General features: G+C 50.7%; 2 protein-coding genes and 1 long non-coding RNA gene across 4 annotated transcripts; 2 read left to right on the top strand and 1 right to left on the bottom strand.

The window, feature by feature from the left end:
- The first annotated feature begins 3703 nt into the window (after window positions 1–3703).
- On the top strand, window positions 3704–54755 carry SMIM35 (small integral membrane protein 35). The gene is made up of 5 exons (XM_058690424.1): window positions 3704–3715; window positions 4115–4367; window positions 49093–49209; window positions 50187–50220; window positions 50878–54755. Exons 1-5 carry the CDS (start codon window positions 3704–3706, stop codon window positions 50975–50977), a joined length of 516 nt encoding a protein of 171 aa, XP_058546407.1. The 3' UTR covers window positions 50978–54755.
- An 8729-nt stretch (window positions 54756–63484) lies between these two features.
- IL10RA (interleukin 10 receptor subunit alpha) lies at window positions 63485–75118 on the bottom strand. Of its 2 annotated transcripts, none has more exons than XM_058686876.1 (7): window positions 74958–75118; window positions 72948–73068; window positions 72166–72350; window positions 71108–71274; window positions 70338–70488; window positions 69370–69491; window positions 63485–66189 (listed from the first exon to the last, which is right to left on the bottom strand). In XM_058686876.1, the coding sequence occupies exons 1-7, from the start codon at window positions 75022–75024 to the stop codon at window positions 65266–65268; spliced, it is 1737 nt and encodes a 578-aa protein (XP_058542859.1). In that variant the 5' UTR covers window positions 75025–75118; the 3' UTR covers window positions 63485–65265. The 2 variants fall into 2 exon arrangements, with proteins under 2 accessions (XP_058542859.1, XP_058542861.1); XM_058686878.1 differs by having other exon boundaries at window positions 72948–73062.
- A 9350-nt stretch (window positions 75119–84468) lies between these two features.
- Window positions 84469–89359, top strand: LOC131488485 (uncharacterized). Its single transcript, XR_009250229.1, has 3 exons — window positions 84469–84660; window positions 87072–87185; window positions 87796–89359. It is a non-coding gene; the product is annotated as an uncharacterized LOC131488485 (long non-coding RNA).
- Window positions 89360–107018: the final 17659 nt, after the last annotated feature.

The raw sequence follows: 107018 nt of genomic DNA, 5'->3' as shown, positions 1-107018 counted from the left end.
AACCCACGAACCGCGAGACTGTGACCTGAGCTGAAGTTGGATGCTTAACCGACTGAGCCACCCAGGTGCCCCGCTTTATTTATTTATTTATTTTTAAATTTAACAAGTCAGTTAACATATAGTGTATAATAATTTCAGGAATAGAATTTAGCGATTGATCACTTACACGTAACACCCAGTACTCGTCCCAACAAGTGTTCCCCTTAATGCCCCATCACTCCTTTAGTCCTTCCCGCCCCATCCCACACCCCGCCAGCAACACTCAGTTTGTTCTCTGTATTTAAGTTTCTTATGTTTTGTCCCCCTCCCTGTTTTTATATTATTTTGGCTTCCCTTCCCTTACGTTCATCTGTTTTGTATCTTAAATTCCACACGTGAGTGAAATCACATGATACTGTCTTTGACTGATGGATTTTACTGAGCATAATACCCTCTAGTTCGATCCATGTTGTTGCAAATGGCAAGATTTCATTCTTCTTCATCGCCAAGTAATATTCCATTGCATACGTGTACCACATCTTTTTATTCATTCATCCGTCGATGGACACTTGGGTTCTTTCCATACTTTGGCTGTTGTCACTAGTGCTGCTTTAAACATTGGGGTGCATGTTAGGGCAGCGGGCTTCAGAATTGGAAGTTTGGAGTGAAGTGGCTATGACCTTAGAACAGGTGGCTTCAAGGGACAGGCTGCAAAGACCTAGGCAGGTGCCTCCCTTTTCAAAAGAACTTCCACAGTCAGATAATGAGGGGCCGATGGGCCGTCCTGCACAGGCTTTCCCTGGGCTGGAATCCTCTATATGCCAGTCTAAACATCTGGCCCCAGGTTTTGAATTGCCTTGCCGGGCACTCAGGTGATGAACAGGAAAGAGCGCTGCACAAGAGTGCTGCTGGGTGTGACGTGTTGGAGGGAGGATTACTCAACCCTGCCGGCTCAGCTCTGGGCCCAGCTTCCAGGTGGGTCTGGGAGCCCGAGGAGAGACAGGGATGTTGTGATACCTGGGGAAGAGGCTTGCAGAATCTACAGGGGGAGGCACAGAGGCTGGAGTGAGCAGGGAGCCCACACCTCCCAGGGCCCAGGCAGGGGGCTACCACTGGACACCCCCCATTCGTCCAGGGGCAGCCTTAGCTCCCCACTCGACCTCTTCTTCCTTCCTTCCTTCCTTCCCTCCCCTCCTTCCTTCCTTCCCTCCCCTCCTTCCTCCCTCCCTCCCTCCCTGCCTTCCTGCCTTCCTTCCCTCTTTCCCTCTTTCTCTCCTGCCTTCCTTCCCTCTTCCTTCATTTTCCCCCAGGACATTTTTATTTGGATATGCAATTTTTAGGACAATGTATTAATTTGCCAGTTGTTCTGATGGCACATTCGACCTTCGTATCGGCAACCATCCATTCATCCATCCAACACTTATTTTCTGTGGTGGTAAAGAGCACTGTGGTTCGATCTGTAGTTGGAAAAAATACATAGCTTGTACCTTGCGAAGCTCAGTCTGCCCACGCCCTGCACGCCTGCTATGCAAGCAGGAGCTTCTGAGGGCAGCAGGCCTTCCAGATCCTTTCTGCTCCAGGTGTGTCTGTGGAGCCACCAGCATCCATGCATCACCTGGGAGATTGTTAGAGAGGCAGAACCCCCACCCCACCTCCCCCTTGCCCCGACAGACCTACGGACTCAGGATCTGTATGACAAGATCCCTGGGAGATTCGTATGTACCTTGAAGTTTCAGAAATGCTGTTCCCGATCTCTTCCCACGCTTGGGAGTGGGTAGAGGCTGTTATTTCTGGAGTGAGCTGAATTTAGAGACTGGAGCTTGCCATCGATGAACCTCTGGGGTTCCTTCCAGCCAGCAGAGCCTATGGTTCTTTCCTCTGAGCCCGAGTAATTTGAGCTCGGTTTCAGCGACAGACCCTTCTGTTGGGACCTCTCCCGGGAAGTTCTGTGGACAAGGACGCAGACCTTGGGTATGTGCCAGCAACGGCCCATAGCATCCGAGCCAAGTGGCTCTGAAATGAGGCGGATGGGGGAGGCAGTGTGTGTCTGTGGGGACAGAAGGGACGCCTTGGCTCACCGTGAGGTGTGCAAGTGTGGCTCTCTGTGGATTCGCTCACTTTTGGGAGAGGATTTTCACTGCTAACCAACCCTTCTCCCAGACATGGTTTAGGCCCCAACGCTGTGGAACGAAGCCTCACGTGTCTGCACCAAAGAGGAACCGGGGACATCGAGAATCCCTAACTGTGGCTGATCTGTTCGGGTGGGAGCTGACCTTGTCTTGTGGTCCTTGCTGGGATCAATCCCCCTCAGGCTGAGGGTAGGGAGTGGGGGCAGACAGGAGTATCTGACAGAACAACAGGGCACGTTTGGTTCAATAAAGCCGCGGAAGTAAAACATCGCTAATATGTAACGTGTTCCTGTGTGCCAGGCTTTTATGCCTGTGTAAAGAAATTTCATTACCTTATTCAGACCTCAGGGCCACCCTAGGATGTGGGTGCTTGCGTTACCTCCGTTTTATAAAGGGGGAGGGGTGCCTGGGTGGCTCAGTCAGAAGTGTCCAACTTCGGCCCAGGTCATGATCTCACAGTTCACAGGTTCAAGCCCCGCATCAGGCCTTGTGCTGACAGCTCAGAGCCTGGACTTGCTTCAGGTTCTGTGTCTTCCTCGCTCTCTGCCCTTCCTGCGCTTGTGCTCTGTTTTGCTCTCAAACATTAAAAAAATCTTTACAAAGGGGGAAACTGAGGCCCAGAGAGGGCTGTGCCCCAGGCTTATGTCACCTAGGACACCTGGGCCTTTTCCACTTTTTCATGCATGGTTGGGTCCTGCATGGGCCGTGGAGAGGGTCTGCAAGGGCCTCGGCAGTTCTCCAGGGCCCTTGAAAAGCCACTCACGCCCCCGTTGCCCCAGAACTCTGGGCCATCCCTGGGGACAGTTTCCACATTGCCCATGTATTTGAAATCGGTCTCAGAAAAATACCTTGCCGTTCGGCCTTCTCCCCACAAATTAGGCAAAGAATGAATTTCCCATTATTGCTGAGTCCAGCCTTTCTTTTCAGGTGTCTCTAGAAGATGCTCTGAACTTTACCCTGGAGCTGCTTGTGGTTGAAAGAAATAGGGAGGCTGATGGGGTGGGGGACATTGCGTTTCATCCTAACTGCTATGCATCTGAGACCATGAACATATAGGACTTGCATGATTTTTTTTTAAGACCATGGTTAGAAATTAAATTGTATAGATGAAAACTTTACTACATTTGTATTCCCAGCTTGTACACGGAATAATCACCATGTATGGTGTTACATCTTTTTAAAATCTTTTCTTTGTTGAATGTTTATTTTTGAAGGAGAGAGAGAGAGAGAGACAGCGAGTGAGCAGGGGAGGAGGAGAGAGAAAGGGAGACACAGAATCCAAGGAGGGCTCCAAGCTCCTAGCTGTCAGCACAGAGCCCGACCTGGGGCTTGAACCCCCAAACCGGAAGATCATGACCTGAGCCGAAGCTGGGAGCTTAACCGACTGAGCCACCCAGGAGCCCCTTGTGGGCGTTACATCTTAACTTTAATGGCTCTGTCACTTTCCAGCTATGTCACCTTCAGCACGTTATTTAACCCCTCTCTGTCTCACTGGATTTCCAAATCTCTGAAGTGGGTGGCAATAAATAAGCCCCACCTTCTGGGGCGGCTGTGAGGGTTAAGTGACTCAACATCGAGACAGTGCTTACGGCAGGATGCGGCACACAGTAGGTGCCATGGAAATACTGCCGGTGAAGGAAAATGAGGATGATTTCAGTTGTGGGTTAATGAATCGTCATCCTTAGAATGTGTTTTTTGATTACCGTGGGCCTTGTATTCTGTGCACGTCGTTCATTCTTTAAAGCTTCATGAACAGTACGTGTTGGTAACTCACGTTCCAGCCACATCTTTTGCCAGTTGTGTGGGTGAGGGAGGGACCCTTACCCCTTTTGAGTCTCTTCACGGTCTGCCCTGCAAGGTGGCTGGGAACACCGGGGAGCAACGCGGGTGGGGAACTTGGGGGAGCAACATGGGTCGGGAGGCTCCGCCCACCCCTGAGCGCAGGCAGGAGAGGTAAGTGACGAGCTTGAGTAAAGGCCTTGTGAATTTCAAGGACCCGGATGTAGATCCCTCCGCCCCGCTCGGGGAAGGGCTGGACTGTCCCGCAGCTGCGCCCCCTCTCGGTTCTGAGAGCTTCGCTGGGCTTTGTTCATGCTGTGCTGGGCTCCTTCTCTGGGCTCGTTCTGCACCTCACTGCCTCTGTGAACCAGGCGGAGGCTTCACAGGACAACACCCCCGATTCCCTGTGGCCCAGCTGCTTAAGGGTGCCGTCTAGAAGCCCTGAATCACAACATGATCCAGCTTTGACTTTCTGCAGAGGTACGTTGGCAAAGGCTTGTTCGTGTGATCAGGACAGGTGCTCCCAGTTCACCCAGGGAGCCGGCTCGTGGCTCATGCGAGATTGGCCCCACAGTTGCAGAGGGTATTCTGGAATGTAGAAACCGTGGACCTAGAAAGGAGGCAGGCGGAGTACTTGTGGTGTCTTACCTGGCATTGTTGAGGGAAACTATCACCTGTGTTTCCCGGTACAGAGCTTTGTAGTAACCAAGCTTTTTCTTACGTGACCTTCAAAACGACCTTGTGCAGTTGATCAGAGAACTGAGGCTCAGAGAAGCGGAGTGACTTGGCCGGGGCCACTAAGACGTCCACCTGGAACTGACCCGTCCCAAACCCCTTCACATGGTACTTTCTTCTTCTGCCTTTTGTTGACAACCTGGCAGGATAGCTTTTTGCTGGGTTGGATAGTGTCCTCTAGGAATTCATGTTCACCTGCGTGCTCAGAATGCGACCTTATTGGGAAGCAGGGTCCGCGTAGGTAGATGTTGTTAGTTAAGATTAGGTCATGTTGGAGAAGGATGGGCCTTGAATCCAACACGATTCATTAGAAGAGACAGGGATGGACATGCAGAGGAAAGAAGATGTGAAGATGGAGGGATTGGGGGAAGACTGATATGGGGGGGGGGTGGGCAGAGATGGGGAGGTGCAGCCACAGTGGAGGAACACCTGGGGCCACCGGAAGCTGGAGGAGTCAAGGAAGGATCCTCCCCTAGAGGCTTCAGAGGGAGCCTGGCCCTGCCAGCATCTTAATTTCAGACCTCCAGCCTCCAGAACTATGTAACCCTAGGTCTCTATCGATTAAGCCACCTCATTTGTGGGCCTTTGTCACTGTCGCGCCAGGAAAGGAACACAGCGGCAGCTCCCAGGTCTTTTTCTTCTCTGTGTTCTTCCTCTTTGCTCTAGAGTTGCCCTGTGTCCTTGAGGATTATACACACAGAACAGCTAAGTCCTGGCAGCTCGTGTCCTCTGTGGACAGGAGTTTTGATCCTTGACCTAGATTACGTTTATTGCAGCAAATTCACTTGTCTACTCCTATTTAGCTCTGGTTTTTTTTTTTTTTTTGCCCCAATGTAACTTGTACCTTGCCAGCTACACCAAGCGTCCTGCATCCGGGTGAGATGATGTCTGGGGGAGGGGGTAGGCAATGTGGCCATTGCGCATTGGGAGCGGGCTTTTTTTTCTCGCAGCCAGGGACTGGTGGTCTCAGGCTGGAGGCTTGGGGCTGTGCTGGCTCTTGCTCTTGGCCTTCAAGTCCAGGCTGGACCGGTACTGGCTGGCTGTTTGTCTGGGGTCCTGGGCTGGTTTCTCCTGAGGTAGGCCTGCTGGGGGGGTGGGAGGGGGGGAGGCCCTCCTGGGCGGGGGAGGCCCTCCTGGGCGGGGGAGGCCCTCCTGGGTGGGGGGAGGCTCTGAGCTTGCTCACACTGCCACGTAAAGGGAAATATTGAGCAGGGAAGTGACCCCCCTGCCCCCTCAAAAGGCACTTCCTCCACCAAAGCCATTGAGCCAGATGGTTGGAGCTGGTTGAGTCCTATCCTCTGCCTGTGGACGGCCTTTTTTATGCTGGGACTTCTGCTGCTAGTCCTTGTGCTGAAGGTGGGCGGGGAGGGAAGGGGGGGGCAAGCGAGGGGCGATGGAGATGGGGTGGTGACCAGTTCGAGTCCCAGCTTAGTGACCTTGTACAACAGCCTTAAGTACTTAGGGACCCTGCGCAGCACTTCCTAGGAGGGGCCGCGTGTATCTTTATACCTGCAGCCCCAGTTTGGCACGTGCACACGAAAGGTGCTTAAACGCTGCTTGGGTAAAAGTAACTTAAGACACAACTCCTGCCATAGGGGAAGATGATTCTGGCAGCCGCACAGGGCAGAGGAGGGAGGTGGGGAAGAATTGGTCGTAGTAGCTGAGGTGAAAGATGGACAAAGCCTCAATCACTGCTTGGTCCACAGGGCCAGGGAGGATGGAGAAAAGGAGGAGACCTGTTCTCTCTGGCTTTGCACTTCGCGTTTTGCCCTGTGCTGCCTGCAGTGGGCACCGTGGCTGCTGTCGTCCTGAGAGCCTTGCAGGCTCCGTCTTCCGGTTCCCGTGATGGCTGCAGAACGGAGGTGACTGGCCTAACAGCCCACAGCCCGTACCGGGCGGGCCGGCCTGGGACCCAAGCTGGTGCAGGATGCTGGCGCAGGACCAGAAGGGCCCCCTGGGGGAGGGGTCGGGGGTGGCTGAGGCTTCTGTGTGGCTGCCGGTGTGGATGGGGGTCCATTAACAAGTGAGTTCGTTGGGTTGACCCAGTTGGAAGCAGGAATGCTTTTAGATTGCCTTTGTCCGGGCTTTGGCAGGTCCCCCACTCCATCATTTATCGATGGTGCTGGTGCCTCTCCCTTGACTGAGTGCTTTTGGCCACAGAGCGATGCTTGGGGGAGAGGTTGCTCGGCTCCTTGAGGCTCCCTGGCCTCCCTGGGGTTGCAGGTGCCGCCACGGTGCCTCCAGTGCTCACTCCCTCACCTGGGGTCCCTACTTCTCCAAGTAGGCTTCGTGTCTCGCATGGAATGCCATCAGTGAGCAGACTTCATGAGGTTCACCATGCAGACATGGTCCTGGATGTTCCCCACGCCATCTCCCCGGGCCCTCATCCTCTCCCTGCCTGGTGCCCTGAACCAAAGTTCTTGAGCTTGGAAGTCTCTGGCCTGGACCATCCCTTGACCTCATTCCTGGCTCTGTGAATCTCTGATTCATCAGACATTGACTGAGAACCTACAGTGTGTTGGGCACTGGGGACACTCAGATGAAGTGCCTTCCCTGCCTCCACATCTCTTGACCAGGGTGGAGAGGTGGGTGGCGAGTGACTGGGTGGGTGGGGGTGACCTGGCCCAGACCTCGCCCTCTGATCCGCAGGAAGATGCTGTACTGAAAGAACAAACAGAGCCCGAGGTCGGGGCACTCTCCGTGGAGGAGGTAACATTTGAGTTGAGCTTATGAGGCTGAACAAGGACTTGCTAAGTGAAAGAGTCCGGGCTCTAAGGGGGAAAAGAACATTCACAGTCCAGAGAGGAGGCTGTATGTGTTTGGGGAACCAGCTATTAATTCCACAAATATTTACTGAGCACCTGCTCCACGCCAGCCTCGTGCTGGGAACATAAATCCTCCATAGCCCCGATTATGAGAAATTTACAAGACATCTTCTTTGGCGGGGCCTTTACACAAAATGAGGAATTTGGACGCAGACCTTTTGTATACACTAGAAGTTCTCAAACTAGGGTTTTTGAGCCCTGGAATTATGCAAGATGATCCACTGGGAGAGGAGGAAAAAAATCGAAGCCTCTATTTATAAGCATTTTTTTAAAAAAAAGAATTGGAGCTTCTCGAATATTTACTGTACGGGTTGACCCTGGTGCCTGTACTTAGCCCCTATGCCATGCATGTTGCCTGCGTCAGGGAGGGTCGGAGGGAAATGGGGTGAGGGGTTCCATGAAATCGCCAGGGGCTCCTTGCCGTCCTCCCTCACTGTTAGCACATTGTAACATATTTACATCTGTTCCTGCAGTGGATTTATGGGTGCTCTTATCTGACTTTAACTAGCTGACCCTCACACAATGGACAAGGTCTCAACAAGTTTCCTGGAAAGACACTGGGGGCTGGAGAGAGGGTGGGTCACCCAAGCGCAAGCGGGACAGCAAGAACTTGGCAAGGCTGTTGCTCCCTCCCCCACCCCAGCCTGCTCTCAAAGGGCCCCTTGTCCTCTTTCCATCCTGAGTTAAAAGTGGTAACAATCCAATTGTAACCAGTGGAAGCCAGACCAGAAATAGTCAAAATTACCAAGGTAATTGGCAACATAGATTCAAATCTCCTGATGTCAGTAATATTCTTTCCCTAAAGGTTTGTGGTCTTTTAGATATTGTGGGGGGATGATGGCACATGTAAGTGCATAGACACATAGATAAAAATACACCCGTTAGGGATGGATTACCAGCATCTGTTTGATTAGACACAGCAGTCAAAGTAGTTTGGGCATCCTGGCTCTAGGCAGTAAGGAGCCACTGGAAGCTGTTGAAGCAGGACAAGGACTTGTTTGGTTAATTTCGGAAGCCCTTCCCTGGCAGTGGTGGAATGAGAGACTGGGGAAGGGAGAATAAGAAGGGCTTCTGCAGAAGTCCAGGTGAGCGAGGATGAGGTCCTGAACCCAGGTGAAGGGGACAGGAGAGGAGAGGGAAATTTTACACGTGAACTGGACTCGGTGACTAATAAGTTTGGAAAACACGGCAGGGGGAGGATCCAGGGTGAGCCCCGGCTCTCTGAGTGACTGTGGGCGGATAGTGGTACCGATGACCAAGGTGGCAGATGGCAGTGAGGGGTGAGTGTGGGGAGGGAGATAAAGAGTCTGGATTCGAGCAGGTTGAGTCAGAGATGCCCGTGAGAGCGGTGGGTGGAGCTATCCTGCTTGGTCAGGCTTCTGGGGGTCTTGGGCTGCGGGCACCCCTCGCCCAGGCAGGGCCCAGGGTGAGTGAGTGCTTGAAGGAAATGCAATGAGTTCAAACGTGATGAGTTCATAAGGCAGTACTGGTGTCTCCTGTCCAGTCTCTAGCCTTCCCAGGGGCCAGACCTTTTCCATATCGTATTTCTGGGAACCACCCAAAGTGTAGGTTCCCCTTGTTTTCTTCCTCTTCGGAGCCGTCTTAGGCTGTGGGCAGGCTCCTACTCATGGGGCTTCAGGCAAAAGTAATTGGGAAAGCCTGATGAGGCTGGGTGTGCCCTTGCTCTCATCTTCTGGTGCGAAGATAAGCAAAGTGAAGGGCAGGGGAGGAGCCTGGTGGGGCAGGAGGGGGCGTGGGTGCCGAGCAGGTGCCAAGGCTGGGATAGGTGTTGGGTCACTGAGGCTCCGGGGGGGGGGGGCGGTGTGTGAATCATTTCTGAGTTGCAATTTCTGGGCTGTCCCCGGTCAGGATGTGCTTGTCTGAGGGTCCACCCGGGGCTTGACACAGAGAAGGCTAGTGGTTTTGTTGGTGACGCCTCTGAGGACGGCATGTGGAACTACCAGCTTGGCCCTCTGGTGGGATCCCGGGCTCTGTGTGTTTGGGGGACAGGGTGTGTGATGTGGACGGGAGGCTCGTGGTTGTCTTCTTCCGTTTTAGTATTTTCCTGTGGCAGGGAAAAGAAGAGAAGAACAGATTGGGGGGGGGGAAGCAAGAGAATGAAGCAGAGTTAGGAATGAAGGAAGAAAAATGAAGAGGAGAGAGGAAGAGAAACAGAAAACAGGAAGGAGAGAAGAAAGGTATCTAGGAAATTCCTTCCCCGCTGAAAGAAATGGAAAGATCAGGATTGAGATGGGAAGTGAGGGCCATGGACAGGAAAACAGAAGGCGATGAGAAGGCAGAAGCGCAGAGATGTGGACGAGACAGAGGGCGAGGGGGGGGGGGCGGTGCGGAGGGAGGGAGGGATGGAGAGAGGCCTGCTTGGATAAAGCGCTTGGCCCCGCCTTCCTTCTCCCCCCACCATCTGCCCACTTCTCAGTTGCAGAATCAAAGGGGCCAGAGCCCCAGCCAGCTGCCCGGTCTCCATTCCCGACCCCCCAGCTGGGCCGCAGGAAGGGGTCAGAGGCGGTGTCACCATTGCTTCTGCTGGGCAGGGGGCCCTCAGGCAGGGTCTGGAGAGGAGCCAGGCTGACCCGTGGTCCCGGCCCCTGGGAACCAAAGGGGTGTCTGCCTTCATGCAGTAGTCCTTCCTGGCTGCTTCTCTCGACTTGCTTTTCCCTGCGATGGAACAGAACCGTGAGCCCGCGTGCCGGGTGGTCACTAAGGACCTTACAGTGCAGAGCGGGAAGACTGGGTCATAATAAACCGGGGCCGAGGCAGTGCGTGGGGTGAAGCCCTTCGTAACCGTCACACCCTGTGCGTGGCAAGCGGCACACGCTTGCACCCCGGCAGCCGGGCCGTGGGCTGCAAAAGCGGTGAAGCCTCTGAATACTGAGGGCTGGTTTTCTGAAGCCAACTCATAATGGGAAGAGAAATGCCATCTCAGAGGCCTGGGGAGCAGGGGCCTACTCTGGCTTGAGTCGGTGACACACGTCTAGACAGAGAAGGCGTCGTCACAGGGGGGATCCCGGGTGCACAGGAAATAAGCTGTATGGCTCTGAACAAACCCAGGTCAGAGGACAGGGCCTGGGAGTGGGGGATGCTGGTAGGTTCCTGATGGAGAGGAACTGTGCGGGGGCTGTGGGGCCTTTTCAGAGAGAAAATTTCCCTCACACGTTCCCCCCCCCCCCACCCCCTTCCCTTGATCTGATTGTGTGTTCATTTGGTGCCCAGTTACTGATTTGGCTTCCATGGGACCCTGATGCCAGGAAGGAGGTCACCTGAGGTGGGGACTCATCCCGCTGGTCCCTGGAGTAACTATTTTAAAAAATCAATACGTTGGCATAACCGCAGCAAGAAATGCTACGTGTCGAGTGAGAACTTCCCAGACTCTGCTGAACGTGTTGCGTGAATGTGGCACCCGGCGTTGCCAACGGTCTCACCAGGCGGGCGTTCCTTCCTCCGCCTCGTAGATGGGAAGCCGGGCTCGGGTCCGGGGTTTGCGGCAAGGCTCTGGAGGCCAAGAGCCTGGTCTCTCCACCCTTCTCTTCTCGGAGGGGGTGGGGGCGATGCTGGGCTCGGAGCCCGGGCCCAAGTACAGCCTGAGTCACCCCCACTGGACGTGGGCGGTGTGCGTCTGCCCCTGAGAAGGCGGTGTGAGGAGCCCCGGGTCTGGACAAGCGGGGCTCGGGCCACGTGCTGGCACCGGCCAGTGCCTCAGGGGGGGGGGGGGCGTCTCTGGGAGGCTCTGCTGGCCCGGGGGCCTCCCCGCTGGACTCCCCCAAACCTCCAGCCAGGACCGCTGCACCTGCAGGACACGGGGCTGGATTTGTAGCGTGGAGGTGCTCGCTCCGTCCCTCGTTCTGGGATCAGTAAGGGAAGATGAAGGTCCGGCGGGAGTGTCAGCCTAGGGATCCAAAGAATGAGGGCAGCCGAGCAGGAGGGGAGGTGATGTGAGGGCCGGTGTCTGGCTGAAAGGAGATTTGGAAGCCAGATTGGAACCAGCATTCCAGGGGACCGGGAGCTGGCAGGGAACCAGAGGAAGAGAGGGGAGAAGGGGATTTGCTAGAGGTGAAGAAAAGAGGGACCCTCTGTAGGCCCGGGGGTGGGGCTCCAGCCAGCCAATGGCAGCTGCTTTTGCCCCACCTGGGACCCAGGGGCACAGAGGACCCTAAGCTTGGGAGGGAAGTGAGGCAGCCACCTCTGGGTCTCCACCACGAATGCTTCCTGGGGCTGCCGGCTCCCTGTCCAGAGTCCGCCGGCAGCTGGGGAAGGTAGACTGGTGGCAGCTTTGGCTGCTGCCCAACCCTGACTCATGCCTTCCAGAGCCACCACATCTTATTTTAACATTTCCCAGGGCTGTCATCGGCACCAGGAGTTAATTGCAAGAGGGCTGTGGGGGAAGTGGGAGAGGGTGTTCGCACTCGGAGCACGGAAAGGGGCTGGGACTCCTGTTGCTGGAGGAAAGCCTCAGCCTCCCTCCGCCTCCCTGCTCTGCAGGGCGGTCAGGAGAGGAGATGTCTGGGCTCTGGGTGCAGACTCTAGGCAGGCTCCCCGGGGAGAGGCACCGGAGTGGACAGACAAGGTCCTGGCTGCGTTTGCCCCTCGTCCCACAGAGGCGGGCATGCAGACGCGGCTCCCAGGCTCGGGGTGCAGAGATAAAATGCCAATCGCATTTTTCTCCACCTTCTGGGCCTGCAGGGTTTTCGCTTGCTTCATGGGGCTGGTATTCCCCTTCCGCTTTCCCTGCCAGACAGGGAGTGGGGCGGGAGGGGGGCGGGCACTGATCATCTTACCCAGCAGGGGCTGAGCACCTCCCCCTGGGCCCCCAAATCCAGAGGCTCCCAACGACACTCCAAGGTTTCGTCTGGGCCCGAAGTGAGTGGGGCCATCCAGACTGCTTTTCCAGGCAGAGCAGCCAAGGAATAGAGCTAGAACTACATCTAGAAGGCCCGGGGACTGGGGCATCCCGATGGGCCCCGGTGCACCCAAAGGCCCATCATTTTGCTTGTCCTGGGAATGGAACTCCTATTTTTATGTTTCCTTCCTTCCTTCCTTCCTTCCTTCCTTCCTTCCTTCCTTCCTTCCTTCCTTCCTTCCTTCCTTCCTATGTTTGTTTATTCTTGAGAGAGACAGAGCATGAGCTGGGGAGCAGCAGAGAGAGAGAGAGGGTGACACAGAATCTGAAGCAGGCTCCCAGCTGTCAGCACAGAGCCCGACGCGGGGCTCGAACTCACGAACCAAGAGATCATGACCTGAGCTGAAGTCGGACACTTCGCCGACGGAGCCACCCAGATGCCCCTTTTATATTTTCATCACTGGGGGCAAACGTTTGTGCAGTGCTTGGCAGCTGGCAAAATTCTTCCACAGGTTTTCTGATTTAAGCCTTAAAGCGCTCCGTGAGGTGGGCCTTCTAAGGCCACTCGTTGAAGCAGATGAGGGAGGTGATGCCCCAGTAAGTACCAGAGCCAGGACCCAAACCAGTCTGAGGGCTTGGTGCTGGGAGGGCCCTGCCTCTGAGATAAGGACCTGGCCCCGTGAGAGCAGCCTCACCCCAACGATGCCTGGGCCTCTGGCGACATGTCTGTTCAAATTGTAAAGTGCCTCCTTATTTTGACCTCTCCTGCTTCCCTAGAGTTACCAGCGAAACCTCAGAAGCACAGTTCTCTGCTCTATGGACAGGGAAGTTGGGGGGGGCGGGGAAATACTCTGAAGTCATTAGTACCTCTTCTGCAGAAGGGCGTCCACACCCCGTTTCTTCCCCAAGTCCCTAAGTCTGGGCTCATGGTCAGATTCCAGAGCCTTCTCGCCCGGAGGCAGAACACACACTGTACTCCTGTCCTGGAGTCTGAGGTGGACCCAGCCCTACCCCTACCCCAGCTCTTGGCTCCCCAACTTTCTCTCTCTCTGTTTTTAAAAGTTTTATTTATTTATTTTGAGAGAGAGCAGGGGAGGGGCAGGAAGAGGGAGAGAGAGAGAATCCCCACTCTTGGCTCCTCAACTCTGTCCATTTTTTCCCCCCCAAGTTTTATTTATCTGTTTCTTTAGAGAGCAGGGGAGGGGCAGATGGAGGGGGAGACAGAATCCCAAGCAGGCTCCGCACTGTCAGCACAGAGTCCAACATGGGGCTCGAACCCACGAACCAAGAGATCATGCCCTGAGCTGAGATCAAGAGTCAGACGCTTAACTGACTGATCCACCCAGGCATCCCTCCCCGACTCTCTTTAATAGACATGCCTATACCCGAGTTTCCTCAATGTGTGAGTTTTTTCACGTTCTTGCAAGTGGGTTTCTGGTTTGGTCCCTATTTCAAGCTCTTCTTCCAGGATTCTGCACTCATGCCACTTTGGTCCCTGACCCTTGCCTCTCACCCACACATTGGGCACCCCTTCCTGAGGTCTCTCGTTTCTCCTTGTGCCCATGTCATGGCTGCCAGACCCTGCCCACATGTGCCTAGGCCTGCGTCACCTCCTCCATGGGTCCCTTTCTAGCCCTGGCCCTGGGGTGAACACTAAACCTGACATTGGGCTAGGAAGAGAAAGAGACCTGAATGGAAGGAGGGGAAGACCTAGGAAAGGGGGCAGTGGACCACCACCCTGGGGGCTACAGGGAAGCCCTGAGAGGGACCTGGCAGAAGGGAGCCCAGGAGGGTGGCCCCTCTGCTTCTGGGGCCCTCCTCTCTTGGCCTCCAGTGTAACAGCCCCCATAGCAGAGTGGCTGGCCCCCCAGGGCACGGGTGCCTGAGATATTTTTAAAAACCATTACAACAGTTCTAACTGGGGAGAACCAGCCTCCAGCTAGGCCATAGGGTCAATAGCGTTTAATCTCCTGCCTGTGATCTTTCCGCTCTTGTGGCCAGCTGTCAAACGATCAGCTTGGATCAGCTGAAGACGGAAATGTAATTATTTATTTTGAAGCCGTTCGTGTTTAATTCCACAAAAATTGCGCCACAGAGCGGAGGTTATGGGGGATTACTGGAAAAAGGGAGATCGGAGTGACTTCGGGCCTGATTCACATCTGCCTCCCTTCCAACAGGTTGGCCCCTTGCAAGGGACCATTGGTTTTGATGGATGGCTGTGTGTGTAGGCCTTGCCTTTAAGACATAGATGCTTCAGGTCTCTGTGCCTTGAGCAGTGGGAAGTCGGGCGGGAGGCCTGAGCCCTGTGCTTCGCCAGGGTGAGTGCTCATCTCCTTTTCTGTTCTTAATCATCCTAGTGACGGCATGCCCTCAGACTGCCAGGAGGGCAAGGAGTGGGGGGGAAGTTGGTGCCAAGTGGATTGACTGGAGCGTGTGTGCGTGTGTGCACCCACGTGTGTGTGTATGAGGTTGGATGGGGAGGAGTGGGGTGGAGCGAATCAAGGTTCCATGCAACCCGGATGTGGTTGGGGAGTGATGGGGAGGCCGTTACCTTGGATGGACAATCCAGCTGGACAACAGCAGCTCTTTCTGGAGAGGCATGGGTGGCCCCAGGAGCTTGGTCTGCTGCTGTTTGGGAGTTCTAGGCACGGGGGGTTGGAGCCTGGCTGGTCCTGAGACCTGTGATTGGGATTTCTTGGGGGAGGTGGGGGCCGTAACCTCTCCCCGGCGCGTTCAGTTTAGAAACCCATGGGAAGGGTGTGCCGTCCGGCAGGTATTCCCAGGCCTCTGTCCTCAGGGGCCTCAGTCTGTTCTGAAGTTAGAGTTCTGGCCAGTTGTCCTCTGGCCTTCTGTCCCCGTCATCCAAATTTAAGTGCTAGATGCAGGCTGACCGCAGCTCTCTTCTCTCCATACTGCTCTGAGTTCCTCCTCCCCTTCCTCCTCCTCTCCTTTCTGGGAGAAAGATTCTGTGTTCTCAACATTTCTCTGAAAGACCCCTTTCCTTTCCCAAACTCAAACCTGAGGACCCTTGGCTGCTTTTTGTCCACAGCCAGTGGTTAGTCTTCCGCTCGTCGTGTTCGAGGAGGTAGGAGGGAAGACGAGGGGGCAGTATTCTTCCAGCTTACTGTTGTCACTGCTTAAACATTTCCACCTCCCAAGGCCACGTGAAATAAAACCCTTTCGCGTCTGGGACTTCGAGCCTCCGGGCAGAACCATCCGTGACCCCTCCTGTCGTGTCTCCCAGTGCTGACCCCGTCACTCTTTCAAGGAAGAGTCTGACGTCTCTAAGTCCAGCCCCCCTCCCTGGTGACGTGAACGGATGCTTCCTTGACTGGCACCTTAGCGCCGCACCCCCCCCCCCCCCCATTCTTGAGAAAACTTCACCTAGGCCTCAGCCCCGCTGCCTGCCATGTTGCCCGCGGCTCGGTGTCTTCTTGGCCTGGTGAAACTCAGGCGCCAGCTGTCCGTCCTCCCGCCTTGCTCTCTTGTCCTCCCGCCCTCCCACTCCCTTGTCCTCATCACGCCTGCTCCTCAGTGTCCTAAAGATCCAGCTCCCGGACCGTCCAGTCTCTCTCAACCCGGCAGCCCCTTCTTGGCTTTGCCCTCTATCCTCCCCCACCCAGCCCCCAAGGCCAGTGCCCTCAGCACACCTCTCTCCTGCCAACACCTGGCCAGCCAAATGCCAGCCCTCCACCTACTCACGCCTGCACCTGGGATGCTGGAAAACTTCAGCCTTGGGGACGTGACCACAGCAACAGCATTGTCTCTGACCTCCTGGCTGACCTGTCCCCGCCCCCGACGATCCCTCTCCATATCCATGACCGGCACTCTCCCCATGGTGGCTCTGTCGAACTTTCAGGGCTCTCAGGTTCCCCAGCATGCTGCCCGCTCCCCCAGTCCTCTCAACCAATGTTGGGACCGCACAGGGGCAGTAGCGACCTTCGGTTCCTTGCCTCTCTCCACCCCTCGCACAACCACAGACGAATCTGTGTCCAAAACCCTCTGTATCTTTCCTTCGGTTGCAGCAGAAAGTTCTTCATCCTTTCAAAGCCTTCTGAACCGCTCTCTCCAAACATTAATTAGCCATCCAGGTCTCCAGCACCCCTTTCTACGGCGTGTAGCATCATCCAGGCCTCCTCCTGTCAACTCCCTGGACTCTATGTCCAGCTCTAACCACTGCCAGGTGGCTTCCCTTCCCCTCACTGCTCAGCCAGGGGGAGAGAGGTCAGCCCCCTCTTCTCGTGGAAACACGTGGTCTTTCTGTGGTGCCCCGCTCTCGGGCACCCCTTCTGCCCACGTTCGCTGCCACCCACGTGGTCTGGCCTCGCTCCCTTCCTTCCTTCTGCCGGGACTGCTCCCGCCGAGGCCTGACGTCCTTGGTGTTGTGACCACTGCCAAGTGCACGATGGCCTCGCCGCGCTTCTCTGCAGAGTTTGCCTGTCGCCCCGGAGACTTTCTGCTACCGTGATTCCCGTCGCCTCCTGGTTGGATGATCTTTTCTGTCTCCTCCACCTGGTGGTTGGCATTCCTTCGGGCTCCCACTGTGGCCCTCCCTTTCTTGCTTGTATCCTCTCCCTGGGGACTTGGTCCACTTCCAAGGTTGCATCTGTCACCTGGGTGCTGCTCTCTCCCGAATTAAGTTGTCTAGTCCAGAGAATTGTCCCAAGCGATAAATCCGTATTTCCGTTGCCCGGGAGACCTCTCTTGAAGGTCCAAAGGTACCTGGAATCCAACAGGGCAGAACGAAATTGCCTTCTGCTGGGAGCGGACTGCCGTCCCCTGTTGCCCACATCAGCATCCCAGGGTTGTCCCCCCCTTCCTTACTTGCATGGAGCTGATTGCCAGACTGGGCTGCCTCCCCACCTTGCCTGCCCTGGACCGGGCTCCCAGCATCTCTCTCAGCAGCAAGGCCCCTGGTGACCTGCCCTTGGCCACGACTTGACCCTCAAAGCCTCTGACCACACTGAACCTTCAGTGTCCGCCTCTCCTGCCTCTCGTTTCCTTGAGGTTAGAGCGCCTTCTTTCATCACCTCCTCTGCATGGCAGCTGATGACTTAGTCGTCCTTTCCAACTCCGCACATGTCACCTCATCCGGGAACACTTCTGTGGCACCACCCTCGAATCGGGTCTGTGCAGCCCTCAGTGTCCTTAGAGCCCCCCTGCTCACCTCTTAAAGCACCAGCTGCCCTGTAATAACCACTGTAATATCACCTCCGCCCCTCTGTCTCCCCCACCGAGGTCTGGGGCTGTCTCTCTTATTCCTGTGCATCAAAACAATGCCATATGATTATCGAGTAATCAAGGAGGACTTCCTGGGGGAGGTGATTGTTAAGTGGCATTTTGTAGGCAGCCATAAAATGGTGCGAAAAGGAGGATGTAAGTGAGCTGGGTAGAGTGTGGGGGCGGGTGGGTAGTCTCAGACTCTGACTTCTTCAGGAGTAGGGAAGATAGAGAAATGACTGTATTTAATTGGCGGGACGGAGGGTGGGGGACGCCGGCAGAAAGCACGCCTCAGTGACTGGCATCACGGTCTGGAGAAAGCACAGGGGTTTGCTGTTGCTGGTTTCAGGTGGCAGGGCTGGGGTCGGGGGGTGGCACCGTGTGGTACAGATGGAGGGAGGCAGTTGGGATAGAGCCGCTGGCAGGCTCCTTCAGAAACCAGCAGGTGGGGTGTGACTTTGCCCACCCTCCCTGGCACGACTCCCAGGTGTCTTGGAGGCGCTGGGCCTGGAGGTCCAGCCTCACTCGCAGGCTGCCGGGCCGGCCCCGGAAGCCACAGGTGGGCATGTTGGACCAGAGACACAGGAAGCAGGCACGGCCTTCCCTTTTCTTCTCTGAGCCCTCCTGAATGGATGGAGCCCACCGTCCCTGTCGGGGGAACCGGGTCCAAGGCGGGCGGGGTGTTTGAGACCACGGGTGAGATGAGTCCTATTGTAGTCCCTTCCAGGCCAAGGAATTACAGACTTGAGCCTCCATGTGAGTAAGACGCAGGTAAACCCAGCGCGCTGGGAGGGGATCAGGCATCTGTGTAGATGCTGGTAGAGGAGGTGCTGGTGGCCGTTTCGGCCACAAGAGGGCGCACAGGCTCCAGGAACGGTTTCTCAGGGCTGGCCAATAAGGTGTCCAGGAGGGGGGGCTAGATGTGAGAGCATTGGCTGCAGAGGGGACACCGGGGCTCCACTCTCACCTTTCAGAATCACTCCGTCATTGTCCCTAGCACGAGGGCCGTTCGTGGGTTCATTGATGTAAGAAGCATTTGCCGAGAACCTGGGGTGGAGGTGGGGCCAGCTCTGAGCCAGCAGGCTCTGGGGAGGTAGAGTCAGACAAGCCCATGTGGATGTTGTGGGGGAGCAGACAGTCTGGGCAGGGAGTCTGACCGTCAAAACTGCAGTCTCCGTGTGGCGTGTCTGTGCTGTGACAGAGGGACATGCCGAGTGCAGTGGGGGCGAGTGTTGATTCTGCTTGCGACTTGGGAAAAGGCTTCCCGCTGTGGGTAGTATTTGCTGTGGGTCTTGAAGAGTGAGTAGGAGTTCATCAGGCCAGAAAGTTAGGGAAAAGGCAGTCCCGGCAGGGGAATGTCGTGAGCCGGGGCCTGGAGGCGGGAACCCAAGCTGGCTAGGCAGGTGAATGTCCGCTGGGAGGAGGCTGGCTGGCAGAGGGTGTTGGCTACTGGGTTGGGGACGAGATGGGGAGGGAGTCTGGGCAGATCCAGGTTGTGTGGGGCCGGAAGCTTTAAGGTTTTGGAGGCTTCTTGGAACACGAACACCAAACTGGGCAGAGGGGTGCACATAAGCGAGAGATCTGAGGCTTAAGCTTATTAGCTGCATGGAAAATCCCCCTGTGCGTGGGAGACACATCTGCGACATCTTCCCTGTTTCCTTTTAGATTTCCTGCCTGCCCTCAGCAGCTGGCTTCCCTCGGGCAGCAAAGAGTTTCTGCTTTCTCCCTCCCTTCGCAGGTGCCCCGGAGCCTCCGGCAGTGGTTCGGGACCAGATTCAGGAAACCAGAGTCCGGGGCTCTCCTGGAGGCAGGGAGGCCGCACTGCTCTGCTGGGGGAGGGGGCTGGGGATGGCTTTTCACACCCAGTCTATGCAAATAGTGGCCCACAATTTTTCCACGGTGCGTCTGTAACTCTGTCCAGGTTAACACCTTAAACAATTCACAGGTGTGGAGCATTTTCTGTGGCCCAAGCACTTTTCACACCTCGCCGCACCCGGGTGAAGGGCAGGTAAACCGTTCCCGCCGCAGAAGGCTCATGATTGGCCCAAGGATACCTGGCGTGCTGTACCCTGGCGGGTGGACCTCATGCTCGGAGCTGTTGCCTCTGGCTCGCCGTCAGCTCGACCAGATACTTAACCCCGAGATCGCTTTCCTTGGGCACCTGCACAGGGCAATGATTCACCATGGAAGTGAAACCACAAATGATGTGGCTGGCTTTGATACTCTCCTGTCTTGCTGTGTTTTGATGGTAAAGGCATACGCACAGGTAGGGTGGAGCTTGACCGCCTTTCTGACCCTGTCTGTGTCGACACGGTGGTGAGAGCACGTTCTCACCTTTACCCCCTTCCTGGGCTGATGGGAGCGCTCACACCTGGGTGACCTCTCCATCTCAGGCTGTCACCCGTGCAACAGGTCTCTGAGACTCAGCACTGATTTGCAAGATTTCCTAGGTGGCTTGAAGCCTGTATTTAATTTGGGCGTCTCAGCCAGGGCAGGGCCAGGAGAGGGGTGGCCGCTCATTCCAGCGGCTTTCGTCAAGCAAGCAGTACGAAGCATCTGCTGTGTTAGACACTGTGCGAGCCCCGTAAGGATAGAGCTGAATCAGCCGCACCTTGTCCTCGCGGCTCGCTTCGGCATCTGCCTGTTCCGGGTACGGAACTGGGCGGGGAGACGGGAACATGGACGAGCAGCCAGCCATGTGTCTGTGCACGAGAAGCTCACGGAGTATTTCAGGGTGTCAGCAGAGAAGAGGAAAAGGCCTGACGTCATCTTTACAAAACTGGGAAGGACAGTTTCCCTGCTTCTCGTGCCATCAGCTGTAGTGAAAAGCAGTGGCTTTGACCTGCCCTGATTCTTGGCCCCAGACACAGGCAGAGATGAGCCTCTGACCATCGTCACAAAAATGTAGAGTAGAGCCTCCTCTCTCTGTCTCTCTCCTGCTTCCCCTAATGGCAAGGATCAGAAATGGTGGAGTATGTGGAGTGCAAGCGTATTTCTGCTCCTGGACGAGTTCTTGGGCAGGGACTTAAGGAAATAGGATGGGAATGGGTCAGGGGAGGTCAGTGGAGACATTTTCCCCAAAGGCTGCACAAAGGTTTGGGAGCCTCTGATGTGGGGTTTCGTACACATCAGGGTGAGTAGGGCTACAAGAGAGAGAAAGGGGGGGGGGAATCACCCAAGGATTCAAGTGTTTCTAGATGCTTCACGGCCAGATGCAGAAAACCCCAAAGCCTCCGAACCTGCAACCATACAAAACAGCCCAAGTTTAGTGTGTTCTCTGCAACATGCACGACTCAGCCTGTGCTGTGGCCAGGAAGCAAGAGGCTTGGGTGATAAGGATCACCTCTGAGGCTAGAGGACCCCTGGGGTGCTCAGAATGAGTACCTGCCTCTGTGTGTGTGTCAGCTGTCTCCCCTCCTCCCTTCTCCCCCTAAACATCTGGCAGACATCAACAAGAAGAGTCAAAGAGTGAAAGCCTCCTTGCCCTTGAACTTTCCCAGAAGCTGCGGGAGCCTGGAGACAGCAGAGGTGGCTGATGGTTGGTATGAGTGGCTGAGAGCCAGTGCTCTAGCTCGCCTGGGCTGTGCATGACTTCTGGTCCACTCGAGCAGGGGCCTGGCTTTGTCTGGGCAGGGGCCTCAGCGCAGGTACCCCTGGCTGGCCCTGCAGCACCTGCTGTTTGCAGGCTTTGGAGCTTAGGGACCTCTGGGGCCACCCCATGCCTAGGATAATACCTGGGAGAAAGAAAATGCTGTGTGATTTCCCAAAGCCCTTTTGTCTTCCCTCGTATGAGTCTCTCAACAGTGCCACAAGGTATATATATATATATATATCAGTTATTAGCTCTTGATTTGACAGAAGATGAGCTTGAAGTTCCCAGTGGCTCACCCAGGATTGCACACTAGTGTGTGCTGGGGCTCCAGGGTTCCTCCCTCTGAAGGTAAGCTCTGTGCTCCTTCTGGGACTCTGAATGGACTTTACAGAGCCTCCCTAAACCCTTTGCTCCTGAGAAGCCTGGGTCCTCCAGTCCCTAGAGACCCTGATGCAGCAGAAGGTAGTGTGAACTCAGTGGGACGGGTGCCCCCAACAACTCCTCAAACCCTCCCTCCCTCCCTCCCTCAGCATCTGGTCGGGGAGATACAGTTTACGCAGAGGAAGTGTTGACGGCAATCCGGGCAGGTGGAGTTAAATCCTGCCCGGTTTTTGATCCCACCTCCCGCCCATAGGCCATTTTGAGTATACACTTGGATATTTATGTATTTATAAATTATATTTGTATTATGCTCTAGTATAAATGGCCATTAATCACACACACACACACACACACACACACACGCACGCACACGCACACGGGAGAAAGATGGGACAAACATGCAAGAATACAGGATTACAGCTTCCTTTGAAACGCTCCCAGAGGGCGAGGGCGGTTTACCTTCACTCTTTGTGGACTGCCCTCTCGGCCACCTCCTCCCCCCGCCAGAGCTGTTCCCTTCTCTGGCTCACCGTGGCATCGTCCCTGTTGCAGCTCATGCCGGGGCAGTGGCCACACTCCTGCCCTTGAGGTAGGGCTCTCATGTCCCGAGCCTGCTAACAGCATCAGGGAGACACTTGTCTCCTGTTGTCCCAACGGCTCCTGCTTGCAATGTCCCATGGAAAGTTGAGTGAAACGGCACTGTTGTTTTTTTTTTTTTTAAAGCTAAAATAATACTTGTTACAAAAGTAGCACGTTATGATTATTGACAAAACTGCTGTGGTTTTTACTTGTTCTTTTTTGCAGCTCTTCAGCTTGGAGGCAGGCATGAGTTGTGGGCGGAAGGAAATGTGAGGGGTGGTTTCCCCTCCCTAACCTTACCCAGGGCCTGTGGCATATTGTTCCTTGAGGACATTTTCCTTCCCAGAGGGCATCTCTCTTGTCTTCTGGGCTGGCCTGGTGTTCGGCCATTACTCATAAGCTTAATCCAGAGCTGTGGTTTTCCAGCCACTTTGTCACCTGTGCCTTACCCCCAAGCCACTTGTACTGTTATTCATTTTTTTTCTTAAACCTGGCTCACTTGCAAGAATTAAATCTCTTGTTTCTTGAAACTTGTCCTAAGTCACGAACTCCACAAAATCCAGACCTGCTGTGTTAATTTCTCTTCTTAAACACATTAAGATACATGCACGACTATTAAAAACATGGCACCAGGTACCAGCATAATCCCCTCCTGATCGCCCGTGGGTGCACCCACGCTCTGGGGAAGACCGATGTGGTGGGGCGGTGGGGAAATCCTTGGCCAGGTTCCGTCTGAACCCAAGAGCCACCTCCTAGAACACCGTTGACAAGTCTTGAAACACTCAGGGATGCTGTCGCCATTCCACACGTCCCAAGACACAGACCCTGTCCAGCAAACCTTAGGCACTGAAACTGGTGCCCCGGGGTGGGGGTGGAGGGCTACAGTGATCCCCAGCTCACGGCAGTCATTTACTTAAGCTGATGTAATGGCACCTTGGCCTTGAGTCCCCTAAGGTGAGTGACCACAGCTTATACCTCAAACTGGCTGAGACTGGCTGCAGATGTATGATGTATGCCTCCCCCTAGATGATGTTTTGGCTCTACTGGGACACCATCAAGGCTCTGTTCAGACCACAAGAGCTTCTGGGTGTCATTTGTCACAAAGGCCCTAGAATGTCAACCGTACCACCCTAGCTCAGGGCCAGGGCTCCGTCTATGTTTTCTTTGTCTCTGTCATCAGATACCCATTGGATCCCTTCTCTCAAGATCGCCACGTGAGGAAGTGGGGGCTAGCTCTCAGTAGTCTGCGTGCTCCTAACGTTCGCTTATTAGAAATGGGGCTGGCTTCTAACTTTCTCATTGACTTTATCTTGCTCAGAGAAGTATTAAAACCAAGTATTCTTGGGACTAGAATCTATCAAGAAACCTAAATAGCTGTTTATCTTAAAGGCTCACTGCAAACAATACATTTACAAACCTAAACATCTTTGTGTCCAATCTTAAGTATATTCACTATGACTTTCTCACCTTCTTCCTCTTCGGTGTGAAGTAACCAGAACGATTTTCTTTGGGAACCCCCTATGCCCTCATATAATAGACTTTGGTGGACCCATCGCGTTGTCCTTCACACCCAAATGGTGGCAGTCTGCCTATAAGAGAGTTCCCTTGGGGGCTTATTGAAAATTACTGATTCCTGGGCTCCCACTCTGCAGAGTTTGAGTAGACAGGTCTGGAATGGGTTCCAGGTAGCTCCATTCTTGGAAGGATCCTTAGGGGACTCTGAAGCATTTGGGGGCATCTGCTCTCCACTTGCCCTGACTTGCCTAAATTTTGGAGAAAGCTTGACTCAAGCCTTGAGCTGGGGTCTGTGTTACACAGGGGTGTATTGAGGCCCAGGGCTGAGTAGGCAGGGAACCAGCTGATGTCAAGATTGCATTTCTGCCTGGGCAGTTGGTTACCAGGACTAAGAAGCTGTTGAGGTTTCCTCCTCCATAAACCCTACCATTACCATAAAGGGTGATGGTTATCTTCCTGTGCGCTTTGGAAAGAGACTGTATCCATCTAATCTAAGAGTGGCATCAAATCATGTGGCGTCACTTAAAGAGCAAGGGCCCCACCGCTCAGCCTTGTTGTAGGTCCTGCGAGATGGTGATCCGTCTGGAGACCATTTCTGCCTACCCTCATTCTTATATTGGAATCAAAGGCAGGCTTTTGAACACTGTCGTCAGATGGTGATTGCTGTGTGGGCTCATGTGGCTTGGTGCCTAGCTGGTTTCTGTCCTGGGGGTCAAATGCAAAGATAGATCAGTGCAAAGCTGCTCACTCTAATGCTGTTCCAGATTTGACCTTCCGAAGGAAAGTAACATACTGAATATCTATTAGGTATCAGTACGTGTATGTATCTTACTACCTCCCATTCTCCCACATACCTCCTTTCAATCTCCACAATAGCCATTGGAAGTTAATATTTTTATGTCCACTTTGATACAGGCAAGGACTGAAACTTGATCTTGTTCAAAGTAACAATGCTTCACTCTGCAGATGGCCTGGTGCTCTCACGCCATAATGTCATATCACTAAAGCGAGTACTCTGGTGGCCAAGAATTAGGAAGAGCCGTCTGAAATCTGCTGTCTGCTCATTCGGGCCACTGGATCAAAAGAATGGGAGAAAGGTTAAAGTTTGAGGGGCAGTAAACGTATCATTGTGTTTTTTTTTTTTTTCTTAATTAAATTTTATGAAATTGCTGATATCTGTTCTTAACTTACAAAAATGGCAATTTTATGTGGTTCACTTAATACAAAGGCAACGTTGAAAATCTCTCTTCACTCCTACCCCTACCCCACTCTCACACAATTAGAGTGTCCTTTCTGTGTGTGCATGCGCACCAGTGTGTGTATAAATAGGATCATACTGTATCCTTTTGCGACTTGGATTGGTCTTTTAAAAATGGAATTGACTTTTTAATTTGGCTTTAATTTGGAGTAATTGAAGTAAAAAAGAAATACAGCTGACCCTTGAACAACACAGGTTTGACCAGCCTCTGTCCTCTTATATGCAGATTTTTTTTTTTTTTCTCCTGCCAAAAGCTATACTGTTTCCATTTGGTTAATGGCTTGGGCAGGGCTAGAAAGCTGCCTAGGGGCTGCGGGGAGAGGCTCTGGCAGAAGCCAGGGGTGCAGAAGGGCCCCTCAAAAGCCGTGAGCTCCGGAGGCTGCTAGGGGGCAGGAGGGTGAGTCTCTGGAAGAGACGCTGCGCAGCCCGGCCCCCGGAGCTCAGGCAAGTGCACCCCATCTTCCTGGCGAGGTTCACCTGCTCCTCTAGGATCCGGTTTTCCGGCAAGACCCCGAGTGTGTGTGGGCGGGGCTTGCAGATCCAGAAGGGCCTGCTTGGGGTTTTCTCTTGGGCTGGGGCGGCTTCCACTGAGTTCAGGGTTTGGCCCTGTCAGTCTTGGGAGGCTTCTGCTCGTCCTGGAAGAGGGCACAGCCGCGGTGCGGGGTTGACATCGAGGGGCTCCCAGTGCCTTGGCGCTGGTCCTCTGCCCACTGGCAGAGGAAGTGCCCCAGCCGTCCAGAGCCACACCGTCGCGGTGGAAATAGAAGCTGGGAGGGACGTGGGGTAGGAGGCCCGCAGATGCAGGTTGACCTGGGCTGACCATGGCTGGCACTTGCGTGGAATAATTCTGCAAATCTGGGAGCTCTTGTAGCTGGTGCAGATAAGGGACAAAGCTCAAAAGCTGGTGTTGGCTGGTCCCGGAGGCAGGGGGCAGTGAAGGTGGTGGGGAAGGTAGCTCCTATGGAGGAGGTTGGTGGGTGGTTGGAGGCTGGAAGAAGGGGCGTCCCTGGGTGGGTTCCGTCCAAATACTGTTGCAGCAAGAGACAGACCTGAGGGACCTAGGGTCACACTGTCTGTATAGATTTGTTTGCTTGTTTTTTGCCGCACCGTGCTGCAAACGTATTTTCCTTATGGTTTTCTTAACATATTTTTTTCTAAGCCGAGTTTATTGTAGGAATACAATCTATACGTGTTATATACAACGTGTGCATATATATGTATATACATATGTACGTATATAACACATGTACAAAACACGTGTTAATTATGTTATCGGTAAAGCTTCTGGTCAACTATAGGCTATTAAGTTTTGGGGGGAGTCAAAAATGATACTTCGCACCCCTAGCCCTGAGGTTGTTCAAGGGTCGGGTGTAAATTTTAGGGTTCACAGTTCAGAATGAGTTTAAACAGGTTGAGAGAAAAGAGCTGAAGTTTGCATCATTTTATAGCATTGTTTGATAACAGGAACAATGAAAACAAGTGGGGGGCACTCTGGGTTCCAACTGCGAAGTGTAGGCTCCATAAAACTTGATGTATGGGGGGGCGCCTGGGTGGCTCAGTCGGTTGAGCGGCCGACTTCGGCTCAGGTCATGATCTCACGGTCCGTTCATGATCTCACGGTCCGTGAGTTCAAGCCCCGCGTCGGGCTCTGTGCTGACAGCTCGGAGCCTGGATCCTGTTTCAGATTCTGTGTCTCCCTCTCTCTGACCCTCCCCCGTTCATGCTCTGTCTCTCTCTGTCTCAAAAATAAATAAACGTTAAAAAAAAAATTAAAAAAACAAAACAAAACAAAACTTGATGTATGGGGAAGCAAAGGGAACCAGATTTACCAAAAGTCCACGGAGGTCTAAACATCTCGTTTTCTATTGCCAAAGCTGTACCCTGGCTGCCCTTTGTGGCTGCTTTCACCGTTAATCCGAGTACTGAAGCCTGGGTCTTGCCACTAGGGTTCATTATACCGAAATTTTGAATTTCAACTCTTCCGTCTGATTTTGTTTGATGCGGTTGCTAATTTTACTGTTTGTTTTTAAGCCCCTGGCCGCAGGAAGCTAAAACCTAAAGAGACCCAACTACCTGTTAGAACTTCCCTCTAATTGATCAAATTGGAATTTTTTTTTTTTTTTGGTCAAAATAAATTGGTAACTGGGAGTTGGAGGAGAATCTGGAGGGAAAATCATGGTGTAGGTGGGTGGGCTAACCATTTGCAAACTTGGGTGGCTTTGGGTCAATTCATCTGCATGGTTTAGGGAGCACTGTGTTGCATAAAGAGTCATAGCTGCGTCTCCCCAATCCTGGCAGATTTCCCAGTGACCGGGACGCCTCTTTGTAGAACATGAACAGGTGGGACCCTAACTGTAAGGATTTTGGCACCTCAGCCTTTTGCATGGGCTCTAAATGTTACGTGCCTGCACGATACCTGGATCATACAAAATCCACGTTAGTGCATTTCTTCGAGTTTAAGGATTTAGAGACCTCTTCTTTCCAGCTGCGAGAGGGCATAATTAGAGATAAATGTAAGTTGGCATTTCATTTTTTAAAAACAGCTTTATTTAGATGTAATTTACATAATATACAAGTTGCTGTTTTGGAGTATGTAACTCGGTGATGTTTAGTGTATTCATACGTATCTGCCACTATAGTCACAGTCGATTTTAGAACGTTTTCATCACTTCAAAAGACCCCCCCCCCACCAAATCCCATACCCTTTATCTATAAACCCCCTTACCTTCCCGTCCCTCCCACCTCGTACCCCTAAGCAACCAATGACTGGTTTCTGCCTCAGTGGATTTCCCTATTCAAGACTTCTATATGAATGGAACTGTATAATATGGACTTTGGTGACTGACTCCTTTCCCTTGGTCCAGCCAAGTAGTTTATCATGTATCAGTACTTTATTCCTTTTTATGGCCAAATAGTACTCCATTGTATGGATATAACACATTATGTTTTTCCGTTTGTCGTTGATGAACATTTGGGTTGTTAATGTCTTTCAGCTATTAGAAACAGGGCTGCTGTCAACATTCATGTACATATTTTTGTGTGGGTATGTTATGTTTTCATTTTGGGCTTCTGCCTGGGAGTGGGGTTGCTGGGTCGTGGTAACTCTGCTTTGAAGGACTGCCAGATTATTTTCCAAAGTTATTTCCATGTTATTTCTGTCAGCATTGCCTGAGCTTTCTAATTTCTCCACGTACTCACCAACACTAACCTGACTCTGTGATTCTAGTGGATGTGAATCGGTATCTCTCTGTGATTTTGATGAGCATTTCCCCAGTGACTAATGATGTTGAGAAAATCTTTTCTTGTGCTTATTGGCCCTGAGTATATCTTCATTATAGAAATATTTATTCAGATAGTTTGCTTATTTTTATATTGATTTGTTTGCCTTTTTATAGTTGAGTTGTAAGAGTTCTTTTTTTTTTTTTTTTTAACGCTGATTCATTTTTGAGAGAGAGAACATGAGCAGGGGAGGGGTAGGGAGAGGGGGGACAGAAGATCCGAAGAGGGCTCTGTGCTGACAGCAGCAAGCCTGATGCGTGGCCCAAACTCACTAACCGTGAGATCATGACCTGAGCCAAAGTCAGACACTCCACCAACTGAACCACCCAGGCGCCCCTGAGTTGTAAGAGTACTTTATATGTTTTGGATACAAATCCCTTATCAGATAGATGATTTGCACATAATTTCTCCCAATTTGTGGGTAGTCTCACTTTATTGATGGTGTCCTTTGAAGCACAAAAGTTTTTCATTTTCATGAGGTCCAATTTTTTTCTTTCATCGCTCATGAAATGCTCACTCACACTTTGGGTGTCTTATTTAAGAATCCTTAACCAAATCCAGGGTTGTATTTACCCCTTCATTTTGGTCTAAAAATTGTGTAGTTTTAGTTCTGTTAGGTCTTTGACCCATTTTTGAGTTAATTTTTGTATATGGTGTGAGGTAAGGGTCCAACTGTGTTCTTTTGCATGTGGCTATCCAGTTGTCCCAGCACAACTTGTTGAAAAGAGTTCTTTTCCCATTAAATCGTCTTGGCATCTCTGTAAAAAATGAGTTGATTATGGTTGCATGGATTTATTTCTGGATTCTCAGCTCTATTCCATTGATCTATATATTTATCATTGTGCAAGGCTGCATTGCTTTATAGTAAGTTTTGAGATCAGGAAGTATGGATCTTATTTTTTCTTCTTTTTTCAGGACTGTTTTAGCTATTTTGGGTCCCTTGTAATTCCGTGTGAATATTAAAATCCACTTGTCAATTTCTACAAAGAGGTCATCTGGAATTCTGATAGTGTGTGTTGAATCTGTAGGTTAGTTTGGGGAGTAGTGCCATGACATGCCATTAACAATGAATTAAATCTTCTCCTTGAATGTGAGATGTTTCCCATCTGTTTAGATTTTCTTTTTTTTTTCAACAGTGGTTTGGAATATCCAGAGTTTGGTTTTACACCACTTTTATTAAGTTTATCCAAAGCGCATTATTCTTTTTGATGCTATTGTGAATGATGGGTTTTGTAATTTTGTTTTTGTTTTTAAATTTTAATGTTTGTTTGTTTTTTGAGAGAGAGAGCTGTGGGGAGGAGCAGAGAGAGAGGGAGACACAGAATCGGAATCAGGCTCCAGGCTCCGAGCTGTCAGCACAGAGCCTGACGCAGGGCTGGAACCCACCAACCATGAGATCGTGACCTGAGCTGAAGTTGGATGCTTAACTGACTGAGCTGCCTAGGCACCCCTGTAATTTTGTTTTTGCACTTTTCATTTCAAGTGTATAAAAATACAACAGTTTTATTTATTGATCTTGTATCCTGCAGCTTTGCTGAGCTTGTTTCTTTTTTTTTTTTTTTTTTTAAATTTTTTTTTAACATTTTTTATTTATTTTTGGGACAGAGAGAGACAGAGCATGAACGGGGGAGGGGCAGAGAGAGAGGGAGACACAGAATCGGAAACAGGCTCCAGGCTCCGAGCCATCAGCCCAGAGCCTGACGCGGGGCTCGAACTCACGGACCGCGAGATCGTGACCTGGCTGAAGCTGGATGCCTAACCGACTGCGCCACCCAGGCGCCCCTGAGCTTGTTTCTTCTAATAATTTTTTAGTGGATTCCGTAGGATTTTTTCATATGTAAGATGATGTCATCTGTGAACAGAGATAGTTTCGTTTCTTCCTTTCCAATCTGGATGCCTTATATTTCTTTTCTTTAAATTATTTTTTTAACGTTTATTTATTTTTGAGAGAGAGAGACAGAGCATGAACAGAGGAGGGGCAGAGAGAGAGGGAGACACAGAATCGGAAGCAGGCTCCAGGCTCTGAGCTGTCAGCACAGAGCCCGATGCGGGGCTCGAACTCACGAACCACGAGATGATGACCTAAGCTGAAGTCGGATGCTCAACCGACTGAGCCACCCAGCCACCCCGAGGATGCTTTATATCTCTTTTTCTTGCCTTTCCTGCCCTGGCTAGTACCTCCAGTACAGTGTTGAATAGAAGTGGTAAGAATGGGCATCTTTGTGTTGTTCCTGATCTTGGGAGGAAAGCATTCGTTGTTTTTACCATTAAATCTGATATTAGCTGTGGGTTTCTCATAAAGGCTTTTTTCAAGTTGAGGAAGTTCCCATTTATTCCTAGTTTGTTGAGTGCTTTTATCATGAAATGGTGTTGGATTTTGTCAAATGCTTTTTCTGCATCTATTAGATAATCATGTAATTAAAAATTCTACTGACATTATGTGTTATATTAATTTATTTTCAGATATTGAACCAACTTTGCATTCATGGGATAAATTCCACTTGGATGTGGCATATAATCTTTTTTATATGTTGCTGGATTCAGTTTATTCGTATTTTGTTGAGGATTTTTGTGTCTATGTTTATAAGGAATATTTGTCTGTAATTTTCTTGTGATATCTTTGTCTGGTTTTGGTATTAGGGTAATACTGGCTTTAAAAAATGAGTTGAGGGGCCCCTGGGTGACTCAGTTAAGCGTCTGACTTAGCTCAGGTCGTGATCTTGCAGTTGGTGGGTTCGGGCCCCACGTCTGGCTTTGTGTTGACAGCTCAGAGCCTGGAGCCTGCTTTGGATTTTGTGTCTCTCTCTCTGCTCCTCCCCCACTAACGTTCTGTCTCTTTCTCAAAAATAAATAAACATTGAAAAAATTTAAAAAATGAGTTGGGAGTATTCCCTTCCCTTCTGTTTTTGGGGCAGAGTTGGTAAAGAACGGTTATTAACTCAGAAGCGAAGATATTTGGGCTTGTCCCTTTGTTCATTTTTTTTTTTTTTTTTTAATTTTTTTTAATGTTTGTTTATTTTTGAGACAGAGAGAGACAGAGCATGAACAGGGGAGGGTCAGAGAGAGGGAGACACAGAATCTGAAACAGGCTCCAGGCTCTGAGCTGTCAGCCCAGTGCCCGACGCGGGGCTTGAACTCACAGACCGCGAGATCATGACCCGAGCTGAAGTCGGCCGCTTAACCAACTGAGCCACCCAGGCGCCCCATCCTTTGTTCATTTCTGATTTTAGTCATTTGCGTTTAGTAATTTAGTAATTTTTTTTTCTTGGTTAATCTAGCTAAAGGTTTATCAATTTTGTTGGACTTTTCAAAGAACCATCTTCTGGTTTCCTTTACCATGTCTATTTTTCTATTTTCTATTTCATGAATTTCCTCCCTCCTGCTTGATCTAGGTTTAGTTTGTCCTTCATTTCCACTGTCTTAAAGTGGAAGATTAAGCTATTAATTTGAGATCTTTCTTCTTTCTTAAAGTATGCATTTACAACTGCAAAATTCCCTCTAATCAGTGATTCCGCTGCACCCCATAAGTTTTGGTATGTTGTGTCTTTATTTTCATAGATAATTGTTCCATCCAGTATTGAAAGTAGGATGTTGAAGTGTCCAACTATTACTGTTTAGTGGTCCATTTCTCCCTTCATTTCTTCCGGTTTTTTACTTTATGTATCTTGGTGCTCTGTTATAATTATTATACCTTCCTGATAGATTGACCCTTGGATCATTACGCAATGCCCTTCTTTATCTCTAGTAATGTTTTTAAGTCTGTTTTATCTGATATGAGTATAGCTACTTCAGCTTTCTTTTAGTTGCTCTTGGTACGATCTTTTTCCATCCTTCTGTATTCCACTATTTGTTTTCTTTAAATCGAAATGCTATCTCCTGTAGACAACATTCAGTTGAACCATGTTGTATTTTTAAGCCAGTCTGACAATTTCTGCCTTTTTCTTTGATTGTTTCATCCACTCCTCTTTAATGCTGTTATTGAGACAGTTGGATTTATGTCAGCCCTTTCACTTTTTGCTTTCTGTGTGGTTTGTGTCTCTTTGCTTGTCTAGTCCTCCTTTACTGCTTCCTTTTGCACGAAATGGATATTTTCTAATGTAGCGTTTTAGTTTCTTTAATGTTTTTTCACGATTTAAAATTCTTTTTAATGTTTATTTTTGATAGAGGCGCGAGTGACGAAGGGGCAGAGAGAACGGGAGACACAGAATCCCAAGCAGGCTCCAGGCTCTGAGCTGTCAGCGCAGTGCCTGACATGGGGCTTGAACTCATGAGCTGTAAGATGACCCCAGCCGAAGTCAGATGCTTACCTGAGCCACCCAGGCGCCCCTGTTTTTTCAGTTTTTTAAAGTAGTTGCTCTAGGGTTGGCCATACACAGTTTAGCTCACCAGAATCAGTTTCAGATTTACACTAGCTTAATGGTAGTGACCTACTACATTTCTACATACTACATAGAAACATATTTCTATATAACTCTATTCCATTTTCCCCACTTTTGTGTATTATTGTTATACCCACCACATCTATTACCGTTACAAACCCAAGTATATGTTGTCATGTTACTTTACGAATTGCAGTCATCTCCTTAGCCCAATATAGCTTTGCTCCCACCCATCTCCTTTGTGTTGTGATTGACAAATATTACATTTCTGTATGTTATAGGCCCAACATGTTAACTCCTACACTTGCTTTTCAATTAGTTAAAAGAAGGAAGGACAGAAATGTGCACTCATACTTTAAACATAATTACCTTTATTCGTGCATAATTACCTTTGTTTTCTTTGTGTGGAGTCACATTATCATGTAGGATCATTTCCTTGCAGCCTGAAGAACATCTTTTAATAGTTCTTGTAAGGTGGGTTTGCTAATGACAGATTGTCTTAGCTTTTGTTTATCTGGGAAAATCCTTACTTGGCTTTCATTTTTGAAAGATAGATTTACCAAATATAGGATTCTTGGCTGATGCTTTTTTTGCTTTGAACAATTTGAATATTGTTATTTCACTGCTTCTGGCCTTCATTGCTTCTACTGAGAAGCTAGCCGCTAATCTTTTTGGGAGTCCTTTGCAGGTGATGAGTCATTTTTCTCTTGATGCTTTCAAGATTTTCTCCTTGTTTTTGACTTACAGCCTTTTTTTTTTTAATCATAGCATATTTGTGGATCACTTGGTGTTTATCATATTGGGGTTTATTGAGTTTCTTGGATGTATAGATTATTTTTTTTTAATTTTTTTTAACGTTTATTTATTTTTGAGACAGAGAGAGACAGAGCATGAACAGGGGAGGAGCAGAGAGAGAGGGAGACACAGAAGCCGAAACAGGCTCCAGGCTCTGAGCTGTCCGCACAGAGCCCGACGCGGGGCTCGAACTCACAGACCATGAGATCATGACCTGAGCCGAAGTCGGACGCTTAACTGACCAAGCCACCCAGGCGCGCCGTATAGATTATTTTTCAATTAACTTGGGAAGTTTTTCTGCCATTGTGAAAAAAAATGTTTTCTTTGCTTTTTCTCGCCTCTCATCCTTGTACTTCTATTACATGTATGTTGATGCACTTTTTGGTGTCTTCTATTTCTCTGGGCGTAGTTCATACTTCTTCTTTCTTTTTTTTTCCTGTTTTTCAGCCTGTGTAATCTCTACCAATCTCACGATTCAAGTTCTTTAATTCTTCTGCTGGTTTAAGTCTGCTGAGCCCTTCTAATGAACTTCTGATTTCAGTTTTTGTACTTTTCACCTCCACAATTTCAGTTGGACTCTTTTTTATATAGTTTCTGTTGCCCTACTAGTATTCTCTATATTGTGGGGCATTGTTATCATCCTTTACTTTTTATTTTTAAAGTTTTATTTATTTAGAGAGAGAGATTGGGTGAAGTGCAGAGGGACAGAGAGAGAGAATCCCAAGCAGGCACCTCGCCATCAGCAAGGATCCCCACGCAGGGCTCGAACTCAGGAACCGTGAGATCGTGGCCTGAGCCGAAACCAAGCGTTGGACGCTTAACCTGCAGGAGTCCCTATTTCTTTTTTTATTTCTTAGTGATTGGCTGGATTATTTGAGTGCAGCCTATTTTTCCCTGCTAGCGTCCAGCCTCTGATGCCATTTGCTCCTCAGGGAGACGCAGCTTCGAGTACAACCACAGTTACCCTGGGATGACTGGTGTTTATAACGCTCTCTTCCTCGCTTTTCTTGACCACGCCCAACTGTTCAGCTCCACTCATGGCTGGTTGATGGCTCTGTTATTTTCAACACGCTCAGAGGTGTAAATTGCCCTACAAATGAATCCAATCAAATTGTGGCTCCTTGGAAGGAATAGTGTCTGAGGTCTGTGTTTGAAATATGGTTGGGCCCCGCAAAGGTTTCTCCCAGCTGTCTTAGTCCTGCAGGCTAGCTAGCCTGCAGTTGAGCTGTATTATCTTCAGTAAGTCCCTGAATCTCTCTCCATTTGCTTTTCTCTGCGGACTCCACTTGTGTAGAGAGCAGATCTTAGGTTTGAACTCCCATCAGGTTCTGCTGCAAAGGAAGTCTGCTCCTGTGGGCAGAATACTATGAGCTGTTTTATGCCCCCGCCCCCCTGGGGAGAATCTGAGCCAAGGCTATGGAGCTGGGGATGGGGACGATGGCGAATCCCTCTCTGAGCGCCACCTTGCCTCTGGGAGCCAAGCACCAGCAGCCTGAGGTCCTCTTGGTTTGCCTCTCCTGGTGTGGAAGCTCTCCCTCAAAAACTGAGCCAAGAGTAATCGGGGTGATGAGGTTTGGGGGTGACGGTGGGGTTCATGGGGTTCAGAGCTGACGCCCAAGAAAGAATTCTTGAAGATGTCTTTGGTGCAAAAATGTGATTTTATTAAAGCACCGGGATAGGACCCATGGGCAGGAAGAGCTGCCCTGGCGTCGTGTAGAATGGCTGGTTACCTACCGTGGACTTTGGGGGAAGTAAAGGCAAAAGAGAAGTTTCCAAAGAGTCTTTCATAGGCTACAGACTTACAGATGATTGGAGGCCTAGCTGTTGTCAAGCTTAGGTGGTTTTTCCCTCTAGCAAAGCATTAACAACATTAAGACAGTAGGGAGTCCTTGGAGAAACGTTCCACTCCATACTTGGCTTCAAGTATTTGTCAACGGGGCTGCAGGTTATAAGAAACTTGAATTTTACCTGCTGGTTTCCTTCTTGCCTTTGTTCCCCCTGTCACTGTGGAGGGGTGATGTTGGGGCCCCAGGAAATTGAGTCTGTAGGTTTCTGGAGATTAGGCTATTGATAAGATTGCTGTTTTCTCGTAATTTGCCGAGGTATTTGTAAACTGGTGGAGACTGGAGTTTAACCGTTTGTTTTCGGTCCTTTCCTTTATCCTTGGACAGCCAGGAGCACCTGAGGGATGTCACACATATCCCGCCTGGGGGGTAGGGGTAATGCCAGCTTGTGCTTGGCCCTCAGCTTGCCTTATTGTTCCTCATCAGGGCGCCCCACCCCCCCATATTCTCAGCATGCCGTGCCCGTCCACTTCTCAACTGCACTCACCCGGAACTTAGCCTCAGCAACAGTGGCTAGGGACAGGATGAGAAGTGCTGAGGTCCTGTTCCTCCTGGGAAGAAAGCCCTCTAACTGGGCTCGATGGGAGAGGGAGCCCTATGTTCCTGGATGCAGCAGTCGGGTCTGGAGTGTCTGCTGAGCCGAGAGAGAGGGGAGGGAGGCAGTGGTCTTCGTTCAAATAGCACATATCGCTGCCTTTCTTATCAAATTTTCGTAGATTTTCTTGCGTAGGTGTTTCGTCCTTGGCTGTTTGCCCTTAGAACCATCTCCAGAGCTTTACATGTTTTTGGTTGTTGTTGTTGTTGTTTTAGTTTTTCATCAGTTTCATTGGAGAAGGATCAGTGGATCTTCTCATGCTGTCAGGCTAGAATTTTCTGTCTCTAACTTCTTTATTCTGGAACAACCTTAAAGAGGCTGCTACAGAGCCCCTGGACCAAGGCAATCAAATACTGTTTTGGCCCAATCTAGTTTCCTAATTAACTGAACATAAGCCTTAATACTGTACCTCTTCCAGCAAAGCTACCTGTTCGACTGCTGGGTGTTCGGATTCCTGATTCCGTGTACTCCGTAGCCGAGATGATAATTACTCAAGCCCCTCTGTCTCTGGTCTCCCTGCCTGTCTGTTTGCTCTCCCCTAATTTATTCTGCACACATCAGTCAGAATGGTTTTTAGAAAGGACAGATTTGGTTACGACATTACACCGCTTAAATGTTTGATTGGTTTCCCATCTTACACTGAAGTTCAAAATCCTTACCGTGTACTTTTATTTCTTCCATTTCCTCCTGTGCCCCTCCTTCTCTGTGCCCCACTTCCTGCTGCTTTTCTCCCCCCATCCCACACCAGCACATACTCTAGTCTCACAACTAGCCTTTCCAGTTTCTATTGTGCACTTCCCTTGCTGTGTTGTATTTCAGGCCCTTTGCACCCTGAGTTCTCTTTGCCTTAGGCTTCTCTTAACTTCTGATTCAGTCTTGCTTGAATGTCACCTCCTCTGAGGAGGCTTCCCTCACCTCCCAGAATAGCTCAGGTTCTCCTGTTCTGATGGCATTCTGACACACCTTGTTTCCTAGAATGTGTGTTTTTGATCAACTGATTACTAGCATGGTTATTTAGCCTACGTCTTCCCTGTAGAACACGAACTCGTGAAAGCAGGGATCCTGTCTGTCTTGACCACTCTATGCCCAGTGCCCCTGGCACAGAGTAGGGACTCCATAAATACTGTTGAGTGTGGGAATGAATGCTGTATGCGGGCGGAGAATGCCAGGTATGGGAGGGTGGTCCTGGGGCTCGACGTAGAGCTTGATAGGGGACCAGAGGAAAAGTTCAGAAGAACGCTCCTTGCCACTTACCTTCGTGACTGCAACCTGGTCTTACCCAGGGTCTTCTACCCTTGACACTGTGGTCCCTGAGCCTGCTTTAACTCAGATTTGGAATCGTGAGGTAGGGAATATAGATTGAGACAGTGATGATTTTTATTAAAAAAAAGTAATCAACAACAACAACAACAACTATAATTGCTACTTTTAAGTGTGCTCTTTGTGATAGACATATATTATTTCAAAGCAATCTATATTAATTTCAGGCAGTAGGCACTTTTATTTCCATTGGGTAGATAAATAAACTTTGGAGACGTTAAGTACCTGGCTCAAAGACACATGATGAGTAGAGATTCAAACTCGTGTCTGTTGGGCACCAGCAGTCAAATTCTTAACCTCTGTTCTGTATTGCCAAGGGATTCTAGAGTTCTGTAAGTGATTTCTTGCTGTCTGACGGTCTCCTGAAACTTATGTGAACTTTCATCTGAAGTGCCTTTTGAAACTTCTACCTCTAAGTGCCTCGAGAGAGGGAGGTTTTCTTTTCATCTCTTATCATGAGATCATTGAAAACTAAAATCTCTTCGAAGCTTTCTGTGTTTGAGTAGACTTTCTTACTCTAGACTTTTCTTGATTTTACACGGACGTTATCAGGAAGCCAAACACAACAAAAACAGTAGGAAAAGCCCCTTGACTGTACTAATAAGGCAGCACGTAAACGAAGGTGGAAGAGAACACGCAGGGGTTTTGTCTCATCTAAGCCCTATTTAAACTTACTACCTCTAAAATCTTTTAAGTTGGGAAAATGCTTCTCGAAGGTCTTAGAACCAAAAGGAGGGTAGGTTTGAAACCCTATCTACAGGATGAGGTTTTGGGGAGATAATCAGTGAAAGCACCGACTTAAATTAATAAATGAGAGGGTTGGAGCACCTGGGTGGCTCTCCATTGGTTAAGCGTCCGACGTCGGCTCAGGTCATGATCTCGCGGTTCGTGGGTTCCAGCCCCGCGTCGGGCTCTGTGCCGACAGCTCGGAGCCTGGAGCCTCCTTCGGATTCTGTGTCTCCCTCTCTCTCTGCCTTGCCGTGCTCGCAGGCTCTGTCTTTCTCTCTCAAAAATAAATAAATTAAAAAAAGAGGCTTCTTTTCTTAGCAACGTGGTAACTGCCTTGAAGTCCTCACGTTCTAGAATCCTTGCTAACTGGTCACTGAGAGAAATTCCTCGGATAGATCTTTAAATTAAAAAGCCAAAATTAAATAAAACACCGGGTAAAGTCTTTCTGCCCCCAAAATTGTTCAAAACTTGACTTAACTGAAGATGTCTGATCCTTGTTTAAACTTCACCCTAATTACAGACACTTTTAAAAGTGTATGCGTGCCAGTGCTTAACATATTTATTCATTCATTTGAATGCATAAAAATAGAAACAAAAATGGCGCATCATCTCACTTTCCAGAAGACTTCTGCTGTTGTTTTTTTTTTTCTAAATTAGACTAATATACATACCTGGTAATAAAACGTAAACCATCCAGGAAGATATAAAAAATAAAAGCATCTTCCCACCATCACCCAGTCTCTCCACCAGGTCACCCCATTATTTTTCTTCTGCATCTCTCCAGAAAAACTGTGTGTACCTGCGTAACAAAATATATTCTTGCGAAAAATAGACCAAAGGTATATAAATGTATATGTGCAAATGTATGTACAAAGTATACACACGTAAGAAAAAATATATTCCTTTGAAAATCAAAATATATAAATATATTTGTACAAACGTGTGAGACATATACATAGACATGCCACATTCTTTTAAATTTTGCTTTTTTCATTTTTAAAATGCCTTGGCCATCTTATAAACCAGTAAATAGAGGCCAACTGTGTTTTTAAAAATTTTGACTATTTTTCGACATGATTACAAGCTTATAGGAAAGTCGAAACTAACATACTGACATATGAAGCAAATCACAACTTTTTTTCCCTGAATGATTTGAGAGTAAGTTACTGACCTGATGCCCCTGTCACAACTGAATACTCTAGAGTATGTTTTCCTGCAGAGATGCTGCCCTACATAACCATGATACAGTGATTGATCAAAATCAGAAAAGTAGTATCAGTGTTAATTACTTTTGTCAGATGATTCCGGTTTTGTCTGTAGGAGGACCCAGTTCAGAATCACAGGGTGCAGTTAGCTGTCCTGTCTCTGTAATCTGCTTCAGTCCGGAGCATGCCTCTTGCACTTTGTGACTGTTACACTTGACAGTTGCAGGCCAGCTCTTGGGTAAAATGCCCTCCATGTGGGTTTGTGTGTGATGTCTCTTTGTGATTAGACTCCGGCTCCGCATCTTTGGCAGGAAGGATGCACCGTGTGTGTGTGTGTGTGTGTGTGTGTGTGTGTGTGTGTGAGATTGCTGATGATGTTTGCTTTATCGCTTGATTAGAGTGGTGTTTGCCAGGCTTCCCCTCTTTAAACTTACTCCTCTTTCTCTTTGTAATTAATAAGTATTTGTGAGGAGGGACTTTGAAACCGCGTACATATCCTGTTATGCACTAAACTTTTAATTAATTAGTTAATATCTATATGGATGTAGGTTTCTGTGTTTTTCAAGGGGTCGTTACTGCTGTTATTTCTTTTGATGCTCAAGTTTTCACGATTTGGCCAGTAGAAGCTGGCTTATGTGTCCCCTCCCCTTTTTAAAAATAAGCTCTACATTCAAGGTGGGGCTTGAACTCACGACCCTGAGGACAAGAGTTGCAAGTGCTGCTGCTGAGTCAGTCGGGTACCCCTGTCCAGGTCCTTTTGACACGTCCCAATTATTCTTTAGGCCCTTTTCTTTTGTGGGGAAGCAGGAGACCAGAAGATTTACAAGTGCGTCCTGTGCTTTGCATGCCAGCCCTGGAATCAGCCTTTTATCCAAAGAGCCCTGCTTTCCTAGAGCACAGACTGGTATTTAGAAACCAAGATTTTGGTGTTAGATGTGTTCATTGATATTGGGGCACTGCTGTTCTCAAGCCCTCTTAGAGGACTGAGCTACATACATACGCATTTCCATTTATTTCTCTATCTTTTCGTAGGTGGAAAATCTGAATTTGTATCAATAGCTCCAGTTCAGCACAGCACCAGAGGGTGCTGAGAGATGTTACATCTCTCCCTTTTTGTGTGTGTAACTCCTTTATCCAAGAGTGAGAAATCCGGCCTCGATTATTAATATATTTATTTATTTGGTTAATTCCCCGGATGTATTCACTTGCTCATGCTGCTACCCACCCGCTGTCTGTCCCCATCCTCTTATCACCCTGCTTGGGATCTGACGCCTCCTGTCGGGCTGCCCCATCATGACTTTTCAACTCACTGTGTGTGGGCTCTGACCCTGTGCCAGGTCACGTCTCCAGGGGTGGGGGTGGGAGGGGGCTTGACTCCCCTTGCTGGGCCATCCCCTTCAACCCCACCATGGGTGTCTTCCTCATTCTGCTCAGGCTCTGACTGCATGTGCCAGGTCACCCCTTCGGGAATACCCTCCTTACTTTGCTTGGGCTCTGATGTCTCACGTCAGGCTGCCCTCGCCTCCCGCGCGGTCTCCCCCCTCTCTGCACCTGACCCTGACTCCTCGCACCAGGCACCCCCTCCTCATGGATACCCTCCTCACCCCACATGGAATCTGACACTTTGCACTGAGCAGCTCTCCTCCACAGACACCCTCTTCACCCCGCTTGGGGCCACCATGGTACCACTCCTCCCACCAAACTGCTGTTAGGACCAAAAAGAACGTGTGGGTATTCTGTTTCTCCAGTTCTTTCATATTTGAGAGTGTCTGCCTGCTGTTTCCATATTTCAGCAACATCTTGGCTGGATAAAACATTTCTGGGGTTTCGCTTTTCCCCCTTAGAACTTTCTAGACATTGCTCCGTTGTCTCCTGGCGTTAAGTTTCTGTGAAGAAGTCTGAGGTCAGCCTAAATGGTGTTCTATCCTCTTGCTCTTCCCCCAAGAGATTTTTATATTTCTGCCCGTCGGTGGGGGGGGGGGGGGTTCAATAAGGAAACAGAAATCACACCAAGTATCATAACAGAGTTTATCCCAGAGGATTGCGAAGTAGGTAACCGAAGTGGCAGGTAGAGAACGCAAAGGTAGCAGTCACAAGAGGCAGCCGCTACCCTCTGGACTGACTGGGAGACCAAAGGGAAGAACTTGGAAGTGTTAAAACAGAGCTTGGAGGGGAACCTCAGACCTCGGGGGGAGGGGGCTTTGGCAGTCTGGTGCTCGTGTTTCTGGAGTGGTGGGTGGGGAGAAAGGAGGCTGGTTTTATGAATTTGAAAAATTGCAAAGCAGACCCAGTGGCTTGTGGAAGAAACAGCTGGGATGAGGCAGCGGTGGGTGGTGCTGACAGGAGGAGGAACTCCAGGAGAAGGCGGTGAGAAGCAGACAGGACAGTGCAGCAGGAAGGAGACAGGTGGGAAGTAGTTACCCCCTAGCCGTTCAGTCTCTTCCCGTCATTCCCTGTTGGCAGAACCTGCCCCAGCTGGCAAAGGAGAAATGCGGTTTGCAGGGTCCCAACTGCATCATCACAAAGCTGAATATGGGGACTGGCCTTGAGGTTGAGACACGATAGCTTAATAACTGGAACAGCACTTTAATTAGAATATACATTGATCTTGAGTGCTTCCAATCAATTTTTTCCCTGGAGCCTAGTATACTCTTAGTCTTCATATGCTACCCAGCCTTTTCAGGAAAATTCTCGTGTCCTTTAAAAAAACCTTTTTTCTTTTACTGTTTATTTGTTTTTGAGAGAGAGACAGACAGACAGGCAGACAGGGGGCAAGAGGGCAAGGGGCAGAGAGAGACAGAGGCAGAGAGCAGGCTCCAGGCTCTGAGCAGAGCCTGACGCAGAGCTCAAACCCACGAATCATGAGATCATGACCTGAGCCGAAGTTGGATACTTAACCGACTGAGCCACCCAGGCACCCCTCTTGTGTCCTCTATTTTTGCAAATATTTTCTATTTAATTTATTGGGTGCTCAACCTCAGAATTACCAATTTTCCTTTGATTGGGTTATCTTTGTCTTCCATAACTGTTAGCTTTTTCTCTAATTGCTTTAATCTCTGAGTTTTTCTTCCCCATCCTCCATGCTTTTCTATTTTTTTTGTTTCTCTTTAGTTTTTTTTTCAATTTGTTTAAATTCAAGTGAGTTATCCTAAGTTTAGTATTGATTTCAGGAGCAGAACCCTGTGGTTCATCACTTAGATATGACACCCAGTGCTCATCCTAACAAGTATCCTCCTTAATGCCCATTCCCCTTCTAGCTCATCCCCCCCCCCCCATCCTCCCTTCCAGCAACCCTCAGTTTGTTCTCTGTATTTAAGCATCTCTTATAAAAAAAAAAAGTCTCTTATGGTTTGCCTCCCTTTCTGTTTTTGTCTTATTTTTCCTTCCCTTTCCCTGTATTCATCTGTTGTGTTTCTTAAGCTCCACAAATGAGTGAAATCATATATTTGTCTTTCTCTGACTTATCGCACTTAGCATGACACACTATAGTTCCATCTACATTGTTGCAAATGGCAAGATTTCATTTTTTTCATTGCTGAGTAATATTCCATTGTATATATGTACCACATCTTCTTTATCCATTCATCAGTTGATGGACATTGGGCTCTTTCCATCCTTTGGCTATTGTCGATAGTGCTGCTATAAACACTGGGGTGCATGTGCTCCTTTGAATCAGCATTTTTGTATCCTTTGGATAAATACCTAGTAGTGCGATTGCTGGGCTGTAGGGTAGTTCTGTTAAACTTTTTGAGGAAACTACTGTTTTCCAGAGTGGCTGCTCCAGTTTGTGTTTCCACCAACAGTGCAAAAGTATTCCCCTTTTTTCCCACATCCTTGCTAACATTTGTTGTTTCCTGAGTTGTTAATTTTAGCCATTCTGACAGGTGTGAGGTGGTATCTCATTTTGGTTTTGGTTTGTATTTCCTGGATAATGAGTGATGTTGAGCATCTTATGTGTCTGTTAGCCATCTGGATGTCATCTTTGGAAAAGTGTCTATTCATGTGTTCTGCCCATTTCTTCACTAGATTATTGTTTTTTTGGGTGTTGAGTTTGCAAATGACATATCAGATAAAGGGTCACTGTCCAAAAACCTCCATACTTTTCTTAGGCGTTGTCTCTATGTCAGTAATGTAGTTTATTTATTTTTTTATTTTTTTTAATGTTTATTTATTTTTGAGACAGAGAGCATGAATGGGGGAGGGGCAGAGAGAGAGGGAGACAGAGAATTGGAAGCAGGCTCCAGGCTCTGAGCCATCAGCCCAGAGCCCGACGCGGAGCTCGAACTCACAGACCGCAAGATTGTGACCTGAGCCGAAGTCGGACGCTTAACCGACTGAGCCACCCAGGCGCCCCAGTGTGCTTTTTAATAATATCGATTCTATTCCTTGCTGTTTCTGTTGAATATATCATCTCCATTGTGATCTTATATGGTCCTCAATTTGTTTCCTTAATCTTTCTTCCCCTGTAACCTTCCTTTATTTTAATGCATGCTTTTAGTAAGTGCTTCTAAAGAGTGAAACTATTTTGAAGAGTTTCATCCTACTTTTTGAGTAATGTTCTGTTCCAGGTTGGGGTTTTGGTCCCTTCTTTGCATTTGGTTTCATTTATATACTTATGCTACGCTTTGCATGTGTGGTTGCTATGCCGTTGATTTGGGTGGCTAAGTCCCGACATTATATTTGTCTGACATAATGGCAGCTGACTGTATTCTTCATCATGATTCTGTTTTCAAAAAGGGAAATTACGATTTTCATCCCAAACTCTATATATTCACTCATTTCTTCATCTTCTCTTAATTCTCTTTTTTCTCTCTCCATCCCTACCTCCTTAATACCTCTCACTCTTCTTTGTTCCCAGATTCTTTTTTCCTCTCTCACTTTTCCATGTTCTTTATCACCTTTCCAAGTATATTTTCTGCCAGTTTTCTTCCTTACCAAAAACCTGAGTTTCCTAGGTCAATATTTTGTATAAGGACAAGCATAGGCTTGTTTGTGAAGTCAGCGTGTACAGGTTTTTTAAAAGGCGTTTTAAGGAATTGATGACTTTTTGGCCATATCCAGAGATACAGAAGCCCTACCACAGATGACACAAAATCTCCAAGATGTCCGTAAAGAAACGGGAGGTACATGTTAAAGTAAGATAAAGTAATATCATATTAGAGGTTTTGTGTCTTAAGTCCCCACCGGTCTAACTTGCAAACTTGGCGGGAACTTGGCTGAAGATGCTTGGGGCATTTTTTCCCCCCTCCTCCTTACCCAAATCCAAATCCAAATCCAGAATCTTACCATGCTCTGGCCTGTAAGGACGGGGAACTGTTGTAAGGAGAGTGCCTGAGCCTAAATGAGGGACGCATGATGGATAGACTGGGTCCTTACTGCTCCAGACACATGGAAGGAGGAAGTGGAGCAGGACAGCCATCACCATGGTCTTTTGGCACTCACTGACCCAGCCCAGTAGGGGACTTGGGCCAGTCAGCCTGACTCAGGGGAGTAGTAAAGTAGGTTGGAAAAGAAGATGTCAAGGGTAGTCTTGAATGCATCTCTTTCCTTAGAGCCCCACGGTCCTTGTGTGATCAGACTAATAAAATATTGTAATATGGACTCCTTATTAGCCTTTGACTCTATGGCCACTGAGCCATACACAAATCTGTCTCTTATCGATAAGAGTGGGGAGTTGAGAGAAATGACCTCCATGTTTATTCTGAAGCCGTAGTAATTAAGATAAGGTAGGGGTGTTAATGTGATAGACATTCAGACCAATAGAAGGCAACAGAAAGCCCAGGAAAAGAAACATACGTGTACGGAAAACTTCATACGCGAAAGTGACAACAGCGAAGACCATTAGGGAAAAGTACGGAAAAATAATTTTCCATATAAAACTTAGATCCTTACCTTGCAATGTAGCCAAAGACATGAATTCCGGGCAGATTACTGTTCTGTGAAAAACGTAACTTTAAAACTTGTAGTAGAAAACTAAGGAGTAGGGGCCTTGGAGCAGAGATAGATTTCTTTTAAATAAGAGTTGGAAAACCACAACTCTATGCCCTAAGCAAATTTGTTTTTTATGTTTTTAAAAATGTTCATTTCTTAGAGACAGAATCTGCAGCAGCCTCTACACTGACGGCAGAGAGCTCGATGTGGGGCTCGAAATCACGAACCGTGAGATCATGACCTTGAGCCAAAGTCGGACACGCAACTCACCGAGCCACCCAGGCGCCCCCCCCTCACCCCCACCCCCCCAAGCAAGTTTAAAGGACAAATCACAGAGACACCAGGGGACCCCTTTGCAGACTTCTGGAGATCTCTCTGTGCAGCCAGCCTTCTTCTCTGGTGTTCTTGTCCCATAAATTTGAACTGTGGTGGTCTCCTGGATGCCAGCTTTTTTTTTTTTTTTTCCCTCAGCCTGGACTATTGGACTCTCTTTGGGTCTCACCTCCCGGTATTTGGAGTTGGGAGCCGACCCCAGGCAGTAAGCTGGGCAGTCACAGAGTATACCTCAGTTCATCTCTGCCTCTTGGGAATCATCCTCTGGCGTGACCTTTTCTCCATTATTTTACCTACTTTTGTCTGGTGTTCTAGTGATTTAAGGGGGGAGGGGAGTAAATCCGGTCTCTCTTATTCTGCCACGGCCAGAAGTGGAAGTAACCCTACCATCATTTTTGTAAAGTTTGAAAAGCAGAACAGTGATACAGATAGATACACAGACACAGACACATTTAATGGGAAAAAATGAAACGGCATAAAAAATGCCTAGGGCAGCTGAACATCAAATTTGAGAGAACGGGGTCTTAGAGGGAGAGGTGGGAGAAGGCTACTCTGAAATTAAGGTGACAGACCATAATGGCAGAACTTTAGGATTCTTTGAAGCTTCCTAGGAGGTCCATGGAAGTTCACCATGTTATTCTGTGCAGTTTCTGTGTGCGTGAAGTCTAAGAAAAATGGAAAGGTATACCAAAGGGAGACTAGGTACAGAATATTAGTTCCAGAGCATCCCAGAGAGATGAAGAAGTGAAAGAGAGTGGTAACTGTGTCTGGAAGCTACCTAAGCCAGAAGGCACCGTTGGTGGGGACAAAATCGCAGCCACGGAGCTGGTGCATCTCCTTTCCTCACCACCCGGGTCTCCGGAAGGCCTGTGATTTCCCTGCTGGTGCTTTCCTCCCGGTACTTTTCTGTGATGAAACCCTTCAAAATCTCAGCTTCCACGAACACCACGTTGCTGAGTCACCCATCCACTCACCTCTGGGTCGCTCCCCCTCGCTCCCGAAGACTTGAGCTCTTGGGTCGTCGTCACGTTCTCTGTTGTCCCCTCGGATGGCCTCTCTCCGACTTTGGCCTCTGAGTTTCTCGCACCACTTTCCTCCAATGAGCGTCTCCTGCTTGGAGCTTCGCGGTGGCCTCTTGACTGGTTTCCCTGCATCATCATCATCATCATCACACCCCTCACCCCGCTCCAGTCTGTTCTTTGCACGGTAGCCGGCAGAGTGTCCTTTTAATACAAGGTCGTGTCCTTTTTCTGCTCCAAATCCTCTGGTGACTCCTGCCCCTGCCCACCACTTGGGCCTCCTCGACCCTCCTGGAACCTGCTTGGCGTGCCCCTGCCTCGGTTGTATCCACTGCCCCCTCTGCCTCGCGTGTTTCTACTGCAGCTACCCACGTGGCGTGTTCCTTTCCTCAGCTTCTGTGGCACCTTCTCCTCAACTGTCCCCTTCTTCACGAGCCTGCCCCTGACTGCTTTATTTAACACTGTACTCACATCCCCACAGATCTTTCCGTCTCTTCCTCTGCTTTCTTTCCTTCTCCCTGCCACCTATCGGTATGCTATACTTTATGTATTTACTTTGTTTATTGTCTGTCTCTCTCCACGGGAATATAAGGTCCTTGAGGACAGGGATTTTTACGTTTTACTTATTGCCGTAATACAAGTGTCTACAGGTGCCTGGGCGGCTCAGTCGGTTAAGCATCCGACTTCGGCCCAGGTCGTGATCTCGCAGCTCGTGTGTTCGAACTGACGGCTCAGAGCCCGGAACCTGCTTCGGATTCTGTGTTTCCCTGTCTCTCTGCCCTTACCCTGCTCGCTCGCGCTCGCTTTCTCTCTTTCTCTCTCAAAAATAAACATTAAAAAGAACATAAGTGTCTAGAACAAGAGCCTGGCACAGAGAAGGTGCCGTTAGTGGCTTTGGGGATCCCTGTCGCCGCCGTTGTGGGGGAACTTAGAGAGTGGGGGAAGGATGCATTGCCCTGGGTGCCATCTGCTCATGCTGGCACCTGTAGCAATGGCCATCACCTGCACTGGGCTTTGAGTATCAGCTGTGTGGGGTCCTGAGATCCCTGAGATCCCAGCTGTGTGACTCCTTCCACTCCTTCGAGGGTCTCTCCGTGACCCCTCTGCTTCTCCTGGGGACACACAAACCATTTGGTTGCTCCCGTGCCACGAGGGGACACAGCAACACTTCAAGGCTGTCTGAGGCTCCATCCGCCGAGGTGCTCCACGAAACTCTTCCTTGCTGGGCTCTTGTCTTTTCTGGGGCACAGTTCTGGCTCTCAGATCCCACAACTCTGCCTGGACGTTCTATTGCCTTTGGCTCAGGGAACAAGGACTTTCTCTCTGGGACCCTGTTGACATCTTTTCAATATTTTCCCGTGCTTTTTTTTCCCCTTTTCTGGATCTCGCTTTTTCCCTTCCCTCCCCCAGGCTGGAGACTTTTTTCCCTGGTGTGGCGAGGAGGGCCGTCTTGCTTTGGCTCATCTCCTGTCCAAGTTGTGAATCCGTCCCATCTTTCTAAGGGCCTGGGCTTTTGAAATCTAAAACTAGGAGGACAGGCCCTTTCTTTCTGCACTGGGCTCTCCCCTTCTCTTTGCTGAGTAGATGCTCACTGGTAATAACCGGGATGCTTTTCTGGAAAGAAGGGGCATGGGAGAAAGGAAAGGCTAGGGCAGGGGAAATCGTGAAGTATTTAAAAAATACAGTCCCGCCATGTGACGATAATACCGACAACAATAATGTTGTCGTTAACGTTCACCGGAGTCGTCCGAGTGCTGTCCGTATGATGCCTCCATTAACCATCACAGCGACTCCATGGGTATACGTTCTCATGCCTTTTTTTTTTTCCCCCATAAAGGCAAGTTGAAATCTAGTGAGGGAAAGGGATTTGCTCAGGTCCCACATTTGGCAAATAACGGACCTGGGCTTTGGAAGCAAGCCTGCCGTGCAGAAGGCTGTGCTTAGCCACTAACCTCCTGGCCCCTTGGCACACCGCCCCTCTCCCCCCACCGGAGCCTCGGGACCCTGGGCCATGGAGATGGGGGGGTCGGTTGATTCTTCCACGCTCCTGGCACTCATCCAGCAAGAATGGCACTGGCCTTTCTCGTCCCTCCCTGGCCGGGCAGACGGGTCTCTCCATGGTGCTCCTGTTGTCAGCCTCTTCCTGGAAAGCTGGCGTCCCTCTCTGCTTCAGGCCCACGTCATTTCCCGGGAGGTGTCCGGTCCTTCTTCCCCCTCCCCCCTCCCGCCCCCACTCCCTGCTTCCCCTTCCCCCCCTCCCTGCTTCCCCTTCCCCCCCCTCCCTCCACCTTCCCTCCTTCTTCCCTTTCTCCCTTGGGTTTGGCTTTACAAATAAAACATAAATTTAGCTCATACCACAAAAAGGGAAGAAGAAGCGATAAGTATAAGCAGCACACAGTTTAAAAGTAAACACCCTGCCATTGGGGCCACAGGCTTTGCAGGGAGGGTACCGAAGGTCTTGAGGTCTCTGGGCTGTCCTTCTCCACCTCCCAGTGAGGCTGAACAGAGACCTCCTGGCCTCTCCCCCCAAACAGCAGTGCCTTTTCCAACAAGCAGAAGGCCTGTGGCTTCAAGAGGCCTTCCCAGCTCCATACTATCTCTGTTGTCAAGGGCTGTTCCTTTGGGTAAACGGGCTAACTCTCAAAATCTCCAGTATCAGACTCTGCTGTCTTAGTATGACTTGGCTCATCTAGCTAGCTCAGGTCAAGACTCCTAGGGGGCAGTGGGGAGGGAGGGGAGGAGACTTGGAACATGGGGTGGGGGACTGTGAGAGGGCTCTGGGCAGCCGACCAAGGGTGCCGTGTGTGTGTCTGCAGGTGAGGACTCCATCAGCACCCTGGGCCTGATCCTTGGTGTGGGGCTCTCGCTGCTGCTCGTGTCCGTCCTGGGCTACAGCCTGGCCAAGTGGTACCAGCGTGGGTACTGCTGGGAGGGTGAGTGAGCGCCGGACCCTGCCATCCCAGCCCCTCCTCTCCTGTCGCAGTGGGCAAGTTCGGGTGCGGCTGCACACCCTTCAGCGTGGCATCATGCAAAGATATTTCCTGTGGTGGCTGCATTAGTTGAAGACTTGAGTGGCAGTGGCTGAGCGCTTGAGGAGGGGGGTGTGGGGTACTGGGCTTTTATTGAGGGAGTGAGGGCTCCTCCTACCCAGCGGGTAGCTGCCTTTCTTTTCCCTCAGAGCCCACAGGAGTCCATCCCCAAGGCCCGTGTGAGGCCCGAGGCCAGGGGCCCCACTCGGGCTCCTTGTGTCTCTTTTCCCCTGCCCGTGGGTCCTGGGCACCCCCCTCCCGAGTTTGCTTCAGCTTCCCTGGGAGTCTCCTGGAATTTGCTGCGGGACCCCCAGCTCTGAGCCACATCTGTGCTACCCACAGGACCGGGGAGAGTTGGCAGGGCATGCGGGAATCCCCAGAGGGAGAGAACATTTCTCAGGTCTGCAGCGGATGCCCACAGCGTCCATAAATGTTTGTTGAGCACCTACTATGTGCCAACGCGCTTTCGCCTAATACGATTTTCTTTAAAATTCCATGTAAGGATGGGATTCTCAGTCTCTGGTTTTTATAGACGAGGTGGAGGGCCGAAGTCACAGGGTTAGAGACAGGCGTAGTGCAGGTTCAAGCCCAACTCTCCTTCTTTTGGACTCTAAGCTAGGACTGTCTCTTTCCCAGGGTAATCAGTACTGGTAATGGAGGGGGGGATGCCTAGCGGCAGGATCTGCCCCCCAAAACTGGTGGTTCTGTCTGGGCAGATGGGGTGCACCAATGGGCGTGGGGCCCTCCCACAGCATCCTGAGGTCCAGCCCAGCCACCCCCCTCCTCCCAGATGGGGTGAGGGAGCACCAGATGTTCTCAGACAGCTGATGGGCAGGTCTCCCTGGAGGTACTAACTCTCTCTTTTCTGCCTGTCTTCCTAGGGCCTAATTTTGTCTTCAACTTGTATCAGATCCGGTAAGTAGATCCACGGCAGGGGTGGGGTTAGGTACGGAGCCAAAACTTAGGGTTTCTCTTCCTTGTCCCTTCCCCATCCCCCTAAGCACACCAGAGAAAAGGAAGGAGCCAGGGTCTGTTTACAAAGTGTCACGAATGAAAACTTGAACTTGGACCGGATTATGTAAGACCATGCTGATGGTGACCCTCTTAGCATTTACCCCCTGGCAGGGACCAGTCATCCATTCCTTCATTCACTCATCATTTATTCAGGAAGGATCTATTGTCACAGGGGCTGTGGAGTTAGTGTCCAGGGGTACAGTGAGCGTGGTCTCTGTCTTCAGCCATTTCACTGCTGGTGGTGGACACAGGCCTGACTACAAATCAGATAACCTCGGGCACAGTGTGACGTCAAAGGAAAGGAACAAATGAAGACCACCAGGGATTTAGGGAGTGGGGGTCAGAAAGTCCTTCCTAGCCGTCTTGTCCACTCTCTGCCACAGGGCAGGCCTCCTCCTCCTCTGGCCCCAAGTAATGGTCCTACTCCTGTTCTGGAACGTAAGTCAGTCTGGGAGTCACTGCCGGGAAGTTCTTCCCATGCGCTGGTCTAGGGAGTTGTGGTCCCAAGGAGAGATCAGGTTCTCAGCCCCCAAAAGCCGATCGGATCATCTTTCTCAGGAACCTGAAGGAGCTGGAGGTGGGTCCACCCTTCACCATCAGTGGCCACGTCAGCAGTTCAGATGGCGGCTACGTGAAGTTCTCCGACAGGCTAGTCTGATGGGGGAGTGTCAGCCTCTGGAGCCCTGGAGAGGTGAGTGGAAGGTTGGTGAGCTCCTGGGTGAATCTCCTGTCCTGGTCAGTTCCACAGATGGTCCAGGCACCCAAGCCTAGCACCAAGCACTGCTCGGAAACCAGGAGGTGATTGCCTTCATCCCTCCCCACTTCTTGAGGGGTGGGGTCTCTGGGAGGTGACCTCAGGAACCAAGGCCTAGCGTCACACTGTCCCCACCACCTGCCAACACCAGACAACTCCTTTCCACCTGTGCATTCAACCCGTGTCCTGCCTTCCCTTCCTGGGGAGGTTCTGTTTCTAATCAGATGGCAGCTTCTAGAGTCAGGAGAGTCAGGCTTTCTATCTTAACTCTTTGCTCTGAGCCAAAGGTTCTAGATGGTCACTCTTTCCAAGAAGCACCGCTCCAGAGTGTCATTTCTGAACTGAATGCCTAGGAGCCATCTCTGCTTCGTAGCTGGCTGGCCCTTGGGTCGCATCTTCCCTCCGCCTGCCTTCAAGCCCCTCCCCCTCCACATTGCAGTTGCTTTTTCCCATCCACCCTCTCCCTCGAGCAGTTCCTCATGGACCCTCCCCCCCCTTTTTCTCTTAGCTTCTCTTCCTGTCTGGGAAAAGCCTCGCCTGGTGCAGTGGTTTAGAGGAATTCTTTCCAAGCCTCATCTCTTTGTTGCTCTCCCTTTGCTTTTTCTGCAGGAGGAGGCTCCTGGCTCAGCACCTGCTCCTCCGGGGTCCCCGGGCTACTTTTACCCTCCTAGGTCTTCAAGGTCTGGCCTGGTCCCCTGTTGTGGACAGTGAGGAGTCACTCTGGGTGCACCTGGGAGAACCCCCAAGAGGGGTCTGGGCTCTGGAGACAGTCTGGTAGAGTAGCAGTGGCTTTCTCATACAAACCAAAATGGCAGGCATTGCCTAAGAGTAAAGACTCCTTCCTAGGTGTCCCTGGGGTTCCTGAGCCTGTGGAGGGGTTCCAGGTGTCCTGGAGAACAAAGCCCTCCCAGCTCAGCCCTGTGTGACCAGGGCCTGCAGGCCCAGAAGGGTGCTCTGCATGGGGCGTCCCCAGTCACTTCCCCTTAAAGGGCTGACTCCAGAGGCCGGAAAACCAGTCAGATCTTCAACAGGCAAAGTCATGTGGGAGTGGAGGTGATTCCAGATACTGTTTTTAACCTTCCTACCATAAACCAACTTCCTCTAACAGCTGAAGGCTGAGCTTGGCCTTTGCCCTGCCCTTCCCCGCTCTGTGCTCAGTTCTGGTGCTTTTCAACCCTCCCGTGCCCCTGTCCGCCACCTGGGTCTGTTTTCCCTGCTGCTGACCAGCCACCGTGCCTCCCAAATAATTTGGAGGTCACTACTTAAAATAGTCTAGAAACATGATCTTACTCGATTTTCTAGGCTCCTGCAATGGGTGGGCACGCGTGGGTGGTGGAGAACTCTCCCTGTGTTCTGCATTTCCTGTGCAAGGCTTGACCTGTGATGGGGAGGGCAGACCAGAAATGGTAGGAGTCGGGGAGGAAACCAGGCGAGGCTAAAAACAAAAAACAAAAAACCCAGCTAATGCGCGAGGGAAGTCACGAACCAAGTGTAGGCCGATGGACGGTAGAGCTGTCTGCCTTGGGAGTCATTACTTGTTCCTCTGGTCTGTGCCCTACTCGACCTGAGGTGGAGGCTGCCCTGGGGTGTCTTCTTAGCAGGCCTTTAATGCAGAGTCGTTCAATCCAGAGAGACTGAGCTCCTGGGGCAGCTGTGGACAGAGCAGAGCCCGAGAGAGGCCCTGCCAGTGCTGAAACCTGAGTGAAAACAACCTGCCGACGTCCCAGGACCAAGGCCAATACGATGCCGGAGCCCAGGACAGTGATAGGCGAGGAGGAGAGAAGTCATATTATTCGTCTTCCTGTCCTTGCTTCCTCAGGGCATGGTTTCTTTCTTGCTTTGGGTTCTAGCCGATTGAGAAAGAAGGAAGGAAGGAGAGGGGGCATTACCAGCCCCTGTGCCCTCCCTCCCTGCCAGGATCCGGGGGCCATGCTCTCAGCGTAGCCAAGCTCTGACTTAGTAAACCAGATCTCTAGATTTGGAGGTCTTGATCTGGGCCCCAACTCTCCTATCCCTGAGTTGGTGAGAGTCGGGTAGAGCCTTCACAGGCTTTGTGTCCCTCTCTCCCTTGAGGGCTTTATGGGGAGAGCGGTGGGAGAGCAGTGAGGAGGTTTGGATGGGCTGACTTTGACATCCTTCTTGGGTTTCAGTTCTGAGGCTGGGCCCCATTCCTGAACTCATGGGGCGTCCAGCCTCAAAAACACTCTCGACAATGCCCTGCTCAGCATGGATCCTGGGTGTGCAGCCCGTACAGGTCCCTGAATGTGCTCAGGGCCTCAGCAACCTCAGCAACTTTGGGGAAACATGAAAGGATGGGGCCTGGGGCCCAGGCGGTCCTGCCCCAGGTTTGGTGGCTTCAGGTAGGGAGGCAGGAGCAGCTGCTGAGGGCTGGGAGAACGCAGGGTATTTCCCATCCTTGGGAGCGGAACTGAGACCGGGCTACTTCCTCTTTTAGGGTCCTCTGACGTGCTCCCTGTCCCCTCTGCCTCCTTCTTGTTTTCCTGACTTCCGCAGTCCTCCGGGCTAACACAGCTTTAGCCTTGACCCCGGGCCTCACCCAAGGATTTGACCTGAATTTTTTGAGAGCCCTGAAGTGGCGGCTTCCAGCGTATTCAGGAACGATTAGGGAACAGATGCCTGGAAACCTAGCTACTGGTCCGGGTGGGCTGGGCACTCAGACCCATGGCCCTGCCGGGGCCTCCCCCACAGCCTCCTCTTCCTCTTGACGATCTTTTCTGCCAGCCCCAAGAGCCAGGATGCAGTCAGGAGAGCCAGCAGTTCTATGGGCTGGCCGTTCCCGGTCCCTCTGCCACCCTGTTCCTCTTTAGTGCCTTTGCCAGGGCTTCCGGAAATGTCTTCTCCCTCCCTGTGACCCCCTCTTAGCCACAGCTAGTCTCCAGGGTTGCCTCAAGTGTCCTCTTCCCTGTGGCTTCCTTCAGGATTCCCGGCTCATTGTCACCCGTTAGATCCTGATGGGAGGTGGCCGTGTGTCCTCCAGCTGTGCTGTTCCCCAACCGGGGTGAGCCCTTTGTGGGCAGGGTTATTGTCCCATAGGTCTTTAGTAACTGCCGGAAATAGGCCACGTAGGAAGTGCTCCAGAATACAGTAGGAACCCCCCAGTGTGGCTCCGGAGGGCTGCCTTGTCCTGGAGAAAGACGCTCAGTGACCGGAAGAGCCACACTGCTTGCACTGCACAATGTGCAGAGGACAAATTATCTTCACGCGCGTCGCTGCGACTTAAACCCTGTGGCAGCCTTGTGACGTGGGGAGTCTAGTAGTGGCCGCATACTGCCTCTGGTGACACTGAGGCTCAGAGAGCTAGCCTGTCTTACCCGAGGCTGCACAGCTGCTGACTGTCCCGGAGCCTGAGTAGAGTTTGAGGCCTCACAGATGGAGCCTGACCCACAGGCTTAGTGGGCTGACGAATGAACACTGTCGAACAGGGTCCAGCCCTGGCCTGCCCTGCCGTGCTGGGTGGGGCCACGGGCTTGTCACTTCACCATGGATCTGTGTCTCTGCATCTGGAAGTCGAGGGGATCGGACTATTTCTCTAAGGCTCTGCTCTCTTACCTGAAGGAGCAAAAGGATCGTCTGTTTTTGTTGTTGCTTTTCTCTCTGTGTTGTGTCTAGAGTGAGACCTGGTACATAGTAGGTGTTCAATAAAAGATGCAAATACAAAGTATATAGTTCTGATTTTCTAACTTAGGAGGTGGGCAGTAAAACGTGACTCCTGTAGCCCCTTTAGACTCCAGTGGTCTAGGATCCAAAATATTACTCAGCCTCTGACCAGCATCTAAGACTGGACCATTCCCAACCGAAACTTCTTTATCAGCAAACTAACATTTGCTGAGCACCTGTGAGGGCGGGCAGGGGCTCTGTACGCACAGTCTCCCTTCGTCCTCACAGGGGAGGGAACAGAGGATCAGGGTCTGGTGAAAGGATTTGCTTAAGGCCAAGCAAGAATGTATTTTCTTTATAATCCTTTGTCAGCCACTTTGAGCCTCGGTCCAAGCTGGCAGCTTCCCTGAGTCCCTGGTCCCCCGGGAAGCAGGCCCCTCCCACTAGCTTCTGATCTCTTTCCCGAGTCCTCTGGTGTGGTGAGAAAGGGCCCTGTCTTCAGCTCTGAGCTTCTCATTGGACCCATTCCTTAGTTTTCCTTTTATTTTTTTCTTACACCACCCCCCCACCCCCAGCCTCCAACCTCAGCCTCCAAATCATCAAATTCTGCCCCTTCTTTATGCCAGCTCTGTTTTCACTTCCCCACTGGTGGGTCTTGTTGTCTTCTCAAATTTAATTACAAATACTCTCTGGCTTCCTTAACTGAATTATTGATTATTCCCTTCTATTCATTCATTCATTCATTCATTCATTCATTCATTCATTCATTCACACAGCTTCTCTAATAGGCCAGGAACTGTGCCAGGCACCGTGGGGGCCTCCCAGTCTCTCTTGAGATTAGCTGAGCTCCCCTCCTGTTTGATGGGTACTTTGCCGCAGGCAAAATTCAGGCCTGACACCTTTTCTGAATTTTCTGTGGCAGATGTATGGCTCTGGCCATAGCCATAGGGAATATTGCTCAGTCTTTTTGGGGAACCTTGAGCTTGGCTTGATCCCCAGTCTAGCTTTGGGTGCTCTAACAACCAAGGCTTTTGATTTTCTTTGCTCGTCCTCAGTCACGTGCAACCCTGTGGCCATCATCAGGTCCGGGTCTGGACCCAGAGCACACACGAGTGGTGACTTTGTCTGTTTAAGGGCTACCTTAAGGAAGGGTCGAAACCAGGAAGAGGCTGGGCAGGTGCGGAGGGGTCTCGGCTCCCCTCTAGGTTCTCTCTCAGTCATACTGATCTTGCTTCCATGCCAGTGGCCATGCGGGGCCAGCTTCTGTGGTGCTGTCTCTCTGCCCCAGTGGTATGAGAACCTCAAAGTGGGGGCACACGGGAGTATCATTACCATATTTAAAAAACTGCTTAGTGATCAAAAACTGTCTAGAAGCAGTGGTATTTAAGCAGATCTGGTACAAAACAGGAAGCCAGTGGCCTGGTGAATTCTCACATTTGGGGACCAGAAGTGAAAATGTTCTGTCTGCCCAGAGTAGCAAACAGGCCAACAAAACAACAGGTGGGGCAGTGCTGGATGTCAAGGCCTTGGTGGGCTCCCTGTCTCCTGGATTTTTTCCTGCAGAGCCGTGTGTGTGTGGTGGGGGGTGGGTGTCTCCCCACTCCCCAAAGCCTAGGATAGGGCTTTTCATATATAAGCTCGGAGCCTTTGGGAGGGAGATGGGTGGAAAATGTAAGAAGCCTCCAGTTTCATTGTAGCCCCAGTAGCTGGTGGGCCCCAGGTGCCATCGGACCTGAGGACGGTGAGTTCCCTTCCAGCTGTGAGGCTTTTGCAGAGCGTGGGTGACTTCAGTGCCACGGTGCTGGGGGAGGGGAGCGGGGGAGGAGGTAGGTGGAGACACCTGTGCGTGTGCGTGCGTGCATGCTGCAGAGATGACTTAGCCAAGGAGGAGAAGCATCTCCATTATCGCCTGCTATATTCCCAGAGGGCCTGCCTGTGGCAGGTGCTCAGTGAGTGTTAGCTGGAGGAGTGAATGACTGCATGCTGAATATCGTCACGGTCCTTTGCCTTGCCTCCTGACCACATCCCCTTGCATTAGGCTTCCTGTTGGGTCTGTAGCCCCGAGTTCCTACAGTACCTGAGAGCCATAGGGTGCAAATTGCAGGGAAGGGCATAATCATGGTATGATGCGACTAAGCTAAGGAGACAACAGGCCTGCAAACAAAATTTAAATCACATTTATGTGTATCGCCTGCTTTCTCTTGGGCTCAGTCTAGTGTGTCCCAAGGAACCACGCAGCTGTAGGTTACGTTCCCAGCATTGCCATGATACGTTTGGACATCAGGCATCTTCACCGTCTGTCATGTGCTTTTCCTTGTGAGGAAATCCGTGCGTTTGTGCATTCGTTATTCATCACATTTACCGAGCACCTAGGCGTCGGCGGGGCGTGAAGCATACAGAGACGTTTCTGCTCTCTAGAGCTCTTAGTGAAGCGAGCGCTAAATGTGGTGGTATATTCAGTGACAACAGTATGCCCGGGGCACGGAAGAGAGAAGTCAGAGTGAAGCATACTCTCTGCATTTGGCTGGGGAGACTGAGGGCCCCGTGTTGATACGACGTGACCTAGCTGGGTGGTCCGAGAACCCAGGTCTCCTGAGTTGCGGGCCAGCCCAGTGTTCTTTCCACTTGGTGGCTCTGTGGCCTATTCCTCTTTGTGGGCCATCTCCAGACTGACAGCCTTGCCATGGAAACTTGGCTGTGGTCCTGTCCATTAGTCTGAGGGACTGGTGGACACTCCCTCCATGTGAGGGTCCTGTTTCCTTCGCTCCAGTGCGTTGTGCCCTCAGCACCTGTTAGACGACACGTGTCGTCTCTCGGCCCCAGGTTTGAACTGTGGGCTTGGATCTTATGATCTCAAGCTTTGGGAGAGTCTCCCAACCTCATTTTGCATAATTTAATAAATCTCATTTTACTCCTTTTCATTCAGTCCAAAAAATGTGCGTTGAACACACTAGCTGGGCCAAACACCCCTCTGTGACCCCCATGAACGTCTCCATCACAGGTCGGGCAGCAGGGGCCTCTGTGCTGTGCCTCCCATCCTTGGATCCACCTCTGATTCCAGCCGGTTGTCAATGGGCTACAACTCTGTGCCGACACATCTCATCTCCAGTGTCCGTTACACGTCACTTTCTCTCTGCCCTGGCTCCTTGTATTCTGGGGGAGCCCAGACAGCCCCACGCACCAGCAGCTTGAGAGCACAGCACCTCTGGGGGAAGCCTCAACCAGTGCAGGAGCTCAGGACTTCTGGCAATGCTCAGGGGACAATTGGAAGACACTTCTACACTCTTTAAGGAACATTCCAGTGGGATCAAGGCCAGCACAGCCAGCTTGGTAGCATGTCCTTGTTTTGGGTTTTTCTTCTCCTGGTTTCTCACTCTCTTGTTCCCTGTGATCACCTTCCAAAGAAACTACCTTCCCACAGTCCTTGAATCAAGGTTCTGCTTCTGGAGGGACAGTCTAGGCTAAGACCATACTTACACCTTCCATTGCACGTTTCCCCTTAATCATTTGCTTGCTCATTCATTCTGCAAATAGGGATGTCTGCTGTGTGCTCTTAGTTGTGGGACTGCGGGAGTGAGCAAAAGAGAGGAGGTCTCTGTCTTCATAGATCTTTCTCGGGAGAGACAGGCTGTGAGCAAATAAACATAAATAGGCCATATAATTTCAGGTTATAAGTGCTCTGGAGGAGAAAAGCTAGGGGTAGGGAGGGGTGGAAGGGAGATGGGGAGGAAACTTGGATAGGGGTTCAGCAGAGACCTCCCCAAGGAGGCTGTGTTTGAGAAGACACTCGAATAAATGACCTGAGATGGAGATTAGCTAAAAGCAGGATGGGCAAGCGAGAGAGTGCAGGAGGTGGTGTCGGGGAGCTGGCAGATACCAACTCATTTGGACTTTGCCTCTCCTTTGGCCCAAGAGCAAAGGGGAGGGCTTTCCACAGGGCAGTTGTATTTTATAAGGATCATGCTGGCTGCCGTACTAGACTACGCATGTGGTACGAATCCCACCGTCGGAGGCTAAGGCAGCAGGCGTGAAAGCAGAGGGACGGTGAGGGGATGAACTGTGGTCCCGGTGAGACGTGGTAATGGATTGGACCAGGAAGATAGTGTGGGGGTGGGGACCAGTGATTAGACTGACCACATATCTGGAAGGTAGGGCTGATCGGACCTAACTGATGGATTAGATACGGAGTGTGAAGGAGTGACTCCTGGCTTTTGTCCTGAACAACTGGGTGAATGGTGGCATCGTTACTCAGGAGGGGAAGATGGGAAAGATTCAGCGTGTGAGGGAATCCGACCTTCTTTTGTGGACATTACAATTTTGAGGTGCATGCCAGACATCTCCATGGAGCTGCTGAGGAGGTGGGGTTCAGGAGAGAAGTCCTGCTGGGACATTTGGAAGTCATCGGCCTCCAGGTGGCATCTGAAGGCATGGTCTGGGTGACACCATCTACGGGCAGTGGGGGGAAGGGTAGAGTTTAACAGAATAGACATCCAATCATCAAATTCTTTAAAGCAGTGGCCATGGGGCGCCTGGGTGGCTCGGTCGGTTGAGCGTCCGACTTCGGCTCAGGTCACGATCTCACGGTCCGTGGGTTCGAGCCCCGTGTCGGGCTCTGTGCTGACAGCTCAGAGCCTGGGGCCCGTTTCGGATTCTGTGTCTCCCTCTCTCTGTAACCCTACCCCGTTCGTGCTCTGTCTCTCTCTGTCTCAAAAATAAATAAACGTTAAAAAAAAAATTAAAAAAAAAAAAGCAGTGGCCTTTACATTTTAGTGTGCATGGCGGGGGGGGGGGGGGGGTGTCACCTGCACCTCCACCTCCAACACCTGTCACCTGTTTACTAAGCCGGACCCTGGGAATTCACATCCATAAATCCTGGGCCTTGGGGAGAAGCTTAGGAAAAGCACCCTTGGGTGATTCTGATGTGGGTGGTACTTTGGAAAACTGCCCTTGGGTACAGGTAGATGGGAGTGTTAGGCGGTGGAGGGCAAGAAATACCGCCAGGGTCACGGTGACCGGGATCCTGAAGAATGCTTTTCTTCTCTCCAGAGCCATCATGAGGCCTTGACCTCCACCAACCCTTCCTTCCCTGTGTAGGTAGAGGTATATGGGTGCACCCTCTACCCAGGCGTTTGGCAGTCCTGTACTAGTGTGCTCCGGGCCCCCCCCCCCATGTCTGCTCCAGAGCTTATCAGCTCTACTGATCCGCTGATTTACTAAAAACTCTCAGCTGCATCTTTGTCTAAGCAACGATGAGGCGTTGATGAGGCTCCCCTGGGGTCTACGAGATGGATGCCGAGCACACACACGGCTCCTGTCACTCTAAGGGCAAAGGGCTGGTAGCCTGCTTTTCCTCTAGGCGGGGGGTCAATAGGTGAGTGTTTCAGCTGCAGGTTGGCTGCGGGGTGGCGGGGGGGGAGTATGTGGCCATCACCATATCTGTGTCCTCAGTTCCACACCCAGGTGTGGGCTCTCCCATCCAGTGGGGGCAGCATGAGCACAAAGGCCATCACATCTGAATCCCTAGCTCTGAGCCCTCACCGACTGCCAGGCCTGCCTTGCCAATTGCCGGAGGACTTCTTCTTTGGGTGACTTGTCCTAGGGCACCAGAACTCATCCCCCACCGCGCCCCCCCCCATGTCTCCTTCCCATGTGCGTATTTTGCTTTTCTCGTCCATGTTTGATTGGGATCAGTGCCTCTTTCACTGCAGCCTGCCACTGAGTCTTGCCAGTTCTTTCCGCAGAATGCCTTTTGAATCGGTCACCTGCTCTCCATTCCTGCTGTCCCTGTTCAGTATTGTCATTGGATCGGATTGTCATTGAACCCTGTGGTGGACTGAATGTGTCCCTTCCAATTTCACGTGTTGAAGCCCTAACTCCTAATGTGATGGTATTAGGAGGTGGGGCCTCTGGGAGGCTTTTAGGGTTAGATGAGGTCATGAGGGGGAGGACCCCATGGTGGGATAAGTGTCTTTGCGAGAAGAGGAAGAGAGACCAGAGAGCTCGCCTAATGGGAGCACGCACTCGCTCTCTACTCCCTCTCCTCCCCCTCTCTTCCCCCTCTCTTCCCCCTCTCTTTCCCCTCTCCTCCCCCTCTCTTCCCCCTCTCTTCCCCCTCTCTTCCCCCTCTCCTCCCCCTCTCTTCCCCCTCTCCTCCCCCTCTCTTCCCCCTCTCCTCCCCCTCTCCTCCCCCTCTCTTCCCCCCTCTCCTCCCCTCCCACCTCCCCTCCCCTCTTTCTCCCTCTTCCTTTAGTGAGGACAAAGGAGAAGGGGCATCCACAAGCCAGGAAGAGAGCCCTCGCCAAGAACCAAATTGGCTGGCACCTTGATCTTGAACTTACAGCCTCCAGAACTATGAGAAATGTCTGTTATTCAGCCCGTCCCCCAACCCGGGTGTGGTATTTTTCTATGGCAGCCTGAGCAAAAGAAGACAGCTGCCTCTTCCTTCCCCTCCTCTTGCTTCCACCATCCCTTCTTTTTCCATCTTTGTTCCTCTCAGGGCGCCTATCACTGATTGTAATGATGTATCTGTCAGTCTGTTAGCTTGATATTCATCTTCGTAACCAGATGGCTTCCTCCATGAAGCTGCACCCCTTTTGTTCACTGCGGACCAGGGCTGAGCACCATATCCGGCACATAGTAGGTGCTTAAAAATGCTTCTTGAAGAAATGAAATGCTGACTATAAGTGCTTCTGGCCAGGTCTCAGTACATCCTGCCTTGTCCCTTCTGACTCGTGCCATGTGCTTTGGCCAGGGTTATCTTTTTAAAACACTGACCCAACCCTTCCTTGTCAGAGTGTTTATCGGGTCCCCCCCCAACCCTTGTCGAATATTTATGGGAGCCATGCAGACGTATGATGAAGCGGCTAGTGAGGAAAGGTGCTGTGAATCGTTAATAAAAATGCACTTAATTTTAAATTGTGGATTTGCTTTAAAAGAAACCCTGAAACCCAGAAGCACTACAGGAAACGGATGAGTCATGCCTCCTACTACCTGGTGTCCTCTAGGCTGGGGCTTCAGAAAATCTGCCCGAGCTGCCCGAAACACTCCCTCTCTCAGTCGCAAGTGCTCTGTCCCGGTTGGGCGTGGCCCATGGCATCCTTCTCTCCGCCGTTCCCACGTGGGGTTCCTACAGTTTCCACCCAGCGGGGCAGTGTGGGCTCTGCGGCCATGACCACCCTCGCGACCCTGTGACCGTGTGTGTGTTCTGTGATAGTGTGTGCCTTGCAGGTGGGGTGAGGAGGGGTAGAGATCTTCGGGGAAGACAAGGCAGATTCTTTGACATAGCTATTTAGAAAGTTGGGAAAACAGTTCAATAGAATTTCCTGTTCAGTCAACGTGGGTCCATTTTCCCCCGTCTCCTGGGTAAGAGGAAGTTCCGTTAGCTCACAGAAACGCAGAATCACACATTCCTCAGCCTGGAAAAGCCCTTGAGGGAGATTACTCAGTTTAAGAACAAAGAGGGCCTTCTGTTGGGGACTTGAATCCAAATTGCCGAGAAGCCTGTGAGCATCTCGGCACCGACTGTTGGAAGATCGCTGTTTGCCCCACGAGCCCTGGCTGTCCGGGCTGGGCAGGCAGAGAGGAGCTTCAAAGCAGAGGGGACCCAGCACAAACTCCCACTCATGCGTCACAAGGGAAGCAGGCGAGCCCACATCCTGGGACTCCGTTCTTCAAGCTGCTCTGGGTTTGGTCTCTTCCAGCCGAACTGTCCGCGGTTGCTGGTTCCTTTTACTCTCTCAATCTGTGTATTCACCTCTCTGCCGCTCTCCACCCAGCCTGCCTCGGGGGCCTTTTCCTTGGGGCTGGAGCCATCTGCAACATTCGTTTCCAGGAGTAAGTGGCCAAATCCACACTTCTTAGGAATAGGACAGGGAGGCCTCCGGGGCAGAAGTCTGAGCAGCTCCTAAATGGCATGGTATTAGTCAAGTTCTCTGAAGACGATAGGATCAGCACTTCCCCAGAATGGCTGCTTTTCTCAGAGTGGAATGGGGAGAAGCGTCACTGGAGATAACCCAGGGGAAAGGAGATGAGGTGTCCCCATTCACCTCCTCGAGGATCCAGGCTGTGACAAAGGGCAAAGTGCACCAGAGACCCTGGCCCTGACCCTGAGTTTGCTCCATCTGCCGGGCTGAGCCTGGGGAGAGAGTCAAACCCACGTGTGGCTTTTCGTGGAAAGAGAAGGTTGCTTTCAGAATCAAATGCAGATGGCTTCCGCACTTATGAGAAGCACCCGTGGGTCACACCTCCAGGTCGAGGGGGTCAGGTGGCGGGGCTCCAGGAAGGTCTGCTCTCTTTTCCAAGCGGTCAGAATCCACACTCAAAACATTGCCTTGGGGGCACCGGGGTGGCTCAGTCGGTTGAGCGTCTGACTTCAGCTCAGGTCACGATCTCATGGTTTTTGAGTTCGAGCCCCCGCGTCGGGCTCTCTGCTATCCGGGCAGAGCCCGCTTCGGATCCCCTGACCCCTCTCTCTGCCCCTGCCCCCACCCCCATGCTCTCTCAAAAAGAGCAAACAAACAAAAACAAAAAACCTTTGTCTTCTACGTTTCCCTTTCGGCTTTCCAAAGGAATGTTTCTTTCACTTACATACAGTGTCATGATCTCTTACATTACATACCCATTACGTCATGTTAGCACGAGGGCTCAGACCTGTGTCCCATTTGAGCCTAAGTCTTCGTCCCTGCTAAAGCGACATCACACATTTTGTTCCTTATCAACCTCCATGAGCACCCCACCAGCCTTGAGTCTCCCACCAGCCACCGTGTCATCAGAAATTTGACTGGTTTCACCAGGTTCCTGGGGTCCTGACAATTTATTGAAATAAAAAAAACATACACCACTGACGTACAGAGCTTTTCTTTTAAGACCCGTTCATACCCACCCCCTCGGTGGAAACTCACGTCCCTGTGAAGGAAACGCACCAGGCATGGTTTTCTAGATTTGCAGATGAGGAATCCGAGGCGCTTCAGTTTACAGATGAGGAAATGCTACGCACAGTGGGGTCAGAACTGGAACCAGGGGGGTCAGAACGGGGTTCTTGAAATACCCAGAATTCTTTCATGGTACGGTGCTCTCTCTTCAATAAATAAGGGAACGAGATAAATAAATAAACCTTCCGAGGGAACCCTGAGGAGCTCCTCAAGCTTCAGTGTGCAGAGGGAGTCATCAGATACCTGAGAACCTCTTGGTAGAGTGTAGGGGGGGAGCAGGGGCGGTTCTGGCTGGATTCTCTGAGCCGCTGTGTCTATTCTTGGAATGCCACAGAAAGATGTAGGGCCGAGTGGTGACTCTTCGGGGGCGGCTGTCAGGCCTGTCACCCCTCCCAGCTTCCTTGCCCATAGACTGTAAACTGGCTTTGAAGACAGAATCTTAACCCCGAGTGTAGGGACGCAGGGCCCACAGCCGCCCCCTTTCTGGGCCCAGGTTCTCTGATGGTTCTCTCAGCGCGACACCGTGGACTTTTGCTAAATCTGTTAGTCCTCAGCGTGAGAAGGAAGCTGGTTCTCTGCAGACGTGGGTTCTACGGTCTGCTTCTTCCCAGCCCAGGCTCACACCGGGCCGGAGTCACCCCCGAGGCCAGCTTGGTTAACGTCCAGCGGGGAGGGGCCCCCTGGAGACTGAGTCCTTATTCCAACTGGGGCTGGCCCCAGCGCACACAGCTGAACCCTGAGAGAGCAGTGACATGTCCTGTGGGTCTGGAGCTGGATGTTAGCAGTAAACCCAAGTGCAGGTCCCAACCCGGACCCTCTGGGGCAGGCGAGCTGGTGCCCAAGTCCACAGACAACCTGGAGGGCTGAGTTTTGACCAGTGACCGGTACAAATAGCCACGGCTTCTCCAGTGCTGTCAGCAAGATGGTGGAGGCCACAGGGTGGGGTAGTGAGTGGCTTGGACACGGGGGCTTCGTCCCCTTGTGGCTCCATAATGGTGGTTGGTAGACTGGCTGACCAGGGCAGATTCATCTGAAGATCTTCTGTGACAAGCTCCCTGCCTGGGAGGACTGCCAGTCTGGAAGATTCTCCGTGTGACCATCCTAGAGACCACACCTGATCTCCGGGTCCTCCTGTTTCCTCCTAGAAATGACCCTGCAGGGAGGCTCTGAAGCCCCCACCCTCCCAGCACTGCATCCTGCTGGAGGCCCTGGCACATGGTTAGCTTGAGAGAGAGGGCTGGGTCTGAACCGACTTCAGCTTGGTGCCCTCACCACCATAGCTGGCCTCACCACATTTCCAGAAAACCCTATGATTCCCCCGAGCAAAGACTCTTTTACAGTATAGGAAGAGCCCCTAGAAGGGAGGAGATCTCCACCCTGCCCTTCCTGGTCCTGCCAGAGTCTCTGGGGCCCTGTCTGCATAACCGGCCAGTGCCATCTGGATACCCTGCAATAGTATAACGAGATAGCCTCTTTCTGCCCTGGGCACCTCAGGCAGCCCTGCTGGGCCTGGCGAGGGCTGGACCTCCGGAACTTGCAGAAGAGTGCTCACACTGGCCTCATGAGTCACTTCTAACCCCTGCGGCCCCTCCTCCTCGTCCAGGAAGGGCACGGCTGACATCAAAAGCAGCCCCTTAGCCTGAGTCACTCATTCGAGTGCAGGCTGGAGATCAGAGGCAGAGTGACCAGGTTTGAGTCAAAGCGGTCCAGGAGACCACCTGGGGCTGCCATACAGTCCAGAGGGGCCAGGTCACGGGCCAAGTTGCAGTCAGATGCTCCTAGGTCCCTGGAGCTGGTCAAACCCAGAAGTGACCACTCCTCAGTTGGCCGACTCCACTGTCCGGTTGGGGTCCCTGATGCAGGGCGAGTCGTTCCTGGGTCCTGTTTCAAATAGCCCTTGGCCAGGGCCAGCGGGGGCCAGCCTGCCTCGGCATCCAGGCATGTCCTGAACTTGGGGCCGAGGCCATCTGTCGAGGCGGGCTCTTCCTCCAGGCAGCCTGCCGTGGTTGCTCTCTCCTGTGTGCATCTGGTCTGCTTTAGGTAGCCCCGGAATGCCACTGAGGCTGGGTCTTCCTCCCCAGGCACCTCAGGCCCTGGGGGATTGACACGGCCCAAGTCTGAGACCCCCTGCACATCCCCAGGCTGCCCTTCTGAGTTTTGGGCTAGACCGAGGCCGCTGTCGTCCTGGCCCTGGCTGCTCTTCCTCACCCGCTGCTCCCAGTGGGGTCCGGTGCCAGTACTCGGGCTGGGCTCCTGCAAGCAGATCCCGCTGTCTGTGCTGTTGTTGCTGCCACCGCTGCGGCTGCTCTCCGGCTCCCGGGGCGCCCCCTTTCCCACAGTCCCCGCCGCCTGGGGGTGGGGGACCGGCAGGAGGAACTGGGACCCCTCATTCTGCAGGGATGACTTCGCACTGCCAAAGCCGCTGTCCGTGCTGCCGTGCAGTTCCGAGTTCTTCAGCTCCGGGGACACTTTGGGGAAGGCCCCCTCGTCAAGGGGATGGATGGTGTCCTGGGGCTCTGGGCAGGGGAGCTGGAGGACCAAGTTGAACGGATGGGGCTTCCCGAAGACCTGGAGGGGAGAGGGCAGAGTGAGAAAAACAAGGGTCACCTGCAGCAACCCACTCCAGCGTTGCAAGTGAGGCCCCGGGTCCGGGAGGTGAGCCCAGGGAGGCTCCGCTGTAACCGAGGGGTCCCTGTGTTTTTTGTTGTCATTTCAGAACCGACCTTTCCTCTTAATGCAATTCTCAGTTTGGTTCAGGCCTGTGTGCTCACAGCCCGGGTGGAAAGGCAGGTGGGATGGGAGCCTGCAGGGAGCGGAGAATGTTCTTGGCTCCCTCGGCACTGCTTTCCACACCTGAGAGCAGGCCGGATTCCTTTAGATACATCTAGAAGTGAGTGCCAAGCTTTTTTTTGACGATGGCCCAAAATAGGGAATGTGTTACATGGTAACCCACCTACAAATAGCCCGTAAGTCTGTAACTCACGTTTAAATAACTGTCACTTAACCCCTCTCCCCCTTGCTGTTCTGTCTCGGTCACACTGGGGTTCTTTCTGCCCTGGAACGCATCAGCTCAGTGCTCCCAGGGCCTTTGCACATGCCATGCCCTGTGGTCGGAACACTCTTCTCTCAGCCCTTTCTACGGCTGTGTCCTCCTTGACACTCAGGTCTCAGCTCAGCTCAGCTCTCCCCAGAGAGGCCTTCCCGATCATCCTGGCTAAAGCAGTGCTCCACACGGTCTCTGCATTAACCTAGTTTTTAAAAGAATTTTAAGTGTATTCATTTTGAGAGACAGCGAGAGGGGGAGGGGCAGAGAGAGAGAGAGGGAGAGAGAGAATCCCAAGCAGGCTCCACATAGTGTGGAGCCTGATGCAGGGTTCGAACTCATGAAATGTGAGATCATGACCTGAGTCGAAACCAAGAGTCAGACTCTTGACCGACTGCGCCACCCAGGCGCCCCAGCATTAACCTAGTTTACTTCTTTCTAGTACTTGGTTCCTGGAATTATTTTTTAGTTTATTTTCCGCCCCCTACCAAGACCCACGATACAAACTCCCCACACCCAGCAGAATACAAGCACCTTGAGGGCAGGACCTGCCTAGTTTTGTTTGCCACAATGTTCCTGGCGCTTAAGCTGAGCTGGCACATACTGGGCACTCATAAGGTTTGCTGACTGACTGACGGACTCACTGTTGCACATCTGCCCTAATTCCCTTTGTAAGTTTTGACTCCAGTGCAACCCTTACTGGTTGAGTTCCTACTGCTATCCTATAGGTTGGCGATGAAGGACAGCTGTTTCTAGAACCAGACTCCATGGCCCAAATCCCAGCTCTGCCTTTGCCAGCCGTGTCACCTTGGCTCAATTATTTGTCCTCTCTGTGCTTTCGTGTCTTGCCTGTAAGATGGCAATAAGGACAGTACCTGTCTAGCCATGTTGCAGTTAATGGCATGGAGAATGCTTTGAACCGTGCCTGGTACATAGAAGGCACTCGGTGAATGTTCGGTGAATCGAATTTTATGCTCCCATCTCTAAGGAAGTGTTGTTTCTCCATTTCCTAGAGGAGGAAATGGAACCTCAGAGAAGTTAAATGACATGCCCAAAGTCACAGCAGCAAAGAACAAACCTGGGATTTGTACTCTGCTGGCCTGATTTGAAATCCCCATTTGTCCAAAGATCAGATCAAAACAGCTAATGAGTGGGACTAAGCAAGTGAGTGTGAAGGTGCTAGAAGGTGCCAGAAGTTATTGGTAGAGTTCGTAATGGCCATGATCATTTGATGAAGGGAACTGGGTTGCCTTTATCTTGAGGAGGCAAAAATTCTCAAGGAGAGCTCAATTCTGTGATCCAGATGTCACAGAGGAGCAAAACCCCAGAGGTTGCTTGTCCTCTCCTTTGGCATTTTGGATCTGTGTCGATTTCACTGGGTCGCATTAGAGTGAAAAGAATATATATACGTCCGCTGCCCCAACAGGCTGTGATCAAGCCCCTTGGGACCAGGGTTTGTTCATCTCTTCCTGGACGCTCATCCTGATGCCCAACTAGGAATCCCCGCTGCAGTTACCAGGACCACTCCTCCCCCACCCCTCTGCTTTGCGGTTCTCCAGCCCGAAGGGCAGCCGCCATGAGGCACTCACCTCTCAACCTCCCCCATCCCAGCCCCAGGCCCTGCGTATGGGATATGCTCCAAGTACGTGTTAAACAGGCCAGTGTATACACGTTTATAGAACTGAATCTCCCCAGCGTACAGAGAAGGAGCCATGAGTTACATACTTCAGTTAGACACAAGGGAGAAAGAACTTTTTAGTCTCCTAAGGTACCCAGGGCACAGGAACACGGTCCTCTGCTTCCTGGACAAGGCTCTAAGTAGGGCAGGCAGTCGCTTCTCTCCCTGCCTCCCCACTTCCTGGAGTTCTTACTCAAAATCATTCCAGAGGACCTGTGTCCCTCTTCTTATTTTTCCCAGAAATCCTGGGATCCCTCTGAGTGGGGGGATACCCTTCCAGCTGTGGCCTTTCCTAGGGCCCCTGGCTCCCTGATGGGGCCGGTCCTCCCCAGCACAGCCCACGGCTATCGCAGTGATGGCGGCTGGGGGGATGTGGCCGCAAGCTCTGGAGCAGCCTGAATCCCAGGCGGGACGGGCGGGACAGTTTGGAGATGCTGGCTTACTCGCACAGGTGCAGCCGTTGCACGAGACGCTCTGGAAGAGGGTCAGAGACCCTGGCCATGACCTCCTCGGCATTACCACCCGCTCTGCTCTCTGCCACTCTGGTGGCAGCACTAGGTGGGTGCTTCTAGGCCTGAGTCCTTCCTCTTCCGGAGCACTCGTCGTCACCAGCCGGTAGGTGGGGGGAAAGACTGGGCTTCGGCCTGACTCTTCCTGGCCCTGTGACCCCTGTGCGTGGAACAGTCACTCTATGCCTCCCCATAGGGGAAGATAAAATGAGGATAATACCCGCCTCAGAGGTACTAATGCACAGGGGCTGATCCATGGCCGATGATAGTAAATAGTAACAAAAACACTTTGGGGGTTGGGACTACTCAGTATGGATCTTATCGGGGCTATTAGAAGATAATGTTCTCAGCACTTGGCTCTGCATGTAAGCCCTGCCTCTGTCCCTGTGGTCCCTGAGGAAGGTGCCTGCTGATAACGTCAGGGCTGAGGGAACGGACCGTCTGGGGGGAGCCCGCTGCCTCCTGGAGCCCTGGTGCGGCTAGGGAGGATGGGATAGTGGCCCCTCCTGGAGACTCACCAGGACGGTAGGCAGCTTCCTCTGGCGTCGCACGTACAGCTGGAGGGCCAGGCAGTAGGCCAGGGCTCCGCAGAGCAGCAGGACGAAGGTGAAGAAGATGATGAGGTTGGTCACGGTGAAATCTGTAGGCCCAGAGAGATGTGTTTGTGGCCCGGCAGTTGTGGGACGTTGGAGGGGTGGCTCCCGGGAGCCACCGAGTGCGGGGCCCAGGTGATCCCCCAGGCTTCCTCTAGGCTATACAGCTAGATGTTTCTGGATTCTTGAGAATCCCTGCCTGGCCTTCCACCCTCCGTCCTGAAGGATTCCCTCACTAGGCACACTGACTGGGCTTCCGGCTTTGCGCTCGATTCACGCTACGGCACGTGGAATGGTGGGGCAGGGTGGTACAGCGGGTGAGAATGGAGGCTTTGGGAGCAGCCAGACCTGGGCTCAAGTCCCAGCTCCAGCACTCACTAGCCGTGAGGGTATGGACAAATTACACAGCCTCTCTGAGCCTCCGTTTCCCCACATAAGATGCCTGTGAAGGACACAGCACCTGCGGAGAGCCTGGCTTCAGCGGCTGTGGCAGGGGGCAGCTCGGTTCGGCTTCCTCGGAGGGGGGAGGCAGGGTTAGAAGGCCCTCTGTGCCCAGCTCCAAGGAAGGACGGCTGAGGAATGTAACAAACGGGAAAGACCATAGGTGGCGGAGGTAGGCTGGGGGGGGGGTGGGTTCTTGGGAAGCACGGCTGTGTTCAAGAGTGGAAGCCGAAGCAAGAGGCCTGGCTTTGCCACCATGTCCTAGAAAGTTGTTTATACCCACAGAGCCTCAGTTCCCGCGTCTCTAAAATGGGGACAGTAGGAGCTCACCCACAGGGCTGTGGGGAGGCGCGCCCATGGCATCGGCAGCCCTCAACCGATGCTTTTCTGGTTGTGTGAGGCCCTTCCTGCGTCCCTCCCCGCCCGGACAGCAGCCCTGGCCGCAGACTCACACTGTCGGGTAAGCACAATGCACTCTTCCTTGGACCACAGCCCCCTGTTCACTCGGGAGGCCACAGATGGCTTCACCTTGACACAGAATTCTCCCAGTTCTCCAGGAGGTGAGAGGCTGAAGGTTTCACGGTTTATCTTCTGCTTTATGAACTGAAACGAAAGCAACACAGCCATAAACAGAATATCCCTGGCTCATGGGCTGCGGGAGCCGAGAGCTGGGGAGCCGTCAGAGATGCTCCAGGCCGACCTTTCTTCAGTGTCCTTTCTCAAACATCACAAACCCGCTATCATCAATGGAGCCCAAGATCTCTGTGACTACCATGATTTATCTCGTACTAAAAGAGAAGTGGAACATTTTACGGGACACTGAGGACCTTTCTAGAAGGGGCTGGAATCAAATGGTGGAAAGAGCCTCCCCTTTCCTGGCAGATTCCAGACATCCCACATACGGGGTATCCATGGGCAATCACATAGCCTCTCGGAGCCTCATTTCCCCACTTTCAAAAGGGAGTAAAACGTCCACCTGCAAGGGTGTCGGAACTAACAGCTATCGGATGTGTGGCATGGTGCCTGGTGCTAGCAGGCAGGGTCCTCCCTGCCACCTGGCAAGTGCATCTTAACCGAGGGCTTCTCAACTCCCTTCCCCGCCCCATGACCGCCCTCCACTCTGCCAGCAAAGTCCCCCACGGGTGCACAAAAGGTCCCGCCGGCCCGGGGTGACAGGGAGGCCCAGGGAGCCCAGGGGCTGCGGCCCCGGGGAAGTCCATACCGTAGAGTTCCCCGGCACCTTGCGCAGCTTAATCTCATACTCTCGGAAGTGTCGGAAGATGCTTTCGTAAGTGTCGCCCGTAGGGGCGATCCTGGGCCTGGGGAGCTGGATCCGCCCGAGGATGATGCCGTTGTCCACCTCTAGCTTCACGCTAACCATCAGAGTCACTGAGCGGGGAGGCAAAATCATGAGGCCGGCGGGCTGGGGAGGGCCTGGGTGCCCCACCCGTGCTTGGCCTCTGGAGTCCAGCGTTACCCACCCTAAAACCTGGGCCACTGGTTTGCAACCCAGCAGAACATCAGGACTTCCTGGGGGCTACCTTAAAAATATAGATGCCCCAGGCCCACTCAAGACACAGTGAATCTGAAGTTTTGAAACTGGGCCCTGGAAACATTTATTTTAAACACGCTGCCCGGGTAATATTTCTGCAGCCAGCTGAACACTGGCCTGCGGGCCGGCATTTGGGAGCCAGTGACCTCAAAGACCGTTGGTCCTGGCTCTGAATTTTGGAGAGTGGGCTCACCACACACATAGAGTGTATGGTCAGTTCCAATTTGCAGAATAGAAGAATCCCATCAAGTTTGGGGCTTACCCTTTGACCTCTAGAAAGAGAGACCCCCAACTCTTCATCAGCATCTCCCTGCCTCAAAGCCTCACACCCTGACCCCTGGGAATTCAGCCTGAAGCAGGTGAGGACTAGACCTAATTCTGCCTACTGTTTGCTGCCCCATGCTGAGAGCTTATGGATTCACTTCCTCTTCCAGAACTCTATAAGTACACAGGTCTGGCCCTTGTGACTCAGCTGCTCCAACTCGCCCCGAGACTTCTCTTCTGTGGGATAAACAACTCCAGTTCCCTTTTAAATCTTGAACAACTTGGCTATTTTCATCTAAATCTTCCCAAAAGTCCTGACTAGTTGTTTGGGCAACGCGGTGCCCGGCCAGGAAGCCTGGCTGGATGGCAAGCTATGGGAGCAGAGTAGAGTTCTAGACTAGAGTTTCTGGCAGGAAGGGACCCCCAAAGCCATATTCCAGGTCCAGGGGAGTTTTGAAAAGCACCTTCATCCAGGGAGAAGCGGGTGTTGGTGTTGGTCCAGTTGGAGTACCGGTTTCCAGCCATTGCCCGGACTCTGGCTTTGTAGCTATTGTCGTGGTACAGGTCCAGGGTCATAATAGTGAGATCACAGGACAGCACCAGGGTCTGGTTACAGCTGGGGGTGGACTCCCAGGAGTCTCTTCCATACCTGGGGAGATATCCGGATCAGAGCATCAGTAGGGAAATTTGTGCTCAAACCTACCTCCTTTAAGAGGAAAGCAAGGGGCCCGGGGAGAGAGCTCAACGATGGTCCAGCCCTCAGGGCATTTTCTCTGGCCCAGGGCCAGATTCTAACTGCAAGAATCTCTCTCTCGGTTCTGGAACCGCATACCAACTTCTCTTAGATTGGAACATCTAACGGACATCCCCTTCCTCCAGGAAGACTTGCTACCTACTGCCACACGGCCTCATTTCTCCTTTCTCCCGACTACGTTTGCAGTCCTTTGGGCTTTTACTTGTTTTCCGACCATATTATGGATGCACTTCCTGTTTTTCCAGTAAGATGGAAAAAACCTTGAGGGTAAAGGCAACACCTTGGCCTTTTCACCCCAGAGCTCCCAGCGCACTGCTCAACGCACGAGACTCAAGTCAGTACTCGTCAACTGATGGATATGCACCAGGGTCCTTCCTGGAGTCACTTCGATGACAAGACCGATTTATCTTCCCGTGCCAGGAAAGTGCAAGGGGATGGCTCCACCCCCTCCCGCACCCACCTCTCTCCTTTCTCCATCTCCCCTTTCCATACCTCAGAAGCTCCACTTCATAGTAGGTGCCTTCTGACTGATTCGGGATGGGCGTCCAGTGGAGGATATGGGAGAAAAATTCTGCTTCAAACCACACAGATGGAGGGCTGGGAAGTTCTGTTCCTGGGGCAAAGGGTGTGGATATCAGAGTTGGTGGAGCCCGCCTCCCGGGGATAATGAGGCTGACGGTGGCCATCAATCTCACAGCCTCCATTTATTGAGTCCTTTGAGCTGAGCACTCTGCTAAGTACTTTTTCTATGTTGTGTCAGTTCATTATCCCAGCAGCCCTCCAGGGTAGGCATCTAGTACTCCAATTTTACGGAAAGGTTAGGTGACTTGCCCAAGGCCAATGGAGTGAGTGAGGGTCAGGGTGAATCCAGATGGGTCTGGCTCCAGCCCCAGGCCTCCTCTCTGCAGTTCTTGGGGGTACACAGATGTCCTGCTTGTTGGCATCTGTTTCTCTTCACAGCTCTCCTGGGCAGTCCCAAGCTGAGTGCTTGCCCCATTCCCCCGCTTCTAGAAGGGCTTTAGGCTGGCTGACAGAACGAAGCAGTTTTGGTTCTACACAGGGCTGACGGCATTTCCACCCAGAGCCGGCACCCTTGGCTCCACGGCGAGATACTCAACGCCACAGCCGAACTCCCATCTTCCGCCCTTTGCTCCTCCCATTCACCAGGGGGAAACTCCAACTTCAGGAGGCCTCAAATGAACTTGCCAGGGTGACTTGGGCAAATGACTTCACCAGACCTCTCGTTTGTAAGAATGTAATAAATACACCTATGCTGAGAGTCTTGCCACTCAAGGGCAATGAGGTAGGTCAAGGCTAATACCCAGTCAATCCCTCTTCTCTCCTCCTTGATCCCTTAATGTCTCTCAGTCTGCCAGCCACTCTCCCAGGCTTCCTAGAGTTGTCATTCGCACAGAGTATATTTCCCCTGTCCCTTTCTCTCTCTCTTTCTTTCTTTCTTTCTTTCTTTCTTTCTTTCTTTCTTTCTTTCTTTCTTTCTTTCTTTCTTTCTTTCTCCCTCTCTCTCCCTTCCTTCCTTCCTTCCTTCCTTCCTTCCTTCCTTCCTTCCTTCCTTCCTTCCTTCCTTCCTTCCTTCCTTCCTTCCTTCCTTCCTTTCTTACAATGTCTTTGATCCTCAAGGCTGTGTTTCGATTTCAGAACATTGGATGGAAAGTGAAAAATGCAGCGGGTCTCTGTGGTGTTTGGGCTGCGTGTCCCCGACTCAGCTCTCGATCATGTGAACGGCTGACTGCATGTTTTACTTTGTATTTTGGTGTAGACGCGGTTTCAGTCCCTGCTCTCCCTGCCGCCACCTCGCTGCCCTTTCATTCTCTCTCCAGGCTCGTCTAGGCTCCCCTGCAGAAACTTTCCAGGATAGCTGGCTGGGTTAGAAGACTGAGCTAAGGGGTAGGAGGAGGTAGGGGGAGGCAGGTGGCAGTGGGAGCACGTTAGGGGCTAAAGAAGAAGCAGGGGATGATCAGATGGAGCCACAGGTGATAGTGAGGGGAAAGAGCTGGGATGAGCCAGGGCATGGCACGGGGGAAGAAACAGGTTAAGTGGACCTCTAAGGGAAGGTGGAGTCAGATGGGGAATCAAAGTCATTCCCCAGGGGGGGAAGCAGTCTTAGCTGGCCGAGAACAACAACAAAAAAGGCCAAGGCTAAATTTCTGATCGGCCTGGAAGTGGATGGACAATAAGCCGGGCGCGGGGGTGTTAACTGACTTCTCTATCCACCCCCTTACCCCCCATCAATTTAATGCTCTTATCCTTCCACAACGGGGAGCCTAAGACTCAGGCTTGCCGGAATGAGGGAGCTTCCGGGGGGGGGGGGGGTGTTGGACAATGGACTCCCCTCTCCCCAGAGGGACAGCCAGACGGGGTTCCCCGTGGAGCGCACAACTTTAATGTAGGGGCGACGAAAGGCGGGGGTCGCGTGTGGACACGCACACAGCCCAGCCGGGCGAGCGCGGAGCGGGCAGGGGAGGGCCGGGCTGCGATCCTTACCGTGCGCGCCGGAGCAGAGGCGCAGGCTGAGGAGCACCGCCAGCGGCACTACCAGGCGCGGCAGCATCCTGGGCGCGCCGCATCCTCCGGGGGCCGGAGCCGGGCTGCGCGCGTCCAGCCGCGACTCCGCGGCTCTGCCTCTGAGCGCTCGGGCCGGCGGGCTGCCCCGCCCGCACTCCGCCGGGCTGCGTCAGAGGGGCGGGGCCCCGAGACGCCCCGCCCCCTCCCCCCGAGGCCGCGCCTCCGGATGCTCGCGCGGGCCGCTGCCCTCAGCCCCCAGCCCGCAGCTCTGCGCTCCCCGCCCACTCGGGTGGGGAGGATGCGGGGGTGGGGGAGGATGCGGGGGTGGGGGAGTGGGCGGGCACAGGGCTGTCCCGGGGAGGGGACGCGGTTCTGGCGTCCCTTCCCCGCTTCCCAGCCCTTCGCTCCCGGTTTCCAAGGCCGCCCAGTGTGATCGCGTTAAAGCCAGCCCGGGCAGTCTGGGCGGGGGTGCGGAAGGTGGGGTGAGGGTGTCAGAGCTGATTTTGCGGGATGGACAAACAGGGTTGGGATTGGAGCTGTGGCCAAGGCCAGGCGCTCGCTCGGAGCTGGGGATGGGAGGAGAGTGCCCCAGGCGCTCAGGCAACATTGTTAGGACACGTGTGTGACTCTCGATGTGGCCCTAGTGCCTGGGTGTAGGGTTATAAGCCAAGCCAGCGGTAAAGTAGGCGGTCCTCTACCCGACTTAATAGTTTGGGAGGGGTGTCCGAGGCCTCCTTCAGCTGCTTTTTGGCTTCCGTCTCTTGCCTGAAATCTCACATTTAGAGCCTTTCTTTTGTTTTGTTTTGTTTTTTCTTTTCTTTTCTTTTCTTTTCTCTTCTCTTCTCTTCTCTTCTTCTCTTTCTTTTTTTTTTTCTCTCTCTCTCTTCCTTCCTTCCTCCCTCCCTGCCTTCCTATAAAACTCCTGGGGGACTGGTAGCATATCGTCCGTTACTCATGCTTCGGTATCACTTGACTCAAACGAGACTTCACTCCAGGTGCACTGAAGATGTGAGAGCATGGGAGACAAACTTGTCCACTTCACTTTGGTTGTGTGGTGACACCTGCTTAAGAGCATGTGGGTGTCTTGGGGAGGGAGTCCTCTTCTGGGCTGAGGGTCTACTGTAGGGCTAGTAAGACCTCACTTTTTGATGATGATTAGTGAAGGTCAGGGATGCCCCAGCTATGTGGATAGTGGAGAGTGGTATAGGGAGGCAGGACACGGTGTCAGTCAGAGAGCCACCCTAAGCGGACAGCTCTTGTTGCCACACCCTCAGATCAGCTGGGAGAAAGAGTTCCAGGGTTTGTAATGTGCGAGAATGTTTTCTGCACTCTCTGTTGCCCAACTGGAAGATTAAGTGGCCAAAAGTATCCAGGCATGACCCAAGGGGTGTGGCTGCCTTCTGAAATGACTTTTCAGTTCCCACTGACCTTTTGAAGGAGGAGTACACCACAGTTTCTTGTTGAGCTTGTCTTTACTTATTTTTTTTTTTTTTTCAGTTATAAGAGTTTAAAAGTCTTACCCTATTGCCATTGTGAGGGAGGGTCAGGATTCTTCATTCATTCACATGACAATTTTTTTCTGTACACTCAGTTTGGGCCAGATCCTGTATTAAGGCTGAGGATAAAACAGTGATCAGAACAAGGTCCCTTCCCCCCAAGAACCTTACAATTTAGCTAGAGACGGAAAGTAAACAGAGATTTTAATATGCCATGGGAAGTGTTCTGGGAAGGAAGCATAGGCCAAAGTGGTTACACAGGAAACGGGCACTCAACCATAACTTGGAGTAGAGGATAGGGAACGCTTCCTGGAGGAGGTGACATCCAAGCTGATACTTGAGGGATTTGGAGGAGGTAGCTAGCTGGGTTGAAGAGCAGATATGGAGGATGTTCCAGACAGAGGGCAGTGTCCACTTAGAGATGAGGGAACATGGCGCTTTTGAAGAACCTTGTAAAATGCGTAAGTCAGCTTTCCTGTTTTAAGATGAGGGTCACCATGGCTGACATAGATTAATGTGTTGCTCAGGCAGAGCCTGCATTTGAATATAGGCTATCCCCATGTGTCCTGCTGCCTCCTAGCACTCAGAACAGGAATTAGGTCAGACATGTGATTACCATACCTTTTCTTTTTTCAATGTTTGTTTATTTTTGAGGGGGAGAGAGAGAGAGATACAGAATCCGAAGCAGGCTCTAGGCTCTGGGCTGTCAGCACAGAGCCCAACGTGGGGCTCGAACTCATGAGCTGAGAGGTCGTGACCTAAGCTGAAGTCAGACGCTTAACCGACTGAGCCACCCAGGTGCCCCCACCATACCTTTTTTTTTAAAAAAAGAAATTCACGTATTTGTTTTGGTTTGTATGCAGTTACGTATTCTTGGTGTTCTGCTCTAAGGTTCTGCTATTCGTAGCAACTAGATTTCCTGGTTCCCTTGCAGTTAGGTGGAATATGTGACTGGGTTTTAACCAATGTAAAGTTGAATTGATGGGTGCCACTTCCTGGCCTGGCCTGTAACTTTCCCTTTGTTATTCTGTCAGCTCGCTGGAAGGGGTCCGGTGGAGGATTCCAAGGGGGTGGAGGGAACCTGGGTCCCTGAATCACATCTCAGAGGAGAACGATTCGGTAAAGACGCCCAAACTGTGTGAGCCTGTGACTGGAGCGAGGAGTGAATTCTTGTCGTATCTAGTTACTGAGATTTGGGGATTTTTGTTACACCATCTGGCGTTGGCTATCCTGGTTCATGTGCAGACGTTGTCTCGTTGAATCCTGACTGCCACTCTACGAGACTGGCTTCGTTACCGGTGTTTTAGAGGAGTGGTGAGGTCCGAGACTAAGTCGCTTGTCTGTATCACTCAGCCGGTGAGTGGCAGGCTACAGCCCAGGTCTCTCCAGAACTCGTGCTTCCAACACTGTGTAAACAATGCCCTTTCCTATCTTGGAAGAGCTGTTGGGGAAGACAAATGTGTGGTGAATTGAGAGAGAGAGAGAGAGAGGGCGGGGGGAGGAGGAACAGCTCAGGGCTGAGGGTTGTGGGTGGAGGGAGTGTGGTGAAGCCCCAGAAAAGCTGTGGGTGGAGCTGGGTAGGCATCTTGTCCCCATGGCCACACTGGGAAAGTTTTAGGGCAAATTTTGAGCTCTGGATGGTTCCATTGTCTCATTTTCGCTTTACTTCATCTTGGTCTTCGGGATGACGCTTCTCAACGGGCATCCCTGGGCGGGAGGGTGGACATCTGGGAGGGTAGGAAGCCCATGTTCAGTTGTGGTTATAGGCAGGACTTGCAGTTTCTGTCCCTGACTAGTGACTAGGGAAGTTCCAGGCCTTGTGATTGCTGTGTCAGAGCCACACATAACAGAGAGCGCCCTAGAGGGAACAGACCCTGAGAAGCAGACAGAGGGAAGAAGTCTGCCTGAGGACACTTGGTAGTCCTTGGGTCGAGGACAGCTACAGAGGTGAGGTGAAGGGGCCACAGAAGGCCAGCCCCGGCTCTAGGAGAAGCCTTCTGGCTCTTGTCTACAGAACCTGACTGATGTCCGTGTGTCCCCTCCCTGTCTGCCTAACTCCCTCCTGGCTGGGCTCAGAAGGGACAGAACCCCCTTCTCTGAATGGGTTTAGATGGTGACTCAGACTTGAATGGGGAGTTGTTTGAATATCAGCTGGGTAGGTGATAGGCATCCCTGAAAGGTTTGGGGCAGGCGAAGGACATGCGGATTTGCACTTTAGACAGAAGAAGAAACTCAGAGCACGGAGGGGACCAGCTGAGGGATTTGCTAGTTAATGGCAGAATCAAAACCCTGGTCTTCAGATTGAGGTTCAAGTCTCTTTCCCTGACATTCCACAGCAGCTAAGCTTGTGGAACACTAGGAAGGCTACAGCAGAGTGTCTTGCCCATCAGCCTAGAGGAAAGGGGAAGATATATATGTGTGTATATATATGCGTACACGTATATATGTGTACGTATATACATTTAAGCTTATGTATTTATTTTTGAGAGGGGGGAGGGACAGAGAGAGAGTGAGAACATCCCAAGCGGGCTCCTTGCTGTCGTCACAGAGCCCAATGTGGGGCCTGAGCTCATGATCCATGAGATCGTGACCTGAGCCGAAATCAAAAGTCGGACGCTTAACTGATTGAGCCACCCAGGCGCCCCAAGAGGAAGAAATACTGATTTACCAGTTGAGGAACCTCTCCTGCTAATTCCCTTGAATCAGCAGAGTTGGAGCAAAGAGCTTTCTCACGCCTGCAACCTCACGCTGGGACATTGTGCTTGGTCAGTGCCCAAGGTTCACAAGGCTCCTGGAAGAAGACTGTGGGTCTTGGAAACTGGAGACCCAGTTCTAGCCCCGGCTCGGCCATTGCCGGCCGTGTATCTTTGGGCCAGTGCTTTCACCTCTGTTAGCCACTGACAAGACTGGAATCATTGTAACCCTTCCTGGGCTGTTGTAAGGCCGGATGCAAAGTGTGCTGACAATTGTCAGAGGTTCCCCAGATGACAGGGGGTGTGGTGGTTAGAAATATTCAGCAGAAAGGCCTCATACTGGCCAGAGGGAGCCAGTCCTTTCTCTGTGTCTGCATGCACTTGATTTTCCTCCAGGCTGTATATGGTGCTGAGTCCCACCCCACTCTAGGGACTGGGGCCTTTGATTGTACTTGGGACGTCTCCCCTGCAAGTGACTTTTAAGGCAATCCTCTTATCAGGGAGGGAGAGGTCCTAGTCCACTGTCATTGCTTTGTGAACTTGGGGTGCAGCAGGTTAAGAACAGAACATTGACAAAAATACCCCATGTCATTTCAAGAGGCAGCTGGGTATTCGTTCCGTGGCCCAGATGACCTTGATTTCTCCAGTTGTTAGGGGTGTCATTTCCCTTTAATTCTGAAATTAACAGCAGCCTGAGCCCCCATCCCACGAATGTAGGAAGTCTACATGCTTTTGGATTCTCATTCCTGGATCACTTGTGGAGTTCTCCAGGGAAGCCTCACATGCCCAGAGCCATCGGGGGACCTCACAGCTCAGCTCTTAGTGCCTCACAGTGGTGGCCTCTGGGCTGAGGCTTCTACTTCATGCGTGGACGTAGTGCCCATAGCATTCTTCTTTTAAAAAAAATTTGTTTTAAACATTTATTCATTTTTGAGAGACAGAGACAGAATGCCAGTGGGAGAGGGGCAGAGAGCTAGGGAGACAGACTCTGAAGCAGGCTCCAGGCTCCGAGCTGTCAGCACAGAGCCCGACACAGGGCTCGAACTCACAAACCGAGAGATCATGACCTGAGCTGAAGTCGGACACTTAACCCACTGAGCCATCCAGACGCCCCTTGCATATTTCTTTACATCTGCCTTAGTCTTAAATAACAGTACAGGTGGGACAGTAGCTGTGTGGCCTCAGGTGGTGGTGGCATGTCAGGCCCAGTCCAGGGCCTTGCCACAGTCATTCCTCCTTGGGTGGGGGTGGGGGTGGGGTCGGGGTGAAGTCCAGATCTGCCTGCTTCTCCTGCCTTTGTCTGGGCTCCCGGTCCTCTGTAAATAACACCGGGAGGAAGAACAATGATTTTACAGGTATTGGACAGGACAGACCAGACTCAGACTTGGGGAGAACCATTTCTCTAACTTTGCAGGGCCATGGTTCTGCGAAGGAGATACTCAGTTGACATTGCCCAAAAATACCTAGAACACTTCACCGGAGACACCCGCCTTGGACCCACGGCCGATGTCCAGGGCTTTGCCCAAAATGAGGGACGTGCACTTACCTTACATTGACGAGGTTCACCCAGGACAGAGGGAGGCTCCCACCTAAAGACAATCTTAATGACTACTTTGTGGTATAGAAACTGCCTGTATCTCCTTGCATTACGGTATTTAGTTTCAAGTATTTTAGTTTTTTCTCCAAGGTTTTATTTATATAACAGTTAGTTAACATACAGTGTAATAGTTTCAGGTGGAGAATCAAGTGATTCATCACTTCCATTCAACACCCGGTGCTCATCCCAACCAGTGCCCTCCTTAATACCCGTCACCCATTTAGCCCACCCCCTTGCCCACCTCCCTTCCAGCAACCCTCGGTTTGTAATTTCAAGTATTTAAAGGTTTGTGTCCCACTACATCTCTGCTGGCAGCAATTGCTTGATGGGAAGACCTAAGACAGGGGTTCAAAGATCCAGTTGTTAGCTGTCATCTGTGACTGGGTCTCAGGTCTCAGATTTCTTAGCTGTAGAATGAGGACAATACCTCTTCATTGAGATGCTGACAGGAATAATGTAAGCAAACATTTTTAGGTGCCCTCCACTAGGCACCGAGGGGTACAAAAATTAGTCAAACACTGTCCTTATCAGGTGTATGGACCTTCAGGGGATTTAAACCTGTAATAAATAACTCCGATATATTATCAGAAGGACCAGCTTAGATAGATAGCGTTTCGTCAAATCCAAGGTGTAATACACATGTAGGATATTGGTATTGTTTTTATCTATCTATCTATCTATCTATCTATCTATCTATCTATCTATTGGACTAGGTCATCTATCTATCTAATCTATCTACCTACCTACCTACCTATCTATCGGATCAAGTCTCCTATCTATCTATCTATCTATCTATCTATCTATCTATCTATCTATTGGACCAGGTTATCTATCTATCTATCTATCTATCTATCTATCTATCTATCTCTATCTATCTATCTATCTATCTATCTATCTATCTATCTATCTATCTATCTATTGGATCAGGTCTCCTATCTCTCTCTCTCTCTCTCTATCAGATCAGGTCTCCTATCTATCATTTATCTATCTATCTATCTATCTATCTATCTATCTATCTATCTATCTATCTATTGGATCAGGTCTCCTATTTCTCTCTCTATCAGATCAGGTCTCCTATCTATCATCTATCTATCTATCTATCTATCTATCTATCTATCTATCTATCTATTGGACTAGGTCATCTATCTATCTATCTATCTATCTATCTAATCTAATCTAATCTAATCTAATCTATCTACCTACCTACCTACCTACCTACCTACCTATCTATTGGATCAGGTCTCCTATCTATCATCCATCCATCCATCCATCCATCCATCCATCTGTATCTATCTATCTATCTATCTATCTATCTATCTATCTATCTATTGGACCAGGTCATCTATCTATCTATCTATCTATCTATCTATCTATCTATCTATCTATTGGATCAGGTTATCTATCTATCTATCTATCATCTATCTATCTATCTATCTATTGGATCAGGTCTCCTATCTCTCTCTCTCTCTCTATCAGATCAGGTCTCCTATCTATCTATCTATCTATCTATCTATCTATCTATCTATCTATCGGACCAGATCATCTATCTATCTATCTATCTATCTATCTAATCTATCTAATCTATCTATCTGTCTATCTACCTACCTACCTACCTACCTATCTACCTACCTACCTACCTACCTACCTACCTACCTACCTACCTATCTACCTATCTATTGGATCAGGTCTCCTATCTATCATCTATCTATCTATCTATCTATCTATCTATCTATCTACCTACCTACCTACCTACCTACCTACCTACCTACCTATTGGATCAGGTCTCCTATCTATCATCTATCTATCTATCTATCTATCTATCTATCTATCTATCTATCTATCTATTGGACCAGGTCATCTATCTATCTATCTAATCTATCTAATCTAATCTATCTATCTGTCTATCTACCTACCTACCTACCTATCTACCTACCTACCTACCTATCTATTGGATCAGGTCTCCTATCTATCATCCATCCATCCATCTATCTATCTATCTATATCTATCTATCTATCTATCTATCTATCTATCTATCTATCCATCGATCTATCCATCTATCTGATCAAGTCTCCTTTTTGTTCACTGCCAGTCCAAGCATACCTTGATCAGCTCACAACCCCAAACCGTCTCCTCCCAGTCCCTCATATCTTGAGATTCCGATGTCCCCATAGAATCCTGAAATCCTTGTATGGAGGTCAATTCATCTGCCCACAGCTTCTGTCCCAGGTCATATTAGAAACACAGTCTTTCCTCTTTCATAGAATTGACAACGAGTACAAGAAATGGTAACTAGAGGCCGGCCGGGGATACTGAGTGGTGAGTGTGCCCACATGTCCGGCAGATGGGTGTGTGGGAGGGGGTCACGGAAGAGGGAAGCTACGGTCCTAGGGAAGTTCTTATAATTTATAAGAAAATGAAAGTCAGAGAAGAAGAGCTCATTTAGACAATGGCAGATTCACACCTCACCCTCAGATTCATTTTGTGGCCATCTGACCTTTTGGGACATAAGAACGAGTGAGTTAATGCTCTTTGCACCTTCTTGCAAGCTCTTTTTCATAAGCCAACTGTGGGTGACTAATGCAGAGGGATCCTGCTGGCCTCTCTGATTTCCAGTAGCCAACATCCTTCCTGCCTGCACTACCCTGCCCTTCCCTCCTGCCCCCAGCCCCTGCTCCCAGGACACCGAATAACCCCACGTGGAAAATTCTCAGGACCTGTGAGAGGAAAATTAGCATTTCTTCTGCAGCTTTTTTAGCATTCTTGGGTATGGCACGCTTGTTTTTACATTTCTTAAAGCTTTGGTTTGGTAAATAAATTTCTAACACACAAAAATCCTTTGATTGAGTGATAGATGTTCAGAAATATATACCATTTTTATTGTAACTTTGATGCACGGTATGAATTCCACATAGGTGACTCATGCTTCATGGTACAAATTTGTAGAAATTCCAGTTTTAGAAGGCTGGAGGAAACAAATGCTCTGAGGTTCATGAAATTCTCATCAGCAGTCACTACTTGCTTTATAAATTATCAGAAGGGTTTCCACGTAAGTCCTGGGTGTTTGTGCACCCACTGGTCCCAGGAGAGGCTCCCTGTTCAACCACATAATGAGATACTTTTGGCTCTCAGTCCAGTAGCCTCTTTCTGTTACACTGTGCTCTTGAGCTCAGGACTTTATTCTTTCCCCTTGTCCATTTAATTTTCCTTCCCCAATCCAACTGTGGTCACCGCATATTAAGGCCTAAGTCAGTAACTCAGCTCTTCTGATATCCCACTTGATGACAAATCCATAATTGCCACACCTTCCTCACGGCCCTTCTCCCTCGTGGGTCAGTAGCTCAAATCTGCTAACATCCATTGAGTACTTGCTTTGCGACGGCCACTGTGCTCAGCACTGGGGTACAAAAAATGGAAAAGGTAGGGTGTTTGCCTTGGAAGCTGTTTAGCTGGAGAGAGAGGAGGTAAGGAAACCTGGCACTCATTACTAGGCTAAGCTAGTGTGCTGCCATTACTTCCCCTGATCCTAGACGATGCAGTCTTTCCCCTTTGACACGGGGGGAAACCGAGTCTCAGGTTATATGGTTTTCCCAAGGTTATGCAGCCAATGGTACAGCCCGGGTCTGTGTGACTGTTCCACCATGTCCCTCCTCCTTTCCCCGCCTACCCCTGCCAGCCACAGACAAAAAGCAGCAGATGGGACGATTCCAGCTACAGGCCCAGCTGGGGGCTGTCAGGCAAGGAGCCAGGTTGGAGCCTGCTGGCAGGAGTCCGGGGCCCCTGTGGCTCCACACTTCCGTCCCCGTGAGAGACCTGGAACCGGGAGCAGCCAGGGTGGGGTCTGTAATGACTCTGCGGTGCCTCTTGGGCCCCCTGGGTATGACAATGACTAGGAATGGTAAGAAAGGCTCCGATTTGTGGCGAGGGGTGGGGAGGTGCCTGGGTGGCTCAGTCGGTGAAGTGTCCCAACTTTGGCTCAGGTCACGATCTCATGGTTCCTGGGTTTGAGCCCTGCGTGGGGCTCTGTGCTGACAGCTGGGAGCCTGGAACCTGTTTCAGATTCTGTGTCTCCCTGTCTCTCTCTGCCTCTCCCCTGCCCTCGCTCACTCTCTTTCTCCCTTCCTCTCTCTCTCAAAAATAAATAGACATTAAAAACAAAGAAAGGCTCCGATGGGGTCTGTGTTTGGCACTGAGATCTATGGAAGAGGTGGCTGGGCGGACGGCTTCCAAAGCAAAGGCTTTCTTATCCTGCTCCCTGCCAGCTGTTCCCATCTGCACCTCTCCATTTGCCCCAGAGAAAGGCCCTCTGAGAATGTTTATTCATTCGGCAAATAGTTCTTGACCACCTACCATGTACCAGGCCTACTTTTAGGCAAAGTAGCCTGAACTCCTGCCGCATAGAGTATTCGTGCCGGGGGAGGCGGGGGAGGAGACTTGTAAATAACTAATAAGTTAGATACATATGTAGTATGTCAGACGGTGGTAGGTGCTACAGGGAACAATTAAATAAGGAAGGGGTAGAGGGAATGGGGTGAGGGATCGCAGTTTAAATAGGGTGATCAGGGAAGGCCTCATCTGGTAGGTGACATTTGAACAAGGACCTAAAGCAGGTGGGGAATGAGACGCGTGGATATGCGGATGAAGAGCATTTCAGGCAGAGGGACAACAAGTGCAAAGACCCTGGGGTGGGAGTGTAAATGGCAGTGTTTGGGCAAGGCCAGTGTGGGACTGGAGGCCAGGGAGTGAGGCTCGCCCGGCTGTAGGTTGGCTCTTCTATGGGGATCATGGCCAGGGGGCGGGGTGGGGGGCATGAGGCCGAGGAAGGACTTGAGAACTTTCAGCCTCGCCCACTTCCGCTTGAGAATATTCATTGGGGAAGGGGAGGGGAGGCATGAACACGGGGCTCCTCTTCGGCAGTTGTGGCCCTGGCTCCAGCATCTGGGTAAAATCCACTCCCCCTACCCACTCACACTCCAGCCTTTTGTGCTACCCTCTCCTCTCCTTCTTCTTGATCACCCCCTTTCTTTTTTCATCTCCCTCCCCGCAATCTGAAGTGTCTGCTCATGGAGGGGGTTAGTGGAGGAGGGCCAGGGGGTCACAGTGAAGAGGCAGGTCAAGCTTGGGAGGTGTATCAGTTTCTGGGGGCCGCTGTAACACAGTAGCCCGCATGTGGTGGCTGACAACAACAGAAATGTGTTCTCTGACGGTTCTGGAGGCCAGGAGTCCGAAATCAGCTTCCCCAGGTTGAGATCAAGGTGCTGGGCAGGGCCTTCCTCCCTCCTGGGGCTCTAGGGGAGAATCCTTCCTATCATAAAAATTTCTTTTTTTTTTTAATGTTGATTTATTTTTGACAGAGAGAGAGACAGAGCATGAGCGGGGGAGGGGCAGAGAGAGAGGGAGACACAGGATCTGAAGCAGGCTCCAGGCTCCGAGCTGTTAGCACAGAGCGCGATGTGGGGCTCGAACTCACAGACTGCGAGATCGTGACCTGAGCCGAAGTCAGACACTCAACCGACTGAGCCACTCAGATGCCCCATCACAAAAATTTCTTAAGAACTTAAATGTGATGGCATTTAGGTCCCTCCCTGATAATCCAGGATAATCTCCTTGCCTCAAGAGCCTTTATTTATTTATTTATTTTTATATATTTTAATTTACATCCAAGTTAGCTAGCATACAGTGCAACTGTGATTTCAGGAGTAGATTCCTTAATGCCCTTCCCCATTTAGCCCATCCCCCTCCCACAACCCCTCCAGTAACCCTCAGTTCTCCATATTTATGAGTCTCTTCTGTTTTGTCCCCTTTCCTGTTTTTATATTATTTTTGTTTCCCTTCCCTTATGTTCATCTGTTTTGTGTCTTAAGGTCTTCATATGAGTGAAGTCATATGATATTTATCTTTCTCTGATTAATTTCACTTTGCATAATACCCTCTAGTTCCATCCACGTGGTTGCATATGGCAAGATTTCATTCTTTTTGATTGCTGAGAAATGCTCCATTGTATGTATGTGTGTATATATATATACATACATATACATACATATATGTATACATACATATATGTATGTATATGTATGTATATATATATACACCACATCTTGGATCAAGAGCATTTATTTAATCACAGCTGCAAAGACCCTGTTTCCATAGAAGGTAACACTTACAGGTTCCGGGGGTTAGGACCGGGCTGCCTTCTGGGGAGCCATTTTCCATCCTCATCACAGAGGGTGATTAGTTTCTATGTTAATTCAGTCATTCCTGTATTCAACATATGATTATTGAGCATTCACGCAATACCATGCCCTGCAGGATGCAAGGAATGTATGAGAAGCAGAGGGGAGCCCTTCTGGAGTTTGTGGGTTAGAAGGGGACATGGATGTTAATCCAGTAATCACCCAAATAAGATGGAAGCTTGCCACTGTGGTAAGTGCTAGGAGGGTCTGTGATTGACCCTTGACTTGGTGAGAAAGACCCAAGAAAGCTTCCATGAGGAGGTGCTGCTTGAGTTGGGAATCTGAGGGCCAAGTTGGGGTAACTGATAAACAGGGGAGGGAAGAGTGTTCTAGCAGAAGAGACATGGCAGAGTTGGGTGCCACCAGCACTGGGGGGATGTGCTGGGCTTGGGGTGGAGCCCATGGGAAGAGGGATATGGGTTTCAGGGGCTGTGTGGCAGTCAGTATTATATGTCACCTCCCCACACTTTACCCCAATCCTAGCCCATGGCCACTACTCGGTATCCAGGGGCCCTGCCTCACTGCTCTGCCTTCACACCCCATCTTTCCATTTCCTGCCCAATATGGCGTGTGGTTTAGCAAGGAAACCCCCTGAGTGAGTGTTGGGCAGACCTCTGAGCTTTGGTCAAGCCTACCGTGTGGCAGACATCGTGTCAGAAGTTACAGGGAATAGGATGAGAAAAATGACATTATTCTGGTCCTCGAGGCAAGATAGTGGAGGGTGGAGGGGCAGGCACACTGGGGCTTATGTGCTGAGTAGTCTGTTGACCTGGGTTGAATCTCACTTCCGCCACTTACAGGCTTGTGTGGTCTTGGGAGAATGACACCCCTCTGTGCCTCCGTCCCTTTCAGGAGCACCTAACTCAAGTCAAGAAACATTTAATGTGGCTCCACTCTGTGCTTAGGCGGTAGGCCCAGAGCTGGCAAGCCTCGGAGGTCTGTCTGCCTAGAAGCAGAACCCTAAGGTGTCTAGTTTCCTCTCCCGGGGCTCCGGCTCCAGTCCTGCTGTCCGGAGTGCTTGATCCAAATGGATTCTCAAGGCACGTGACACCAAGAGGTTCTTACACCGGACCCCACACCAGGCACGGAGCTCCAGGCGATGGCAGTTAGAAGAGACGCGTGTTCTTGGAGTGTGGACCCATCCGGCCTTGTTTCTGCCGTCTCCTCCCTCCTACAGAGCATCCAACAGTGTCTGCAGAGAACCTTGTCTGATGACACTAGCCTTTCTCATCTTCTGAATGACCCCCAACTTTGCGGAGCACTGTTGTAACCAACAATTCTCACCTGCCCCTTTATCAGCCACTGTTGCCAGCTGCCTCTACGTGCTTGTTTGTTTGTTTCTTTTTTCTTCCTTTCTTTTTTTCTGCTTTTGTGATGGCAGTGGCCCAGGTCTCTTCCATCAAATCACTTGTGCGAAAAGCCCAAGGCGGGGGTCGCGCAACCTGCCAACTGGCTGTACTGTTTGGCAAATGACTTTACATCTCTAAGCCTCCATTTCTACGGTCAAGTGAGAATATGAATCCCTACCTTGTCATCCTTTGAAGGCTTTTGTCCAAATTGGATGCGATTCTGCCCCCGAATCCTGTCTTTACCCCCATTGTGGTGCCCAGTATGAGACCTAGGGGTAAGGGTGAGGAGGAATAAAACCTTGAGCATTGAGGGATCGAACTCTCCAGAACTGGCGGGGTCTTTTATTCAGTGATACCCTCCTCCAGGGGCCGTTGTGGGGGCAGGTGGCTTAACTGCCCAGAAATTATCTTGTCTGGTTTCTTTTCCAACCGTAGTGGCTTTTATGTCTTCAACTCCCTCCTTGCTCTCTCGCCTTTTAACATCTGGGTGGGGGATTTTGTTCAGACTGTGAAACAGGCTTCTGACGCTCTCAGGTCTTCTTGGGTGTGAGGTGTTCTTTTTGTCCTTTGGCGGGGGGGGGGGGGATCTTGCTGTGTGAGCAGCGGTGACCCCCTCGGTCCCTGGGGCTGCTGTCGTGGTCAGGATCTTGCCATCTGTGATCAAGCACTCAGGCAACCCGGGGGGAATCGTGTGGGACTTGATTCTGGGGTGGGCTCTGGGGCAAGCCGACATGAGCACCCACTGACTACACAACCAGGTCCAGCAGGGGAGAGAGGACAGGGAACCTCAGAGAAAGGCTGGGAAACGTGTGAATGAGAAGATTCGGAACAGGGCTCACCCAGCAGAACAGGACCTGGATGAGCCAAGAGTGCCTGGAGAATGCACTCCATTTTTACGGTGTGGCGTGAAAAGCACGCAGAAGAATACGAGGGGGTTCTCGAGTAGAGGAACTCTCTGAGTCTCAGTTTCTCTGGCCATGAAATGGATCTGATAGTATTCACTGCACGAGGTTACTGTAGGGATGAAGCGAAATAAGATACACAAAAGATGTCCAGGTTAGTGCACCATACGTAGTAAGTGTCCAACAAATGTTAGAATTGGGAAGATCCAGTTCAGGTTGGAATGGTGCTCTGGCTGATAGCAACGACAGACTCTGCATAAAATGTGAGCAATCCCAACCGGGAGAAGAGATGTATCTCCTGTGTAGAAGAATTCAAAATCATTCAGGCAGACACTTCAGCCTCACTTGAGGGGTGAGCATCTACTCCCCACTCCCCAAGTGTGGGCTGCACATACCGACTTCCTTCCAAAAGGGACAGTATGGATGGGGTGGGGGTGGGGGTGGGGAGTGGGGAGAGTAGCTCTTCAGAGGAGAAACCTGACAAACACTATCTCAGCCAGGTGATCAAGGTCAATATCAGCAGAGGTCACACCTGCCCCTGATGTCAGATGATGAGAATAGCACTTAACCTCTGTGATCTTCCTCCCCCAAACCTGTAATCCCAGCACAGTCATGAGAAAAGCATCGAATTCCAATGGTGGGGGGGTGTGGTGCTCCGGGCTGAGAACAGATGGGTAGGATTACTGGTCTGGGTCCCTGCCCATGGGAGGCTGTAGGACGGGTTGTGTGGTTGTCTGGGGTTCTCTAGCTTCCTAGCCGGGTGGTACTGGGTACCTTACTCGGTAGGTCGGGCTACAAGTGAGCTACCCTGTCCTGGCCACGTGGCAGAAGGGACCCAAGACCTGTGTGGCTTTTTTGGGAATCCAAATCAGGCAAGACTGTGCGCTGAGTTCTCTGGCCAGATGGGGTCACTGGTTTTGATCTGCAGATGGAAAGAGCCACTGGCCAGTTCTCCATTCAAGTGCCACTGTAATCGGGGCCACAGGGCAGACTATGGTGATTCCCAGGAACTCTGAATGGGTTTCCTGCCCAGCAGGGTTGCAGGCTGTGTTCAGCAGTGGGCAGAACTTTGAGTTAGCTCTCCTGCCCAGGTGCAGGGGCAGACTAGGCTCCAAGGCCAACAAGGCTCTTTGGAGGTTCCAAATCAGGCGGACTTATCCCCTGCTGAGTTTCCTGGTCAGACTGTGCAGCAAAGCTCGTGGTTGGGACTACTACTTGGGTATTACTAGTAGGAACTCATTCTGCCCAAATCCACGTGCTGGTTGCTGCAAACTCCTCCCTCTTCTCCATTGCAATCTGATTCCCAGTGGTCAGACTCTGCAGATTCCCCCGTGATCCCCTGTGATCTTCCCTGTGACCCCCACAAAGTGACCCACAATGCTGGGGGAGGGGCTGGGCGTCCATCCTGGGCTCTCTTTTCACTCTGGGGGAACCATAGGCTCAGAGAGGAACTCTCACTGGCCTGTGGGAATTGGAGGTGAGGTTGGAGCATAGTGGCTTCCCTTACCCTTCCAGTGCCTTCTGTCTCAGTCTCTGTGCTGCAGAGGGGCCTCAGCCTCATTTCTGTGTTCTAGGATTCTCTCAGTGATGTCTTGCCCATGGATAGTTATTAGTTGTTCTTCTCGTGAGGGGGAGAGAAGTCAGGAAAGCTTATATTGCCGTCTTTGTGGGGTCACTCCATCCCTGCCTCTGTTTGAGGCATAGGTTAAACATTAAAAAAAAATACATATGGTTTTATTTGTACCATAAGTATAATCTGTATTTGGCTTTTTTTTTTTTTTAGTTTATTTATTTATTTTGAGAGAGAGAATCCCAAGCAGTCTCCATGCCAAGTTCAGAGCCCAACACAGGGCTTGATGTCTTGAACAGCGAGATCATGACCTGAGCCGACACCTCGTCCATCAAGAGTTGGACACTTAACCCACTGAGCCGGCCAGGTGCCCCTGTATTTGGCCTTTATAATTCATCTATGTATATTTGTATACATATGATATGTGTGTGTGTGTGTGTATATATATATATATATATATATATATATGGTTGTACGTATATGCATCTATGTATACATACATGTATATATGAGATACATAAGATACATCTGTATGTGATTACATGTGTCTATGATCCATATGTATATCATATGTGATGTGATATATATTATATATGTTTTTCCATATTATCAAATGGTAGCTAACATTAATAGCTAACACGAAATGTTGAGCATTGTGTTAATGTTTTTTCATTAATTATCCTTCTTAATTTCACAACAAGACTCTGATGTGAAAACTATCATCATCCTTGCTTTACGGGCAGGAAGTCGAGGCTTAGAAAGGGTAAATAACTTGCCTGGGAATTAGTGGTGCTGGCATTTCTATTTGAGTTCAGAATACAGGCTTTTAGCCACTAAGCCGTACCACAATAATTTAAAAAATTGTGACATAACTGCATACAGTAAAATCCACAGGTCTTAAGTGTATAATTGGGTGAATCTCAACAAACGTATATACGTATGTCTTGATCATTTTTCATGACTGCGGATTTCTCCTCTGAGTCCTATTTGACTTTTGAGCTCTGTAAATAAGAGGTAACTATCTGTACCGTACTCCATCTGTCTTCGACTCCAGGCTGCCTGGGACATCCCTCCTGAGCCTTTTCATAATCTGGCAGCTGAGAGGTTAACCCCAGTTATGGCACACCCTTCAGAGCCCTCATTGACTGGTTGTTCAATGTTTGAATATTATTTCTGAAGACACCAGAGTCTACCTTGCCAGTTTCTCTCTTGTTCGATGTTAGACTAAAGAACTTTCTTGCTTAAAACACCGTAATGAACGTCCTTATACAACATAACCTTTGCGTGGTTCTCTGCTTATCTTCTTAGGATAGATTTCCAGAAGTGAAATTACTGGGTTAAAGGGCATGTCATTTTTAAAAGAAATCGCTTTTGATGTATCATTTTCACGTGTAAGTTTCTCCTCTTCTTAAGATCATTTCCTTAGAGGAAATTTCAAGAACTGGGATTACTAAATGCAAAAACGTTCTAAAGGTCTTTGATGTTCCTTAAGGCAAGAGTTTTGCGTCCTGACTAGGCTCTCATCCCCTGGCTCACTTGGCCGATTTGAGTTTTGCCGTAGACTAGTTTTACTTGGGACGGCCGACTGAGGGTCGTGCCCGTGTCCCTTCCGTGGCCAACCCCGGAGAGGGGACACCTGGGTCTCAGTGGACCACTCCCCAACTTCTGGATTCGTAGCAAATTACCTGGAGGAAAAGAAGGATATTCGTATTTGTGGGAAGCGCCCCCCGCGCTCCGCCAACCTCTTTGGTTTTTCTTCTAGCTTGTGGTGGAGCCAATGCCTGCCTCCTCCAGAACTTGGAAGACACCTTGCAGAAGGGCATCTCCTCCAAGTCCTCTTTGCGCCTCCAAAGCTAGCACAGCGCCTGGCACGTATCGGCACCTCATAAATAGCTGTCGAGTATACAAACGGGCATGTGCTATGCAGGAGGTACTGCTCTAAGTTTGTTCACATACATCATCTAAGTGAAAGGCATAGCCATCCTGAGAGATAATGGCGTTGCTGTGTCCGTTTTGTAGATGAGAAAACTGAGACTCAAAGAGGGAACATTTGACATTTTGCCTGAAGTCTCACGGCTAATAAGTTGCAAAGTCAAGATTTGACTCCAGATGTGATACTCTCTTTTCATTACCATTGGGATGTGTTGGTCACACCGTTTTAAAACCCGTGAACGGTGCCGTCTGTGCTGGGGTTGAAGGCAGACGTTGAGCCTCAGAGGAGGGGACTGTGGGTGATGCACTCAGGGAGGGGGACAGGGCTCTCTCCCTGTGGCTGTCACTATCACGGTATGTGGCTCCGTCTTTGTGTCTGTAGATGCCCGGGGACTACAAAGAGAATTATGGTCCTTCCATTACGGGATTTCTCCGAGTGGGCTGGCTGCATCAGGATCCTCCCTGCAGCAGGTATAAAAATGCAGATTCCTGGGTATCCCAGAGCTACTAAATCACACTTTCAGAGAGTCAACCCGGTCAAATCTGCATCGTAGCAGCTTTACCAGGCGATTCTCAGAAGCACAGCCTCGCGTGTGAGGACCTCTGCCTTACAAGGGGGAGCCCATGGTGGGAGCCGTAGGCCCAGCAGGAGGGGTTGTAATCAGGGACACACGTTCTGCGTTTGTGTTTGGGTCACCGAGGTGCACCGGGACTGTCCAGCGTGGTGAGAGGGCCCTGGGCCCGTCACATGTGGCGGTGTCATCTCTGACACACGGAGCTGCTGTGCTGTGATAGGACCCAATCAAAAGTACCATCTCAGCTGACATTCGGAGGAAGCAAGCTGCCATGCCAATTATCCAGAAGACTCTGCCGCCAGACCACAGACCAGGGAAGCGTTGCCTTGAAGCATTAAGTCTGTTTCTTTCCTTTTTCCTTCGTGTTTGTGGGAGTGTCCTTTGCTCTTCGCGTGGCTTCTGGGGTCAGAGATTTCAAGGGCAGAAAAGGAGGATCCAGAGGGGAGTACGGCACTTTATAACTTCCCAAGAGAGGAACTGGGTGGGGCCCCGTGTTTTATAGAGAAACAGCTGGAGAAAAATGTCAACTGTGGTTGTTTGGGTGGAAGAGACTCGCTGAATTTTTCCTCCAACTTCTCTGTCTCCTCGGGTTTTCTTTATCAGACACAGAGCCATCACACCTACTGTTATGTCATGTGACAGACAGCGTCGTAAGCGCTTTATTTACCTCACCCCATCCTCACAACCACCCTGTGATGGGAGTACTATTCTTTAAAAAAAAAAAAAATTTTTTAATGTTTATTTGGGGGAGTGAGCGAGAGTGCAAGCGGGGGAGGGGCAAGAGAGGGGGAGACACAGAATCCGAAGCAGGCTCCCAGCGGTCAGCACAGAGCCGGACGCGGGACTTGAACTCACGGACGGCGAGATCACGACCCGAGCCGGAGTCAGACGCTTAACCCGCTGAGCCACCCAGGTGTCCCCTGGGAGTACAATTCTAACCCCTCTTACAGAGGAGCAAGCTGAGGCACAGAGATGTTAAGTCATTTGCCCGAGGCTGCACAGCTGGTAAGTGGCAGAGGCAGGATCCAACCCGGGCAGTTGGACTTAGGGGCTGTGTGCTGGCTTCTGCACCACACCGCATGCGATGCCCACGTGTGTGCCCATATAATGTGAAAAAGAATATTAAAAAGGTACTCGGACACAGTTATTCAAGTGCCACCCCTGTGTTACCCATTTCAAGTAAAGTGATAACACCAACCTTCGTGTACTTACTTGGGACCAACAGATTTATCTCCGTGGACTCATTTAATTTTTACAGCAGCCTAGGGCTACACTGTCTGGGGTGGCAGCAGCTTCCCCAGCGTGCCTGCTGCGCGCCTGCAATCTCGCCAGTCTGCACTGAAAATACGCCCTGGACTTCCAAGATGGCATGGAAAGAAAAGACTGTCCGGGCGCCTGGGTGACTCGGTCGGTCAAGCGTCTGACTCTGGATTTCGGCTCAGGTCATGATCTTACGGTGCGTGGGTTCGAGCCCTGTGTCTGGCTCTGCCCTAATAACATGGACCCCACTTGGGATTCTCTCCCTGTCTGCCCCTCTTCCTCACGTGTGCCCACGCGCTCTCCCCCCCCCCCTCTTTCTCAAATACACTGAAACGAAAATTTAAAGAAAGAATATAAACTATCCCCTTCATTTTTAAAATTGATGATCCATTGAAATGATAAGCTTTGGGATACCTTGGGTTCAATAAAAGATACTAGGATCGACTGCCTCTGTTTCCTCACTTGTCAGAGGAAGAAGCCCGCAGGTTAGGTAGCCTGCTGGGGTCGCGCAGCTGGGAGGCGGCAGAGGCTGGGTGAACACCAGGACCCTCAGGCTCCCCCTGGCCACCCTGCTTTCCCTTCTGCCCTCCTGTCTCAAATCTACACTGGTTAGACAAGCATGTGCGCATGAAACGAGTCGTGGACAAGGGGCTCCGTGCCGATTCCCCGAGTCAGAAACATGTGCTGGGCACGTACGGTGTGGGCAGCGTGATGTCAGGGGCCAGCTACCCCCGCTGGGCCCCCTTCCGAGTGGCGGCCATGCGGTAGCTAACATTTATTCGCCATCCGCCAGGCCCTGTGCTAGGCGCTCGATATGAACTACCTCATAGGATCGTCACCACCCCCCAGGACTGTTCTTGGCCGCCCTGATTACCCACGAGGGAACCGAGGCCCGGTGAAGTTTAAATCTGCTGCCCAGGGTTACGCAGACGGCGTATTGGCCGGGACTCCACCTCGACTTTGCCCAGCGTGAGAGTTTGTGCTGTGAGACCTGCCTTGTCACTAACCCTAGACTCAGGGGCAACGTCAACATGCACACTCCAGGAACTAGTATAGTCTCGGAAGGGACGTGTGACTGGGCACAGGGCCAGAGCCCAGAGGCACGCCCGTGAACTACCGCTGGTGAGCAAAGCAAAGGAGAGGGGCTTCCGAGGGCTAAACCAGAAAATCAGCACGTCTCAGGGCAAATAAGGAGACCTGTTGGCTTCAGGCTGCAGGAAGGTCGATGTGCCAATGGCAGGAGGAACGTGTCAGTGAGGAGGGCGTTGGCAGTGTGGAATTCAGGTCTCCCCGGGACTGTGAAGCAGGGAGCCTATATTCAGTACTAGAATCTTTCTAGAAGGGTCTGGCTTGATCAGTCCTGGGATGAGGAAGGCACTTTACAAAAGCAAGAAACAAAAAATGTCCATTTGTTTTTGAGAGAGAGAGAGAGAGCGCACAAGTTGGGGAAAGGCAGAGAGGGGGGGCACGGAGGACTCGAAGCGGGCTCTGCACAGACAGCAGAGAGCCCGATGCGGGGCTTGAACTCATGAACTGTGAGCTCATGACCTGAGCCAAAGTCAGATGCTCAACCGACTGAGCCACCCAGGCGCCCCGAGGAAGGTACTTTTAAAGGCAGAAGAGCCTATTAAGTTCATTCTCCTGTGAGGATTCCCTTCAACTGAACGAGCAGTTAGTTTTTTGAGGGTTTGCTTGTGGGGAGAAAACTCATCTCTATGCCAATGAGAAAATTCTAGCCTGGGTGACCCCCGGGTTTCTCTGCGACAAGTTAATGAGCGCAGCTTCGGAGAATTCAGTGGTCTCGGCTGGTGGTATTTGGCTTCCTTCCTGGGCTCTTTCCCTTTGGTTTTACCCCTGTGACTCGGACTGTCTCCAGGTCTGGATCTTTCTAGAAGGGCTGCTTCAAGTGTCTGTCCCTGGGTGCCACCACAGCAGCCCTAGACGGGTGGTGCTGATGCCAATCATTTCTTTAGGACCTCATCATCTCAGAGAATTCACAAAAGCTTATTTCTAGGTTCCACAAGCTGAGAAACTGACCCCCGACGGAGGCTAAACCATCAAGATAATGTCATGCTGGCCAGTTAGCTCCTTTGCTCGACGACACGTCCTGTACAAGAGTTTCTCAACCTCGGCACTCGTGATATTTTGGTCTGGACAATTCTTTGTTGGGGAGCCTGTCCTGGGCACTGTAGGATGTGGAGCGGCACCCTGGTCTCTACCCACTAGAGGGTAGTGGAACCTCACCACCGCCAGTTGTGACAACCGAAAATGTCTCCAGACATTGCCACATACGCCCTGGGTGAGAACCGCAGCTCTGGTGGGTTTCGTTCACATTTCACCAGACCAACTGCTTTGGTGGATTCCAAGGAGTGAGGAGTTTCTTGTGTCCGGATGTGTTAGGACGTATCTGGATGTTGGGGCGAGTGGCAGGAGGAACATTTATGTAACAAAAAAAAGTTTATTTATTTTTGAGAGGCAGAGAGAGAGAGAGAGAGAGAGAGAGAGAGAGAGAGAGAGAGAGAGAGAGAGAGGCTGATAGCGTGGAGCCTGAGGCGGGGCTCGATCTCACAAACCGCCAGATCATGACCTGAGCTGAAATCAAGAGTCAGATCCTTGGGGCGCCTGGGTGGCTCGGTTGGTTAAGCATCTGACTTCAGCTCCGGTCACAATCTTGAGTTTCATGAGTTCAAGCCCCGCGTCGGGCTCTGTGCTGACCGCTCAGAGCCTGGAGCCTGCCTCGGATCCTGTGTCTGCCCCTCCCCTGCTTGTGCTCTCTCTCTGTCTCTCAAAAAATGAATATACGTTAAAAAAAAAAATTTTTTTTTTAAAGAGTCAGATCCTCAACCAACTGGGCCACTCAGGTGCCCCGGAACATCCCTTTTTAAACTCCTTCATGTATGTCATACATAGAGCGTAGTTCGGGGCACAGGGTTAGAGTCAGACCTGAATCCAATCCGCCTTCTCCCGCTTAGCGGTTACGTGAGCTTTGGCAGGTTACGTAGCCTCTGTTAGCTTTGGCTTCCTCATCTGTCACGCGGAACTAACAGCGGTGCCTCGGTGCAAAGATGAAATGCAACGTGGGGAGCGAAGTGCTTGTAAAATGCACGTTAAACGTGGGAATTACATCCTAAGGATCAGCCGCGCCTCCTTGTTCCCCAGGACCTGGCTAAGGTGGGCTAGGGTCCGAAGCCCTGCTCCAGACGGCCTGCCGGGGCGGGGGCCGGGGGTGCTGTGAGCTCCCCGCCCCCTCTCCCCCCCCCCCCCCCCCCCCCCCGCCATCGCCTGCCTTCAGCTCTCAGCTTCTTTTCGGACGTGTGTTTTCTGTTCTGCTCCATGGGTGACCACCTCAGTTCTTCCCTTGATTTCTAGCAAAACCAGGAGAGAAACAAAAGGAAAAAGGAAAAACCCCCCTCGCCAAAAAAACATTCGTGTGATCCACTTGCTGAGAATGAGGGGTCACGCTGTACCCCTCGTTGCATACCCAGCTGAGCTGGTACGTTGATATTCCCGTCCTTTAGAGTTACCTTGGTTACCTTGCGTTTGGGGTCTCTTCCCGACCGTTTCTCTGAGTCCTCTCCCCGCTCTTCCTCACCGTCCACTCTCCTCCCTGTCTCTCTCTGTCTTCTTCTCACTCTTAGGGCCTTGGCTCGCCTTCTTGGAGAAGCCATCCATGACATCATTTTGTACAGTGTCTCCCCTCTCCCGCCAGCCGCTTCCTATGGCTTTATCTTCTTTCTGACATTTACAGCCACAGAAGCCAGGTGTTTATTGCCCATCTGCTTCTGCTACAATGTAAACATCATGGGGACAGGGCGTCCTGTCCACGCGGCCCTCTTGTCCAGATCTGACCTGAACTGTCGCGGCGCCCGTCTTCCCGTGACAGAGTTAGGTCTGCGTATGACATCATGTTGACCTTTGCCCTCCCTTGCTGGCTCCGTGTTGACTTATTTGCCAGTGTAACTTCCTGCTTGATTCCCCCCTTGCTGTGTCTAAACCTTCTGTAAAGTGTGCTACATGCACAGCCTTTGGTGGGTGGCACTGGTACAGAAAGGGAGCAACACGTAAAACCCAGAGCAGTGAGCAGGAGCTGCGACGCCAGCAGAAGAAAGAGTGCAGATCTGGAGGTCATACTGGGAAACCTAAGTCCTCCTCCAGAATCCCTGGAGGTGTGGTGAGTGTCCCTGGATCCCCCCACCCGCCCCCGATACCTGGCCTAGGAAGCATAGGGGAACCCCAGACAGTTGGATGCTTTAGGGACATCTAAGAAGCTGGCTACAGGTGTCATTTTTCCCTTAAGAAGATGTGCAGGGGGGCGCCTGGGTGGCTCAGTCGGTTAAGCGTCCGACTTCGGCTAGGGCCATGATCTCACGGTCTGTGGGTTCGAGCCCCGCGTCGGGCTCTGTGCTGACAGCTCGGAGCCTGGAGCCTGCTTCCGATTCTGGGTCTCTCTTCGCGCGCTCTGCCCCTCTCCCACTTGCTCTCGCTCTCTCTCTCAAAAGTGAATAAACATTAAAAAGAAAAATGTTCAGGGCCAAGGCCACATAGCTGGTATACAGGAGGGAGAGGTGGCAGATGGTTGATTCTGCTGTTTTGCAGAACTGGGACCTTGGGGTCCTGGTTTCTGGTGATTCTCAGCCTGGAAGGTTCAGAGGCTGGCCAAGCCTGGGGAAGGAGGCAGAGTGAGCAGGAGCGCTTTACCTCGGGGTGTCACCAGGTGGCGCCCTAAGCCAAGTGCTGGAAGGCTCAGCGAGCAAAGGGGGAGGTCACCCTCCAGGCTACTTCCCAGGAAATGACTCACCATGGAGTCATGGTGATGACGTCATCCATTGGGTGTTCTTCCCTAGTTCAGTGGGCCGACACCCAGGGAGACTGTATGATCTCATTACAGCTGAGGCGGTGGGTGCCGTTGGGGTAGTCTTCTTGACTCATTCGCTCATTCTACATTCATCAACGTTCTAACAAGTGTCCGTGAGGCCCAAGACATTGCGTCTGGTCCAGAGGGACCTTGCAAGCATTTCCTCAAAGACACCCCTGTCCTGTTCCTTTGAGTTGCCCAGTGTAGTGGGGGATGGGAGTGAGGGCCAGGGATGGGTGTCTGAGCATGGAAAACGGGGGCGCTGGGGGTCGCAGTGGAGAATACGTCAGCCCAGCCCATAGTCCTCTCTTATATTCTCCCTCCTCCGGAATTGGGTACCGCTTGTCTCGGGAGAATCCGGCCCCTCCAGCACCCCACAGAGGCAGGAAGCCGGCATGGAAACATGTCTGGGCGGAGCTAGGCTGTACCCACGTCTCTGGCATTTCTTACAAACCACCCCACTGCCTGATAAGCTTTTTCTAAGTACGTATCTTATCTCTCCAACCAGCAGAATGGTAAAACATGCTAGGCCAGGAATTACCCCTCTTGCATCGCTGTTATTTCAACAGCCCCCCCCCCCCCAGCCACTGCTCCCCAGCTTCCAGTACCGTGACTAGAACACGGGCACGTTCAAGATCGGCTGTTGCTGATAAACCCGTGTGCCATCTGCACTGAGGCACTAGGAATGTGGCAGAGGCCCTGCCTGGCAAGCCCTGAATGTCACAGCTATTAATAAAGATGTCAGAGGTCACTGAGTCAGGGAGGTGCCTGGGCCGAATATGGATTGAGCAGAAGCGATCGTGTCTCAGGAAGCAGGTAGCAAAGAGAGGCCTCTCCACGAGGCCATCACCACCCTCATTATCATTCCTGTATCTCTATGGTTCGGATGAATATGGATTCGTTTATCCTAACAGTGTGGGCCCCACTGGGCAAGGACTTAACACGTAGCTCCTCCTGGTTTGAAACCTCCTGGTGGTGTACAGGTACAAGTCAGTGTTTTTCCTTGGGCATGGTGATAGGTAAGGATATTCATTATTCATTCGTGCACGCGTGCGTGCATTCGCCCATTTGTTGAGCCCCTACTGCGTGCCAGATACTGCGCTAAGTGGTGAGATGCGATAGTGAGCTGAAACAGACACGGCCCCGTCCTCCCTAAGCTTAAAATCTTAACAGACATCAGTCAGGTCATCACACAAAAGTGAGCTCACTATTGTGTTAAGTGCTACAGAGCAGAGGTCCGTGGTGATGTGAAGATGCCCAGTTGGTTGCCCAGGATTCACTGATTACCAATTCTGTCATCTTAAGTGGAAAGAGCTACTGAAAATAGGGAGCTGAACATTTTAGGTAGAATGGCCAACTCAGCCCGGGTTACCCAGGACTTTCCTGGTTTTGGCACCGAAAGTCCCCTGTGCTGGGACTCTTCTGGCTTTAGAACTGAAAATCCTGCATCCGGGGAACCCCCTGAGTCCCAGGAATTCCTGTCCTAGCCTCTGTGCAACTCTGCTTCTCAACTTCCTCCTCTATAAGATGAAGTTGAACTAGAATGGGGGATCTCAGTTAAAAATTACCAGAGGTGCCTGGGTGGCTCAGTCGGGTAAGCGTCCGATTTCGGCTCAGATCTCACGGTTAGTGAGTTTGAGGCCCGCATCAGGCTCCATGCTGACAGTGTGGAGTCTGCTTGGGATTCTCTCTCTCTCCTTCTCTCTCTCTCTCAAAAATAAATGAAAATAAAATAAAAAGACTTAAAAATTTACCAAGGAAGCACTCTGAAATTAGCAATGCCCAGGCTCCACTTCCAGAAATTTGTTTGGGTGAGGCTTACATATCAGTGATGCTGCTATGAGACCAAGATTGAGAACCTTTGCTGTAGATAATCTAAAGTCTTTTCTGTGCTCTGATTCTCATCTATGGTGAGTTGCTTATACCAGGACCCATTTATTAATTATCCCCAAGCTCCAAGCTCTGGCCTGTGTTGCTATCATTGTTCCTATCAATGACAGAAGGGCACCTTTCTCTTCTCTCTCCCTCTTTCTGTCCTTTACTACTCTCTTGGTCTTTCTACCTCTGATTGCCTGGCCTCCTAATTGATGCCTTCCAGACATACCCACTAGGCCTGGATTCAATCAATGGTATCCCTTCCTCTGTCTTGCCTCTGTCTTGGCCATTCCCTTCCCCAGCCTCTCTCACTTTTCACCAGAGAAGCTGAAAGAGATCTCTACGTCCAGATGGTTAATCGAGTTTTTAGCAAAGCTGCTAAGGTAATTCAAGGGGTAAAGATAATCTTTTCAACAAAGGAACAATTGGATATCCACCATGAAAAAAAAAAAAATGGACCTTGACCCTTACCTCACACCATACACAAACATTAACCTGGAATGGGTCATAGATCTAAATGTAAAAGTTAAAAATATAAAAATTCTAGAGGACAATAGGAGAAAAATCTCTTGGGTCAGGCAAAGACTTTTGGTAAGTAATGCAAAACACAAACCATAGAGGAACAATTGATATATTGGATCGCATAAAAATAAAACTGCTCTTTAAAAGACACTGTTAAGGAAATTAAAAAATAAGCCACAGATTGGAGGAAATACTTGAACACATATATCCAGAGTGTGAAAAATGTATTCAGACTATATAGAGAACTCTTACAGCTCAATAATGAGGAAATGAACAACTCGATAAAAATAAGAGTGGGGAACAAAAAGATTCAAACACACACTTCACCAGAGAACACATGGAAATGCCATTCAGCGCATGAGAATATGCCCAACATCATTAGATGTTAGAGAGAAATGCAAATTGAAACCACATTGAAATACTACTGCACAGCCACTATTAAAAGAAGGTTGACAACACCAAGTGTCGAGAAGGATGCAGAAAAACCGGAATTCTCACGCATTCCTGGTGGGAATGCAAAGTGGCAACATCCCTTGGGAAAACAGCTGGGCGTGTGTTGTAAATTTAAACATAGACTTCCCATGTGACCCCGCGATTCTACTCCTAGATACTTACTCAAGAGAAATGAAAATGCGTCCATACAATGATGTTCGTGAATAGTCAGAGATGCTTTATTCCTAAGAACCCCTAAAAACAATCCAAATGTCAACTGGTAGAGGGACAAATCGTGGTATATCCATATAACGGAATACCACTAGCAATAAAAAAGGAATAAACTCTTGCCATATGCCGACATGGAATAATCTCAGAAACATCATGCCAAGTGAAAGAAGCCACAGCTAAGTAGTGCATATTTAGGATTACATTTATATGACATTCGGGAGAAGCACAAAACAATGAATCTGTGGTTGCCAAGGGCACGGATGTGGACAGAGGATTGATTGAAAAAAGCATTAGAGAAACTTGCGGGGAGATGGAAATACTATTTTGATTGCAATAGCAGCTACACAACTACGATATGTATCAAAGCTCATCAAACTTTATACTCTAGAAAAGTGAAGTTTATTATAAGTAGATTATAGTCCACTAAATCGGGGTTTTAAAATAGGTGTTTGTTCTTTCTTTTTTTAAAGTTTATTTATTTATTTTGAGAGAGGCAAGACAGCGCAAGTGGGGGAAGGGCACAGAGAGAGAGAGAGAGAGAGAGAGAGAGAGAGAGAGAATCCCAAGAAGGCTCTGCACTGTCAGAGCAGAGCCCGACGCAGGGCTTGAACCACGAGATCATGACCTGAGCTGAAACTAAGAGTCAGATGCTTAAACGTCTGAGCCACCTAGGTGCCCCTAAATCTGATTTTTTTTTTAAAGTGGGGCACCTGGCTGGCTCAGTCAGTAGGGCTTGAGATTCTTGATCTCGGAGTTGTGAGTTCAAGCCGCATGTTGGGCGTAGAGTTTACTTCAAAAAATAAAAATAAATCTAAGAAGAATCAGATCATGCCACTACCCCCCGCCCCCTCAACTTACTTAAAAGGACACAATGGCTCTTCACTGCACGTGGAATGAAGCTCAGATCCCTGCCTGTTATCCCTAGGGCCCCAGGACCGCCCTTGTCCTTGCTCATTCTACTGCCACCACGATGGTCCCTTTCTGGTTCCTCAAACTCACTGAGCTCTTCGAATTAGAACACGGCCTCCATTTTGCCCAGCTGGATCTTTTTCTTCATCTGGGGCCTTCCCTAGCTGCTCCATCCAAAGCAGCTCCCTCCTGCTGTCCTGTTTCGTTGGTTTTCTTTCCATTGCTGTGCGGGATGATTTTGTTTCCTTACTTTTACTTGCTTGCTGCCTGTCTTCCTTATTAGGATTTGAGCTCCCCGGGGATGGGAATCACATCTGTTTTGTTCACTAGAACTTGATCAGATATTTTCACCAGATGTGTTCAGAATACCCAGCACCCGGGGGCGCCTGGCTGGCTTAGTCGCTTAAGCGCCTGACTTCAGCTCAGGTCATGATCCCGCGGTTCGTGAGTTCGAGCCCCGCGACTTCCAATTCTGTGTCTTCCTGTCTCTCTGCCCCTCCCCTGCTCACGCTCTGTCTCTTTCTCTCAAAAATAAATAAACATTAAAAAGAAGAAGAAGAAGAATGCCCAGCACCCAGCCCGGGGCTGGCACAGAGGAAGCCTTCAACATTTTTTTGTGGAAAAGTTTCAAAAAAGGTTAAATATGGAGTTATCATACGCTCCAGCATTTCCACTCCTGGGTAGATGCCCAAGAGAACTGAAAGTGTGTGTCCACACAAACACGTATATACAGATGTTCATAGCAGCATTATTCGTAACAGCCAAAAAGTGGTTATTTCCAAATAGCCTAAGTGCCCACCAACTGCAACATAGATCAATTAAGTGTGGTATAATCCTCCAAAGGAGTATTATTCCTCAATGACAAGGAATGAAGTTGTTTTTTTTTTAAGATGTTTTAAAAAGTTTATTTACTGAGAGGGGGAGGGGAGAGGGAGGGAGTGGGGGAGGGGCAGAGACAGAGGGAGAGGGAGAGAACCCCAAGCAGGCTCCTGTCTGGCAGAGCAGAGTCTGATGCAGGGCTCGATCCCATGAGCTGTGAAATCATGACCTGAGCCGAAATCAAGAGTCAGGCGCTTAATTGACGGAGCCACCCAGGCGTCCCTAAAGATTTTATTTTTCAGTAATCGCTACGCCCCACGTGGGGCTCAAACTCACAACCCCAGGTTCAAGAGTTGCAGGCTCTACCGACAGAGCCAGCCAGGTGCCCCAGGAATGACGCATTGATACAAGCTACAGCCTGAATGAATTTTGAAAACTATTATGAGTGAGAGGAGCCGGTTACAAAAGACCACATATTGTGTGATTCCATTTAAGGAAATGCCCAGAATAGACAAATCTATTGAGACAGAAAGATTAGTGGCTGCCTGTGGCTGAGGGAGGGAAGTTAGGGAGAAATGAAGAGTGCCACTAATGAGTCGGGTGTTTCTTTCGGGGGTGAGAAAAATGTCCTAAAATTGATTGTGGTAATGGTTGCATAACTGTGAATATACCAAATGGCATTAAACTGTGCACTTCAAGTGGGTGAATTGTATGGAATGTGAATCTTAGCTCAACAAAGTGGTTACATGGTGTGTGTGCAGATATGTCGGTGTGTGTATAATGAATGAATGAATTTGCTCCTTCTTATCACGTGCCGGCCCTCAGGGGAGACAAATCAGGTAAGACCATGAAATGGTCTATGAGCCCGCGTGTCTGGACTGAACTCTGTTCTGTTTTGGAAATGCACAATTGATGCAGGCAGCTCAGACCGTCTGTGCCCGTGTCCTGTCCCCCTTGGGGATGCTAGTCCCATGGAGGCCACAGGGATGTTGTATGAGACCTCATGGGAATGGTGTCCTGGAGGGCCAGACAGGATCCAGGCCCGGAAGGGGCTCCTGGGAATTTTCTCTCCAGCTCTCTGCAGCTAAAGCAAAGCATTCTCTTAGTCACCTGGGCTCTGTCGCCCCACCCGGGGTAATTACCCCTCGTGAGCCCCTCTGAATGTGTCATCTACACATGTGGATAATTAAACTGAACTTGGGGCTGATGACTGGGGCAGCATTGCATCACATTGGCCTTGGCCCCAGTGTAGACTGGGAAAACTAGATCTTCTGGACGCCTGGGGTGAGTGGAAAGCCAGGGCACCCGGTACTGGGAGGAGGGGGGTGGTGGCCGCCCAGGAGGGCTCTCTGGTCTTCCTCACTCCTCACTCCGAAACTGGAACTCAGAGCAGGTGGGGCCATCGTGGTTCCAGCCAGGGCCGAGGGCAGCTGGCTGGTTAACCCTGTGGTTTGTCTCGAAGCTTTCGTCTTTGTGTACCAGAGCCTGTAGCAAACCAAAGGTGCCTTGGGCACCCTTTAGACCCCAGGGTGCGGGCTGAGGTTTGGGAGGGAAGGCCGAATGCAGGAAGCAGGTCTCTCGACTCCTGGCTTCTCCAAGTCTCTGATGCCTCGTGGCGGTGTGGGTTACCCCAGACTCAGAAACTTAAATGAATGATTCAGAAAAGAGGCTTTCTGAGGTTCCTTCTGGGTCTGACACTCAGTAAGTCAGATTGTGAGTACCTACTGAGCATTTAGACCGTGCAGTGGCCCTGCACACATCATCTTGGTTCATACTCGTGTGGCCCTAATGAGGTAGATCCTCTCCACAGTAATATTTAAAAAAAAAATTTTTAACGTTTATTTATTTTTGAGAGGCAGAGAGAGACAGAGCACGAGCAGGGGAGGAGCAGAGAGAGAGGGAGGCACAGAATCCGAAGCAGGCTCCAGGCTCCGGGCTGTCAGCACAGAGCCCGATGCGGGGCTCGAACTCACGGACCGTGAGATCGTGACCTGAGCTGAAGTCAGTTGCTTAACTGACTGAGCCAGCCAGGCGCCCCCACAGTAATATTTTTTTGTGATGGGGATATCAGTGGAAGCAATTTAGGTATTAAGTAATTCCTGATTTGCACATAGTAGAGATTCAATAAAGACTTGTTGACTGACTAACTGATTGCTTAGATATGTGCTAGGTGTGAGAGGGACGCAAAAGAGTCCTATCAATCAATCAGTGCGTACTTATCGAGTGCACGTTATGGACAAAGTACAGGCCAGTCTTGGAAGGGAGACCAGACTTGCTTGGATTTCTAGATGTTGGCAATTAGCTCAGATCAAAATAATACCATCCAAAGTGAATGAAATACGCTGGGAAATAATGAGAAATCTATATCTTGAGTTTCTGACATAGGGCTCACCGAAACGCTTGTAAATAGGGGTGCTAGGAGGATCTCTTGTTCCAGTCTTTAGTCTTTGACCCTGGTTCCTAACCCAGGGCTCCTAAAACCCTTGGAATTTCCTAGATGATAGGAGTACCTTTTGTTCTAATGAGGCAACTCCGGATGGGCTCCTGGATGGCTCCTGGATGGGCGCTGGTCACCAGAAAGACCAAGCCCTGATTAGAAGCTTGGAACTTTTAGCCCTGTCCCCCATCCTCTGGAGAGGGGAGAGGGGCTGGAAATGGAGGTAATAGTTGATCATGACTATGTGAGGAAGCATCCGTAAAAGTCCCAAGAGCATGTGGGACATCCAGCCGGTGTCACAGAAGTGCTTGGGGGGGGGGGGAGGGGGACCCTCACACCCCTGGTGTCAGCATGT

The sequence above is a fragment of the Neofelis nebulosa genome, chromosome 10 (assembly GCF_028018385.1).
Source record: "Neofelis nebulosa isolate mNeoNeb1 chromosome 10, mNeoNeb1.pri, whole genome shotgun sequence".
NCBI lineage: Eukaryota > Metazoa > Chordata > Mammalia > Carnivora > Felidae > Neofelis > Neofelis nebulosa.
This window is presented reverse-complemented; position numbering and strand designations above follow the sequence as displayed.

Bases quoted from the DNA above. Each gene is read 5' to 3' on its own strand.
- SMIM35 (XM_058690424.1), top strand. The intron at 4,368-49,092 runs GTACGTTGGCAA...GTGTGTCTGCAG, and splicing joins AGCTTTGACTTTCTGCAGAG to GTGAGGACTCCATCAGCACC. The intron at 50,221-50,877 runs GTAAGTAGATCC...CATCTTTCTCAG, and splicing joins TTCAACTTGTATCAGATCCG to GAACCTGAAGGAGCTGGAGG.
- IL10RA (XM_058686876.1), bottom strand. From the start codon at position 75,024: ATGCTGCCGCGCCTGGTAGTGCCGCTGGCGGTGCTCCTCAGCCTGCGC. The intron at 72,351-72,947 runs GTATGGAAAGGG...ATATCTCCCCAG, and splicing joins TATGAAGTGGAGCTTCTGAG to GTATGGAAGAGACTCCTGGG. The intron at 70,489-71,107 runs GTATGGACTTCC...CTTTCGTTTCAG, and splicing joins AGGTGCCGGGGAACTCTACG to TTCATAAAGCAGAAGATAAA.